The sequence below is a fragment of the Cricetulus griseus genome, chromosome 4, assembly GCF_003668045.3.
Source record: "Cricetulus griseus strain 17A/GY chromosome 4, alternate assembly CriGri-PICRH-1.0, whole genome shotgun sequence".
NCBI lineage: Eukaryota > Metazoa > Chordata > Mammalia > Rodentia > Cricetidae > Cricetulus > Cricetulus griseus.
In genome coordinates this window covers 72,479,869-72,624,047 of record NC_048597.1, presented here as the reverse complement: position 1 = coordinate 72,624,047, position 144,179 = coordinate 72,479,869, and the positions used below count along the sequence as shown (strand labels likewise).

Genomic DNA, 144,179 nt, shown 5'->3' with positions numbered 1-144,179 from the left:
CATGACACTAATAACCTAGTGATGACTTGACATAATTGAGTAATGAAATTTGGAATGATTGAGCTCACCTGGAAGCTTCTTCCCAATGGGTTAGCACACATAGGGCTGGGAGGTGTTGGGTGTACCACCAGAGGGGATATATAAGCCTCAGTCTCACCCATCTGTGAACTGTGAGAGCTACAATAGACACTCACCTAACTAGACATATCTAGTAATCCAATAGTGGCCAGAACATCATGGGAATAAACAACCCCATTGTGGCAGAGTGTTTCCACGAATGAACCCCAGATCTGTTGACATTAACAGTCCAAGAACCTGTGACTAGACCGCTCATAGGCCCTAGGGGAGTACTTATGACTATTACACTGATAAATCATGTTCTGTTTCAAATAACCCTTCTACAAGCAAGAGGGAGCTTTTTCTTTAATTGGAAAACAATGACCTCATTTTTCCCTACTCTTAACCACCCAGGTCTTCAAAATCCACTATTAACAGCCTCCTGTTTTTATCCATTATTATTACAAATATATGTGAGTGATAAACATATAAATACAACCTGCTTAATTTGTTCAGTGTTGTCTAAATGTATATGTTTCTAGGGCTGTAACTTGGTATTGGATAATTAATCAGGGCAACCATCTTTGGGGAATATAAATTCTCTCCCTTTCTTCCTTCCTTCCTCCCTACTTCCCCCTCCTCTCTCTCATTGTTTTAGATTTTCATCTATGGCAGAGGCAAACTAGATAGTGGGAAGCCTTGTCATGTTTCTTATTTTATTAGAATGTATTTGAGTTTTTCCTCATTTAATTTGGTGTTGGCTTTTTATTTGCTGTAAATTGTGTTTATCAAGTTTAAGTATGTCCTTTGTATCACTTATCTAAGGCTTTTATCATGAATGGGTGTTATATTTTGTTAAAGACTTTTTTAGTATCTAATGATATATGTGATTTTCTTTAGTTTATTTATATGGTGGATTTCACTAACAGATTTTCGGGTGTTGAGTTATTCATGCATCCCTAGTACGAAGTCTATTTGATCACAGTGGATAATCTTTTGATATGTTCTTGGATCAGGTTTATGAATACTATATTGAGTGGTTTTGCTTCAATGGTCATGAGGAAAATTGGTCACTAATTCTTTTTTGTTGCATCTTTGTGTCGTTTGGGTATCAGGGTAACTGTGACCACATAAAAGAGTTTGGCAATTTTCCTTCTGTTTCTATTGTGTGGACAATTTGAGGTGTATAGGTATTAACTTTTCTTTGAAGTTCTCATAGTCTTCTGCACTGAAACCATCTGGCCCTGGGGTTTTTTTCATTGGGAGCCTATTAATGACTACTTCTATTTCCTTGGGTGTTATAGGTCTATTTAAAGTTTTTATCTGATTTTGATTTAATTTTGGTATATGATATCTATAAAGAAATATGTCCATTTCTTTTAGATTTTGCAATTATGCACAATAGAGATATTTTACAGTTTAATGATTTTCTAGATTGCCTCAACATCTGTTGTGTCCCCCTTTTCATTTCTGATTTTGTTAATTTGGATATTATCTCTGTGTCTTTTAGTTTAGATAAGGGTTTGTCTTGTTGATTTTCTCAAACAACTCTGTTTCACTGATTCTTTACATTATTCTCTTTGTATCTACTTTATTGATTTCTGACTTCAGCTTGACTCTTTCCTCCTGATTCCTCTTCTTGGGTGTGTTTGTTTCTTTTTGTTCTAGACCTTTCCGTTGTGAAGTTCATGTTATGAACTTTACTTTTAGCACTGCTACTGTGTGTGTCTTAATTTGGGTATGTTGTGAATTCATTTTCATTGAATTCTATGAAGTTTTTACTTTTTTTATTTATTCCTTGACCCAGTGGTGATTGAGTAAAGAATTGCTCAGTTTCCATAAGAATGTAGGTTTTATATTGTGTCAGTAGTTTTTAAGATTCACCATTGTCCATGGTGATCTAAAAAGATACAGGGAATATTCCATCATTTTTGTATCTGTTTGAGACACACTTTATGGTCAGTCTTGGAGAAGGTCCATGTGGTGCTGAGAAGGAGGTATATTTTTGTGTTTAGGTGAAAAGTTCATTTAGATATCTGTTATGTCCTTTTGAGTACTAATGTCTGTTAGTTCTGTTGTTTCTCTGGAGAGTTCTGTCTGGACCATCTGTCCATTGCTAAAAGTAGGGTATTGAAGTTTCTGACTATTAATGTGTGGGGTTCAATATGGGATGTAAGCACAAACAGAAGGAAAAACACAAGAGAAGGAACATGAATCAGATATACATGCAGTGCTGCACCCATCCCACTCAGGTAAACATTAAACTAAAGTCATAATATGAAATATTGATCTTGACCATTCTGATTGGTGTAAACTAAATTGTAAAATTATTTTTAATTTGAAACTCCATGATGACTAAGGATGTTGAACATTTCTTTGGTCTTAGCCATTGGATTTTCTTCTTTTGAGAATACAATGTTCAAATCTGACCTCCATTTATACTTGTGTTATTTGTTTGCTTGGTATCCAGGCTTTTGGCTATATGCCCTATATTCAATATGATGTTAGTAAGAAGGTTTTCTCACCCTGTATACCATCACATTGTCCTTATGATTGTGTCTGTTATGGCTATTTCTTGGTTGACAACTTGGAATGAACTATAATCCAGAAATGGAGGGCACATTCCTAATCAAATCTTGAGGCCAGAAGACAACGTGCCTTTGATCTGGATCTTCAGGCTGGAAAACACAGCTGTATTCTGGACCGCACCTTCTATTAGAAGCCCATAAAAGGACCATGGAAGAAGGAAAGGTTTGTTCTTCCTGCTTGCCCTCACCTTTCAACACATGCCTTCCACCTTTGGGATTGCTGCTGACCATCAGAGATACACAGCTACTAGATTTCTGAACTTTCTAGCCTTTTTTTTCTTCCTTTCCTTGTTAAAATGATTTTATTCCCAAAAATATAAGTACATAATTAGATGAGGTGGGGGGCGTGAAACACAAAAGAGTCACAGTGAATTATGACCACAGAACTCAGTGAAGCAAGAGATGCTCTCTGGATGTGGTCAAAAATGGCTTCCTGCAGAATGGGGAAAGGGTATGAAGGTAAGCATAATTTATTTTTTTTTAGTTTTTTAAATTTATATATTTGAATTACAAACAAGATTGAATTAAATGACAATCAAGTTCCCTTCTCCCTTCCTTCCTCCTCTATTACCCCCCAACTAAAATCCTACTTATATGTCTTTTATTTTAATCTACACCAGACTCAAACTTTCTGCTTCCTCATGAACTCTGCCGGGGGCGCGAGCCCTGCCGGGGTGAAGGCTTGGGAGGCCCCGGCAGCTCCGCGGCCCCCCGTGTCCTTAGCCTTGGAGGCGGCTCCCGCTCGCAGCTCCTGGACAAGCAGCGCCGCTGCTCTCCCAGCTCAAGTTCCCCTTCCAGGCGCCGCCCGCGCTGCATTCTCCAGCCCCTGGCCGAACCCTGGCCCTGCCCTGCTCAGTCCCCGCCTCGCTGCCCTCAGTCATCTGCTCCTCCTGCCTGCTCCAGAGAGAACACCCAGCACCGGCACAGGCGGGGAAGACAGAGGGGCAGGGGGCATGCAGAAGCATTCCGAGCGGGTCTTTCATTCATCAGCTGTAGGAGTTCCCTGGTAGATTTTCTGGTCACTAATGTACACTAACATATGTCTGCAAATAGTGTTTGACTTCTTCCTTTCTGATTTGTATTCCCTTGATCTCCATTTGTTGTCTTATTGCTCTAGCTAGAACTTCAAGGACAAATTAAAGAGGTATGGAGAGAGTGGACAGCCTTGTCTTGTCCTCGATTTTAGAGGAATTGCATGAATTTCTCTCCATTTAATTTGATGTTGGCTCTCGGGTTGAGGTATATTCCTTTTATTATGTTGAAGTATGTTCCTGTTATCCCTGATTTCTCCAAGACCTTTATCATGAAGGGGTGTTGGATTTTGTCAAAGGCTTTTTCGGCATCTAACGAGATGATCATGTGGGTTTTTTCCTCCGTCTGTTTATATGGAGGAATACATTGCTGGATTTTCATATATTGAACCATCCTTTCATCCCTGGGATGAAGCCTACATAATCATGGTGGATGATTTTTCTGATGTGTCTTTGCATTCAATTTGCCAGTATTTTATTGAGAATTTTTGCATCGATGTTCATGAGGGATATTGGTCTGTAGTTCTCTGTCTTAGTGGTGTCTTTGTGTGACTTAGCTATCAAGGTTATTGTAGCCTTGTAAAAAGAGTTTGGCAATGTCCCCTCTGCTTCTATTGTGTAGAACAATTTGAGGAGTGTTGGAATTAGCTCTTCATTGAATTTCTGGTAGAATTCTGCAGTGAATCCATCTGGCCCTGGACTTTTTTTTTTTTTTTTGGTTGGGAGACTTTTGATGACTGCTTCTGTTTCCTTAGAGTTTATAGGTCTGTTTAAGTTGCTTATCTGTTCTTGATTCAATTTGGTAAGTGACAGCTGTCCAGAAAATTATCCATTTCCTTTACATTTTCAAATTTAGTGGAGTATAAGTTTTCAAAGTATGACCTGAAGATTCTCTGGGTTTCCTTGGTGTCTGTTGTTATTCCCCCTAATCATTTATGATTTTGTTAATTTGCATGTTCTCTCACTTAGTTTTGGTTCATTTGGATAACGGTTTGTCTATATTGATGATTTTCTTGAAGAACCAACTCTTTGTTATATTGATTCTTTGAATTGTATTCTTAGTTTCAACTTTACTGATTTCTTCCCTCAGTTTGATTATTTCCCGGAGACTGCTCCTCTGGGGTGAATTTGCTTCCAATTACTCTGGCATTTCTCTCCAAACACAAAAGAATATACCTTCTTTTCAGCATTACATGGAATCTTCTGTGGTTTCTTATTTTATTTCAAGCATTAACTGTGTCAAGCAAGAAACATTCCTGTGACACTTGAACATATGAATATAGCAAACTGGATGTTTCCATCAGATGATTTTCTTCTACTGTGTTATATTGTAACACTCAGTGGCATGTTCTTACACATTGCCCTTTTTGTTTAAGATTCCATGTACTAATCATGGCTTAGTTACTATCAATATATATATATATATATATATATATATATATATATATATATGTGTGTGTGTGTGTGTGTGTGTGTGTGTGTGTGTGTGTGTGTGTGTATTAAATAGAGATATGAATTGGTGTAGATAATAAAAACCTGGAGTCATATATAGAGGGAAACACTAAGATCAGAGACAAGGCACAAGCCTCCTCCACACCTTAACTCCTTAGCATTCCAACAGATGGGAGTATGAGTTCTGTACTTTCTGCATGTATTCCGATTCTGACCAGGTGCCTCACTTCCTGTCTGTCTGTACAGACCTCTAGAGCACTATTGTTAGCTAGTGGCAAGCTCCATATTCTAACCTTCAGGCATTCATTATTGGTACAATGAAGATATCACCACACCATATTTGTGTGTACTTTGCAAAATAACACAGTTTTATTCTGAGAGGCTGAGCATGGCGTCATCCCTCGGTTTTGCCCATTAACTCTTCTTAGTGTTTCTATGACATCATCCTAGATGTCGATCGTCAACTCACTGTGAATTTGAAGCATCTCGTTTCAGGTGGTGTTCGTCATGGACATTATATTATACATTGTGTACGTGTGTGTGTGTGTGTGTGTGTGTGTGTGCGCGCGCGCGCGCGCGCGCATGCGCGCGCGCATGTGTGTGTGTTCATTGTTTTGGCATCAGTGTAGTACTGGTTTTTTCCAATGTTTGGAATGATCTCTCCTTATCTGCTTCATGAAGCATCATGAATATCACTGAAGTCCATTGTCACTTAGACACAGGTGATAAGACACTTTAAGCAATCTATTAGTCCTGGGCTGTCAGTGTTGGGTGAGACAGTGTTACTCTTTCAGTCTTGCACCCAGGTCAATCTCTTCACCTGTTCATAAGCTCCTGAATTTAGCATCATATGCAGTGTGCAGCAGTGGTAAGGCAGTAGGTACATGTTGGGTATCCTGTTATATCAATGTTGGCTTCTGGTTGTGAATTGAGAAATATCTCTTTGTGGATTTTCAACAATCTGGAGTAGAAGATTGACAAGAGCCCCTAGGGTTCCCATGAATCTTACACAATTCTTTCCAATCTCACATCTCAATCACCCGCTGAGTGATTCATGTCAAGGGTTTCTCAGAATGGTTCCTCCTTCAAAGGACCAGTTCTTGTTTGTCTGACCTTTGCTTCAAACTCAAGTGGCCAGTTACTTTCAGCTCAGAAATATCCTATAATTTCTCAAGAATGCTTAGGGGTTTGGAGGATTTTAAAATCTTTGACTTTAAGATATATAAGTAGTAATCTAGACAGACCTTTGAATTTCATAACCTAAATATTTGATAACCATAATCTTGTCTCCTAGAGATGATTTTGTTTTCTTACTTCTAGCATTTGGTGGTTGTACATTCCCCACATGAAAAGGCAGAGGACATGTCAGAGTAAATATCATTGAGGGATCTCAGTGATGCCAATTAGAAGCTGCACCAGCAACACTAGGTTCCAGGTGGTTTATCTCAACAATTGAAAAATCTATATGTTCCATGAGACACCTGGAAGAGAACAACTTTGAAACACCTGGAACAAAGTGATTTTATGAGGGCTTTCCCCAAAATGATATGCTTTATGAGCAAAAAAGCAATTATGGGATTGGCCAAATAGAAACCCATAGAAAGAGCCATTCCACCAAGGGGCCTGCACATGGTCTCATGATGCCTTGATTTCCATTGAAGAGTAGAAGGAGTGAGCTGGCTCAGATGAAGTTGTTCAGAACTGAAAAAAAAATGGACAGGTAACAAAGGGAAGGAGGTAAATAAAAAAAAATGACTAGGGCTTCTCTAAGTCCATCTCACCTGAATTTTACAGCAGATATTAAGTCACCTGTGAATTCTATCACACGGAATTTTTGTTTGAAGACATTTAGAATATCTGAAGAGACAGAAAAAGCTGCCTCATTTGTGAAAACACATGAGGCTGAAATAGAGGAGACCATCACGTGTAGTACTACATCACAGGATACACTGTGCTTGCTAGAAGACAGCATGATCTCTGAACAACATGAAGATGCAGGCATTCTGCAGAAGGAAGCAAGTGCAGATTTGAGTGACATTATCAGTCACACAACAAGGGAGATCACATGTGCTGTGTACCAGCAACAGCATTGGAGACCCCAATGTGACATAGTCAATGACATAACGAGTATGGCAATACCATCTCCAACTCCAAATGAAGAGATCCAGGAGAAAGCCATAGCTTCCAATAACCACGGCGGAAGGAGCCAGAAAGGAGTGAGGAGGCCGATTAGGAACCTGTTTCAAATCTTATGTTGCTGTCTCCTCAAACTACGTACAAAAGATACAACACCCAGGCAAGGGAAAAAAGAATGGGAAATGGGGTTCTAGGAAATGGGGCAACAAGGCCACAAAATTCACAGATATATTTCATGTTTCCTTTTTCAAAGCCTCTTTTGAACCTTAAACTGCCCGTCAAACTAGAAATAGTTTTCCTACTGACTAGTGCTCATGATGAATCTGATGAAGTTGAGCCAGAATCAGACAGCAGAGTTTGTCTCCAGGGGAGAAGGGTGCATGGAGATGGGAGGAAGGAGACCTCTGTGAAAGGAGCACAGTTTAGGAAGCAGGGGAATCGAATAGTGAGAGCTGTGGTAGCACAGGGCAACCCTTTACTAATTCCTTCTATAGCCAAGTCACTAAAACAGTCCTTTGTTCATGTCTTTTCAAGGGAGGAAGAAGAGGCCCAGGCCATTGGTGCCTAAACAACTGGTCTGTGTTCAGCCTGGTGGAGCAAAACAGATACTATGTGGAACCAGGCCAGAAGAGAAAGGAGCTGTGCCCCAAACAACTAATACATGCCATACACCTCCAGCAACAGGAGAACAGGCTCTGTAAACTTCCTCCCATGAGAGATGGAGGCATTTTCATTGGTCTCTAGCACTATATTCTGGACAGTTAAATCAGTCTCTCAGTCACCTGGACACAAAGAGGAATCCATACTGCTCCACAGTCCAAGTAAAAAAAGGAAGTGCCCTACATAACTCTGGATCCTCATCAACGTCTCCCCCAATTCTGTCAGTAGAGCTAATGAGCAGATTTAAAGTCTTGCTCTCTTGACTCTTAGGTAGTAAAGAGCCACAGGAAGAGGAGGGGAGAAGAAGAGGAGTGGGGCAAGTGGGCCATGTCATGAGAGAAAAGCAGTATGACAGGGAGGAGGAAAAGGCATGCATCTGAATGAGGAAGAGGAGAGTATACAGAGGACATTCCAGTGTGGCAACAAAAAAAAGTAAGGAATGAGTTTGTGGGGTGGTGACTTTGGCCACAGTCAGGCAGGAGAAGGAGCAAAATTTCCCTGAAGGAGATTTGGGGTTTCTGAGGCATGGGTACACAGACGAGAAGACCATATCTTTCTTGTGAATTCCAGCTTAATTGTTGCCTGGGAAATCTACTCTTGTCCTGAGATGCTCAGTCACGGTGTGGCGACAGAGAACAGAAGCCACATGCTTCCCAGGATCCTTTTCCTATGTCTGCCTGTCCCAGTCTTGGATTGATCTGGTGATATTTGTGTCTTTGTCTTCAGAGCCTTCTTTCTTCAGGCCACAAGTTTCTATTCAGCCATTCAAACATTATTCAAACATATGAATTCCATGTCCTTGTGGGTGATTATTTGACTTTGTGTAAAGCACAAGATAGTTCTTTCTATTGGGAATAGGAAAGCAGGGCTTGACAAGGATTGTGGAACATCAATGACCGGACAACATAGGCTTACTTGGCAATTCTCTGAGGTCAGTGACAACTTTGGGGTTAGGATTAGAAGGAAACCTAATGTCAAGATGATACTTGGTAGTATGGTGTGCAGCTTGGCTGTGTGAGCAGTCTGCAGTCTTCTCCTGCACAGCTTTCCCATAGGGAGCATAATGCTGAGTCACCAGGGGCAACCCAAGTGACAAGGATTGCAGGGGTCTAATCATTCAATATCTGTCAGGTTTAGTAAACTCTTGTTCACTGTCTATCTGCTGTGGCAAAATATGAATTTCCACATCCTGGACTTATATACACCAACTGTCCATACTGAGCTCTTTTCTCTGTAGAAGGATGGTACTTTGTGACTGCTTATCACTTTGCCCTGTATATAGTTGATTGGCCAATCTTGTACCCTTAGCCATGATCAAATCCTACATGACAGCTTCCTCAACCTAATCCTACTGGCAGACAGAGTGACTCATCATTTTCTTCCAATACTTCTCCCTCTATATGTTACGTGGTCTTTTACCATTACATCTTATATTGTTTATATTATATTGTGCTGAGTATAATTTCTTTTCAAAATTCTTTTCCAAACTATCCAACTGTGAATTCCCTGTGAAATTGAACCTTAGCTAATGTGAACAAACCACGTTCCTTCTTGGGTCAGGTTTAAAAGTTGGAGGCCATACTGTGCAGATGAGCTTGCTCTGCCTTTTCTGTGAGCATCTACCCTTCTCTAAAGAAATGACTCTTGAGATGCAATAGCGAAGTGGTGGTCATGACTTTTTTTCCGAAGACTCCAGCTGTTTTATGGATCTAAATATGTATCAGCTAATTTAGGCAGCCTGCACATCTGTGTGATGTGACCGGATGAGGGAAGTCTGAATATTACATTCAAGTCAGACAAGCTGTGTTTCTGAAGGTGACAGAGACAAGAAAGAGTGCAGGTTTCTCAGCATCCTGGACCTTGCTCCTTCTTCACATCTGCAACAGCTGATGCTTTTGAAGCCGATTCTGCTCATAATACTTTAGTTGTCGTTCGATGATACTAAGTGGTCATAAAACACTATAAAACAGACAACAATGGCTACAATGAGTATTACAACCCAATGCTTCTCATTGACCATGCCTAAAGCAATCCTTTAGAGTGGGCACTCTTCTGTTAAATATATGAATATCATTCTCTGCTTGGTGCATCTTACTAACAGAGAATGATTCTGTGAAGCTCTGTGTCTGAATCATCTCCCATGTTGCACATCACCTTTGGTTAATATATAAGTCACCTCAAGCAGTTTCAGACATACTCTGTTTCCTTAGTCCCTGCAAACAACCCATCTGGGACCCTGCACCATCACCTGTTTCCCAACTTGGCTTTCGTAGGTCACTGCGCTGCCTCCAAGATCTATTCAAATTCTGCCATTCTCTAGCTCTCTACTGTTGATTTATATCAATCACATGCATGTTTGGTCTTAACGCTGATTCTGCAAAAGTTCAACCAAAAAAATTTCCACAACTGATTGGCTAATGTCAGAGCGACACTGGGCAGAAGTGTGGAGAAATAACTCTACAACACACTGACATGTTTGCCTGAAAGCCACACATGCCGTCTTGGCCTTTTGCCAGTTTTTCACTATGCTTAACAGCTGCAATCCCTGTATTGGTATTTGCTGTCTTTCCTCAGCCATGCTGTATCATCTCCTATGGATTTTATCCAGGTTGCCTCACTACTCTAAGCACTTTTAAACACAGCAACACAAACAGCTTCATCCTCCTCTATATAGAAAGATATGCTGGTCCACATTAGCCTCACACTTCTGCTCTGCGGATATTTTAAAGAGGGCTGTGGGGTTCCAAGTCCTTTATGTAGCACTGTTTACTTTACCAGGTAAGTTATTTTCAACCAAATGTTTAGTATTTCCCGAAGTTACCAGTCCAAAAATGAGCCTTAATTACCACAGATAACTTCCATGATACCAGTGTGATTATAATGGAGACACATCTATTTTCACAATTGAATTAAATAGGAGTTATAGACAAAAAACACCTCTGTGTTACTTGGGAAGGAGCATTAATTATTGTAAAAAAAGAAATGGCATTTAAAGAGTGATTCTGTCACCTGTTGACTAAAAATCTTTTCTACTGGAAAATTATCAGTTGTTTTTTGTTACCAACACTATTGTACACTATTAAAACAATATAATGAAAAAGTTCATTCAGAAATTAGATTCCATGTTTTCATCAAATATTGAAGACAATAAATAAAAAATAAAAAAAACAACCTCTCAAACCTACATTAGAGCTGAAAACAAATTCTGGTGAATGCGAAGGGGAAACTTCATCCTCTGTGTGTGGCTTCAAAGTAGTAGTGTCATCTGAAAATCAGTGGGAAAATTTCTCAAAAGGCTTAAATATTCTTTTCCTTTAAGCTATGCAGAAAAAGCTTGATACCCAAATACTGGTGTACTTATTCACCCATGTCTCTCATCATTCTATCCACAATATCTAAGGAAGGAAAGTAGCCTAGCTATCCTTCAACTGGTTAATGGATGAAAAAAATATTGTTCAAGTATGCGATAACTTTCAGTTTTAAAGGACAATGATATCTACAAACACCTTGATAGAAATTAAAGTGATTATACTTAGAGGGAACACCCAGGTACAGAAAGAATAATGTCCTCTATTTCCTTTTATTTGAAGATCCTAGAATCCAATCTTGTTGGTCTGAAATTTACCTTGAATACACACAGCATCCATGAAAGTAGAAAGGGAGGATTATGGTGAATGGAGATGTACCTTCGCATAGGGAAATAGCAAGACACAGGTGCTATGAATGCAACAATAAAAGTGGATTGTGCTTGACTGTGGAATAGGAGATGACTATTAGAGAAGGAGAGGAAGGAGGAATACATAGAGTGAAGAGAGAGGAAGAACAATTCATAGGGAGAGGATAAGGGGCAGAAGTAATACTGAGGATGCTTGAGCAGAAAGAGGAAACCCCATTTTATATACTTAGGTAAAAACACATAGAAACACATTGTATTAGAGCTATACTCCACATAGTGGGATATTGCACCCCCTGGACCTATATATTAATTAAAACCATCCAGTAGCAGCTATGAAGCTCCTCCCTGACGGATAACCTCATGAATTTGGGAGGTACTATGCAAGGAGCACATGGTATCAATTGGCTTACCAAGATAAAAAGTTGGACAAGTAAACAAAGGTATAGAAGGCCACCCCTAACAGTGTAATAGAGGCACATGCATCTTGGGGACACACAACACATTCCTAATTAGAATGAATATCAATTAAATGTTAGGGAGATCATGTACCTCAATATAAACCTATATAAGAACCCGTGGTTAGACACCTGATAACTCTAGAGGAAAAATAGCCACTTCCTACTATACCACTAAAGGGTTTTATTTTTGTCTTTTTTGTTGTTGTTGTTTTTAGATCCTCTACTAAGCTTCCTTATTAGAATGCATCTGGCTTCAAGGGGGAGTCTGAAAGTGTTCCTTCCACTTCTGTTTTTTCTCTTAACACTTAGGAAGCATTGGTTATTCTTGTTTTAATGTCTGTTAAATATCTGCTGTGGATCCATCTGTATCCAAGGATTCTAGAGTTGTGAAAAGATTTTGGTAACATTTCAATGTCCTTATTTTGAAGGCTGGTATAATTTGTGTACCGCTTCTTGGTTTAATGTCAGTGTTTCAGTTATAACTAGAATATTATTAATTTCATGCTAGGATTTCTAATTTAATAGAGTGATGTGGGTGTGGGTAGGTGACACCAAGGACATGACAGCAGGAGAACTGGACCTGCCCCTTCCACCCTGGGAAGCTGGTGTCAGACTAGATGCATCATAAACACTGCAACGTTTAGTTTTGGAGTCAAACTCATTCCCCAAAGCCAGTACTTACTCTTTACACTCACTAGCAGCTTCCTGGCACAATGGTCCATAATTGTGACAGATGCCCCATTCAACATGGAAAGTAATATCTACAGCAGGGAGAGGTACAAAACCATCCCAGGGATTATTCTTGGTGACTGGATAAAGGTTCACAAAGTTTATGTGGTTAGAAGCACAGAGGACCAGCAGATCCAGGGAAGCTGTGTCCTGAGCAGGCAAGAAAAGAGAAAGTCTGAGTATTGAATAGATGCTCTGAACTCTCCCTATGCCAGTAACACACGTAGCCAACTACTCAAATCCAACACCTTCTCTCTCTATCTGCCTCCCTCTCTCTCTCTCCCCTCTCTCTTTCTCTCTGACACACACACACACACACACACACACACACACACACACACTCAGGAGACACATTGAAAATATTCACATCAATATTTAACAAAACAAGCCAACAGACAAAAAAATGTAAAGCACAACTAGCATAAAGAGATTATCAACAGCCATGAAGACAGATATATGGAAATCATAACATGGATAAGCAAAAGACCAGTAAGGTTAAAAATGCCCAAACGAAACATTAGTAGACAAAACATCTCCCTGAGTGTCATAGTACAAATGTTAAATGCCCATTTTCTTCCCTCCCTGCCTTCCCTCTGCTTGGGCACTCCTGGACTGGCACCTCAGGTCCACTCTACACAGATGGTAGTGACAGCAATGTCTTGGTGTCTAATCAAACGTCTTCCATTCTTACCATACATGCCAAACTGTTTGCAGAGATTGTATGGGTCCAACTAGCTTCAGAAATACAACACCACGATCCAGGCAGCCACACTACCTGGAAATAACATCAAACGGACCATCATGCCACGCCCCCCGCCACGTGGGAAAACCACCTCAACTGCATGGGAAAGGCACATGCGCAATACAAAACCTCACTGAGCATTTGAACCAAGAACATTTGGCCACACAGTAGCATATGCACTGCTGGTGTCAGCTTCCCTTTAGTCCTAAATTAATACTTTCCAGGGGAAAGGATGTGACTGCTCATAACAGCAACGGCTGTTTAGGGAACTCTCAGCAAAGAGATAATTTCCTGTAGTCATGATTGTCCATCCTCCAATGGGCATTTACCAGGGGCCCAGTATATGCCAGGCACTGTTCTGGGTGCTGTTTGCACCACACTATGGCCATCCCTATTACACTGCCCTGTTTACACTAGATACTCAAGACAAGCCTAGGGAAAAAATAAAACTACCTAAATATTTCTCCAGAACCTACCCTCCATGGTAGAGATTCCTGGCTGGAAACTGCATGGATACAAGTGGCCAGTAGGAGGAGCTATGAAGTCTCCTGGCATAGCCTTGGGCCAACTCTCACCTTTTACAGTTGTAAAGTTAGCAGCCAGTAGTGGTACTGGACTAGGGACATCCACAGGGCTGGAGTAGGGGACACTGCAGAAGAAGGTGCTGGAAACCAAATGGTAGTGCTGTGCAAGACTGAACAGCTGGATGGTGCTGCCATGTACATCATGTGTTCAATAAAGAAGGCAAAGTTCAGGGTTTCGTGCTCATTCTTCCTTCAGATAAGCCGGCTTCAAGACCCATAGGTGCATGCCCCCCTACCACACACACACAAACACACACACACACACACACACACACACACACACACACACACACACACACTCTACTCTGAAAACTACCGTATCTTTGTCATGATCTTCATGTTGGAGGCCCAGCTGGCCTGACTCATGGAGCAGAATTCCCCAAATCTTGTAGGTTTCACTGAGCGCCACATGTGTTCCCAGGATTATGGTGGAATTGTTGAATGTGATATGACTCCTCACAATGACTTACAGATACTGAAATCCCTGTGTGCTGAGCAGTAACTGCCGAGAAATCCTCAGGACTCCCTATCCATATTCCTGTCTACATCAGGGACTTAGGTTAGAAGTGGGCCTGGTACTTCCAGTGTCAAGGGAGGCAGAGATGGGGGCAGGGGCAGGGAAAGACAGTCTGGCTTGCCTCAGAATGGTTCAGCCTGACTGTGAGTCGCCTCACAGGGTCTGCAGACAAAGCTGCCTTCCAGGGACCTTAGTTGGCTCCACCTTTGGGATCATACTGCAGGAACAAGAAACCTGGAAGGCATACAAATGCCTTACAGGGCCACATGGCCCAGCAAATGGGGTCTTTCAGGCCTGGAGATACAAATTATGTCATGACCTATCCTCTGTCTGTCAGGCATGGGAACAGTGGCCCATCCTCTTTTTGCTCAATTTGTGGCTCTCTGGCCTCTGGCGCTACTCTGTATGTTTGGGCAGAAACAAGACATCCCATCTCCAGGCTTGCAGTTTCTCCATGTCTCAGACCTTCAGCCTCTGCAGTACCAAGTGCATGTGTCAATGGCCTGAGAATGCTCCTTAGCTTAGAATCCACAAAGCATTGATTATTGGCTTTTATAACCAAACCAGCTGCTCAGATAGACACCCATGTTGTCAAACGACATGGGAACCTGGGATTTGGCTTCTTGACAAGGCTAATATGAGTAATGCATGAAGGAGGTAAAAAAAAAGCCAGTTTCTAAGAAAGCAGTAACAGGAAATATGCTCTATAACCTGCAATATTTGGGGATCCACGTGAACCCATTAGCAAATACCAACTATAATACCAAATTGAAATAGAAACACAAATTTAAGATGTGCAGAATCCCAGAGGTGATCACAGAAAAGAAGCCACCTCTGCCATACAGAAAGAGTTGTCATGCATTCAGTTCCCCAACCCTGCAAAACCACAAGGTAGAATCGTGGTTGTCTTCCACAGCTAGATGATAAGAACTTAAGACATCACACATCTTGGTTTCAAGGTACAGAGAAAATAGCTAAAGCCTCCTCTATAATGGCTGACTTTCATAGATTCAGAAGATACTACACAGGCTACTGGAGTAGAAAAGGCTCCAGTACTCTCAAAATCTATGAACCTCCTATTCTTGGTATTCTCTGTTTGCTACAATGGCAAACTGTTATGGAATCCACCAAATACTCTCTGACTAGATTTGAGTCCTACTCCACAGAGGAGAACCCATGCATGGCATCATAATCCTGGTCAAAAGCATATGCTTGGGGAAGTAATAGGCCATAGTGGGGAACTAAACACTGTTGTCGACATAAATGGCATAGCATCAATGCCCTTATAAATATCTATCTATATACCCAGAGACAAATGCTAACATCAACCTTAAAGAGAAACGTTTCCCTCTCTGTGCAGTGAACAATGGTAAATGCAGAGACCCATGGCTTAGCAGGTGGTGAAAATAGGTGATGGTTGAGATTTGAGCCTTAAGCAAGATGTTTATATCAGTTGCTCTGAGCTCAGCAACACTGTGGCAGATGTCACAGAGAATGTAACATAAGGAGAGGGGCTGCACACTGCCACCTTTCCATGGAACAAGCCATTGCAATCCTTTCATATCAAAGCAGTTGTAGTTACCTGAAGTACACCTGCAAAGGACTGGACTATCATCTGCCAGTATTTGTAATATATGGATATACAGACCACACACACACATGCATACACACACACACACACACACACACACACACACACACACACACACACACACGTGCACACACACAATGCACTATTACTACTGAGACATTCTTTGAGAGTATAATTGATTGTCTTCAATTGTGTGTCCAATGTGAGGTCACAAGGTTCCAATTAACAATTCCATCTCACAGTCAAATAAGTGGCAATGCTTAAACTCATTGGACCAGAAAACAAAAAAAAATATGGCAAATGGATCTGTAGAGGTGGGTCCTCTCTAGATAAAAGGTAAGAATAATTAGAATGAATTCTATATGTGTTTACACATGTCAAAGAATACATTTAATTAATAAAAGACAGCCACGTGTTCACCCAAATAGAAAGCATATTAAATATCTCCCCTATTTAAGCTGAGACTGCAGAAAAGCACAACTATAATGTCAAAATGAAGAGTATTTTCTGACAGGCTAAGTGGATTGCAAGTTCAAGACAAGCATGGGTCACCTGCCAAGGCAGCCTAAATTATATCCAGAAATCCCAGTTGTAGATGGAAGTTTCTGTCTCTTCCAGTCCCACAGCCATTTAGAACCAAATAAACAAACAAAGGCTTATGTTAATTATAAACTGTTTGTCCAATGACTCAAGCTTCTTCCTGGCAGTCTCCCCCTTAATTATTAACCCATTTCTATTAATAAGTGTATCTCCACATGGTCTTGACTTACCTGTGATGCCTGGAAATCTTACTTCCTCAGCAGCTCCATGCCATTTCCCTGACAACGCCTACTACCTTTCTCTATCCCAGTTTGGATATCCTGCCTCACTAAATCCTGCCTGTCCATTGGCCAAAATAGCTTTATTCATCAACCAATAAGAGAATAATGTATTCACTGCATGCACAAGGAAACCCCCATCATTCACTCATGGGAAAAAACAGAAAAAAAATGAATATCCGGTTTAACAACATTCCCACTTGGCAAGTTCTGAAATAATATAAAACATTTTCCATGTAATAGTCTTCAAAGGATTAGGAGATCATCCATCAATATAAGGGAGAGGATTTGGCTCAGCAGGTTGGCTCAGTGGTGAAAGGACCTAGCAACCCTGATGACCTGAATTTGATCTCAGGGACCCACATGGTGAAAGAGACCACTGACTTCCACAAGATAACTGCTTGCTAACACACACATACACACACACACACACACACACTGACACAGACATTCATACACACAAACACAAACACAGAGAGAGAGAGAGCGAGAGAGAGAGAGAGAGAGAGAGAGAGAGAGAGAGAGAGTCCCCATAAGTCTGGAGGTCTCATAATCTGTGAAGTGGCCTATAACCATAAATGCATTACTAGTCAGACTCATTCTCAGGTGGCAGCCCTGAACTCAGAGATTCAACTCCAGAACTTGAACTCCTCTCTCATCAGTTGCAGTAAAAGATAGGATATCTGATGATGGTGAAATTGAAGGAGTCTATCTGCTCCAATATATGCACTAAGCAAGCTGCTATATATGAATCAATTACCTCCAAGAGAAAAACACAATAAACATTATAGACTTACACACTGTGTCAGAACAGTAAAGCCCAGAGAGAGGGATGGTAGTAGGGTGCTAAAAGAGGGCTATACTTTATTGAGGGAGGTGCGAAGAAGCATGACTGGCCAAGCAGGAATTGTGCCTTGCAGCTTCATGATGCTGGCCACACAGCCATCAACCAGCATACACAAAATAGGGACGGAACCTTCCCAGGTGGCCCCTCCAGCCATGCAGTGAGCAGGAGCCTGCTGGGTAATGGGCTTCATGTTCAGCATGGGAATAAATCAGTCCCAATGGTGCCGGCTATGCGCATCTCCATGACAGTTGGACAGCCAATTTGGATGCTGTCATAGTGACTCTCCATCATCTCCTCCTGCTCTGAGGAGACTATGAGGCTGCACACCTCAGTTTTCCAAGAAAGATCCATTGGAGGATGTTTTGCTTTGGCAGCTCCAAAACAGCTTCCATTCCTGTTGATACACTCTTTGCAAAAGGAGGTCCACTGAGGGAAGACTGGTGCTGCTCACACAGCCAGCTTGTCTGTCACAGTTCAGAGCAGCAGCAGAATCCAGATGAAATGTAGTTGGTTTGAACCTTAGGTGGCCTATCCTGATGGATGGGTGCTTCTGTGGATACATTGTAAAGACAATCAGGGTACTGCATTGTTTTACAAACAGAGAAATTGCAATTCAGTCTGTGCTACAAACATTTTACCTCACTTCAGAAGCCTGAAATCATGTAGCATGTTGGTGCAGCCCTTGCACACAGTGGAATGTAGATGTAATACTTAAGACTGAGAGTAGTTTTGCACTTCACACAGACTGAGGTCCAGGAACTGGTGAAGTCGAGGATGGCCCAGTTGCCTAGGTCCTCCACTGGACCTCTTCAGGTCTCTGGACACAAAAGCTACTTACTTGGGAGAATTTAGTCCATGACTCTGAATTCTTAGCAACATTTTCCAAAAACTCCTCAGCGATATCCTCGTCTGCCTTCTCCAGGGACACAGGACCGGTACTGACAGATCAGCTGAACACTTCTCCATGCCATGACTGAAGAAGAGCAATGCTACTAATTATATGTACTCAAGGGTCTCTCTGTGTTTGTTTCTAGATATGTATCTGAAGTCTATCAGGTAAATCTGGTGTGCCTTGGAGTAGTCACCCTCCTGGATGTTCCCACGCAGCTTGCTCTCAGTTTGGTGGAGGCACCTTTGTGGGAGACATACTGCTTTGCAGTCAACTACACAAATACTTTGAGCCTCTGCTCTATTGAGAACTGATGCTGTGGTAGGTGATGTTTTGGGAGCCTCCTCCTCTTCTTCCATTTGGCTCCTAAAAACATTCTACTTGAATACTTTTTCAGAATCTACCCTCATCTGCCTGTTGCAGTGTGAGAAATATTATGTCCCCAGATATGAGAATCCAAGTGATAGTATTCTTGCCCTTGACACTGTGATGTCATGAAAAAATGTGCTGTTCCTCAGATACCCCAGGGTATGTATTGTCTCACGAGTGGCATGATGCCAGGGGAACATGCTTACTATGATATGTAACTGGATGAACACAGAAAAGTGCCCTTAGAAATCACAAAGATGTTGGATAGCATCCAAGAGCATGACATAGTCAAACTCCTTATTTTTCCAGCTAATTACACTGACAGAAGTTTTAAGGTATAAAAATACAACAATGTACTAAATAACAAAGATAAATGAGTAGATAATAGAAAGGGGTTGGTAGTAAACGAAAAACAGAATCAAAAACACAAAGTATATCCAAAACTATACATGGTAAATCAAAATCCAGGTGCCAAACCAGCACCTAGTATGCACACTCACTGTGTTTACCTCAGTACAGACCAGGGATGTTCAATTCCAAAGATCCACAAAAAAAAAAAAAAATGAAATCACTCAGATCAAACTCTGAGTCCAACTGCTTCGTAGCCTCCTAACAGGTTCACTGCAGAGTGAGGGCAAGTTCCAGGCCCAGCTGGTGCCTTATATGGGTGGGGGACTGTGAGGTCATGTGAGCACTAGACCAATCACAGCCAGCAAAATGCCATCACCATTCTCTACTTCTTTTTCATGGCTCCTGACAATTCTAAGCCATAATACCTCTTCAGAGAATGAGATGTTATTTTTCTTGGGCTTTCAGTGTATCTGGCACAGATTGGTTGTGGGCTCAGCTGCTGTCACTGGCAGCAGAGTGTGAGGCAGTGTCAAATGTTTTCACTTCATTGATAGTCTCCAAGGTGTCTTATGTGTCCAACCAGGCCACACATCCAAGAGTTCAGTAATTACTCAAAAAGGAGTGCGTAAGGGAACCAAGAGATCAAACACATGGGACAGGACAGGACATACCATATTCAGCCCATGACAAAGACCTTTTACCCTTCAAGGCAATGATAAATACTGAGAAAGAAAATGATATACTCAGGAAGATTTGTGGTCCCTGTGTTTTGGAGACAGGCTTTGGCTAGTCAGGAAGTTATCTAGGATTATTTGATGGCTTGTACACTTGATACTCAACATTCTGTGTCATCATTTGTCTTTTATGATACTTATCATCTATACACTCATGGTGATCAATTCCTTTTGATTTAAAGTTATCCTGGTGGATTTAAAAGATATGCTTAATCACTGACACTCAGATGATATAACAAGGTGCTCTGTTTCCAAGACACCCGAGGACATGAGAGATACCACTATGGGCTTCAGAGGAAGAAGTGCGATCACTTCTGACTCTTAAGATCCTGATGTGATTTCTCATCAGAATCCCTCGTTGTCAAATGAGGGTGGTAGATGGTTGTGGTATTATTAATCGAGATATTCTTGTCATTCCAGAATACCACATGAAAAATATTTTATTTCTAGGTCCATGGTAGATTGAGCCTGGCCATCTTTGCCCTCTGACAAATTTTTTTTTTGTCTGCATCATTGCTAAACTCTGGAAATTGACTCCATGTTTTATTGGCAATATTGAAGTGAAGACCAACTTCGCCCAGTGTGAAGGGTAGAAGAGGACTTCTTTTCCTTTCTATAGTTCTTCTTTGCTTGTGTGTTTACTCAACAGAAGGAGTAAACTCAGTGCTTTGTTTGTTTGGCTTCTATTCTGTTTATTCTGTTATGTTGGTTTTCCCAAGGCATTGGACCTGATCTGCCTCTCTGCCCTGCATGGAGACAAAACTGTCTAACTTGCAGGATGATCAAAAAATTATCTTCTAAGATGATGTCCGGCAAAGTTTCTTTCTTGACACCCAATCTGTATTTTTGATGATTGACAGATGGAAATCTATTGACTGTCCCTAGGGCTCAGCTTGGTTACCTATCTGTCTGTGACATGGCTTAATCCACTTTCATCTGACTGTATTTTCTCCTGTAGATCTTGATGTCACCTTACTCATCCTTTCATCCTTGTGCTTTCTTCTTTCTTCTGCATCTGGACTCAGTCTATAGCTCTGTGATCTCACACCTAAGCTGCTTTCCCAGCTCTTCTGCAGCTTGAATTCGATATCTGTTCTCAGTGAAAACTCTAGTTTCATTCTGCTATACTACTTCTCATGTTGTAATATGACTTTATGCCTTTAAAGTCACAGTGTAACGTGTCAATCTATGTATGGCTAGGAAACAAGCAGGCAAGAAGTGAGAAAGATAGGAAAAAAGACAGAGAAAGAAAGCCAGAGATACTGGTAGATTTAGTGTGCAATATGTGATTGGTCCCTTGTAGTTCTATATTTAATGTTGGAATAACTGAAGATGATCACCTCTGAAGAGGTTACTAAGGAACATGGGAGTATCTGACCAGTTCAGCATTTGAAATTTCTGTACCTTGTGTATTTGTTACTCAGTAAATTCTAACATTGTTAAAAAGACACCAATGTTTCTTTATGTTTGTGACAGAGTGCTTAGGGCATACCCAGTCTTTACCAGGTTTATAAATGCCAGGGAATACCTTCCACTGATCTGTCATACAATGCTTTCAAATGGTCTTTCAGAGGAACCCAGGTATTGAACCCAGTTGCTGATGATGTCAGTAGTTCAGTAATGAAGATTTTTCTTTTCTTGTTGCTCATGCCAAATGCTTCTGCAATCACACTTGTAACCCTGTCAATTCCATATCCCATCCTGACGGAATTCCTTGACTGAGCCATGACATTTTCCTTTTGGTGTTGCATAAACTATGTGCAATGGTGCATAAGATCATACTACCATGGCAGCTATTCAGGGGAAATGGTTCCCAAATTTAAATTACAAAAGTAATTATGACTATCATAAATACCTTATGCTCCATATTATAGTGATGATGCCAGTAATATGAATTACACAGATGTGGCTTGTAAGAATTCATTTATCAATACAAAATTATTTTTACATGCATTTATTGTGTGTTTCTCTGCTGGGCATGCATTTGAGTTTATAGTTATGCACATGCATGTCATGGCATATGTATGAAGAACTGAAGACAACTTGCTTGACTCAGTTTTTTTTTCCTTCCAACATATTGGATATCGCGATGGAACTCTTGTCATCAGGTTTTGTGACAAACATCTTCACACAGTGAACCATCTTACTGGCCCCATAGCACAATTTTGAATTTACTTAATAACAATTGATAAATGCAAAATCATTGAAAAGTCCACATGACTTTAGTTGATAGGAGTGGTGAAAGCCATCTTTCATAGATTTAGCTCAAGTTCATAGCGTTAATTCTGATAAAAGATAAAGCATGGAAATAAGACAAACCCTGTATAAATGTGTCAAAGACAAAGTCCTGTGTCAATGTCTTGGCTCAGATCATTAAATCTTGACTCTGATTCTGCCTTAGCTGTGTTCATATCTTCAAGGACACTCTTCCTGACTGTTCTGAATGTCAGAGAACCCTCCCAGTCTGCATGTCATGAACACAGTGGACTTAATTATATGTTCAGAAGCTATTCAGATCTTAGGACTCTAAGGTATAATGAAAACAACCAAGTCTAGGGATCCTTCCTGTTTATCTCCCAAGGTACATTTAGTACTCAAGTTTCTTCTCTAGAAGTGAAGAAGTATCAGACAGTGCAGAGATTTTTCTCATATCTGGATTATCTGCAGACAGTGTCCAGTTCCTGTTCTCTATTCCATGGCAGTAGGAGCAGCTTTAGTTCCTTAAATGTCTAAGGGATGTGAAGTAAAATTGCACACATCTTGGATCTAAGCACATTTTCATAGAGAAACTTCTGTGGTAACACCTATGGCACAGGTTCCTTCCTCAGCAAGAAGATACAAAGGGAGGAGAATGCACAGGTTATCCCTGCAAATTCATTCAAATTTGGGAGCTCAGGGAACATCATAGTACCTGATATAAACTAGCACTTTGCAGCCAGGCCAATGCTGAGTAATGATGTCAAGTATGACCATCTACAAAGAAGTTAGCTCTTATTCCTCATGTCTCTTTTTACCCCCTGAGGCAGGGTTTCTCTGTATTGCTTTGGAGCCTGTCCTGTAACTGGCTCTGTAGAGCAGTCTGGCTTCCATCTCAGAGTTCTGCCTGCTACTGCCTCTCAAGTGCTGGGATTAAAGGTGATCGCCACCAACGCCATGTGTAAGCAATACTCACATAAGAAATCAGATTTTACTATCCTAATACTGTGCTAACTCCCATTCCTAGATGCCTGTTCTCTGTGTCCTTCTTCTGTGCTTTTCCAATGATAGAAGAGTCCATCTTCTTTTCTTTTTTCCATCATATTCTCTCTTTTTATATATTTATTATTAAATTTTAAAAAATTAACAACAATCCTATTTTACATTCCAATCTCAGTTCTCTCTCCCATCCATATTCTTATTCCCTCCAAATCTCCCCATCCCAGCCCCATCCACTCTTCGAAAGGTGAGCCCTCCATGGTGAATCATCAAAATCTGTGACATTATTTGGGGCAGAACTTAGGTCCTCCCATCTGTTTCTAGGCTGAGAGTTTCCCTCTATAGGGATGGGCTCAAAAAGCCAGTTCATGCACTAGGGATAAATACTTATTCCACTGCCAAGGCCCCATAGACTTCTCAAGCCCCTCATCTGACACCCACATTCAGGTGGTCTAGTTAGGTCTTATGCAGGTTCCCCAGCAATTAGTCTGGAGGCAGTGAGCTCCCACTTGCTCAGGCCAGCCATGTCTGTGGGTTTTCCCAACATGGTTATGACTCCTTTGCTCATCTCTCCTACTACTCCAGTACTGGACTCCAGGAGTTCCACTCAGTGCTTAGCCATGGATCTCTTCTGCTCCCTCAGCTACGATGAATGCTCTATGATGACATTTAAGGTAGTCATAGATCTCATTTCAGGGGAAGGGAATTTAAGGTAGTTTCTCCATTATTGCATAGGTTCTTTGTTTATTTGAATTAGAAACAAGAATGTTTTACATGTCAATCTCAATTTGCTCTCCATATCCTCCTCTGCTACCAACCCCCCCAACTAAAACCCTACCTATCCCATGTCCGTTCTGTGCTCCCTGGATGGTGAGCCTTGCATAGGGGGTCATCAGAGTCTATCATATGCTTTGGGATACATTCTTACTCCCCCCACCCCGTGTCTTGGCTCAGGGTGTATCCCTCTATGTGGACTGGGCTCCCAAAGTCCACAGCTATGCTAGGAACAAGCACTGATCTACTACAGGAGGTCCCACAGATTTCTGAGGTATCCTCACTGAAACCCACATTCCTGGAGTCTGTATTAGTCCCATGCTGGTATCCCAGCTATCAGTCTGTGGAGCAAGAGCTCCCCGTTGTTCAGGTCAGCTGTTTCTGTGTGTTTCACTAGCCTGGTCTGGACCCCTTTGCTCATCACTCATCATACTCTGGATGAAGGCTATAGGATGGCATATAAGTCAGTCATTAATCTCATTATAAGGGGAGGGCATTAAAGGTAGCCGCTCCTTGGTTGCTTAGAGTGATAGGTGGTGTCATCTTTGTAGATCTGCAGACATTTCCTAGTGCCTGATTAATCTGTAAACCTAAAATGTCTCCCTCTATTATGGTAACTCCTTTCTTGTTTTCTTCTATTCTTCCCCCGACTCAACCTGTTTGCTCCCTCATGTCTTCCTCAACCCTCCTGTTCACCCCTTCTCATTCTCGAGCAATTCCACTCTTAGGCATATTCCCAAAAGAAGCACATTCATACAACAAGGATATCTGTTCAATGACGTTCATTGAAACATTATTTGTAATAACCAGAAACTGGAAGCAGCCTAGATGCCCCTCAACTGAAGAAATGGATGGAGAAAATGTGGTACATTTACACAATTACAGCAGAAAAAAAGCAATGGAATCTTGAAATTTGCAGGAAAATGGATGGAACTAGAAGAAACCATTCTGAGAGAGGTAACCCAATCACAAAAAGACAAACATGACATGTACTCACTCATGTGGATTTTAGACGTAGAGTAAGGGATTACCCTCCTACAATCCACACTGCCAGAGAAACTAGTAAACAAGGAAGACCCTAAAAGAGACAAAGTTGGCCCCTGGAGAAGGGGAAAGGTTCACCATCCCCTGAGCAAACTGAGAACATGGAAAGAAGGGGGAGGAAGCTATGAGAGTGAGAAGGGAAGAAAAGGAAGGATGCAGAGGTCATGAGGAAGCAGAAATTTTGAGTCAGGTGTAGATTAGAAGAAAGGACATGTGATAGATAGGATTTTAGTTAGGGGGGTGGTAGAGGAGGAAGTGAGGGAGAAGAGAACTGGCATCATCATATAATTCAATCTTGTTTGTAATTCAAATATATAAAAAATAAAAAGGGACCATTGCCAGGGCAGAGTTGTGGATGAGCAACAGAGAAGGGAAGAACAAAATATAAGTGATCTCATGGGGAAAATCTGGATCTGAGAAAATGGGAAAATGGGGAGCTCTAATTAGGAGCAGGGAGGGAAATAAATATAGAAGGGGAAACAGGGTAAAATAGACACAAGAATGTCAGAAAAAAATCTTAAGGAATAAAACTATTTACTGTTACCTAAAAATACCCATATAAATTTAAGTCACTGCATAAAATATACATATGTAGTTTAAATGAATTTTTCCCATCTGAGCTGGCAATGCTCTTGCCAAGATCCAAACACCAACTAATGAAAGTCCAACGCCATCCAGAGAAGCTCTATCTTATGATGTGGGTCAGAGTCATCGAAGAGATTCCCACAACTTTATAGGCTATTGCCCTTGGCTGCCCTGTGAGGTGGAAAGTGAGTTCCTATTGCTGAAGAAATCATGCAATCAGATACAAGCCCTAGAAGTCCCTAAGCTGGAACTGACCTGAAAGTCTTCTACTTGAGGATTAGCTTCTATGCTACCAAAAGATGTCTTGCAAACTTCCAAAGAAGGAAAACAATGAATAATCCTACATAATTATGACACCTTTGAATGATAACGATGACCAGCCAACCCTCAGACCTAATGATGTCATAGATCTTGGAGGAAAACTTGTAACAATGCTTTACTAAGCAAACATTATCCCTAACTACATCCTAAATATTTTTTTCTTGAACGCTCAGGTAAGTGTAGTCCTTGCCCCTCATAATGGAAACACCACTTCAGAAGATGGAGAACATTATAAAAATCTGGGGAGTCTGCTGTGGTGTCAGAATGTGACTGTCAGAAGATGTATAAATTCTCAGCAACATACCTAAATATGTCCTGACCAAACAACACCAATGGACATGCTGACACACAAGGATGCCACAACCCTACACAAAGAACTATAGACAGGAAAGGAATGCTGAGAATGGGAGAAGTAATCTTATCTAGGGAAGAACACCTCACAGACTGAGCAGGTTGTGTTTGTGAATTAAGGAAAACAAATACACATATATATGTGTGATAGAAAAATTAATTTTTTAAAAAAAAGCCTATGAATTTGAAAAGGGGCAAGTAAGGGTATATGGACAGATTTGGTGGGAGAAAATAGAATGGATATATGATGTGACTATATTAAAATCTAAAAAAAATAGCTTTCTGCCGACCGACCCAGGAACAACTCTGCCCTTACCCAACCCCCAACCAAACAATCACTCACCCCGACCAACCCGGGCCTGCGCCCACCTGCTTGGGGTACACATGCACAGACAAGGAGGAGCTCCCTGAATCTAGAAACACCCCACTCTTCCATCTCTTTCTGCCAACCAATCCACAACGAGTGAGGAGACTACCAGGAGAGGCAAGATGATCCAGAGTTGTAGTCATTGAATTCCTGGCCCCCACACAACACTAGGTCACAAGAGGAGATAGAGAGACCCCACCTGCACCCACTAAAAGAAGATATGGAAAGAAGACAGAATAAGAACTAACTCAACAACAGAAAGACCAATATGACACCACCAGAATCTAGGGACTCCACTCCAGCAAGATCTGAAAAGCCCAACACAGAGCATGAAGATGAGATGGACCTCAAAAATTATCTCAGCAAGATGATAGAGACCTTTAAAGAGGAAACAAGAAAACCCCTGAAAGAAATAGAAAAAAAAAGCAAACAAAAAATTACATGAAATGGAAGAAAACCAAAAAATTCAAGAAATAAACAAATCTCTTAAAGAATCTAAAGAAACCCAAGAAAAAACATCCAAACAAGTGAAGGAAGTTCTTGAATTAGTTCAAAGCTGAAATAGACACAATAAAGAAAACACAGAATGAGGCGATGCTGGAAATGGAAAGGCTGAATAAACGATCAGGAACTAAAGATGTGAGTATAACCAATAGAATTCAGGAGATGGAAGAGAGAATCTCAGCTATTGAAGACTCGCTAGAGGATATACATTCATCAACCAAAGAAAACCTCAAGTCCAAGAAATCCCTAACACAAAATGTCCAGGAAATATTGGACACCGAAAAAAGACCAAACCTAAGAATAATAGGTGTAGAAGAAGGTGAAGACACACTGCTCAAAGATACAGAAAACATATTCAACAAAATCATAGAAAAAAACTTCCCCAACCTACGGAAGGATATGCCTATTAAAGTACAAGAAGCTTATAGGACACCAAACAGACTGGACCACAAAAAGAGGTCCCCCTGACACATAATAAACAAACACCAAATCTACAGAATAAAGAGAATATATTAACACCAGCAAAGGAAAAAGGACAAGTAACATATAAAGGCAAACCAATCAGAATCGCACCCGACTTCTCAATGGAAACTCTGAAAGCCAAAAGGTCTTGGGTAGATACCCTACAAGCACTAAGGGAGCATGGATGTCAACACAGACTACTGAACCCAGCAAAACTTTCAATCACTATAGATGGAGAAAACAAGATATTCCATGACAAAAACAGATTTAAACAATACATATCCACAAATCCAGCAATACAGAAGGTTCTGGAAGGAAAACTCCAACCCAACAAACATAACTACACTCACAAAAACACTGGAAATAATCTAATTTTGCCAAACACAAAAAGAAACAGGAGGGCAAAATCCACACGCAATGACGCCACCAAAAATAAATTAAAAACAAAGAAGAACCAATGAAAAATGGACATTAATATCCCTAAATGTCAATGGTCTTAACCTACTCATAAAAAGATATAGGCTAACAGAATGGATACGAAGACAGAATCCATCCTTCTGCTGTTTGCAAGAAACACACCTCAATTTCAAGACAGGCGATATCTCAGAGTAAAAGAATGGGAAAAAATTTTCCAATCATATGGGCTCAAGAAACAAGCCGGTGTAGCAATCCTAATATCTAACAAATTAGACTTTAAACTAAAAGCAATCAAAAGAGATGAGGAAGGGCATTTCATACTCATCACAGGAAAAGTCCATCAAGATGAAGTCTCAAACCTGAACATCTATGCCCCAAATACGAAAGCACCCACATTTGTAAAAGAAACATTACTAAAGCTCAAACCACACATAAAACCACACACACTTATAGTAGGAGACTTCAACACCCCCCTTACACCACTAGACAGGACCACCAGACAGAAACTTAACAAAGAAACAAAGGATCTGACAGAAGTTATGACCCAACTAGGTTTAACAGATATCTATAGAACATTCCATCCAAACACAAAAGAATATACCTTCTTCTCAGCGCCACATGGAACCTTCTCAAAAATTGACCACATAGTTGGCAGCAAAGCAAACCTCCACAGTTACAAAAGAATTGAAATAACCCCCTGTATCAGACCACCATGCATTAAAGCTAGAATTCAACAGCAATACGAATTGCAGAAAACCTACATTCTCATGGAAAATGAATAACACCCAATTGCACCATTCCTGGGTTGAGGAAGAAAAAAAAAGAAATTAAAGACTTCCTAGAATTTAATGAGAATGTAGACACAACATACCCAAACTTATGGGACACTCTGAAAGCAGTGCTAAGAGGGAAGTTCATAGCACTAAGTGCCCACATGAAGAAACTGGAGGAAAATCACATTAGAGAATTGACAGAACAACTGAAAGCTTTAGAGCAAAAAGAAGCAAACACACCAAGGAGGAGTAGACGACAGGAAATAATCAACCTGAGAGCCAAAATCAACAAAGTAGAAACTAGGAAAACAGTACAAAGAATCAATGAAACAAAGAGTTGGTTCTTTGAGAAGATCAATAAGATAGACAAACCTCTAGCCAAACTAACCAAAAGGCAGAGAGAGAGCATGCTAATTAACAAAATCAGAAATGAAAAGGGGGATATAACAACAGACACTGAGGAAATCCAGAGAATCTTCAGGTCATACTTTGAAAACCTGTACTCCACAAAATTGGAAAATCTAAAGGAAATGAACAGCTTTCTGGATAAATATCACTTACCAAAATTAAATCAAGATCAGATAAATGGTTTAAATCGACCTATAACCCCTAATGAAATACAAGCAGTCATCAAAAGCCTCCCAACCAAAAAAAGCCCAGGGTCAGATGGCTTCACTGCAGAATTCTACCAGAAATTCAAACAAGAGCTAATTCCAGTACTCCTCAAACTGTTCCGCACAATAGAAGCAGATGGGATATTGCCAAACTCTTTCTACGAGGCTACAATCACTTTGATACCCAAGCCACACAAAGATATGACTAAGAAAGAGAACTACAGACCGATATCCCTCATGAACATCGATGCTAAAATACTCAATAAAATATTGGCAAACCGAATCCAAGAACATATCCGAAAAATCATCCACCATGATCAAGTAGGCTTCATCCCAGGGATGCAAGGATGGTTCAACATACAAAAATCCATCAATGTAATCCACCATATAAACAAACTGAAAAAGAAAAAATACATGATCATCTCCCTAGACGCTAAAAAAGCCTTTGACAAAATCCAACATCCCTTCATGATAAAGACCTTGGAGAGAACAGGAATAACAGCAGCATATCTAAACATGATAAATGCAATATACACCAAACCAATAGCCAACATCAAACTTAATGGAGAGAAACTCAAAGCGTTTCCTCTAAAATCAGGAACAAGACAAGGCTGTCCACCCTCTCCATATCTCTTCAATATTGTACTTGAAGTTCTGGCTAGAGCAATAAGACAAAAAAAGGGGATCAAAGGGATACAAATTGGAAAGGATGAAGCCAAACTTTCACTACTTGCAGACGACATGATAGTCTACATTAGTGACCTGAAAAACTACCAGGGAACTCCTACGGCTGATAAACACCTTCAGCAAGGTAGCAGAATACAAAATTAACTCAAAAAAATCAGTAGCCCTACTATATACAGATGATAAATCCAATGAGAAAGAAATCAGGGAAACATCACCTTTCACAATATCCACAAGCAACATAAAATATCTTGGGGTAACACTAACCAAAAAAGTGAAAGATCTGTACAATAAGAACTTTGAGACTTTAAAGAAAGAAATTAAAGAAGATACCAGAAAATGGAAAGATCTCCCATGCTCTTGGATAGGTAGAATTAACATAGTAAAAATGGCAATCCTGCCAAAAGCAATCTACAGATTCAATGCAATCCCCATCAAAATCCCAACACAGTTTTTCACAGACATTGAAAGAACAATACTCAACTTTATATGGAAAAATAAAAAACCCAGGATAGCCAAAACAACTCTTTACAATAAAGGATCTTCTGGAGGCATCACCATCCCCGACTTCAAGCTCTACTATAGAGCCATAGTTCTGAAAACAGCTTGGTATTGGCACAAAAATAGACTGATAGACCAATGGAATATTGAAAACCCTGATTGACCCACGCCTACGAATACCTTTTTTGACAAGGTAAAAATCTACAATGGAAAAAAATAGCATCTTCAAAAATGGTGCTGGTATTTTTCGGACATGCAGAAAATGCAGATATCCATACCTCACCATAAAAAACTTAAAAAAATATCAAATCTCAGCTAAATCCAGCCACCTTCTAGAAGAAAAGTAAAACCCCTGAACAAATTGACACAGGACTGCTTCCTGAACACGCCAGTAGCAAGACATTGTGCAAAATTAATAAATGGGATCCTGAAACTGAGAAGCTTCTGCAAGGCAAAGGAAACAGTCAGTAGGACAAACGACCACCCACAGAATGGGAAAAAATCTTCACCGATCCCACATCTGACAGAGGACTGATTTCCAAAATATATAAGGAGCTCAAGAAGCTAGCCATCAAAACGCCAAACAATGAAATTAAAAAGTGGGGTACAGAACTAAACAGAGATTTTTCAACAGAGGAATCTGAAATGGCTGAAAGACACTTAAGAAAATGCTCATAAGCATTGGCCATCAGAGAAATGCAACTCAAAACAACACTGAGATACCACCTCACACCTGTCAGAATGGCTAAAATCAAAAATACCAATGACAACCTATGCTGGAGAGGATGTGGAGAAAAAGGAACACTCCTCCATTGCTGGTGGGAGTGAGAACTTGTAAGACCACTCTGGAAATCAGTATGGTGGTTGCTCAGAAAAATGGGAATCAGTCTACCTCAAGATCCAGCCATTCCTCTCTTGGGTATATACCCAAATAGTGCATGTTCATACAACAAGGACATATGTTCAACCATGTTCATAGCAGCATTGTTTGCAATAGCCAGAACCTGGAAGCAACCTAGATGCCCCTCAACTGAAGAATGGATTGAGAAAATGTTGTACATTTATACAATGGAGTACTACTCAGCAGAAAAAAGTTATGGAATCTTGAAATTCGAAGGCAAATGGATGGAACTAGAAGAAACCATCATGAGTGAGGTAACCCAATCACAAAAAGACAAACATGGTATGTACTCACTCATATATGAATTTTAGACATAGAGCAAAGGTTTACCAGCCTATAATCCTCTTCACCAAAGAAACTAGGAATCATGAAGGACTCTAAGGGATAAATAGACCCCAGAATGGGAAGTGGCATGAACTCCCGAGCTAATTGAGAGCATGAGGGTAGGGGAGAGGGTGCTGCCACAATAAGAGCACAAGAAGAAGAGGAGAGGAGAGGAAATGGAGGAGCAGAGATATTGAGTAGCTGGAAGAATAGAGGAAAGAGAGCAGGATGAGAGATACCATACTAAAGGGAGCCACTATAGGTCCGAGAAGAGATCTGGAACTAGGGAGATCTCCAGAGACCTACAAGGATGACACAATCTGACAGTCCGGGCATTGGAGGAGAGGATAGCCTAGAAGCCCTTCCCCTAGAATGAGATTGATGACTACTCTCTCTGCTACCCTAGAGCCCTCATCCAGTGGCTGATGGAAGCAGAGACAGACTTCCACAGAAAATTACTGAGCTGAAATCTAGACCCTAGTTGAAGAGAGGGAGAAATGAAGATTGAAGGGGTCTGTACCAGGTTGGAGAAACCCACAGAAACAGTTGGCCTGAACAAGGGAAAGCATATCGACCTCAGAAGCTGTCTGGGAGGCTAGTGCAGGACTGATCCAGCCCCCTCATCATGGATGCTAATGGGGAGGCCCCTGCACTCCCGGGAGCCTCTGGAGGTGGACTGGCATTTTTCCCTGGTGTGGGGGGGAGACTTTGAGAGCCCATCCCAAGTGAAGGGATGAACTCTGTCTCTGGACACATGGGGAGGGGCCTAGGCCCAGCACAGGAAGATTTGGTGGACTTTGCAGAGCCCCTGTTGGGGGCCCTACCCTGCCTGGGGAGTGGTGGGTGGATGGGGTGGGGGGTAGGTTGGAGGTGGGGGAGAAGGGATGGGGGTGAGGGGAGGGAGAGGGAGAGGGGACTTACATGTGAAACAAGCCTGTTCCCTAACTTGAATTAATAAAAAATAAAAATAAAAAAAAAGCTCACAATCTTCCTGCCTCACCCTCCTGAATAGCTGGGATTCCAGGCCTAATACTTGCAGCCTCATTCCTTTTACATTTATTGGCATTACTGCTGTATTTTCAGAGCTTGTCTTGAGGTTCCCACAACCTAGAGGAGTAGAGCTACAGTAAACCCTGGAGTAGAGAGAGCACCTGTAAACCCTGGAGTGGTTGCTGTAAACTCTGGAGTGGATTCAGTAAACCCAGGAGAGGAAACCATCAACTCTGGAGTGGAATTCTCCAAACCCAGGAGAAAATGCTGTAAACCCAGGAGTGAATACTGTAAACACTGGAATGAAACTTTGGTAAACCTTGGAGTGGATGCTGAAAACCTTGAGAGTTAATGCTGCAAACCCTGGAGTGAAGAGTAGCCTTCCTCTGTCAGAGTTACTCTCTTCAATCAAGCACAGAGTTGTGTAGTGGCATCTTGTTCTGCCAGTGGACTTGGGTGGTGGCCACACCTTAGGGTGTGGCTTCATTCAGTGTGGATGTGACCCCTTATAAGGAAGGGGGGCTGGCTCGTGTGCTCTTGGGTTGTGGTCAGAGCATCCTGAAGGGCAGAGGCTGCATCTCATCTCCAGGAGCAGGAAGACCACGTGGTTTTTTAGCATCATTGTGTGAGTGCTCCCCTAATAAATACCTGTTGATTCTTAAAAAAAAAAGATCAGCCACTCCTCTCTTGGGTATATACCCAAATAGTGCATGTTCATACAACAAGGACATATGTTCAACCATGTTCATAGCAGCATTGTTTGTAATAGCCAGAACCTGGAAGCAACCTAGATGCCCCTCAACTGAAGAATGGATTGAGAAAATGTGGTACATTTATACACTGGAGTACTACTCTGCAGAAAAAAGTAATGGAATCTTGAAATTCGCAGGCAAATGGATGGAACTAGAAGAAACCATCCTGAATGAGGCAACCCAGTAACAAAAAGACAAACATGGTATGTACTCACTCATATATTAATTTTAGACATAGATCAAAGGTTTACCAGCCTATAATCCTCTTCACCAAAGAAACTAGGAAACATGAAGGACTCTAAGGGATAAATGGTCCCAGGAATGGAAGTGGCATGAACTCTTGAACTAATTGGGAGCATGAGGGTAGTGGGGAGGGAGCTGCTACAATAAGAGCAAGAAAAGAGGAGCAGAGGAGAGGAAATGGAGGGGCAGAAATATTGAGTTGGGGGAAGAATAGAGGAAAGAGAGCAGGATGAGAGATACCATATCAGAGGGAGCCACTATAGGTCCGAGAAGAGATCTGGAACCAGGGAGATCTCCAGAGACCTACAAGGATGACACGATCTGACAATCCAGGCAATGGTGGAGAGGATAACCTAAAAGCCCTTCCCCTAAAATGAGATTGATGACTTCTCTTTATGCCATCCTAGAGCCCTCATCCAGTGGCTGATGGAAGCAGAGACAGACATCCACAGATATACACTGAGCTGAAATCGGGAATTTAGTTGAAGAGAGGGAGGAATGAAGAGCGAAGGGGTCTGTACCAGGTTGGAGAAACCCACAGGAACAGTTGGCCTGAACAAGGGAGAGCACATCGACCCCAGATGCTGTCCGGGAGGCCCGTACAAGACTGATCCAGACCCCTGAACATGGATGTCAATAAGGAGGCCTCTGCACTCCAGGGAGCTTCTGGTAGTGGATTAGTATTTTTCCCTGGTGCAAGAAGGGACTTTGAGAGCCCATCCAACATAAAGGGTTACACTCTGACAATGGACACATGGGGAAGGGCCCAGGACCAACACAGGAAGATTTGATGGACTTTGCAGAGCCCCTGTTGGGGGCCCTACCCTGCCTGAGGAGTGGTGGGTGGATGGGGTGGGGGGTGGGCTGGGGGTGGGGGAGGAGGATGGGGGTGAGGGGAGGGAGAGGGAGAAGGGACTTACATGTGAAACAAGCTTGTTCCCTAACTGGAACTAATAAATAAATTTAAAAAAAAAAAACATAAAAAAAAGAGACAGAAGGGGAGTCAAATCGCCTCCCATGTTACCCAAGTAGTCTCATCGGAGAAAAAAATGGCTGTAAGGTGCTGCACAACAGATTGGAGAGGGTGGGTGACTGTGATGAATGAGGGGGACAATGGAAGAGTCCTAACCTGACCAGGAGCCAAGATGACTGTGGCAATCCTTATTTGGCTGATGGTGGCTCTCTTTTATGGTATTCTGACACTGAGGCTAATACAGTCACACCAATGCTAAGTAAGAGGTACCTGATATATCTCCATGAAGAGAGCAGCTGGAGATGGACAAAGTGACTGATCATCCCTCCTCTGTTCCCTTCTCAAGCCTGGTTGTCAACTTTTGGAGGAAATTTGTGGCAAACAGTACATTTACACGACCACCACCACACCACCACCCCCAGAGTGTGTGATAAAAAATCATAAAAGAGTATTTAAGAGATTACAGTGTTAACTCACAGAAAACTCTGGGCATTCTATGAATTAGATTTGTCTTCATTCAAAGTGAGTTGGCCACTAGCAAGTCAGCAGAATATCATCATGGGGCGGGGCGGGGGGGGTTAAGGCCATTCTGAACAAGCCCCTACATTCAATGTCATCATGTGGGGTTGAGGCTCCCTTGGCTGAAAGTCAGCCTGGAAAAGAATTGTATAATCGCAATGTTCCAGATGACAGCTCACTCAAAATACTAACTAGAATTCAATTCATTCTGTCAAGGGAGCCAGTAGAGGTTCCCCCACATTATGTACCGTTGCATCCCCATCTACCACCCACCCCATCAGATGCTGTCCACACCTACAAAGTCACCCAAGATGACCCTGACCATAGCCACTCCAGATCCTCCAATCCTAACTCCATATACTCCATAGACAAAACAGCAGGAGGTCCTTGCTTGCAGCACCCAATCCCACTGTGCTAGGGGAAACTCGGTGGCCCCTCTATTATGATCAAATGGGAAAGAGGGCAGTATACTTCCAATGTGTTTAACCTCCACTTATCTACTTTCTTAACTAGAAAAATCAAACTCCCTCCTTCACTGAGAAACCTCAAACTGTCATTGATCCATCTCCAGACCCACAAGCCTGCTTGGATTGACTTTTGTCAGCTTGTTCTTTCTGTTTAACAATAAATAATGCCACAGACTCAGGACACTGTGAAATTGTTGTAGAAACATACTCTGACAGGGACAGTGAATGCCCAGACTTACATCCAGAATCAGTTCCCTAATGAAAATCTTCAATGGAACCCTAATGAAGCCAGGAATTTCAGATGCTCAAATATCACCAAGAGGGTTTTTTTTAATTTGAATTAGAAACAAGATTGTTTTACATGACCATCCCAGTTCCCTTCTCCCTCCGTCCTCCCCCCCACCCCCAACTAAAACCCTACCTATCACATAACCTTTTTCTATTCTTCCCCTGACTCAACCTTTCTGCTCCCTCATGACCTCTGCATCCCTCCTCTTCTTCCCTCCTCATTCTCGTAGCTTCCTCCCCCCTCTTCCCGTGCTCTCAATTTGCTCAGGGGATCTTGACCCTTTCCCCTTCTCCAGGGGACTATGTATGTCTCTCTTAGGGTCCTCCTTGTTTACTAGCTTCTCTGGCAGTGTGGATTGTAGGCTGGCAATCCTTTACTCCAAGAGGGTTTTTTATGGTTATGAAGGAAGGAGAAGGGATGGCCATGAACACTAAGGGGTTCTCCAGGGACCTGAAGAAAGCCCAAGTCAAATCTTTGAGAGGTTGTGTGAAGCATTTCACCCTCATACTTTGTTTAACCCAGAAGAAGTCAAGAATAGCAAATGATTATTGCAGCCTTTGTAAGTCATGCTCAAGTAGACATCCAATATGAACTTCAGAAATTAGAGGGTTTTGCTAGAAGGAATGTCAGTCAACTATGAGAGGCTGCAATGGAGGTATTCATCAACTGAAAACAAGAGGCCTGGTGAGAGGCAGACTGATCAATAAAGAAGTGGATCTGTTTGCTGCTATCTTGGTGGGATGGTGGAAACCCTCCCAGAAAAGCACCCTAGTGGGCTGAAGCAAGAGCCAGAGAAGGAATCAACAGACAAGAAAGCCAACCTTATCCAGAGACAAAACTGGGATGGAGCCAATGTGCTCACTGGTGCCAAAAAGACTCCTGGAAGAATGAGTGTTCCCACTTCTTAACCAGCTTCTCATGGTAAGGAAGAGACTGGGTGCTTCAAAGACAATGGCAACCAGTTCAACAACAATATGAGACCTCTAAAGATGACTCTATTAGTCTGACTGCCGTGGGAAACTATGAATAAGACTAGGACAGACATAGTTCCATTTGTTAGGCCCCCAGGAACCTTTTTTCCAAGTGACATACGGTGCAAGACCATTGACTGCATGGTAGTCCTGGAGCAAAACATTCTTTAGTAATTCAACCCATGGGTCCTCACCCACAGAAACAAGCCAAAGGTAATTTAGGTTAATTTAGGCCACCATACATTGATTAAACCCCTAAACCTCCCCAGCTATACTGTGGCTTTAATGAGTCAAGAGTGATTAGGAAAGCTGCAAGCCCAGGTAACTGTCAACTCCCATGGCCAGGAACCCCTGACACTAGGGAAGCCAGAAGCAAAAATCATGGCTCTCATGGTCTTCACAAGGAGAAGTGTGGTACTTCTACAGTCTCACAGAGGACCCACATTCCTTTCAAGAATGACAGAGTATGATCTCAAGACAATCCTCCCAGGCTGGCCCAGACCATAAGCCCAATAGCAATAGATCTAAAGCCAGGGAATAGGCAATTCATTAAAAAAAACAGCATTTTATCCTTTGTAAAGCACAATTGGGGGGCTAGAGCACTTGGTACAACTTCTGAATTACGGACTCTTCCAACCAGGCCAGTTGTCCAAGAACTTCTTCTGTCAGTCCAGAAGCCAAGAACAGAAGGCTATCAGCCAATTCAGGATGTATAATTAATTAGTAAGCCAGGCCACCATTGCCCTACACCAGTTGTCCCTAACCCCTCCTCTCTCCTAGGTCTCTTTCTTACTGAAGCTTCCTTCTTCACACATCTGGACCTAAGGGTGCCGTTTACTGTACTCACTATGTCCTTCATAGTCCACCAATCTTTGCTTTCCAGAGGGAACATTCTGAAAATGTTGACAAGGGCCAACTGAACTGGACCAGAATGCCTTGAGGATACAAATTTTTTCCAACATTTTCACATTGCACTAGTCTTTGGTTTAAAAGCCTTCAATTGAGTGGACCAACATGGTGATCTGCTGCAGCATGGATAGACACAGGAGGATTCCATGGAAAAACATGACTGCTCCTCACTCTTATAGTAGGTTTCAAGAAAAAAGGCCCGAATCTACCAAGAAAGTCAAACACCAAGGCATCACCCATCCCAAGGATACCACCAACCTGGCACAGAGAGAAAACAGGCTGCCTGCTCAATCCCGTATCTGTCAACCCAACATCAGGCTCTGGAATCCCTTAGAGCCTCTAGATATCTGATTTCTATGGAACCCCTGTATGAGTCCACAAATGAGGAAGCAAGAGAACTTTATTACGGAAACAAATACAAAGGGCCTTTGAAATCATGAAGATCCACATCCATATACCTGGCCTGAGACTCCCACACACGTCTAAGTCCTTCTTGTATATGCATAAGTATAGTGGCATTTGAGTTCTGATCCAATGACAATCCTCTTCTACAAACTTGACTTCATTGCCCAAGGCTGGTCACCCTGTTGCCTATGGGTATGCATGACCACAGTCCCTTTAGAGTAAGAGGCTGATTTGGGGATAAGAATTAACAGTCCAAATGTCACACATAGTATTGACATTAGTGAATTAAGAAGAAGCACTGACTGACTAATGCCCAGATGGTCAGATATCCAGAAATGAATGCTGTGTGAGAAACCCAAACAGTCATCTAAAGTAGCATGGATACATGTTTTGTCCTTGAGTATGGATCATGAATAAGAAACTTCTCAAGAGGAACAGAGAGCACAGATACCAGCTGTGATGCTGGGAACCCTTCAGTGAGGAACTCCAGGAGGAAAAGAGCTGCAAACCCAGTGGGAATGAGGAGACCACGTCTAAGTTCTTAGGAAACCCAACAAGCTATCCAGCTTCTGTATTAGTCCAGTGAGTTGTGTGACCAGCATCAGAGCGCCCCTGTCATCAGGTTCATCTTTCCGCTCTTTTCCTTCTGGATGCTTCTGTGTAACTTGAGAGGTGTATGAGAAAATGGCCAAAATGACCTAAGCCTTGCTGAACAGCTTTCTCAGCTTGTTAGAGGGTGTGTTTGTGCTGTTTGTATGTGGTTTTCAGCAAAACAATGACAAACGTTTTAAACCTTTTAATGTCTTTTTAAGTCTATCTTTAGAAAAATTCCTATGCATGCAAATGTCTATGACTAGTCCTTCATATAGTCCAGCAACTAACTCTTAAACTATTACATACATTTAGAGAACATTATCTAAAGGTATCTCACTTTGAATAAAGCTAGAATGTACTTTCAAAGAACTTTAACGGTCATTATTCATACTCTCCTGGGAAACTGCGGAGTATAAAATATGCTTTGTTCAGTTGGCAAGTGGCTGGTAGCTGTCCACCCTCTGCAGAAGTGTGTCCGAGTATCCAGGGGAGTAATACCTGAAAAATACACCTTCTATTAGAGAGGGAAAAGTGGACCCCAAGGTGGACCCAAAAGATTCTACATAAGAACTTACTGAAATAATATAAATGAAACCTCATACATTCTTAATAATTATATTCTCCTAATAATGCTTTATGCATATGGTTAGAGACTATGAAGAATGCCAACTTACAATGCTGTACTTGAGAAGGAATGGGACACCTGAGAAATATATAATGACAACTGCCTAGCAAAACCTTCAATCCGCGGGCAAACTTTCATTTCAGACACGGTTTTTATCAAGTGAGTGATGTTACTACTTTCTCTTGACTGTGTGTGTGTGTGTGTGTGTGTGTGTGTGTGTGTGTGTGTGTGTGTGTGTGTGTTCTACCTGTATGTGTGTATGCATACCACTTTCATATCTTGTGGTCTCAGAGGCCTGAAGAGGGCTTCAGATCTCCTGGCACTAGAATGACAAATGGTTGTGAGCCACCATATAGGTGTTTAAAACTGAACCCGGATCCTCCTGAAGAGCAACCGGTACTCTCAACTGCTAAGCCATCTCTCCAGCTCCATAATATTACTTTAAAAGGACCATAGCTAATAGGTTTTTTCATGTTAGACTATATAACTTATCATTACTAGTCAACTTCTGCATTCCAGATACCTTATAAATCATTTTAATATATATTGCAATTATATCTGGTAATAATTCACATTGAATGACTATTCAATAAATTACTTACAAAATTATTATAATACAAACTAGAATATGGACTGCCTTCATTGGTTCTTGGGTATGCATCTATATCCAGACATATATATCCATATATAGATACATATATATAAATATATATATATATATTAATGTGAATGTATATTTTTAAATTGAACATTTCATAAAAGATTAGTATCAAATATTAAAAATATACTGCAGGATCATTTGATATACCATGTCAATAAACATAAAACCATTATCAAATAATATGCCAGGTATTCTAATATAAAATAGAGTTTTAAAATCTGAAAATTGTAATTTAAAAATTTTCTAAATAGTCATCCAAAATAATTAAATTTTCAAAAGTTTTTTCTAGATAAAATCTAGTGCCAGAGACTTGATTTGGCCTCTTTTGGCTAACTTTATCTACTTAAAAATTTATGAATTATATTATACTAATTTCCTCCTTAATTTGTTGAATTAAGATGTGAAAAATCAACAGCTGTATTTTATTCAATAACTTCTTTTTCAATAACACAGTCAGGTTTAAACTGAACATATACACATATCTAAAGCTATCCTTTCTAAATTTTTTATTTTAAAAAAATATTTTTCATTTTACATACCAACTCCACTTCCCCTTTCCTCCCCTTCTCCCGTTCCCCTCACCTACCTTCTTCCCATCCCCCATCCACTGGGTAAGGCCTTCTCCTGGGGAGTCAACAAAGTCTGGCATACCAAATTGAGGCAGGACCAAGCCCCTACCACCCGGTATCAAGGCTGAGCTAGGTATCTAGCCATAGAGAGTGGGTTCCAAAAAAAGCCAATTCATGCCCCTGGGATAGGTCCTAGTGCCACTTCCAGGGACCCCCCTCCAACAGATCAAGTCACATAACTGTCACCCACATTCAGAGGGTCTAGTTCAGTCCCGTGCAGGTTTCCAGCTGTCAGTCCATAGTCCATGAGCTCCCACTAGCTCCAGTCAGCTGTCTCTGATGGGGAATGTGCTTCTGTGTATGTTCATCTTATTGATTGTTAAATAAAGTACTGTTTGGCCAATGAGGCAGCAAGTTAGATGGGACTAGGAGTCAAGGAGGATTCTGGGAAATGTAGTGAAGAGGTGGTGATCCAGGCAGGAAGTGACATAGCAGGGAGACTCATATTTAAGCAAGGATAAGCTGAAAGTGGCCCCTTTCCCCTTTGCTCTTCGTCCTGCTCTCTGCTCTGAGCCACCATGTGATCCCGGGGATGAGGATGCCAGCGGAAGGCGTCCGATAAGAGAAGTCTTATAGATTTATGATAATTAAGACTGAGCTAGCATATGAGAAATCCTAGTCATTGGCCAAGCAGCATCTGTACATATTATAAGTCTCTGTGTATTATTTTGTTCATCCACATGACGGGCAGAACTCAAGCGGGTGGCAGAAAGATTTATCGTAACATGTCTCTGTGTTTTTCTCCAGCATGCTCTTGACACCACCACCCCTTATATTCATATGATCCCTCATCCTTCTCTCCAACTGAACTCCAAGAGCTCTGCCCAGAGTTTGGCTGTGGGTCAATACATCTGCTCCCATCAGTTACTGGATGTAGGTTCTATTATGACAATTAGAGCAGTCATCAATCTGATTTAAAGGGGAAGGCCCATTCAGACACCCTCTCCATTATTGCTAGGAGTCTTAGCAGGGGTCATCCTTAAGGATTCCTTGGAGTTTCTTTAGCACCAGTTTTCTCACAAACCTCATAATGGCTCCCTCTATCAAGATATCTCTTTCCTTGGTCTCCCCCTTTGTCCATCCCCCAACTGGTTCTTCCTGATCCTCCACATCTCCTCCTTTCCACCCCACCTCCCAGTTTACCCAGGAGATCTTAACCAGGATTCCCCAAGAAGGAAATACGTTCAGATGTAATCACTAACCCTCATCAGCAGAGCCACATTTAGCATTCTCTGCTCCCTGTAAGTTCATACAAACCACATATGAATCTCAAAATATGACTCATAAATGAATATATCACGTGTCTACTAACCTCCAGAAATCCCCCATTCTTCCTAGTGTATCCTGATGCTAATGAATTGAAAACTATCTCCTGATTATAAAGAAGTATGGAATTAAAGAAGCATAGAATCCCTACATGGCTCAGTAGTTAAGATCACTTGGTGCTTTTACAGAGGACTCAGGTTCATTTTCCACAACATTGTGGCTCGCAACCCCAATTCTAAGGGATCTCACTCCCTCTTCTGGCCTCTGTGGACACTAGGCACACAGGTGGTATGCTTACACAAATGCAGGCAAAACACTGATACACATACAGTTAGAACATAAACTTCTAACTTTAGAGTTTATTGTCTGAATACTTATGAGTAAAAATAAATTCTAATTTTAAAGCTTTTATGCTTTTAAAATCAAGGTTACTTCATATCTTAAAAACGGAAAATGGTAATTACTAAATAGAAAGATAACAGCTATAATTTATATATAACAATTAAGTTTTTAAATATGGAATTTGTATTTTCTAATAATGATCTAGAAAATATGCACATTTGTCAAGACTCCATTGTTTACTCTATTTTTCCTTGGCAATTTTACTTTTATTTAAGAGCCAACTAATGTCTGAGTCTTAGGATTATTGCTCTGCAAATCAACTTCATTTTTTTAAAATATTCATCAGAGCTGCAGGTAGAGCTCAGGAGTTGTCTTTCCTGGCAAGCATGAGGCCTTGGGTTCAGTTACTGAATTGAAGGTATTCAAGTCAACCCTGGCTATTTCTTTATACTTCATTAGTAACTTTCTTTTTGTTATTCAACATGGCTTTTCTAATTTTTATACTTCCATTAATGTAGGTATAAACATAAGAAATGCAATGCCTGGGGAATAACAGATATTCACAATTTCAAAGCAATTTAATTTAACTCTGCTTTTGGGTATTTAGTAAAGTATATATTAAAATAGTATAGACATGATATAAACAGCAATCCAGATTGATTGGACTTATCAATAAGAACATATTCTAACTATTTAACTTGCATGAGGTAAAAGAGCCTTGTGTAAAATTTCAAAGTCCACATGCTTACACACTCGATATAAAGACTGCATTTGAAAAGTGAAAACATTGCAATATTGAACCTCCCGGTCCATCTCCTCCCGGTCCATCTCCTCACCGTACTATTTCCTCGGGGTAGCAGTTATTAATGCTGTTGATGTATTCCTGCAGGAGAGAGCCAGGCTCCGCTTTTATTTCTTGGACCTTTTTAAGTCCTCCGCTAGTTACAAAAAGCCGCCGGGCTTTGCTGTCATGCGGCAGCACCTTGAAGGGAGAATGCACAAAATATCATCTCTTCCTTCCAGAGCTAGAATTTTACTCCTGAAAATAACTTAGTGCAGAATTCATTCTCAATGTATCTATAACAGAGTAATCCAGATCTGCTGGTAATCGGAAGGAAAATACACTCCGAAAAGTACATCAACTTTTTAACGTTGTAAGGATGGACTAAGGCAATGAACATGAGCAAAGCTAATGTTATCCACTCATACATGAAGCTTACACTCCAAAGTTTTTCCACCGCTATAGGATAGGCCCCTGGAAAAGGCGGGAAGGGTCCCTCCTACCCATTTCCTAATACTTGTCCAAGGTCCTGGCCAGCCAGTCTTCAACTGCAGCTGTTGCTGTGGCTCAGAGCATGGATGCTGCTGTGTTGCTTGCCTGTACCTGTGCCCTTCCCTCTCTCTAGAATACCTTCCCACTACACTGAGTTCTCCCCATTTGCCTGATCAACTCCTTATCACTGTTTGCAGCATTGACTTTTAAGAACATATTAGCTGGGTGCAGTATACACATGTACTCTCAACACACAGACCAGAGGAGCATGAGCTGGGATGACTGGGAATAGAGGCCAACTGAGGCTAAACAGTGACTCTCAAACAAAAAAAAAAATCAAGATCTAAGAGAGAGAGAGAGTCCAGTGGCAGAGCAAGTCCCTAGGTTTGCTCCGCAGCCTAAGGGGGAGGGGAGGAGGAGGGGAGGGAGGAAGGGAAGGAAGAAAAGGGACACAGAGAAGATCTGGCAGCAAACATTCCCAAAGATACATTTATAAGAGATTTTAAAAGCATCTTCAGTTCACTTGACTTTCATTGTCTAACTTCCACATATTCTACTGACTTTTCTCTTTTCTATTTAATTTTTATATATTTTGATCATGTTCCCTCTCCCTTCCTCTTGCCAGGTCCTCCCCCACCTCCCTGCCCATCCAACTTTATATTGTTCTCTCTCTCTCTCTCTCTCTCTCTCTCTCTCTCTCTCTCTCTCTCTCTCTCTCTCTCTCTCTCTCACACACACACACACACACACACACACACACACACACACACAAAAAAAAAAAAATGATTTTTATTTGCTTATTATGAACCTTCAACATAGGAAGTTAGTGTTCATTTTTCTGGTAGTTCAGTAAGATCAACATATCTTTCTCACTGGCCTAATGATTAAACTCTAAGGAGTCCTGTTCCAGAGCTGGTGTCTATGGGTGACCCACTCATCCCTTACTGCTCATTCTCAGATGACTAAATTAGTCAGTAGTTCTTATTTAGCACCCAAAAGACATGAAAGTAAAAAATAGATCAGCTTTCTCCATGTAAAAGTGTAGCATTTTATCTGTATTATGTGGTTAGTTGGATTGTCATATAACCAAGAGGAAAAGGACATTTTGTTGTTTTCTTTAAAGGGGGAGACAGCACAGATGTCTGTTGCACCAAACCTTACTCAGAGGTGGCTTCGTCTCTGGGAAGCCTTGTTCCCAGTAACAATGATACTTAAAGGTCAGCTGGGCAGAGAACTGAAAGCTGTTAGCAACCTGCCATCCAGATGAATACCTAACTCTACTTTAAAACTTAGAATGACAGGTCGCACACAGTGGTACACACAGCACTGTGTAAATACGTATTGGTAGGAACTGAGGATTAAATAGTGAAACCCATACCCCACCTCACAGAAGAGAACAGCAGAGCAGCAAGTTGGCAGATGAACCTCCTTTTCTTCCCTTCCTTGCAGGTACATTTCTTACCTTACTAAACTGCCCAACAACGTGTTTCAGGATATTGGGAGGCGCGTCATACAGAAATGGCTCCAGGGCTGGGAGGTAGGTGCATTTTTGAAGAATATTCTTTATGGCTTTTTTACTCTATTGAAACACAAAGCAAATACATATAAAATCTTAACAATCCATAGCCTACATTACTGATCTAACCTGCAGTTGTTATAATTTTTAAATATTTGTATAAAAAAACTATTTTGACTGTTTTTTAGGATAGAATACCTTGACGGTTGTCTGTGTGCTCAATCTTAAAACATAAAGTGAATTGTTAAGTTCTTAGAATATCTATGGGGAAGTTAAAATTATAAAGCATAATGTTATAGGCTACAATTTATCATGCATTACATAATTATATAGACAATGCACTATAGTGTATAAACTTGATAGATATGAAACAGGTAACTAAAATACCCTATCTCGTTTAACTGATAAATTAGAGAAAACACATATTTTCAGTGTCATTTCCAGAGATATATGCATTCAGAAGAATCTGTTGTGAGCATTTATAGAGATACAGTGATGTCATGGGTCGACATTTCCTTCTCAAGTACAAGCAAAGCACAATTTATTGAACTCCCAACACCAGAGACTACATCAACCACCACAGAAGGACAGGCACTGCATGTTCCCATGCTACTTTGACTTCAGATGGTCCCTTCTTTCAAAGTGACACCATGCAGGGCTGCCCCTTAACAAGCATGTGACTGAAGGGCCTGCTGTGACTGTAGCATGCCACCGCTAGTTCTGAAGCTGTTGTGTTTGTTTCTCTTCCATTCTGGAAGGCTCCAGCTTCAGGGCTGACAGGACTCCTTTCCTGAGAACTGCACATTTCTGTGCTGCTGTGCAGCTGTGTGTCCTACCGCTCACACTCCCTTTCTCTGAGGCCTTCCAACTTTGTTATTGGATGTTTAGTAAATGCTCTTGAAAGGAAGGACTGTTTCACATTGTAAATTTTGTAAGTGGATTCTGCAAAACTTTTATCAGATATGTGGCAGCAGAAAAATGATCTATTAATATACTGAGCTGAAATCGGGAATTTAGTTGAAGAGAGGGAGGAATGAAGAGCGAAGGGGTCTGTACCAGGTTGGAGAAACCCACAGGAACAGTTGGCCTGAACAAGGGAGAGCACATCGACCCCAGATGCTGTCGGGAGGCCAGTACAAGACTGATCCAGACCCCTGAACATGGATGTCAATAAGGAGGCCTCTGCACTCCAGGGAGCCTCTGGTGGTGGATTAGTATTTTTCCCTGGTGCAAGAAGGGACTTTGAGAGCCCATCCCACATAAAGGGTTACACTCTGGCCCTGGACACATGGGGAAGGGCCCAGGACCAGCACAGGAAGATTTGGTAGACGTTGCAGAGCCTCCGTTGAGGGCCCTACCCTGCCAGGGGAGTGGTGGGTGGATGGGGTGGGGGTAGGTTGGGATGGGGGAGGAGGGATGGGGTGAGGGGAGGGAGAGGGAGAAGGGACATACATGTGAAACAAGCTTGTTCCCTAACTAGAACTTAGAAATAAATAAATAATGATCTATTAAATTTTAGACTTTTCTTTAGACACTCAAACTAAGCAGGCTTGGCTTGTATGGCCTTTTATCTTTTGACACATTTAACCTCAAATACTATTTCATATGTTAAATAAGGTGTAAGAGATTCAATCCAACCTTTCCCCCACAGATTTTGTAAGCTTAAAATAAACCTCAATTTTCAACAATATTATATTATTGTGATGATTCGAATGAAAAATGTTCCCCCATTGGCTCAGACATTTGAATATATGTTTTCCAGTTGGTGATGTTATTTAGGAAGGCTTAGAAGACGTGGTCCTTGCTGGAGCAATGGTGGCTCAGAACTTGTGGGAATGGCCAAGCAATGACTAGTCTAACTTGAGTCCCACGCCTTGAGGAGAAGCCTGGATGGCCAGGAACTGGAAGCTGGATAGCCCAGAGACCTAAGGTACAACCAAACAGCTGGCCAAAAAAAAAAAGGAAATGAAATGAAATGATTCCTAACAATAGTCTGCTATACTCATAGATCAGTGCTTAGCCCAGTTGTCATCAGTGAGTCTTCACCCAGCAGCTAATGGGAGCAGATGAAGAGACCCATAGTCAAACATTCCACAGAGCTCAGGGAACCCTGCAAAAGAGGGGGAGTCGGGATTGTATGAGCCAGAGGGGTCGAGCACACCAGGAGAACACGGTCCATGGAATCAACTAAGCAGGGCTCACAGGAGCTGACAGGCCCTTACATATGGGCTACGGTTGTTTAGCTTGGGGTGTTTGTGGGGCTCCTAACAGTGGGAGAGGGATATCTCTGGCTCTTTTTGCCTGGTTGTGAGACCCTTTGCCTCCTACTTGGTTGCCTCATCCAGCCTTGATAAGAGGGTTTGTGCCTAGTTTTATTGCATCTTGTTATGCAATGTTCAATTGATATCACTGGGAGACCTGTTCTTTTCCAAAGAGAAAAATGAAGGCAGTGGATCTGGGGGAGAGAGGTGGTGGGGAAGGGCATTGGAAGGAGTGGAGGGTGAGGAGGCTGTAGTCAGGCTGTATAAGAGAAGAATAAATTAGAAGAAAAAAGAAAGAAGGTGTGGTCTTACTGCAGGAAGCACAGTACAGAGGGGGTGGGGTTGTTTATAGGGTCACCCCACTTCCAGTTCCCTTTCTCTCTTTCATGCCTCCCTGCCATGAGGGACTCTTATCCCACTGGAACTGTAAGCCAAAATATACTTTCCTTCTATAAGTTGACTTGGTCACAGTGTTTTATCACAGCAACAGAAAAGTAAGTGATCCAACTATACTTTGATGAACCATTTTAAGGAATGGTGATCTTAGCAACCCAATAATTTTAACTTAATTGCTGTCAGTGGCAAAGCCACATAACTGTGATGCCACAGATGACACCGGATGTACCACACAGGCATACCTACTCTCTAGTGATTCCAGGCTGGCGGAGCACTGTCAGGTTATTACTTCACAAAAAGATCTAATTTCCCCAGAAATTATTCACCTTTACTATCCTTTATCTGACAGAAATATGATCAGTTTGAGTAGATTCTTCTAGATTAAAAAAAAAGTCATGATTAACAATCAACTTTATTATCAAACAGAAAAAATTAGGTATTGAAGTAACACATCTATTTCTTTTTAGTTGTGTGTGAGTGTGTGAGTATGTGTGTGAATGTGTGTTAGAATATTATGAATACGTGTATGAGTGTGTTGGAAGGTGTGTGTGTGTGTGTGTGAATGTATGTGAGATCATGTGTGTGAGAGTGTGTGTATGTGAGTGTGTGAGTGTATGAAGGTGTGTGTGTGTGAATGTGTGAGTGTGTGAAGGTGTGTTATGTGTGGTATAGGCATGTATGTGAGATCATGTGTATGTGTGTATGTGTGTATGTGAGTGTGTGAGTGTGTGAAGGTGTGTGTGTGAATGTGTGAGTGTGTGAAGGTGTGTGTGTGAATGTGTGAGTGTGTAAAGGTGTGTGTGAGTATGTGAGTGTGAAGGTGTGTATGTGAGTATGTGAGTGTGTGAAGGTGTGTGTGTGAATGTGTGAGTGTGTGAAGGTGTGAGTGTGTGTGTGAATGTGTGAGTGTGTAAAGGTGTATGTGTGAATGTCTGAGTGTGTGAAGGTGTGTAAATGTGTGGTGTAGGCATGTGGGGGCCAGAGTTGATGTTTCATTGCCCTACTCCGTTGTTTTCACCTTATTTTTAGCAATCTATTACGTATATGTACACCTTGTACACTAGCCACCCTTATCTCCCACCTCTCTATCACCCCGGATTATCCTCCACACTTCCCGAAGACCTCTTTCAGTTCATGTCTAATCATTTTGTTTTGTAATCAATTAACATTAACCAGGGCCATCTGTGTGACTGTGGGTTTAGCATTATCTCTTGGAGCCTCTGGGCTCAGCAGAGGGATTACAAGATAGTGAGTCCCTTTCTCTCAGGATCGATCAATAAATAGTTCAGAGGTGAAGAATAGGGAATCATGAGCCTCTCTTGCTTCCTAGACTGATTGTTTATAAGTCACGTCTTGTACAGGCCCAGTACCAGTAGCTACAATTGCAGTGAGTCTATGGTTACAATAGTTTTATAAGTCTCGGGACTTTGAGAGTCTCTCAGTCACCCATTGGCTAGACTGGTCAGCCAGCAGGACCTCGGGATCTTCTTGTCACTGCCTTCCAGCACCAAGAGTGTGAAGTGCATGGGACCTGAACTTAGGTCCTCACGCTTGTACAGCAAGCGCTATACCCACTGAGCTATCTCTCCAGCCCATGCATATCTATTTCTGAGATCATAAATACACTCATAAGTGCACAATTCAATGATTGTTATTAAATTTAGAAACTAGTGCAACCATATCCAAAATCTAATTTTAGGACATTTCATCATCTGCAAAGGAACCTCATGCCCATTTATTGTCCCTACTCCCACTTACATCTCCCTGTCTCTAGTCATCACTAATCTACTTTCTGTCTCTATAGATATGTCTTTTCTGGATAATTCATATGAATTAAAACATATTATAGGTGTCAATTTTCACCAGGAATGCCTTACCAAGCTCTATATTGTTTCTTTGCACTGTACACTAGAATTCCAACATATGTGTTTACTACATTTTGTTCTTCCTGTTGATGCAAGAACAACTGTTTCCATTTTTGCTAGTATGAATACTAGCAAATAGTATGGACAACAGCAATATTGTCCATTGTGGTAGTCTGAATGTAACTGGCCCCCATAAGTTCACAGGGAATCATACTATTAGGGGCTGTGGCTTTGTTGGAGTGAGTTTGACCTCGTTAGAGGAAGTGTGTCACTGTGCAGGTGAACTTTGGGGTTTCCTATGCTCAAGCTACAACCCAGTGTCTCAGACCATTTCTTGTTGCCTAAAAGATGTAGGACTCTCAGTTACTTCTCCAGAACTATGTTTGCCTGCATGCTGCCATGCTCCCTTCCATGATGATAATGGACTGACTCTCAGAAACTGTAAGCAAGCTAGATCAATTAAATGTATTACTTTATAAGAATGTCCACAGTCACGGTGTCTCTTCACAGAAATAGAAACCCTAACTAAGACATCTATGTGTGTACTTGGAGTGAGGTTATTGGGTGACAGCCCCAGTGACCAATGACACTGAATGTCACTGCATGTACTAATTGGATATCTGCCTATCCTTGGTGAAATAATCCATCATGTTTTGCCTGTTGTTTGACTTGGTTGACTATTAAGAGCTCCTTTCATATTTTGAATACAAACCCCTTCTTGCATATATAACTTGTAGATATCTGCTCTCCAGGAGAGCCTGGAGCAATGTACTCTGAATTCTAAAATAACTGACTGTCAACATAAACTAATGTACACAGTGAAACTATCTGCCATGGTTGAAGGAGAAAGAAATTTTTCTGTGATCCAAACAGTCTAAAAGAATTCATGTGCACCTTGGAAATCCATGGGGCCTCCTGTAGTAGTTCAGTACTTATCCCTAGCATAGGTGTGGACTTTGGGAGCCCATTCCCCATAGAGGGATACTCCCTGGGCCAAGACACACGGGGATGGGCCTAGGCCCTTTCCCAAAGGACATGACAGACTCTGAAGACCCCCACCCTATAGAAGGCCTCACCCTCCCTGGGGAGCAGAAAGGATATGTGATAGGTAGGGTTTTAGTTAGGGGGTGGTAGGGGAGGAGGGGAGGGAGAGGGAACTGGGATTGACAGGTAAAACAATCTTGTTTCTAATTCAAATTTTAAAAAATTTAAAAATCCAAAAAAAAGAAGAATTAATATGCAGCAAATCAACCCTGAACAGAATACTGGGAGCAATGCTTCGTGTGGAAAGAGAAAGAAGCTCAGCCAAGAAAGAGGCTGCAGAAGGAAAACAGGCTACAGTTACTGAAATGGAAAGTACAACTAAGAACACAGAGATAACAAAAACCAACAGGGAGACTACACTCAAAGCATATTCTTCAATAATCACGTTAAATATTAATGGCCACAAATGTCCTGTCAAAAACCACTATTCATCCGTTGAAGGACATTTGTGTTAATTCCATTTCCAGAGTTATTGTGAATAAGGCAGTTATGAACTTTGTTGAGCAAGTATCTGTGGAGTGGTGTGTCAGATGTGACACATATACACAGTGGAATACTAAGTACTGTAAAGAAAAATGAAACCATGGAAATCTGCAGGTAAACAAACAGACCTAGAAAACTATATCGAGTGAGGTAACCTACATCTCTCTAAAGAAAAAGTATATGTTCTCTTTCAGTTGAGGTTCCTCACTCCAGAGCTTCAGATATAAGTACCACAGAAAAAACCAGGAAGGTATAAACAGTCCATGGCAGCAGAGGTGGACGATTGAGAGAGGAACAGCAGGGTATAGGTGATATGAAATGGGAAATGGATAAATAGGGATGGGGTGATATGAAATGGGAAATGGATAAATAGGGATGGGGTCTTCAAGTAGGGAGAGGGGAGGGGCATCAATAAGAGGAGGAGGGGCCAGAACCAATAAAATCAAGGTTGTTTGATAAAACCACAAAGAATCATATTATTTTATATTTACCTCAAATTATATACAATGCATGTACACACACACACACACACACACACACACACACACACACACACACACACACACACACACCTTAAAGGAAATTAAGCCAGTTGGGCTGAAAATGCTCTCCACAAGAAACACAAATGAATTAAAAACCTCAGTACCACACACAAGAACCCTCCTTTCAAATGGTTGGTCTATTGTGTAGCCCTTGGCTGCCTGTCAGGGGTTAAGGGTGGGCCCCAGTGCTGAAGACACTGGACACATAGGACTCTGATGGTTTATAGGACCTGAACAGAAAGTTCTTAAAAGAAGAAATAAAATAGCTAAGAAATATTTTAAAAAACTGTTCATTACTCTTTTATAATTTAGAGAAACGCAAATCAAAACAACATTTCATGTTATCCCAATCAGAATAGCAAAGACCAAAAAAGAAAAAAAAAAACAGCCAATAACAAATCCTGGAGTGGATATGGTGAGACAGGAACCTTCATTCACCAGCGGTGGGATTGCAAGCTTGATTCAGTCACTATGGTAATCAGTGTGGAGAATAAAATAGGCTAAAAAGAAATCTACTATATGGCCCAGCTAAAACATCTCTTGACAAATGCCCAAATGATTTGATAGCCTACTTCACAGATACTTGTTCAGTCATGTTCATTGCTGCTATATTCACAACAATTAGGAAACAGAAACTAAATGTTCTTCAACTGACAAATGAATAATGAAAACATGGTACATATACACAATGGAATCTATACAGATGTAAATAAAAATGAAAATTTTGGGTAAGTGGGTAGAACTAGAAAATTAGTATTTTTATTAATATAATTATTGAGTGAGGTACGCAGACCCAGAAAGGTGAACACTGTAAGTTCTCTTTCATCTGTGGTTCCTCTCTCCAAATCTTCAGATGTCAGTGTAAAAAGTGAAGTAACTACAAAAGCCAGGAAGGTAAAATTGTACCACGTGGGAGCACTAGAGAAGGGACTAACAGGATACAAATGATATAAGGGAGAAATAGGGGAGATTTAACTGGAGAGGAAAGAGGAAAGTAAATATTAAAGAAAGGCAGCAAAAAGGAAAATAACACTAAGGATGTTTGGAAAAGCCAGCAGAATTGTTTTTTATCTAATATTACACATATAAGTATATTTTGATGAAGTTTAATAAACATATTTTAATGAAGCTGATAATGGTTCCCTAACACCATACACTACCTCATAAAAACCCTAGTACCAGGTATGAACATGAGAATTCCCTTTCAATGTGTTGGTCAGGGGAGTCCAAGAGACTCCCAAAACAATGTAGGCTATTGCTGTTGCCCTTGGTTGCCTCATGGAGATTAAATGTAATTTAAGTCCTTATCACTGAATGCTTCAGACACAGGACTTGGAGGACTGGAGATTTATCTGACCTGAAACCTTCCTCCATGAAATCTATTATTTCATTGTTTCCTCTATTATTTCCTCCTTCATGATCTATTATTTCTTCCATTATTTTTATAATACCAAGCTGCCAGTAAAGGGGAGGAACCAATGATCTTGCCTAGCTGTGATGCCTAGAACCACAACAATGGCAGCATGAAAAAGTATCTCTAAGGGGCACTAATAGCTACTGATTTTTCAGTATTCTGTATGTTCCTGTTCCTCTCTCTTTAACCATCATTCAGGGGTGATTATTTTTTTATTGTGAGTGTATTTGTGGGTTTGTGGCATTTTGATTTTCAGTGAGAAGAATTACTTCCAACTTCTTCTATAGAGCTGTCTTAGGGGTCATGAATCCATTTTTAGCATGGATTTCCTTTCTCTTTCAATTTTGACACATGGCTTTGCTGGGTATAGTAGTCTGGATTAGAAGTTGTTACCTTTCAAAACATGGGAAATGTCATACAAAGCTGTCCTGGCTTTCAAAGTTTCTGCTGAAAAATCTTCTGTTCATTGACGGACCTTTAATCCCAGCATTAGGGAGCTATATAGGACAGGAGCAGGGTGTCAGAGCTGGCATTCATTCTTCAGTCACATGGAAATGGGCAGCAGGCTGAGGTTTGGTGGAGCCAGGATTGCCATTTCAGCCTGGGATAGAGGTAAGAGCTAATGGCCAGCTTGATCTTGAGCTTGAAGCTGATACCCCAGTATCAGTTGCTGGGTCTTTTATTTTTCATGTTACATGTGGCTTTCCACAGAGTTTTATCTGTTAATTACCAGTATTTCGTTTTAGTGTTTTCTTCAATTTTTCTATCTGTTGCGCTGCCTACTGCACTAAGAGTGCTTTATATGTTTTTAATATACTAAGAGATAAATGGAGCCAGTTCTCCCACATCCTTCTCCAGGAGCTAGACGCCTGAGTATCCCTGACCATCCCTACCCGTGCCTTTTTCCCAGCTCCAGATTTAGCTCAGGTCCATGCAGTACCCTGGCTTATTCTGGCCACCCAGCCTATACTACAATCTCCTTCTAGGATTCTGCCAGGGCCCACACTACCTGCTGTCTCCCACAGGTCCCATCTGTGCATTATTCAATTTCTGCCCAGCCTGCTCTCCCACATTCTTCTCCAGAGTGTAGCCAGGTGAGTCTTCCCGATGTTTGCCGCCTACAAAACCCTCTCCAACCTTCCAGATCTAGGCCAGATCCCACATCCACTGCCCCATCTCAGCCTAGTCAGGGGTGTCTGAACTGAAACCAATCTCTAGGCTCCTGATAGGACCCTATTCCCCCAACCACAGGTCCCTCCTATGCCACATCCAAATTTTCCACCCAGTCAAATCTATCCCTACATGCCAGGCTTGGACCATGAGGTATATCCTGTACACTATCCAGTACTCTCTGCCTACCTGACGTCATTGTACCCAAAGCATTTTCAACCTCTAGGCCCAACCAGTTTCTATGTCCTCGCTTCTGCTCTAGCCTTATCTATCCATATCAGACTTAGAACTAACAAAAGAAGTCCACATAAACAGACAGGTCTCATTGTAAAAATACCAACAACATGAAAGATCACTCCAGTACCTTTTCTACCAAACCTACCAATCCTGAAGAATGTTTGCCAATGAGAATTACCTGGATGAATCCCAGGACACGGAATTTCAAAAAAAATCATAAACTTCATGAAAAATTCAAGTAGGTTCAAGAATACGTAAAGATATAGCTTAGTGAAATTAAGGAGAAAGAATTTAGGAAAAATAAAAACCTGAGTGATGCCCATGAAAACAAAACATAAGAATTATGGAAATGACAATGACAATCTAGCACTTGGAATAGAGTTCAATAGAGATATAGAATCTAACTGAAATGAAGATGAAATAGAAAAACACATTGGAAAGCCTTTGAGGAGAGTGAAGCAAGAAGACATCAGTGCGGGAAGATTAAAGAGGATCAATAACAAATAAGCAAAGAACATGAAAACTTTTCTTGTCTTTTCCATTTTATTATTTGAATTAGAAACAAGATTGTATTATATGTCAGTCACACTTCTCTCACCCTCCCCTCCTCCCCTGCCCCCACTAACACCCTACCTATCCCATACCATTTCTGCTCCCCATGGAGGGTGAGGACTTCCATAGGGGGTCTTCAGAGTCTATCATATTCTTTGGGATAGGGCCTAGGCCCACCCCCATGTGTCTCGGCTCAGCGGGTATCCCTCTATGTGGAATGGGCTCCCAAAGTCCATACCTATGCTAAGCACCATATTTCAGAGGACTCCACTGACACCCACGTTCATGGGGTCTGGATCAGTCCCATGCTGGTTTCCTAGCTAGCAGTGTGGGGACCAAGAGTTCCCCCTTGTTCAGGTCAGCTGTTTCTGTGGGTTTCACCAGCCTGGTCTGGACCCCTTTGCTCATCACTCGTGCTTCTCTGTAAATGGATTCCAGTTCAGTACAGTGATTAGCTGTGGGTGTCTGCGTCTACTTTCACCAGCTGTTGAATGAAGACTCTAGGATGGCATATAAGTTAGTCATCAATCTCATTAGGGGGGAGCATTTAAAATAGCATCTCCTCTGTTGCTTATATTGTTAGTTGGTGTCATCTTAGTAGATCTCCAGACATTTCCCTAGTGCCTGATTTCTCTTTAAACCTATAATGTCTCCCTCTATTATGGTATCTCTTAGGTTGTTCTCCTATATTCTTCTGCCCACATCAACCTTCCTACTCCCTCATGTCCTCCTCCTTCCTCCACTTCTCCCCTTCTCATTCTCCTAGCTCCCTCTGCACTGTCCCCATGCTCCCAATTTGCCCTTCCCCTTTCCCCTTCTCCAGGGGACCATGTATGTCTCTCGTAGAGTCCTTCTTTCCTAGATTCTCTGGCAGTGTGGATTGAAGGCTAATAATTCTTTGCTCTGTGTCTAAAATTCATATATGAGTGAGTACATACCATGTGTGTCTTTTTGTGACTGGGTGACCTCAATCAAAATGGTTTCTTCTAGTTCCACCCATTTGCCTGCAAAATTCAAGATTCCATTTTTTTCCACTGAGCAGTACTCCATTGTATAAATGTGCAACATTTTCTCTATCCATTCTTAACTTGAGGGTCATCTAGTCTGCTTCCAGTTTCCGGTTATTACAAATAGTGCTGCTATGAACATCTTTGATCAGATGTCCTTGTTATATGAATGTGCTTCTTTTGGGTATATGCCTAAGAGTGGAATTGCTGGATCTTGTGCTAGACTGATTCCCATTTTCCTGAGGAGTCGCCATACTGATTTCCAAAGTGGTTGTACAAGTTTGCACTCCCACCAGCAGTGGAGGAGTGTTCCCCTTTCTCCACATCCTCTCCAGCATAAACTGTCATTAGTGTTTTTTATTTTAGCCATTCTGACAGGAGTAAGATGGTATCTCAGAGTTGTTTTGATTTGCATTTCCCTGATGGCAAAGGATGTTGAACACTTTCTTATGTGTCTTTCAGCCATTTTAGATTCCTCTACTGAGAACTGTCTATTTAGTTCTGTACCCTACTTTCTAATTGGATTGTTTGGTGTTTTGGAGACTAGCTTCTTGAGTTCTTTGTAAATTTTGGAGATCATCCCTCTGTCAGATGTGGGGTTGGTGAATATCTCTTCCCAGTCTGTGGGCTGCCGTTTTGTCTTGCTGACTGTGTCCTTTGCCTTACAGAAGCTTGTCAGTTTCAGGAGGTTCCATTTCTTAATTGTCAGTCTCAATGTCTGTGCTACTGGTGAAATGTTCAGGAATCAGTCTCCTGTATCAATTAATTCAAGGGTATTTCCCACTTTCTTTTCTAGTAAGTTCAGTGTGGCTGGATTTATGTTGAGGTCTTTGATCCATTTGGACTTAAGTTTTGTGCATGGCAATAGACATGGATCTATCTATAGTCTCCTACATGCCAGCATCTAGTTATGCCAGCACCATTTATTGAAGATGCTTTCTTTATTCCATTGTGTAAATTTAGGTTCTTTGTCAAAAATCAGGTGTCTGTAGGTGTGTGGGTTAATATCAGGGTTTTCAACTTGACTCCATTGGTCTACCTGTCTACTTTTGTGCCAATACCAAGCTGTTTTCAGAACTATACCTCTGTAATAGAGCTTGAAGTCAGGGATGGTGATGCCTCCAGAAGTTCCTTTGTTGTACAGGGTTGTTTTGACTAACTTGGGTCTTTTGTTTCTCCATATAAAGTTGAAAATTGTTCTTTCAAGGTCTATGAAGAATTTTTCTGGGATTTTGATGGGGATTGCATTGAATCTGAAGATTGCTTTTGGAAAGATTGCCATTTTTACTATGTTGATCCTACCTATCCAAGAGCATGGGATATCCTTCCATTTTCTGGTATCTTCTTTAATTTCTTTCTTTAAAGACTCAAAATTCTTAAGGTACAGGTCTTTCACTTTTTTGGTTAGCAATACCCCAAGGTATTTTATGTTGTTTGTGGCAATTGTAAAGAGTGATGTTTCTCTGATTTCTTTCTCTGGGCATTTATCATCTGTATATAGTAGGGCTACTGATTTTTTTTAGTTAATCTTGTATCCTGCCACTTTGCTGAAGGTGTTTATCAGCTGTAGGAGTTCCCTGGTAGAGGTTTTCGGGTCACTTACATAGACTATCATATCATCTGCAAATAGTGAAAGTTTGCCTTCTTCCTTTCCAATTTGTATTCCCTTGATCGCCTTTTGTTGTCTTATTGCTTTGGCTAGAACTTCAAGAACAATATCGAAGAGGTATAGAGAGAGTGGACAGCCTTGTCTTGTTCCTGATTTTAGAGGAATAGCCTTGACGTTCTCTCCATTTAGTTTGATGTTGGCTGTTGGTTTGCTCTACATTGCTTGTATTATGTTTTGGTATGTTCCTGATATCCCTGATATCTCCAAGACCTTTATCACGAAGGGGTGATGGATTTTGTCACAGTCTTTTTCAGCATCTAGTGAGATGATCATGTGGTTTTTCTTTTGCAGTTTGTTTATATGGTGGATTACATTACATACCCAAATAGTGCATGTTCATACAACAAGGACATATGTTCAACCATGTTCATAGCAGCATTGTTTGTAATAGCCAGAACCTGGAAGCAACCTAGATGCCCCTCAACTGAAGAATGGATTGAGAAAATGTTGTACATTTATACAATGGAGTACTACACAGCAGAAAAAAGCAATGGAATCTTGAAATTCGCAGGCAAATGGATGGAACTAGAAGAAACCATCATGAGTGAGGTAACCCAATCACAAAAAGACAAACATGGTATGTACTCACTCATATATGAATTTTAGACATAGAGCAAAGGTTTAACAGCCTATAATCCTCTTCACCAAAGAAACAAGAAATCATGAACGACTCTAAGGGATAAATTGACCCCAGGAATGGGAAGTGGCATGAACTCCCGAGCTAATTGAGAGCATGAGGGTAGGGGAGAGGGTGCTGCCACAATAAGAGCACAGGAAGAAGAGTAGAGGAGAAGAAATGGAGGAGCAGAGATACTGAGTTGGGGGAAGAATAGAGAAGAGAGAGCAGGATGAGAGATACCATATCAGAGGGAGCCACTATAGGTCCGAGAAGAGATCTGGAACTAGGGAGATCTCCAGAGACCTACAAGGATGACACGATCTGACAGTCCGGGCAGTGGAGGAGAGGATGGCCTAGAAGCCCTTCCCCTAGAATGAGATTGATGACAACTCTCTATGCTATCCTAGAGTCCTCATCCAGTGGCTGATGGAAGCAGAGACAGGCATCCACAGAAATACACTGAGCTGAAATCTGGAACCTAGTTGAAGAGCGGGAGGAATGAAGAACGAAGGGTTCTGTACCAGGTTGGAGAAACCCACAGAAACAGTTGGCCTGAACAAGGGAAAGCATATCGACCTCAGAAGCTGTCTGGGAGGCTAGTGCAGGACTGATCCAGCCCCCTCATCATGGATGCTAATGGGGAGGCCCCTGCACTCCTGGGAGCCTCCGGAGGTGGACTGGCATTTTTCCCTGGTGTGGGGGGGGGGACTTAGAGAGTCCATCCCACTTGAAGGGATGTGCTCTGTCTCTGGACACATGGGGAGGGACCTAGGCCCAGCACAGGAAGATTTGGTGGACTTTGTGGAGCCCCTGTTGGGGGCCCTACCCTGCCTGGGGAGTGGTGGGTGGATGGGGTGGGGGGTAGGTTGGAGGTGGGGGAGAAGGAATGGGGGTGAGGGGAGGGAGAGGGAGAGGGGACTTACATGTGAAACAAGCCTGTTCCCTAACTTGAATTATTAATAATAATAATAATAATAATAATAATAATAATAATAAGTAAAAAAAAGAATATGAGAGCCAGCCTAGATTAATATACCCAGCAAAGCTATCCACCATAATTGAAGGAAGAAAAACTTCTCATAACATAAACAGCCTAAAAACTTATATCTAGTGAACCAAGCCTAAAGAAAACACAGTGTTATTTCAAACTGAGGAGAGAAGTGAACAAAGCAGAGACCATGGAAAGAAATAAGAAGCTCTAACTGTTAAAACACCAAGTAACATGGAAAACACAACAAAAAATTGACAACATGATTACCAAGATAACAAACACAATTCAATAATGCCTTTAAATGTCAATGGCTTCAATTTACCAATCTAAAGACACAGGTGGCTGAACAGATAAAGAAGCAAAAAAATCTGTCTTCTGCCAATAAGAAACACATATTAGCTTTAAAGATGGGTACCATCTTAGAGTAAAAAGATGGAGAAAAGTACTCCAGTCTCTCTTGGGCTGGTAATACTCCCCATCAGCAGCTCTCCTCGGAAGGTATCCCATGGCTCTGGTATCTCCATCATCTTGAGATCTCCAAGGCAATCCAGGTTTCCACTTCGCAGTTTCATAAAATGACCTCTCAAAGCCTCCATTGAGGGACACCCCTGACAGATGCTGAACACCAGTGGCTTTTCTTGGTCATGGGGAAAATTGCATAACCCCTTTCTTCTATCCTTAAAGCCAGAACCATGTAGCCAAAGCTGTCAGGTTCCTCTGCTTACTGGGGCTGGAACATGCCCCCCTTATTCAACCACATCTTCACCAGCTTTCTGTTTCCAATGGTTTTCTTCACTGCCTAAGATGGGATGTCCTGCAATTTGCTCTGTAGACAAGGCATGCCTCTAAATCAGGAATCTGACTGCCTCTGCCTCTGGAGTGCTAGAATTAAAGGTGTTCCCCACTGCACCCTACCTTAAGCTTTTCTTCAATTCGTTTCTCAAATTGGAAAGTTAGCTGGGTGGGATCTTGCCCTGAGGTCACCACCCCCTTTATTCCATTTCTTAATGTTTGTTTCCTTGAACAAAGGAGTTAGCTCCATTCCACTTCTTGGTGCTCAGTTTTTTCTCCTCAAGTTGTACATTTTGTACTTTTACTTGTTCATCTTGCTCCTTTTCATTGTAAATATGTATACAAGTAACCAGTAACAACCATACAACGGAGTCTAAACTAGGCTGCTTTGAGATTTTCTCTGCTGATGGAGTAAATACAAAACTCCTTACTTTAGCATCAGGCAGACTCTTCAGAAAAAAAGCAAAAAGCAGCCAAATTCTTCACCAAAATTTCATGTATGTATTGTCATTCATATGTATTCTTGGAGAAATATCCATTCAGAGCTTTTGCCAATATTATTATTAATATTTTATAGTGATGGGAATATAATTCAGGACTGTATTATAAGCCATGACATCTTAAAACTGGGTCATTTTTTATTTTTATTATTTCTTTTATTTTTGAGATTAATATAATTATATAATTTCCACCTCCCCGCTTCTCCCCATAAACCTTCCCACATACCCCTCTTAACCCTTTTTCAATTCATGACTTCTTTTTTTTAGTTGTTACATGCATGTATGTACATGAATATACATTTATATTCCTGAATTTAACCTGCTCAGTCTATTCTTTACAATGTTACTCCTATGTATGGCTTCAGAGATGGCCATTTTGGTATGGGATAATCAGTTGTTATCCTCTTACTTGGGGAAGACTAGTTCTCCTCTCAGTATTCTTAGTTGCTTCTAGTTCTTTATGTAGGGCTGATGCCCCCCTGGGCTTTCCCTGACACACTTTTACATGTCTGTTGTCCTTGTTTGGCTCATGCTTAGGTACTCACGTTGGTGAGACCTTATGGGTGTAGTTTCTGACACTCTTAGAAGACACAATATCATGGCAAACTCTCTGATCCTCTGACTCTTACAATCTTTCCACCATAATATTCCATAATATTCCCCAAGTGTTAGGTGAAGGAGTAGAGGTATCTTTTGGGGTTGGTCTACAAAACTCTGCATTTTGATTGTAGTTTTCTGTAATGGTCTCTGTTACATCAAGAAGCTCCTGATGAGCAGGGAGGACTACATTTATATCTGAAAATTTGGAGTAGGAGCCTCCAATGAGAGAGAATATGCAAAGTTTGTGTTTCTAGGTTACCTCATTCCATTTGCCTGAAAAGTTCATGATTTCATTTTTCTTTACACCTGAATAGTATTCCATAGGATACAGGTACCACATTTCCACCATCCTTTCATTAAAGATGAATTCATTTAGGTGGTTTTCATTTTCTAGTTACTGCCAATAGAGCAGCAATTAATATGGTTGAACTTACCTGTGCAATAGGATTTTGAGTACTTTGGATATATGACAGGAACAGACAGAAAGTAACATTATGTGACAGCATGGGAGAAATGCTAATAAGCTGTTCTCTGGTTCTCCCAGATTGGATCCAATTATGAATTAAGGAGTGTTTATAGAAGGTGATTGTGTTGGTTAGTCTTATGTTAACTTCACACAAGCTAAAGTCATTTGGGAGGAGGGATCTTGGATGAGAAAAGTGGTTCCATTCAATTGGTCTACAGACAAGTCTATCAGGCATTTTCTTTGTTAATGACTGATGTAGGAGGGCCCAGTCCATTACGGGTGGTGCCAACCCTAGGCAGATGGTCCTAAGTTGTATAAAAAATCAGGTTGAGCAGGCCATAAGGGGCAAGCCAGTAATCAGGGTTCTATCATGCCTTCTTCTTCAGTTCCTGCCTCCAGGTTTATGCCTTGGGCTCTCTCCCTCAAAGGATTATAACTCAGAATATATAAGCCAAATAGATCCTTTCCTCCCTGAATTGCTTTTGGTCACATTATTTTATTACAGCAATAGAAACCTTAACTAAAACAGTGACATGCCTTTGGGATAAAATGAACTTCAGCATGGCCTTCTAGTTTAAGAGGAAGCTGTAGCCACGCCTTCTTAGGGGCTGGCTACAGGGGTACCTGATCAGGCTTGTGAGGGTGTGGTCAGAGTGAGTAGGGGGACTGCGTTTCGGTTTCGTTTTCTCTCTTTGTTTCTTGCTGTACAGACTACCACCGGCTGGCTGGTTCGCTCTGTAAGTAAGGCTTTTCCCTATTAAATACCCTTATATTTCTACCTGACTCCGTATTGGTAATTTCCTACTATATCTGGTGTCAGAAGTGGGATATTGGAAACCCACACCCCATTTGGGACAGGCTGTGGGTTCAGGAAATTCTATAAACTATTTAGGTTACAAGATAGACTTACAGAGAATCAGACCTCAAAAGGTACAAATTAGGAGAGATCGGTATCAAACTCTTAATTCTCTTCAGAAATTATTAGGGGAAATCTCTCAATTACAGACATAAACAGAATAAAAAGTTAAAGACATATATAAAAAAGATTTCTGATTTGATTTTAAAGGGTAAATTAAGACTTCACCAGCTGACTGAAAAAGATCCAGCAGAAATTATAGTACCTTTAACTAATGAAGAAATTTCTTCCTTATGGAAAGATAATGAATATTGGCAAATAGCTCTTACTGACTTTTTGGGAACAATTAGCAACAACTATCCCAAAACTGACAGAATTAAATTCATAAAAAAGACAGTCTGGATTCTTCCACGTATTGTAAGACAAACTCCCATTTCTGGAGTTCTTACCTTCTACACTGATGCCAACAAATCAGGTAAGGCAGGTTATAAAGCAGGTGAGGTAAGTAAAGTAGTTCAAAGTCCATATACATCTGTACAGAAGGCAGAATTATATGCAATTCTCATGGTACTTAAGGATTTTACAGAACCTCTTAATATAGTTACTGATTCTCAGTATACAGAGAGAGTTGTGTTACATATTGAGACTACAGAATTTGTTCCTGATAATACAGAATTAACTTCTCTGTTTTTACAATTACAGGAAACTATCAGAAACAGAAGTAATCCTATGTATATTACACATATCAGATCCCATACGGGTCTGCCTGGCCCACTAGCACAAGGCAATGATGAGATTGATCGTTTATTAATTGGAAATGTGCTAGAAGCCTCAAAATTTCATAAGAAGCATCATGTTAATAGCAAAGGTTTGAAAAAGGACTTCTCTATCACTTGGCAACAAGCCAAGGAGATAGTGAAAAACTGTCCTACTTGTTCCTTTTATAATCAAACTCCATTGCCAGCAGGTTGTAATCCTAAGGGCATTCGGAGAAATGAGGTTTTGCAGATGGATGTCTTTCACTTTCCAGAGTTTGGAAATTTGAAATATGTGCATCATACCATAGACACATTCTCAGGGTTCCAATGGGCTACTGCTCTTAACTCTGAAAAAGCTGATTCTGTTATTATACACCTGCTAGAGGTGATGGCAGTTATGGGTATACCTGCACAAATAAAAACTGACAATGCTCCAGCATATGTCTCTACGAAATTGGAACAATTTTTCAAATATTATAACATAAAGCATGTTACTGGTATACCACACAATCCTACAGGACAAGCAGTGGTTGAGCGATCTAATAGAACACTTAAGGAGATGCTCAACAAACAAGCTTGGAAGACTAAACCCCCCAAACATAGGTTGCATAATGCTTTATTAACACTAAATTTTCTTAATGCCAATGAAAAAGGACAAACAGCTACAGAAAGACACTGGACTATGAAAAAAACTGCTGAACTCAACCAGCCAGTATACTTCAAAGATGTACTAACCTCTGTATGGAAACCAGGACATGTGTTACGTTGGGGTAGGGGTTTTGCATTGGTTTCTACAGGAGAAGAAAAACTTTGGATACCATCAAAGTTGATCAAGATTTGACTGGAAAAGGAAAAACCTCTCGACGAGGACAAATGACAGGTATTCTACTAAGGTATATCTTATAAACTAAATAGAAACCTCCCAAAGGAAAGGGAAGTGTTTTGCTTTTATCTTCACAGGAAAACTCATCTTCAGAAGGCAAAGGACACTGCATGGGTAGATACTTAAAAAGAAAAGGTAGCTATAACCATCAAATAGAAGGAATGTGCCATACGGTAAACTTTACAGCTGTCTCTCAAAAAACTCTATTTCTCTTTATTTCCTAGTCCCTATTCAATTAAACCAATGCTGGATTTAGAGGTGGATTTGGCTTTCCTCCTCTAAAATCCAAGCACATTATTTAACTAAGCTTTAGTGTTTCTGTGTTGTATCAAGAAGCCAATTGATGTAATACAGAATAAAAGAAGAATTTGGGGACTGTCTTTGTCTTTTCTTGGATCTTTCTCTCAAGGTGTACACCCTTTCATAATTGTTATGCTCTCATGGTTGCATTCCCTAGCATGTGTACATACACAAGCAAACATTTCTCTGCTAACTGTTCATGTTTGAGTCCCACACAGCCAATGAAGACCTGCCTGACAACAATCCCTGGACACCCTGGAAAAAAAATGGGCCACACCTCCTCGACTGCACTGGATCCAACTTGCTCCATTTCAACTGACACTCTGGCCAGAGGTTCAGGTACTGACTTCAATCAAGTTGAGGATTTCAAGCGAGATCTTCAATCAAGTGAATCCCATCTAACATGGACTGGATACTAACATTTTCTTTCTACAGGACCCCACATGACTATCATCGTCCCATTTCAGCAGGAAGTAACTTGGAGAATGCTACGCCCCCTTTCCCCATTGTTGTCACTTAGGATAGTGTATATACCTAGTTAGGAATAGCTTCCTATTGTTTATGGTTCGGTTTGGAAGGAGGTGTTCAGGCTTGGATACCTCTTTCAGATGACTTTATGGTTTAGTTAAAATAGATAGTTAGGAGGTGACATAAGCAGATTGTTGTATCTTCTTATATTTTACCTTTATACTGTTAAGTTTTAATCCTCTTTTAGACTAAAAGGGGAATTGTAGGGGAAGCTGTAGCCACGCCTTCTTAGGGGCTGGCTACAGGGGTACCTGATCAGGCTTGTGAGGGTGTGGTCAGAGTGAGTAGGGGGACTGCGTTTCAGTTTCGTTTTCTCTCTTTGCTTCTTGCTGTACAGACTACCACCGGCTGGCTGGTTTGCTCTGTAAGTAAGGCTTTTCCCTATTGAATACCCTTATATTTCTACCTGACTCCGTATTGGTAATTTCCTACTATAAGGTGCCAAAATAACAAATTAAAAAGACCACAAGACAATTCTTAATGTTTTCAGATAGACTTTTTCCAGCAAGGTAGAGTCAAATCAAGTAGAGTTGGATGCATTCCATTCTAGATCTATAAAACAACAGCATATATAACCCAAGAGACTGTAGAGAAGGGGAGATGATGGAACCCCAAGAGACTTTAGAGGAGGGGAGAATGGCAGAACCCCAAGAGACTTTAGAGGAGGGGAGAATGGCAGAGCCCCAAGAGACTTTAGAGAAGGAGAGAATGATGGAGCCCTATAGTAAGATGCTCAAAGGAACTGAAGTCTGAGGAAGATTTTGCACTGTTAATATCAGGAGCTGCTGAAAGCAAACACTTAATTTCTATTAAATAAGCCACATTTGATAAACTAAAACACATTAGTAAGGAAATCTGGGGTTAATGAGTTGGTTCAATGAGACAAGGTACTTGCTGCCAAGTCTGAAAGCCTGGGTTCAATCTGCAGGAACCTGCATAATGGAAGGAGAGAACCAACTCCCACGTGTGGTCCTCTGGCCTCCCCATATACACCACGGTGAGTGTGTGCACAAATTTACACATGCACAAATAATCAGATAAACATAATAAAAATTTAATAAGATAGCATGCAAATAATTCTTCATTGGAAATATCAACAGAAATATAGACTAAAATCACTGATTTTATAAACAACTTGATATCTATAGAGAATTTTTTAACACATGACTAATACATTTTTAAAGGAAAGTGATCTCATGTAGCCCAAGTTAGCCTTGGAGTCTCTATACAGCCAGAGATGATGAATTTTTCCCCCTCTTCCTCTGTCTTGGGAGTCCTCAGACCATAAGTGTGTACCACCACTCTTGATTTTAAATTTATATTTCTTGAGTTAGAAAAACTGTGTTATCCATCAGAAAATAAAAAGACTTTAAATAACATATTTTAAAAAAATTAGTCCTATATAATGCAACTTCCAATACCATAAAGACTATTAGATACTCACTTTCACCTGCAAGTCCTCGGAGCTCTCTGGTGACATGTACAAAGAAAGCAGAACTGGCAGAGTGTTTGTGACTGCAACAGCCCTGGCATGCTCTGGCGTGTGTCTTCCCAGTTGCCCTAAGGCCCAGGCGGCGGCAGCCTTAATATGATCTTCTGGTTCTTCTGAGAGGCAGATGGACAACTGGGGTACACCCTGCCAGGGACCCAAAGAGTGAATGTTATATATAAATCTAGAGCAGACTTGGAGAATCTACCCTGTCTCTCGGGCATCAAAAGATACTTTGACCTTCATCCTTTTATCCTGAGTGATTCAAGAAATGGGCACATCATAAAGCCTGACATTTAAGTCAAGAGTCTGGCTAGAACCAAACTCGATTAATTATCTCTAACAAGCTAACTTCACTATCCTTGTATCTCTAATATCTTTTACTCCCCAAATGAAGGGACATTCAAAGGAACAGCAGATGCCACTCACCGAGCAAAAAAACAAATGCTACTCTGGCCAACTAAAACTATTTGGGATCGTAAAACCTTTATTTTCCCTTGTTTAAAAAGTTAATGAAGGGGGGATGGAAGGATGGCTTAGAGGTTAAGAGCACTGCCTCCTCTTCCAGAGGTCCTGAATTCAATTCCCAGCAACCACATGGTAGCCACAGTCATCTTTAGTAGGATCTGATGCCCTCTTCTGGTGTGCACGCATACATGCAGATAAAGCACTCATATTCATAAAATAAACAGATAAATATTTTTAAAAAGCTAGCCAAGGACTGAGGATATAGCCAAGAAAGAGCCCTTACCTATCATGTGTGAAACCCTGGGTACAATCTTCAACAACACACACACATAAAAAAAAAAAACCATTAATTTTCACCAGTTACAGTAAATCTGAGAATGACATTATGATAGAGTAAAATTTTAACAATACGAGCAAGTGGAATATATCCCACTAATATCTTTCTTGAAGTAGCACATGTTTACTTATTTATTTATTTATTTATTATTGTGGTCAACTTAACTACAGTTTTATTCATCCTAACACGACCGAATGCATAAGTAGGAATGAATCCTTTTTGTTATACTAGTAGAATATGCTTACATTTTATATCTTAAGCATTAATGTTAACTAAATAATAAAAGCACAACTACCTAGAATACCTCCAACACATCACAGTTTATGTATCAAAGGCAAACAACTCAATGATCCGGGTAAAGGTTAAAATTACTAGGTTGCAGTTCCATTTCCTGAAGAGACCTACCATATTTTTTATCTGCTCCTTTCCTGCAACTACATACTGTGTCCACCAAGACAAAAGAGTGAAGTGATGCTCTAAAGGGCCCATACTTGTAACAAAACAGAGGAAGGGGAGGAGAGGGAAACAGCTCATAGACCCAATCCCCAGCTCTTCCTTACAGGCTTGCTGCCTATGAATGTTCCATGGCACAAGGACTTACAGAGTGCCATTGAACGTCACGCATTGCTTCCCCTCCCCTTTCCTCCCTCCAAACTTTCCCACATATCCCTCCTTGCTCTCTTTCAAATTCATGGTCACTTTTTTCACTAGTTGCTGTGTGTGTGTGTGTGTGTGTGTGTGTGTATTCCTAAATGCATAAATACAATCTGCCCCACTGATATAATTTTACTTGTATGTTTATGCTTTTAGGGCTGACTGTTTGGTATTGGAAAACTGGTCTGCAGAAGAGGAAAATTATGTAATTTCTTTACAATCTCAAAAAATAAAAATAAATGGTGTTTGTTTGGTTGTTGAGACAGGGTTTCTCTGTGTAGCCCAAGCTGTTCTGGAACTCACTACGTAGATCAGGCTGGCCTTGAACTCACAGAGATCTTATAACATGAATAATAAAAACCCAGAGCCAGATATTGGGGTTCAAGCTGAAGATCAGAAAAGCAAAGTAGCGGACCACTAGCTCTTACCTCTACCTCAGGCTGAAAGGGCTGCCCTTCCTCAGAGTGGCTGGAGAATAAATCTCTGAGACTGAATACTGAATGCCCCGCTCCTACCTTATATGCCTCTCTAGAGCTGGGATTACAGGCATGAGACTCCAAGTGCTGAGATCTCCTTTGTATGAGCTGTTTCTCTTTTAAACTGGATCAATTTTGTGTAGCTCAATGTGGCCTTGAACTAACAGAGATCCGTCTGCCTCTGTCTCCTGAGTCCTGGGATTAAAGGCGTGCACCACCACTGCCTGGCCTCTATGACTTGTGGCTAGCTTTGCATTCTGAACCTTCAGGAAAGTTTTGTTAAATTATAAGTAATATATCACCACAGATCTGCCTGCCTCAGTCTCCCAAGTGCTAGGATTAAAGGCATGCACTATCACTGCCTGACCCCCCCCCAAAAAAATAGCTTTAAAAAACTAAGCATTATCACTAGGAGTGCTATACTGCTTTGTGCTTTGTCTCAAAAGACTGCTACCACTTTGATTTCTAAGAAACTGAAAATACAATGGAAAAACAGGCAGCAGAGGGAGCGCTTCCTGGCTGCTTGAGCTGGGGACCAGGAGGCATCAATTGCTGCATTTTCATCACTGTTCCTACATGGTAGCTAAGGAGCAAAAACCCTTGCTCACAGTAACTCTTCTAAAAGGACCACTACTGCTTTCGCCACTGTCATTGCCTGCGATAATGTAAAAATAGAAAGGAAAGAGCAGGATAAAAGGACAAAGGCTGCTCAAACTCTTGATTAGCAGGCAAGGTAAAGCATTCATGTTCCAGTTTAACACACAGCAGCAAGTCATCTGTGCTGCTGAGACCAGACACCTTAGAGGTTTACCATCGGTTGTGATTACACAGCCTCTGACTAGTTCTTCAGGAGGTCAATATTTCTGCACCAACACACTTTATGAGTATCTACTATGACCCCAGGGTGCACTCCATAGTGAGTTTTTACAAAGTCATAGGTTGATTCAAGTCAAAAAATAAAAACTAAAAAAAAATCCCCAGAGCAAAGAAACGAGCAAAGCAATGCACTCTGCTATGTGCACTGCTGTCCTGTACCTGAGGAAGGAAAAGTGTCATGAGATGTCTTCATAGACAAATGACAGGAAAGGGAGGAATGTGGAGACCACTGAGAACAGAGAAAATGACTAATGATCAAACTGTTTACAATGGGTTTTGTTTATTTGGTTTAGTTTGTTTGGTTTGTCTGAGACAGGGTCTCACTATGAAGACCAACTGACTTGGAACTCAGGAGATCCACTCAGCTTGCTAGTGGATTGAACGCATGTGCCACAACCCAGCTATGGTGTTTTTAACCACAGTGTACTTAGCATGTTAGTAAATATGCAAATGAATATTCTTTAATATATATGTACAGCTAACAAATAATTTTCAGATAAGAGTAATACTTAAAGGTGGCAATAATTATTGACACCAGATGCTGAGTGAAACAACATTTTCTGTGACCTTATTGCTTTCTTCAAGGTTCACTCCAGGACACATACTAAGGAGCACTGAATTCAACAGTGAAACACCTAGAAAGTAGGCGAGTTTTGCTCTGTTCAGTTATATTTTCCTTTCTGATGGAGACCTCAGAAAAGCCGATGGCATCACCGGAAGTGAGGAGCACACACCTTGGAGATGATCACTGCCATGGCCAGGTTCTCAGAATGAGCAGCCACGTAACCCAGCATCATGATGCCAGGCAGCCGGATGTTCCCTTTGCAGGATCCGATGCAGTCAGTCACAGCAGCCACGCCTCCTGCATTAACAATCAGCTGTGAAAGCTGAGGAGCAAACAACAAAAACCCAGACAACATAAGATGATCTCTAAATATGGCTTGACAACACCTTATTTAGGACTTAAAATGCAATTGATAAATTGAAATGTGACTCAGAAATTATTGTACTTTCTAAAGAGACACACAGGTGTAACACTCTTGCTGTTTACAGATACACTCACTGTGAAGAACCTTATTCTGTAGTTCAGTTTTCTTCACATCAGTGCAACAAGCTTTATCCCTGTTGTAATGGATGTCAAAATCCTTCACCTAGACACTAAGCTGAGAGCTAGTTCAGAACTAGCTAATTACTCAGCTTATACTAATCACTGAAGGCTCAGACACTTGGAATTGTCTAAACCACTTGCCCCTTTGATGGCAATGACTAGTAAGCTGAGTGTACTTCAAGTATGGGAAAATTCCATGCAAATAGATAAATGAGACATGAGAACTAATGTGTAATAAAATTAAAACTGGTTAAGCAATGCATACACAGAAATGGTTAAAACTTTATAATCAATACAGGTTTGCTTTGTGTTTATTTTTCCCATGTAAATCTAGAGTACTGATACCAGGTAAGGGAATCTTTGCCGTCTGAACCAACCTAGCTGGCATAATGGTGAGGGTAACAGAGGTCCACAGTCCCTACACCTATGAATGGAAAGCTATAAGTGATTAGAAACTAGATTTTAAACCCCAACTACATTAATACAATCCAGTGGTTCTCGACTGGAGGGAATTTTACAGCCTGCAGAACATTTGGCAATGTACAGAGTCACTTTTTGATTGTCACCTGGGAGAAGGGCACTGCAGTCATCTAGTGGGCAGAAGCCAGGAATACTTGTGCCCACTAAAAGTAAGCATAATTGCATCCTGAAGTTCACTTTTCAGATGTTTGTTGTTTTTACCTCAGGCGTATGTTTTGCAATCTCTCTAATTAAAGTGCAAGCGTTTTTCTTCACGTATTCATCTTTGTCCTTCAGACAGGTAAGTACAACCGGGAAAATCTCTGCTTCAACAACCATCTCTGCCAGGTCCACAGAATGTTTTGCAATCTGACTGAGAGCTGACAGGACCTGACGCTGTTGAGCAAAAATTAAAATGGAACATTATACAGAATCCAATAGTCCACCTTATAATTCAGATGTAATTTTAAAAGATTTATAATATTCCCATGCAGTGCTGTTTTTGAAGTAGTAAGGAAATTTTAAAGAGCAGCTGAGGCTTGGCATTGTGTCGCAAGGTTGGAGCCTCCCTGAAGGGAGGCCAGGAGGCTACTGTGAAGGCACAGCTTCCATTCTTAGGACTGAAGGCGTCATTGGGCAAAGCTGAGGCTTGATACCCTGTGGCAGGGTCAGAATTACTAAAGGGGCCAGGAGAGGCCACCAGTGAAGGTACGGCCTCAGTTTCAGTGGAGACTCCAGCATACGGGAGCTACAAAGGACAGGGGCAGGTGTGGGGTGAAGCTGACCTGAATCTGCCAGACAAGATGTGCGTGCTGCAGATGGCAGAGCTGGAGATGTAGCTTTGGAGACCAGAAGACCTTGAGTGAATCAAAGACCTCAGGCACTGAGTTATACTCTTGGGGTTACACTGTTTTGCTTTGATCTGATGTGCCCTGGTTTTCTCATCTTTTAGTAAGAAAATAAGTAATAATTTTTTACAAGAGCCCACAGCTAAGAGACTCTGAGTTTTTAAGACACAGTGATGTCTCAAAGTGTTAGCATTTCTAACGATTAGGGGACGTTAGAAATTGTACTATATTTATATTATGATTTTAATGTTAGACCTTGGGGGCAAAAAAAAAAGAAAATGTTATGGTTTAAAGTGATGGGCTTATATGCCCAAGTTGACAAGTATGGGGTGTCATAGTTAGCTTCAGCTGTCAACATGACACAAACCTACAGTCACCTGGGAAGAGGGAACATTAAATGAAGAACTGAACAGATTGTCTGTGAGGCAGTTTCTTAGTTGCCAAATGATGTAGGAGGCTCCAACTCACTGTGGGCAGCGCCATCCCTAGGCAGGTAGACCTGGGCTGTGTAAGAAAGGAGAGAGCCAGGAAAGCAGGCCCACAATCAGCTTTCCTCTGTGGTCTCTACTTTAGGTCCTGCCTCCAGTTTCCATCCTTGAGCTCCTCTCCTGGCTTCCCTCAGTGATGGACTCTAACCTGCAAACTAAATAAACCCTTTTCCCCCCCGTGTTGCTTTGGTTATGGTGTTTTTATCATAGAAGGAGAACAAATGAAACACAGTTTTCCCAATCATATCTCTACTTTATAGCATTGTTTTCACACATTAAAAGACAAACTACATATTTGTATGTTTTCAATTATATTTACTAATTCTTTTTACTATATATATTTTCATTTTCCTAGACTACAAAAGCACTGGCTCATCTGTCTCTTAACCTCCTTTTCATTACCTTCAATTTTGCATCAGGGTTGAGGATCATCTGGGCTAAGTGAGCAATGGCTCCCGCATCCACCACGGTCTGTGCTAACTCTGGAGAGTGCTTTGATATATCACTGAGGGCTGAGGCAGCAATCCTTTTCAAAGCAATTTCTGGCTCCTGGATACAGAGAACTAAAAGAGGAATTGCTCCTGCATCCACCACAGCTTGAGATAATTCTGTGGGTCCAAGAAAAGTTAGTAAGTATTGGTGACTGACTCTTAGCTAAGCCATTTTTCACACTGACGGGTACAGCAAATACAAAGGATGAGAGTGTATTTGACCCTTTAGACAGCTTCATTTTAAGTCACTTGGTGGAATAGGTGATCACTGTTTCTCTCACACACCACATCTACAGTGAGAAACAAAAGAGAACTCCAAGCATGATATGGGGAGGATCTAGGAGGATCATGGGGAGGGAAACTATGATTAGAATATATGACAGGAAAAATGTTCTTAATAAAAAGCATATATAAAGAGTGAACTCATGTTGACTAAAAAAAAAAAGACAAAGCAGAGAAGAATGCCTCCACTTTTAAACCTTGGATTAAATTGTATGCTATCTTAAATGACCTGTGAAAGGATTTCTGGATAGGAAAAAATGACAGTCTTTCGACTTTTAATTCTTGAGGTCGTGTCTTGGTGTTTTTGTTGCTGTTGTGGTTTGGTTTTGGTTGTTGTTGTTTTGAGTGTGTGTGTGTGTGTGTGTGTGTGTGTGTGTGTGTGTGTGTGTGTGTGTTTACAGGTGCCAGGGTAATGTGCACACACGTGAAAGTCAGAGACCAATTTTCAAGACTTAGTTCTCCTGAAATCAGGTAATCAACCTTGGCAGCAGATTTCCTTAACCACTGAGCCGTTCCTCCAGCCCACACTTTACTTCAACAGCTAAAACTGGGCTGAGCAAAGAAAGCTACAGATCAGGTACTTCATAGCCCTGTATCCTGCTATTCCCCCCCCAAGCCCCTGATTTCTGTGGTAACTCTGTATCATATACTAACCTTGTGAAGATTTGGAACTAGGAACTGCAGATGAGAGAGAATGCAGTGTTTGTCTTTCTGGGTCTGGATTACCTCACTCAAAATAATCTTTTCCAGTTCCAACCATTTACTTGTAATTTGCATGAATTCATCTTCTTTATAGCTGAATAGTATTCCATCATGAATATGTGCCACATTTCATTATCTATGCATTGGTTGAAGGATATTTAGGCTGTCTCCTAGCTAGTGTGAAAAAGTTATCAATGAACATGGCTGAGCAAGTGTCTGTAGATTAGGATGTAGAGTCCTTTGGACACATGCCAAGGAGTAGAATAGCTAGGTCATATGGTGGATTTATTTGTAGCATTTTGAGGATTCTCCATAACGATTTCTAGAATGGCTGCACCAGTTGGCACTCCCATGAACAGTGAAGGAGGCTCCCTTTCTCTGCACCCCCTCTAGCATTTGTTGCTCACTGTTTTGTGGATCTCTGCCACTCTAACTGGGGTCAGATGAAATCTCAGAGTTATTTTAATTTGCATTTCTCTAATTCCTAAGGATGATGAACATTTTTTTGAGGTACTATTTATCCATTTTATCTCTTCCTAGATTGTGGGGAGCTCAGCCCCAAAAGACATGTCTGCATTACAGCTCCCACATCTGTGGCTCAGAGAACAAATGGAAGAGGGAGTAAAAAGATTGTATAAGCCAGAATAGCATGAAGTCAGCTGTGAGACTCCCTCTCCTAGAAATGGCTGCATAGACAACACCTGAACAATGGCACTATCTATAGGAATGCTTGTTCATTAGGGGGAAATCTCCTAAGGTCTCATTCCTAGACAAAGAATGACCACTGAGACAAGGAGACTTAGTCATTCCAGGGATGAGGCCCCCAGATGGTTATCCAATACAAACTGGTCATCCCTGAAACCTCACACACACACACACACACACACACACACACACACACACACACACACACACACACACCAAAACCAGGAGGTTGTGTGTATTTATGTATACATATATATATGTAATGATAGTAAGCAAAGACAAAGAGGTTAATTCAAAATTCTAAATTGAGAATCAGTTTTTAGTTGAATTAAAGATGAAAACTGCTCTAGTCACAGCCGATATGAACAAAGTCAAGTGTGACTAATGGTCACCATGTTGACAAAACTGTACCATAAAACCAAAAGGGACAGAGAAATGCTCTACAAAGTCATAACATTATACCACAAATCACTGCTTTTGGGCCATCAGATAGTCTATCTTAAGTAAAGGTCTTTAAGGCAATTAGCTTACTTGTAAAGCAATCTGGGTCATTTATCTAAAGCCACCTATGAGATCAAAATGGGCACCCAAAATATGTCAGCTAGCATAATACAATATAGTTCCTATTTTCCTGTGAACTGTTGTTCCAACTTCACTTCTGTTGCTGTGATAAATACCATGATCAAAGACAAGTAAGGGAAGGAACCAGTTTATTTAAGCTTGCAGGTTAGTTTATTGTTGAGGTAAGTCATGGCAGGAACTCACAGGAACTTTAAGCAAAAACTGTGTAGAAACACTGCTTTCTGAATCACAAACAGGCTCATGCTTAAATAGCTATCTTATACTTCCCAGGGAATGGTGCCTGTGGTAGTTTAAAGGAGAATGCCCACCCCCATATGCTCATATGTTTGAATTGGTGGCTCTCAATTGGTGGAACTATTTTGGAAAGATTAGGCGGTATGACCTTCTAATTAAGAGGAGGCATATATGAGGGTTCAAAAGCCCATGCCATTCCACAGTTGGCTTTCTTTCTGTCTTGTGGTTGTAGATCCTATGTGAGCCCTCAGCTATTAATCGAGCACTAGGCCTGCCTGCCTGCTGCCATGGTCCCTGACATGATGGTCATGGACTCATCTTCAGAAACTGTAAGCCCCCAGTGAACTCTTTCTTCTGTATGTTGACTTGGTCATGGCATTTTTTTCATGACAGTAGAATAGTAATTAAGACAGAAATTGGTACTAGGAGTGGGGTATTGCTGTGACAGACCTGACCATGCTGTTACTGTGAGGGATGTGGAAGACTCTGGGACTTTGAACTAGGAGAACAGTTGGATACTGTAAGTAGGGCTTAATGAGCCATGCTATTAGGACCATGGAAGACAATAGTGCCAAGAACTGTGCAAACCGTGGAGGCCCAGTTCAAGAGGTTTCATATGGAAACAGTATCAGCAACAAGGCTAGAGACCATTGTGATATTTTGTCAAAGAATGTGGCTACTTTCTGCCCTTGTCTTAAGAATCCACCTGAGGTGAAATGGAAGAGTTTTGAATTGATTTTGTTGGCAGAGGAGATTTTAAGGCAGCCTAATGTTGACTCTACCACGTGGTTGTCAGTGAACACTCTCAGGCAGATATGCAATGAAAACGAACAAACCGAACAAAAAAGAAATACAAGATGTACAGGAGAAAATGAGCATCAGGAAATTTAGTGTTATCGTGCTTGTTTGTGCTGAAAGAGATAAGGAGAAATGGAATAAAGGGTGTTGTGCCCTCAGGGCAAGACCCCACCGAGCTAAAAGAACTGCTCCAAGGAATTATCTGTTGCTAAAGATCAACAACAAATCAAGACTTATGCAAATGTAATTCAAGGAGGGGGCCAGGATCCAACCCAGGCAAGCAGCAGATGGTGGCAGCATCTGCCACATAGTTCCTGCTTTAGAGTCATAACAGATACAGGAGTAAAGGTTTGTGGAATCTTCCTTCGAGACTCAGGAAAGCTGTTGAGGCCCCATATATGGCAGGGGAATTCCCACATTGAGCCTTGGAGAGACCACTGTGTGAAGCTGTAGAGGTGAAGCCTGGATTGTGTTGGAGACCCCAAGATTTTGGAGATGCCAGAGTCATGGGATACTAATGTCTAGGGGGGAAAAGTTCAAACAATATTGCTCATCAAAAGAAAATATCATGGTGCACACAGTGACACAAAACAAAGCTGAAATCTTAGGCTAGGAGGATTTCAGGTGCTCTCCACAGAGAACACAGAGGTTCCTGTTCCTCTACTTCCCTGTGTGGCCCCCTCCTCTACTTCCCTGTGTGACCCCCTCCTCCATTTCCCTGTGAATCCCTCCTCTATTTCAAGCCCAGAGTTATGTTCAATGCTGATCTGATTGAAGCAAAATTCATATATATATATATATATTTTCTTTTTTTATTTGAATTAGAAACAAGATTGTTTTACATGTCAATCCCAGTTCCCACTTCCTCCCCTCCCCCTCCACCCCCCCCCAAAAAACCCTACCTATCACACATCCTTTCTGCTCCCCAGGGAGAGTGAGGCCTTCCATAGGGGCTCATAAGAGTCTATCATATCCTTTGGGATAGGGCCTAGGCCCACCCCCCCCACCCCCTTGTGTCTTGGCTCAGGGAGTATCCCTGTATGTGGAACGGGCTCCCAAAGTCCACACCTGTGCTAGGGATAAGTACCGAACTACTACAGGAGGTCCTATAGATTTCCGAGGTCTCTTCACTGAAACCCACATTCCTGAGGTCTGGATTAGTCCCATGCTGGTATCCCAGCTATTAGTCTGAGGACCAAGAGCTCACCACCGTTCAGGTCAGTGAAGCAAAATTCTTAATAAGAGAGTAAAATCTTCCCTTTTGCTGGTGCACAAACACACACACACACACACACACACACACACACACACTATTCTAATGTATCATTAGTCAACTCTTTATGCATGATTTTAAAGCAGTCTTGTTCTGTATATTCTTGTCTGATCTTTGCTCAGGTGTCTACATGAATATTTTACCAATCTGTATCAACTTGTCTACCTTAGACTACAAATAATGTCTTGGAGGTAAGATCTTTGCAGTTTAGCTTACTTTACCCAGTACAAACACATGGTGACCCTCTCTGAAGAGCCATGCATGCTCTCTCACGATTGCCATGATGGTGATGTTGTCCATTACTAGTAGCACATGTGTAAGTTAAAGTTAAGTGGTTCAGAAGGCTGAAGTTAACTGTTCTATAATCAAACTTCACTTTTAAATACAAAAAGATAAGCTTAATTAATCAAGAGCTCCTAATTTAAAAAGATAAAATAAAAATTCAGTATAGGTTCTGTTGGTGAGATAGCCTAGTGAGGGAAAGCCCTTGCTGCCAAGCTGGTGAGCCGAGTTCAATCTCTCCGTCCTGAGTGGCAGAAAGAGAATCAGTTATGAAAGCTGTCCTCTGAACTCCACTCATGTGCTGCACTTGCACAGACATACACACACAGAGACACACTCTAAATTAATACAACTTTTTTAGTTTTTCTGAAGAACCACAGTATTATTTCTCGTTAGCTTGTAAACTAAACTCTGAAAACAGCCAACAATTAGATAACCACCCAAAAACATGGTAAAATGTCATTGTGTTTAATATATGATCTCTTTGTCCAAAAAACACAGATAATAAATTTATTTTACTCTTTTTCACTAACACTTAGTTAATTAGAAAGGAATTGGGAGAAATACATGTCAAGTTGAAATTGATGTGATACATACACATAATCCCATGACTTCCACGTGCTTGTGTATATCAAAACATCTCCAAGATTAAATAAAAAGACATTAAAAGAAAAATACTGATTCCTTTGTGAGTCTCCACCAACTCCAGACCCATGCTCTTCCAGGGAAGCCTCAGCCACCACAATTGGCAGGAAACCTTCTGGCCTCTCTAGGGTAACCCTGGACTACCTACCTACTGCTGCCTATACCAGCATATCCTCCCAGCCCATGTCTATTCCCTTGGGACATACCACCACATGCCACCACATGCCCAACTGACCCATATTACTGCCAAAACTGATTCCCATGGAGTTAGACCCCAAACCCTCCAAGAGACACCTCCAGTCAGTCCATTTCCCCCAACTACTAGCATAACACCCACCTCATTCACTGTGCTGGTCTGGGACTGCTGGGAGTCTGAACCCTAAAAACTCAGAGTGGCCACCAAGACTGAAAATCAAGCATCATTCTTCTTATCCACAACCTGACAAGACTGTGGTAACAGCAACCAAAGAACTAAACACACACGACAATGGCAAGACCAGCAATTCACACGAAGAACCACTACAAACATTGTCACTCTGAGGATCTGTATCTCAAAAACACAACAACCAAGACAATATGCAGTCTCCAGAAACCAGGATCCCTACTGAAATATTCCTTGAGAAAAGCACATTAGCTGAAGCACAAGACAAAGACTTCAAAATAGCAATCGTGAATATGTTCAAGGACTCTAAAGAAGATATGAAAAAATGCTTCAATGAAGACTATAAAAACACAAACATTTTAATTAAATAATAAAAATAATTCAAAATACAAAAGTAGAATTTAACAATGAAATAGAATCACCAACGTTAAGCCATACTGAGATAAAACTCAAAAATAAAAACTCAGGAAGTCAAACAAAAAGCTCAGAGGAAAGCCTCACCAACAGACTGAATGAAGCAAACCCAGGTCCAACTAGTTACCCAACATGAAATGGTAAGGTCTGAAAGTGTACATACAAATAACATCATACAGATTGAACAGGGAATACTTATATTTTTAGGAGTATATATAGTTATACATGTATTTATATAACAATAATTAATGAAAAAAGAGGCCATGAATTTGAAAGAGACCAAGGTGGGGTTGGAGGGAGGGAAAAAAGCACATGGCTGGTGCTGCAAACCTTGCCAAGAACACAAGGATAAAGATAGAAGCTACTACCACCATTTCCCTAAATTAATATAGTGTCCACCTGCCTTCTAAAAGCTTGTCTTTATAGCCATAGATCAATGCAGCTCTCACCAGTCATCAAAGAGGCTTCTTCTTAAGGATGAGGATACTTTCAGAAAGATCCATGACTGGTCAAAATGCAGAGGGTAAGTGACCATGGAATAGCCAGCCCCATATGAGTCACAACTCTTACACCTAAGGTTTGGGGAACATGGCAGATGAGCAGGGAAACAGATTTTAAGTACCTGAGGAGCAAATGACTGCTACAAGACAGTGTCTTCTGGAAAGGACAGGGATGCTGTGCCCATGAACTCTCAACAAGACCTGCAAAGGCCACACCAGTTATCATACCAACAGGGATGAGGAAAGTTTCACAAGGCCCACCCCAGATGAAATTTTTCAGGCTATTAATGGGTGTGAAGGAAGGAGAACCAGTTGTCTTGAAGGACAAGCTTCCAATCCTAAGTAGTCAGCCCTAAATAAATGTTCATGCAGGCAATACTGATTAGACTCAGTGAGACCATGGATTTGAGAGGAGATGAGAGTGGGAACACAAGAGGACGTGGAGAAGGGAGAGGGAAGGATAGAAATGATGAAATACTGGGTAGTCACGTATCATATTCTCAACCCCAATAAGACTCACTAGGTAAACAAAAAAAGTAAAATAAAAAAGACAAAAAGAAGGAGGAGGATTGCTAGATAGTTTTATGTCAACTTGACACAAGTTAAAGTCATCAGAGAGGAAGAAATCTAAAATAAGATGCCTGCATAAAATCAGGATGTAGGCAAGCCTGTAGGGCATTTTCCTAATTAGTGATTGATGGGGAAGGGCCCAGTCCATTGTGGGTGGTACCATCCCTGGGTAGGTGGTCCTGGATTCTATGAGAAAGCAGACTGAGCAAGTCACGGGAAACAAGCCAGTAAGCAGCATTCCTCTTTCACCTCTGGGTCAGCTCCTGCCTCCAGTTTCCAGTCCTGCTTGAGTTCCTGCCCTGTCTTCCTCTGATGATGAACTGTGATGTAGAAGCATAAACTGAATATACACTTTCCTCCCCAAGTTGCTTAGGTCATCGTGTTTCATCATAGAAATAGAAATCCTAACAAAGACAGAGGACTAGATGGGAAAAGGAAAAGAATTAGTGGGAGGCAGAACAGAGAGAGAATAATAGGGACTGGGGCTGGGAGCAGGGTGAGTAAGCTGAAAATACAGAGTGTGTATAAGAAAATGTTATAATGAAACCTATTGTTACATATCCTTAGCATATGCTAGCTTAAAAAAAAAAGTACTGCTTATTTACCCAATTAGTAACTAAGTAAGAGACTTAAGTAAACCTTTTTAGTAAACCAAACTCTAGAGCAGTGGTTCTGAACCTTCCTAACTCTGGAACCCTTTAATACAGTTCCTCATGTTGTGGTGACCCCAAACATAAAATTATTATCATTGCTACTTCATAACTGTTATTTTGCTACTGTTATGAACCATAATGTAAATGTCTGATATCCAGGATATCTGATAGGTGACCCCTGTGAAAGGGTAGTTTAACCCCCAAACAGGTTGTGACCCACAAGTTAAGAACCACCACTCTAAGCCGGGCAGCGGTGTCACACACCTTTAATCCCAGCACTAGGGAGGCAGAGGCAGACAGATCTCTGTGAGTTCACGGCCAGTCTGGTGTACAGAGCAAGTTCCAGAACATCCAGGACTACATAGAGAAACCCTATCTCAAAACTCAAAAAAAGAAAGAGAGAGAAGAAGGAAGGAAGGAAGGAAGGAAGGAAGGAAGGAAGGAAGGAAGGAAGGAAGGAAGGGTGAAGAACCACTGATCTAATCTACATATTATGCAATGAATTTTAATATATTGATTTTGAATCCTTCTAAGCATGACAATAATATTCTTTCTCAACTAATTTTCTTATGTTCTATTTTCTGTCTCTACTGATGTTTCTAATATTATGGGTTGTCATCATTGTTCTCGGGAAGTAGATAATAACATGGACTTGGCGGTCAGAATTAAACCCAAATTCTAGTACTACCATCCATATAACTTCAGGCATCCTCTCTAAGTACGCTGCTTAGTAGGGAGACAAGAACCTAAATGAGACATCTGCAAATGGTATATGAAATTCAAGGCACAGAGTCAGGCCCACAACACTATTCAGTGCACAGTAGCTGCTATTTTATATATAAACACAATGAAAAAAATCTGTAAGTTTTGAAAATGCATGCTAATTCTACTAATGCAAACATGTAACTATAATTTATATCTGTATGAAAATGTACACATATTATTAATATTTGTATCCAGCATTATGTAACTATCACTTTAAACACTTATAACTTATTATTATTTGTAACAAAGACCCAGTGAATTCTGAGGGGGTGACAAACCAAGATATATTCATTAACAAACTCAAGGATATTTTATTTGATTAGTTGACTTGGGATATTTATTTTGGTTTGCTTTGTTTATTTTGGTTTTAAGACAAGACCTTGCTGAGTGGTTCAGGTTGGCCCTGAACTTGTCATCTTTCGGCCTCAGCTTCCTTAATGCTGATATTACAAGCATGCAAGTTATGACTATCTAGCAAAGCCTTTGAAGACCAATGACATTCCTCCACACCATTCATTTCCTTCAAATGTTTCTTCTTGTAAGACCAATATATATAAGTATGCTGTGAGAATGTGATCCAAATAGCTGGACTGTCGTTCAAAACCTGATTTCTCATCATGTACACTATCACCCTAAAACTCAACCTACTATTTATTGAAATTGGGTTATATAATAAATATGAAATTACCCTATTTTCAAGTATGCTCCATTACCTGTATTATGTCTTGCAATATATCCCAGTGCCCAGGCTGCAGCCTCCTTGACTCCAGGGTCAAAATCCTCCAAGCATATCACCAGTGTGTCCAGAGCTCCACAGTCAACTATGGCCTGGGCCAGCTGAGGGGAATGTTTACCAACTGCTCTCAGGACAAAGGCAGCTGCTTTCTTGTAGAAACGCTATCAGGGAAAAAAAAAGAAAAGATCAAAAACAGATTAAAATTACATTAAGGAATGCTCACCTGATGTGGAATACAAAAGAGAAAATTAAAACTGAAAAATCACTTTGATTCTTTGAAATTCTCCCATTGTTCCTCTTTATTAAACTGAATTAAGGTATGTTTAAAATTACATTTTCAAGTGTCTTACACTTAAGTATGCATTTGGAAATAGTGAAAGTCAAATATAAACAAAATGCTTTCTGTAATTTCACAAAGAATAATATTCCAGGATACTGCAGGTATTATTTAACTCATGGGAGCACTGAGATTGTTCAAATGCCGCTGTACTCTGTCAACTAATTCATTTCCTTTACTTGACTTCAGTCTCTAAGCATGGCAAGACTTTTGTGACCTCAATTAATTTTTCTGGTATCCCAAGTTATCCTGAAATAACAATCATATTTCAAGATGTTCATAGCAGTAACCACATAAACATAAAGGAAAAATAATCATGTATTTTAATTTTCTCCTGGTAAGGAAATGAGCTAAACCATAGAATATAAGTTTTTGACCCTTTTAGAAATTTGGCTCTGCTCTTCAAGTTGCTTTCTGGGGACTCTTGGTTAAATTCTGTAAGATATGTAAATTCTGAAACAGAACGGATTATTAGCTCATTAAATAAAGCTACTACTAAAGCTGTAACTCATAGAATTAATGCCTTCCTTATCAATTATAGAAATTTATGCGTGTCATGATTCTCCACATGATCTTATTTAGAAAAACTTATGAAGGGACACTACCGCACTTGAGCATGTGACTCTGGCAGACCTTGCCCTTCTCTCCTATTCCCTCTGCCTTGCTAAAAACCATTAGATTACATTCCTGAAGCCAGCCAACAAGGTCTGTTCTCTTATTTGGTCACTTCTCCTCCTGAGACAGAATACCAAGGACTAGCTACCAAATTATTGAAGTCCAGGAATCAAAAACCCCCTTTGGCTCACCTGATTAACATATGAGATTAAAATTTAACACCTCATCCTAACCCGGGGGTTATTTCCCCTTGTACTTTTATAAACTACCATTTTCCTATCTGCCGTGTCTGCCTCCTCTCTATCCAGGGGAAGTCCTTTGTCCCCCTGAACAAATACCCCTGCCTGATTTTCTTTGTTCCCTTCCCCTTTTCCCTCATTCTCTATCTCCTATCTTAGTGTCTTATTCCCTGACCCCTGCCCTTCTGGGGCAAATAAACCACCTTTGTGTTGTGAACTTGGCCTTGGGGATCCTGAACTGATACTTTTCCTTTCAATTTTTAGACTTAGTGATGGGAAGGACACAACTTAACAGCTTACTGGTAAGGAGCCTATAGAAATCATTGTGTCAGTAAATAAAATTCAGTCAGTTGCTGTGGGATAAGCCTTCTGTACACTGTGAATATGTATTAATCTCATTGGTTGATAATAAAGATGATTTGGCCTATAGCAAGAGGGAGACACAAGCAGCCACCAGGGAAGCAAGATTCTAGAGGACAGGTAAAGCCAAGCTGTAAGAGCTAGTTAGCTATAAGCCTGAGCTATAGATCAAGCATACTTTTTCTCTCTTTCTCTTTTTTTTTTAGAAACAATCATTTTACATATCAAAATACCTGTTCCCTCTTCCTCCCATCCCCCCACACCCCCTACCAATCCCCCCAATCCAACCCCCACCTCCCCAAGGAGGCCTTCCATGGGGGATCATCAAAATCTGTCATCATTTGACGGGAAAGCCCAGGCCCTCCTCCGTTTATCTGAGCTGAAATAGTATCCCTCCATAGGGAACAGGCTTCCAAAGTCCATTTGTGTACTAGGGATAACACTGGCTCCACTGTTAGAGGTCCCATAGCCTGCCATGGCCTCCTAACTGGCACCCACATTCAGAGGATTTGGTTCAGTCCAGTGCTTTAAGACTGGGGTCCATGTGCTCTCACTAAGACAGGTCAACTGGTTCTGTAGGTTTCTCCAGCAGTCTTGACTGCTTTGCTCATCCCTCCTCCCTCTCTACATCCGGATTCCAGGAGTGCAGCTCAGTGCTTAGCTGTGGGTGCCTGTTTCTGTTTCCATCAGCTCCTGGATGAAGGCTGTTCAGAGGGCCTGGTTTGGTCCTATGTTGGTTCCCCAACTGCCAGCCTGGGATCCATGAGTTCCCACTTCTCAGGTCAGCTGTTTCTGTAGGTTTTCCCATCGTGGTCTTGATCACTTTGTTGGTCACTCCTCCCTCACTGAAACTGGATTCCTGGAGTTGGGTTCAGTGTTTAGCTGTGGATCTCTGCTTCTGCTTCCATCAGCTACTGAATGAAGGCTCTAGGATGGCATTTAAGGTAGTCATTATTCTTATTATAGGGGAAGGGCATTTAAGGTAGCCTCTCCACTATTACTTAGGGTACTAGTTGGGTGGATCTCTGTACAATTCCCTAGTGCCAGGTTTCTCTTTAAGCCTATAGTGGATCCCTCTATTGATGTGTCTCTTTTCTTGTTCTCCTCTATTCCTCTCCCCCACTCAACCTTCTTGATCCCTAATGTTCTCCTCCTGCCTCCTCTTCTCCCCTCTCTCTCTATTATCACCCATCTATCTCACCCCATGCTCCCAATTTGTTCAGGGTCTCTTGTCTTTTCCGCTTCACTGAGGGACCATGTCTGTCTCTCTTATGGTCCTCCTTGTTTCCTTGCTTCTCTTGAGGTGTGGATTGTAGGCTGGTAATCCTTTGCTCTTTGTCTAATATCCATATATGAGTGAGTACATACTATGTTTGTCTTTCTGTGACTGCGTTACCCCACTTAAGATGATTTCTTCTAGTTCCATCCATTTGCCTGCAAATTTCAATATTCCATTGGTTTTTTTTTTCCACTGAGTAGTACTCCATTGTGTAATTTGTGTAAAATGTACCACATTTTCTTTATCCATTCTTCAGTTGAGAGGCATCTAGGTTGCTTCCAGGTTCTGGTTATTACAAATAATGCTGCTATGAACATAGTTGAACAGATGTCCTTATTGTATGAATGTGCATCCTTTGGGTGTATGCCTAAGAGTGGAATTACTGGATCTTGAGGTAGAAGGGGTTCCCATTTTCTGGAGAAACTGCCATACTCCAAAGTGGCTGTACAATTTTTCACTCCTACCAGCAATGAAGAAGTGTTCCCCTTTCTCCACATCCTCTCCAGGATAAACTGTCGTTGGTGTTTTTTATTTTAGCCATTTTAATGGGTGTAAGATGGTATCTCAGAGTTGTTTTGATTGGCATTTCCCTGATTAGGCCAAGAATTCTTAATTAATAAAAGCTTTTGGGTGTTTATTCTGGACCAGGTGATTAAGATAAAAAAAAAAAGTTCTGCCTACATTTACAGTTGACTATTTGTTCCACATTAATAATATTCAGCATGTTGCATTAGCATATTACTTTGGATCTATTGAAGATACCTCATGTTTACTGACGAAAATTACATCTAAAAATATTGTGGCAATTACTTTTAATGCTTTTATAAATGGCTTGTCAAAAGGATAAGGAGCTTATTTATATAAAAATTCCACATCCTCAACAAAAAAGGTTGTAACCATCCCTAAGTGTACACCTCAACCATCTAAACTCATCATAATCAGTTTTATTAGGTATTTCTCAGCCTTTGAATATTTTAACTGACTCTGCTGTTTGTTTACATTTAGATGACAGCTTATTGAGCCAACTAGGAAAGAATCAGTCATCCAGTCATGATGGAAGCTTTGGAAACCCAATTTGAATATCCTCACTCAGAATGGTTATTCTGAAGGAAGGTCGAGGCTCAACATTAACTGACCTCACATATAAATTAGCACATGAAGGATAGAGATGCCCATTGGATGGAAACTAATCTAGACTGAGAGAGAAAAGGAATGCTGCAGAAAGATCATGAATGTAGAAAGTATGTAGTGGAAGAAACATTTGGATCGAGGTCCTTGAGGGTGGAGTTTAGTTAACAGAAAGCTGGTATAGATGGGACACAAGTAGTTTGGTGATAGAAGTAGAAGACAGAGATGAAAATGGGAGGAAGGTACAGTGTGAACCTTCAACTAAGTTTATTTGCTTTAAAAAGAAAAAGGGTAAATTAATCCAACCTTATTAAAAGTTGACAGTAATACTGTCCTGCTGGCACCTCCATCTGTAGAAAACAGTAGCAGAAAAAAACCTGCCTAAGAGGTGGCTGTTATTGGTAAAAGGCAATGCCTATGAACATTCTTAGTCTTACTTAGTCCCCTACTTATTGGCATATCTTCCTTTTAGTCTAAGAAGATAACAGCAGGTCTCTAGTATATTTTGAATTGAAATAATTTTTATATGATAATAAATTCCCAAGGTTGTAAAAATACATCAAAACAAAACTCAAGATAATAAAAACTGACTTAGAGTTGTATGTCTAACCAGTTATGTCTTTGCTAACAATGTTCAAAACCAGGGCTTGTTATTGCTATACACATAGATAAGTGCAACTCTTAACTCTCATCAGAGAAACTTCCTCCCACAGTAAACAATTAACATAGAGCCCCTCAGCTGATCAATGCAGAGAATAGGAGACAATAGAGTGTTCAACACTAAATGTGATGCACATATTATATCCCACCCCCAAGAGTGGGGGCTTTTCAAGAAAGAAAGGGTGATGGGGAGGTCCTTCTGTGTATATGTTTGTCATATTGGTTGATAAATAAAGTACTGTTGGCCAGTAGGGAAGCAATTTAGGCAAGACTAGGAGTCGAGGAGGATTCTGGGGAATGTAGTAAAGAGAAGTCTTGTGATCCAGGCAGGAAGTGACATAGCAGGAAGACTCAGAATATAAGCAAGGACTAGCAGAAAATCGCCCTCTTCCTCTTCCTCTCTTCTCTATGGACCCGCCATGTGATCCCAGGAAAAAGGTGCCTGCCACTGGCGTCTGATAAGACAAGTTCTTATAAAATATATAGATTCGTAGTTATGGTTGATAATTAAGAATGAGATAGCAAGTAAGAAATCCTAGTCATTGGCCAGAAGCATTGTAACTAATATAAGACTCTGTGTGTTACTTGGGGCCCTAGCTTGGTGGAAGGAACTCAGGCGGCTGGTGGAAAGATTTATCGTTACAAAAGGGTGCAAGAGCCAGAGCTTGTAGATAACATCAAGGAAACTGTTTTTCCAGACACAAGCAGGCAGTTGCACTTTTGAACTCACAGGGATTGTGAAATCATGTACAATACCCTATGCAAACTCAAGCTGGACAATAATTCCAGTGTACAAGGAGATGAGCACAAAATCCCGGTGAAAGCTAGTTGAGGAGCTATTGGCATTTGACAGCTGTTGGGAGAAAAGGAATCACTTTCCTTTAGTGATGTGATCCCTGGATGGCTAACCAAGTACCAGAGCAGGCCTCACTCCCAAGGGCAGTTGGATAACACAAACTGGACTTGATGGAGCATAAAATGAAGAAAACTCAGTTTGAGTTAGGAAGGTGAGGTGGAGAGGTTGGGTACAGGAGAAATTGGGGAGAGGAGTGAATATGATCAAAATACACTGTATGATACTCTCAGAGAATTAAGAAGAATCTTTTAAAGATTCAGACAAAAACCACACATTCTGTCTCACATGCAGATCCTGGCTTACAATGTTTATATGATGTGTACATGGAAGAAACTGGTTACAGGATATGGAAAAAGGAAACAGTGAGGTCTATCAGGCACAAGTAACATAACGTAGGTCAGGTGGTGGAATCTGAGGAAAGGACAAGGTGGGAGAGAAGACAAGAATCAATAAAGCTGAAAATATTACGGTGAAAGCCAATACTGTGTATGAAAGTAAAACATTTAAATGAAAAAAAGAAAAAGTAAGCAGATTCTCTTATTTTTTAAGTGAAGCAAAACCACAAGATTTGAAGCTACTAAAAAAAAAAAAGTTGAAATCTCGAGAGAAGTGACTCTAGGCTGGTAGATGAAGGAGACATGCTGTGCACTCTGGCTACCCCTCACTTTTCTGCCAACAACTATCTATTTTTATCTGGCAGACATTAACTCATACTCAGAAAATTTCTGAAACCTTCTAAGTGGGACTTAAAACCACTGAGCCTGCTGTCCAAGTGAAGAGCAAGAATCCTAGAGGAGCAAAGCCTACAAGGAGCTGCTGAGGGGCATGCATAGGAAAGTGAAAGCTTGTGGTTCTGTGCAGAGATATTAGTAAATGATATTCAACCCTATACACTAAATCAGTTTTTTGCACAATTATGATGTTTTTCTCTCAGAAAATACATCATAAAAATTTCTTTTTTCAAGTTAAAGTGCTCATAATCACATCACTTCCATCACCTATATTCTCAACCAGAGACTCAGGCAGTCCTTTCCTATTCCCCCTCTTCTCCTGGCCCCTGGAAGCCACTGATCTGCTTCTCTTTCCATGAATTTGCATGTTTTGGGCATCTTGTATGAATGGGATTATATAATATATAGCTTTTTCTGTCTGGCATCTTTCACTTAGCATGGGCTTTTTATTTTATTTATACTTTCTCATTTTTAAAGTCTTGGGAGTTTTTAGAGGGGTTTTGTGTGTGTATATGTACATGTTTGTGTGTACATGTAGGTACCTGTGGAAGACACTTATCAGATTACCTGGAGCTGGTACTACAGATGGCTGTGAGCCACATGACATGGGTGCTAGGTGCCAAACTTAGGTCCTTTGTAAGAGGGGAATATAGTCTTAAGCACTGAGCCATCTCTGCAGTCCCTGATAAAAATGGTTTTGATAATCACAAAAACTACATTTATCAGTGCTTCACTGATAAATCTTACTGGGGCATTGATCTTATTTTATGTTACCAAATGGCTTGTCATGGAAATTGTACCATTTTCTGTGCCTATCAACAGCACATGAGGGTTTCAATTTTTCTCATCATCACTGACACTGGTTTTCCTTTTTTAATTATTTTTCATTATGGTCATGCTAGTAGATATGGGATGTTTTAATTGCTAATGCCATTGAGCTCCTTTTCACATGCTGTTGACTATTTCTAGGTTTTCCTTGGGAAAATATTCAAGTCCTTTGCCCACTTTTCAGTTCAGCTATGCTTCATATGCAAATAGAAATTTAGACTTAAAGATCTCAGGAAAAATTGATGTCATACTTATGTTACGATAAACTTATAGAGTGTAATGGATAGCTTAAAAAGCTTAAATTCTAAACTATTACATAAACTAATTAATTGGTGACACTGTAGATAAAAAATACTATATCATATGGGGAGGGGGGGACACATTCAGAAGGCACATGTAATGACTTGAAATGCTTGTCTACTTAGTAAAAAAAAAAAAAAAAAAAAAAAAAAAAAAACAAATGCTTATCAAACATTTCATTAAAGGTGTTCTCTCTCCCTTCAGGACTTACTCTTCCCACTAATCACCTTCATATAAGAGTGGCAGAAAGAAAGTGTTTATTTGTCTAAGGTCTTTACCTTCTTCCCTCAGACAGAGCCTATAGCGCTGTCCAAAGCTCCCATGTACACACACACTACTTTATGCATGCCTCGAAAAGTTTCTTTTACATAGTCCCCATAAATTAACAATGATGGAGAGAAGCTGCCTGCCACACCCAACTCAAAATAATCTAAACATCCCAATGCCTTCAACCCACAATTGTGCCCAAACTGTCATTTTTTACTAAAACCAAAAATACATAAATTATTTTTGAAAAAACCTTACATTTTGTTCTGCCAGTGAATAAACAAGCTGGGGAAGAATGTCGCCCTTCACAACCGCTTCTGCTAAGTCGTCATTGTAATTGGCCAGTCTGCCCAGAGCCAAAGCAGCAGTCTGCTGAATCGTTGGGACCACATCCAGAAGAAGAGGCCTCAGCAAGGACATTACACCTGAAAAATATAAGTCAGCAAAATTGTTATTAGAAAACAAAACATGGGAGCTCAGTGCTTAAGAGCTCTTGCTGGTCTTGCAGGGGACCTGCATTCACTTCCAAGTAACCCCATGGCAGCTTACAACTGTCCGTAACTTCAGTTCCCAGGTATCTGACCACCTTTTCTGGCCTCCTCAGAAACTAGGCATTCATATGATATACATACATACAGGCAAAACACATATACACATAAAATAAAACATTTTTTATTTTTTGTATTTTTTGAGTTTTTTATTTAAATTCTTTAATTACTACTCATATTTACATATCCACCCCCCATTTCCTTGCCCTAACATCATCCCATGTTCCCCACCAACCCCCCCAAACCCATCCCCCAACTCCTCCCCAGGGATAGTGAGGCCCTCCACCAGAGACCTTCAAAGTCTGTCATAACGTTTGGGGGAGGGCCTAGGCCCTCCTTGCTGTATCTGGGCTGCAATAGTATCCCTCCATAGGGAATGCGCTCCCAAAGTCCATTTGTGCTCTACAGATAAACACTGGCTCCACTGTTAGAGGTCCCATAATCTGCTTTGGTCTCCTAGCTGGCACCCAAATTCAGAGGGCCTGGTTCAGTCCAATGCTGTTTCCCCAGCTTTATGAGTAGGGTCTCCATGCTCTCAGTCGGTCAGGTCAACTGTTTCTGCAGGTTTCTCTAGCACCTTCTTGGCTCCTTTGTTCATCCCACCTCCCTCTCCACAACTGGATTCCAGGAATATGGTTCAGTGCTTAGATGTGGGTGTCTGTCTCTGCTTGGAACAGCTACTGGATGAAGGCTCTAGGAATGGTAACCAAGGTAGACATCAGTCTCATTATAGGGGAAGGGCATCAATGGCATTTTCTCCACCACTGCCTAGATTGTTAGTTGTGGTCATCCCTGTGGATTCCCTACATTTTCCCTGTGCCAGACCTCTCTCCAAACCTGTACTGTCTCACACTATCAAGGCATCTCCTTTCTTGCCCTTCTCTAGTCCTATCCTGTCTCAGTCCTCTTGTTCTCCTCTCCCCTCCCCCACCTCCCTCCTTCCCCGTGGCTCCCACTTTGCTCAGGGGTTCTTGTCCCCCTCCCCTTCTTCGGGGGACTATGCAATCTTCTCTTGGGGTCCTCCTTGTTTCTTAGCTCCTCTGGCAGTGTGGATTGTAGACTGTTAATCCTTTTCTCTATCTCTAAAAATCATATATAAGTGAGTACATACCATGTTTGTCTTTTTGTGACTGGGTTACCTCACGCAGAATGGTTTCTTCTAGTTCCATCCATTTGCCTGCAAATTTCAAGATTCCATTGTTTGTTTCTGCTGTGTAGTACTCCATTGTGTAAATGTACATGTTCTCTATCCATTCTTCAGTTGAGAGGCATCTAAGTTGCTTCCAGGTTCTGGCTATTACAATAATGCTGCTATGAACATAGTTGAACATATGTCCTTACTGTATGAATGTGCATTCTTTGGGTATATGCCCAAGAGAGGAACTGCTGGATCTTGAGGTAGACTGATTACCATTTTCCTGAGAAACCACCATACTGATCTCCTAAGTGGTCTTACAAGTTTGCACTCCCACCAGCAATGGAGGAGTGTTCCTCTTTCTCCAATCCTCTCCAGCATAGACTGTCATTGGTGTTATTGATTTTAGCCATTCTGATAAGAGTAAGATGGTATCTCAGAATGGTTTTGAGTTGCATTTCCCTGATGGGCTAAGGATATTGAGCACTTTCTCAAGTATCTTTCACCCATTTTAGATTTCTTTGTTGAGAATTCTCTATTTAGTTCTGCACTCCACTTTTTAATGGCATTGTTTGGTATTTTGGTGGCTAGCTTCTTGAGTTCATTGTATATTTTGGTGATCATCCCTTTGTCAGATGTGGGGTTGGTGAATATCTTTTCCCATTCTGTGGGCTGTTGTTTTGTCTTGCTGACTGTGTCCTTTGCCTTACAGAAGCTTCTCAGTTTTAGGAGGTCCCATTTATTAATTGTCAATCTCAATGTTTGTGCTACTGGTGTTATGTTCAGAAAGTGGTCTCCTGTACCAGTTTGTTCAAGGGTACCACCTACCTTCTCTTCTAGGAGGTTCAGTGTGGCTGAATTTATGTTGAGGTCTTTGATCCATTTGGACTTAAGTTTTGTGCATGGCGATAGATATGGATCTAACTGCAGTCTTCTACATGTCTGAATCTAGTTATGCCAACACCATTTGTTGAAGATGCTTTCTTTTTTTCATTGTATAACTTTAGCTCCTTTGTCAAAAATCAGGTGTCTGTAGGTGTGTGGGTTAATATCAGGGTTTTCAACTCTATTCCATTGGTCTACCTATCTATTTTTGTGGCAATACCAAGCTGTCTTCAGGACTATAGCTCTATAATAGAGCTTGAAGTCAGGGATGGTGATGCCTCCAGAAGTTCCTTTATTGTACATGGTTGTTTTGGCTATCTTGGGTCTTTTGTTTCTCCATATAAAGTTGAGAATTGTTCTTTCAAGATCTGTGTAGAATTGTGCAGGTATTTTGATGGGGATTGCATTGAATCTGTAAATTGCTTTTGGCAAGATTGCCATTTTTACTAAATTGATCTACCTATCTAAGAGCATGGGAGATCTTTCCATTTTGAGGTATCTTCTTTAATTTCTTTCTTTAAAGACTCAAAGTTCTTTCACTTGTTTGGTTAGTGTTAACCAAGATATTTTATGTTGTTTGTGGCTATTGTAAAGGGTGATATTTTTCTGATTTATTTCTCAGCCCATTTATCATCTGAATATAGTAGGGCTACTGATTTTTTTAGTTAATTTTGTATCCTGACACTTTGCTGAAAGTGTTTATCAGCTGCAGGAGTTTCCCTGGTAGAGTTTTTAGGATCACTTATGTAAACTATCATATCATCTGCAAATACTGAAAGTTTGACTTCTTTCTTTCCAATTTGTTTTTGTAATATTTATTTATTATGTATACAGTGTACTGGCATATATGCCTATACCCTAGAAGAGGGCACCAAACCTCATTACAGATAGTCGTGAGCCACCATGTGGTTGCTGGGAATTGAACTCAGAACCTCTGGAAGAGCTACCAGTGCTCTTAACCTCTGAGACATCTCTCTAGCCCTTCCTTTCCAATTTGTATTCCCTTGATCGCCTTTTGTTGTCTTATTGCTTTGGCTAGAACTTCAAGAACAATATCGAAGAGGTATAGAGAGAGTGGACAGCCTTGTCTTGTTCCTGATTTTAGAGGAATAGCCTTGACGTTCTCTCCATTTAGTTTGATGTTGGCTGTTGGTTTGCTCTACATTGCTTGTATTATGTTTTGGTATGTTCCTGATATCCCTGATATCTCCAAGACCTTTATCACAAAGGGGTGATGGATTTTGTCACAGTCTTTTTCAGCATCTAGTGATATGATCATGTGGTTTTTCTTTTGCAGTTTGTTTATATGGTGGATTACATTGATAGATTTTCATACACTGAACCATCCCTGCATCTCTGGGATGAAGCCTACTTGCTCATGGTGCATGATTTTTCTGATGTGTTCTTGGATTCTATTTGCCAGTATTTTATTGAGTATTTTTGCATCAATGTTCATGAGGGATATTGGTCTGTAGTTCTCTTTCTTAGTTGTGTCTTTCTGTGACTTGGGTACCAAGGTAATTGTAGCCTCATAAAAAGAGTTTGGCAATGAACTTTCTGCTTCTATTGTGTGGAACAATTTGAGGAGTATTGATATTAGCCCTTCTTTGAATTTCTGGTAGAATTCTGCACTGAAAACATCTGGCCCTGGCTTTTTTTGGTTGGGAGACTTTTGATGACTGCTTCTATTTCTTTAGGGGTTATAAGTCTATAGAAATTTCTTATTTGTTCTTTAATTTTGGAAAGTGAAATCTATCCAGGAAACTGTCCATTTCCTTTAAATTTTCGAATTTTGAGCAATACAGGTTTTCGAAGTATGACCTGATGATTCTCTAAATTTCCTCAGTGTCTGTTGTTATGTCCCCCCTTTTCATTACTGATTCTGCTAATTAGCATGCTCTCTCTCTGCCTTTTGGTTAGTTTGGATAAAGGTTTGTCTATCTTATTCATTTTCTCGAAGAACCAACTCTTTGTTTCATTGATTCTTTGTATTGTTTTCTGTTTCTACTTTATTGATTTCAGCCCTCAATTTGATTACTTCCTGGTATCTACTCCTCCTGGGTTAAGAATCAGTGAAACAAACAGTTGGTTCTTTCAGAAAAATCAACAAGACAGACAAAACTATATCCAAACTAACCAAAAGGCAGAGAGAGTATATACAAATTAATAAAATCAGAAATGAAAATGGGGACATAACAGATACTGAGGAAATCCAGAGAATCATTAAGTCATACTTTGAAAATCTGTAATCCACAAAACTGGAAAATTTAAGGGAAATGGACAATTTCCTGGACAGATATCACTTACCAAAATTAAATCAAGAACAGATAAGCAATTTCAATAGACCTATAACCCCTAAAGAAATAGAAACAGTCATCAAAAGTCTCCCAACCGAAAAAAGCCCAGGGCCAGATGGTTTCAGTGCAGAATTCTACCCGAAATTCAAAGAAGGGCTAATATCAATACTCCTCAAATTGTTCCACACAATAGAAGCAGAAGGGTCACTGCCAAACTCCTTTTATTAGGCTACAATTACCTTGGTACCCAAACCACACAAAGACACAACTAAGAAAGAGAACTACAAACCAGTCTCCCTCATGAACATCGATGCAACTCAACTTCACATGAAAAAAAAAAAAACAGTATAGCCAAAATAACCCTGTACAATAAATGGAAGCATCACCATTCCTGACTTCAAGTTCTACTGTAGAGTTATAGCAGTGGAAACAGCTTGGTATTGGCACAAAAACAGACAGGTAGACCAATGGAATAAAACTGAAGTCCCTACTATTAAACCACACACCTAAGAATACCTGATTTTTAGCAAAGAAGCTAAAATTATACAATGGGAAAAAGAAAGCATCTTCAAAAAATGGTGCTAGCATAACTGGATGCTGGAATGTAGAAGATTGCAAATAGATCCATATCTATCCCATGCACAAAACTTAAGTACAAATGGATCAAAGACCTCAACATAAATTCAGCCACACTGAACCTCTTAGAAGAGAAAGTGGGAAGTACCTTTGAAATAACTAGTACAGGAGACCACTTTCTGAACATAACACCAGTAGTACAGACACTGAGATTGACAATTAGTAAATGGGACCTCCTAAAACTGAGAAGCTTCTGTAAGGCAAAGGACACAGTCAGCAAGACAAAACGAATGGGAAAATATCTTCACAGAATGGGAAAATATCTTCACCAACCCAACATCTGACAGAGGGCTGATATCGAAAATATACAATGAACTCAAGAAGCTAGTCACCAAAACACCAAATAATCCAATTAAGAAATGGAATACAAGCCAGGCGGTCATGGAGCACACCTTTAATCCCAGGACTTGGGAGGCAGAGGCAGGTGGATCTTTGTGAGTTTGAGACCAGCCTGGTCTACAACAGCTAGTTTCAGGACAGCCTCCAAAGCCACAGAGAAACCCTGTTTCAAAAAGAGAGAGAGAGAGAGAGAGAGAGAGAGAGAGAGAGAGAGAGAGAGAGAAAGAAAGAAAGAAAGAAAGAAAGAAAGAAAGAAAGAAAGAAAGAAAGAAAGAAAGGGGATACAAATCTAAATAGAGAATTCTCAATAGAGGGATCTCAAATGGCCAAAGGAACATAAGAAACTGTTCAACATCCTTAGCCATCAGGGGAATGCAAACTAAAGCAACTCTGAGATACCATCTTACACCTGTCAGAATGGCTAAAATCAAAAACACCAATGACAATCAATGCTGGAGAGGATGTGGAGAAAAAGAAACACTCCTCCATTGCTGGTGGGAGTGCAAACTTGTAAGACCACTTTGGAAATCAGTATGGTGGTTTCTCAGGAAAATGGTAATCAGTCTACCTCAAGATCCAGCAATTCCTCTCTTGGGAATATACCCAAAGAATGCACATTCATACAATAAGGACATATATTCAACTATGTTCATAGCAGCATTATTTGTAATAGCCAGAACCTGGAAGCAACCTAGATGCCCCTCATCTGAAGAATGAATAAAGAAAATGTGATACATTTACACAATGGAGTACTATTCATCGGAGGAAAAAAAACTATGAAATTTGCAGGCAAATGGATGGAACTAGAAGAAATCATCCTCACACATACACACACAGAGAGAGAGAGAGAGAGAGAGAGAGAGAGAGAGAGAGAGAGAGAGAAGAAACTAGACATCAAGATGCTAAATAATTGAATTAAAAGTGGGGTACAGATCTAAACAGAATTCTCAACAGAGGAACCTCAAATGGCAGAAAGACAATTAAGGAATTGTCCACCATCCTTAATAATCTGGGAAATGCAAATAAAAATGACTCTTGAGATACCATTTTACACCTGTCAGAATAACTAAAATCAAAAAGTCAGATGACAACTTACGCTGGAGAGGATTGGAGTCAGGGTAACACTCCTCCAAGGCTGGTGGGAATGTAAACTTGCACAACCACTTTGGAAATCAGTATGGCAGTTTCTCAGAAAATTGGGAATCCATCTACCTCAAGACACAGCAATACCACTCTTGGGCACGTACCCAAAGAATGCTCAATCATAACACATAGATACTTGCTCAACTATGTTCATAGTTGTATTATTTGTAATAGCCAGAACCTACAAACAACCTAGATACCCCTCAACAGAAAAAAAAATGGATAAAGAAAATGTGGTACATTTACACAATGGAGTATTACTCTGGAAAAAAAATGACATATTGTAATTTGCAGGCAAATAGATGGAACTAGAAAAAAATCATCCTGAGTGAGGTAACCCAGACCCAAAAAGAAAAACATGGTATGTACTCAGTCATTAGTGGTTACTAGATGTAAAGCAAAGGATAACTAGACTAGAATCCACAGCTCCAGAGAAGCTAGGTAAAGAGGAGGATCCTAAAAGGAACATGGATCACCCTGGGAAATGGGAAATAGATGAGATCTCCTGGGTAAACTGGGGGCAAGGTGGTAGAGAGGAGGGGATGGGGAATGGAAACATGAGGAAATAGGAAGGGTGAATTGGGGGAGGAATGGAGGGGGGAGAGCAATGAAAGAAATATCTTCATAGAAAAAGACATTATGGAGCTAGAGGAAAACCTGGTGCTAGGGAAATTCCCAGAAACGCACATGGATGAGCCCTGATAATACTCCTAGCATTAGTGGAGTGGATGCCTGAACCAGCCTTCCCCTGTAATCAGATTGGTGACTACCGTAACTGTCATCATAGAATCCTCATCCAGTAACTGATGGAAGATGTACACATCTACAGCCAAGTACCAGTCTGAGCTCCTGGAGTCCATTCGAAGACAGGGAGGAGGGATTATATAAACAAGGGGAGGTCAAGATCATGATGGAGAAACTCAAGAGAGACAGCTGACCTGAAGTCATAGGAGCTCATGGACTCTAAAGCAACAGTTGGGGAGCCTGCATGGGACCTAACTAGGACCTCTGCATATGGATGACAGTTTTATAACTTGGTCTGTTTGAGGGGCCCCTGGCAGTGGGACCAGGATCTATTCCTGGTGCATGAGCTGGCTTTTTGGAACCCATTCCCTATGGTGGATGCCTTGCCCAGCCTTGATAGGGGGAGTGGGGGGGGTTGGTTTGTGCTGCTTCAACCTAAGGTGCCAGACTTTGTTGACTCCCCATAGGAGGCACTAGCCTTTCTGAGGAGTGGGTGGGGGTGAGTTGGAGGGGAGGAAGGGGGAACTGTGGTTGTACTATAAAATGAATAAAAGTGAATATATATGAATATATGAATATATATATTCATATATATTCATCAGTTCATCTTCCACTCCTCCTTAGTCCCTTACTCTAGTCCTAACTTCTGGTTATATAGATTGTAGCACACTTATCAAAAGATTAAAAGCTAATATTCACATAATAAGAAAATAACACAATAATTGCCTTTTGGGTTCTGGGTTACCTCCCTCAGGGTAAGTATTTCTAGCTGCATCAGTTTACTTGCAAATTTCATTTTTAAACAACTGAATAATATTCCAATGTTGTGTAAATATACCACATTTTCATCATTTTTTCATCTGTTGATGGACATCAAGACTGTTTCCAATTTCTGGCTGCTGTGAATAGAGCATCTGTGAAAATGGATGAGGAAGTTTACCTGTAGCAGGATGCAGAGTCCTTTGGGTATATGCCCAAGAGTAATGTAGCTGGATTTTGAGGTAGATCTATTCCATTTCCCAATGAATTCATACACTGATTTCCATAGTGGCTGTACAAGTTTTCACATCCACCAGCAATGGATAAGTGCTCCCCTTTCCCCACATCTTTGTCACATGAGCTGTCATTTGTTTTATTGATTTTGACCATTCTGACTGGTGTAATATGAATTCCTAAAGTAGTTTTGATTTGCATTTCCCTGATGACTAAGTGTAGTGATATATTATTTATGATTTATTAAAGTTTGACTGAGGATTCAGAAAAAGCAAAGCCAGCCTCAAGCCAGAGAGATCAGGTAGTAGTGATACATAGGTTTAATCCCATAAGCCATGGAGCTAGGAGGTGGTGGTACACACATTTAATTCTAGGACTCAGGATTAAGAGGTAGACAGATCTCAGTGAGTCCATGGACACCCAGATCTACACAAGATTGAATCAGTCTGAAAGAGAATTATAGCTCACACCTTTAATCCCAGCACTAGAGGAGTTAAAAGACATGAGCAAATAGTATGGGACATTCATTCTCAAGCCACACTGAAGTATGAGGCATTCATTCTCCAGCCATGCTGAGGAGAGGTTACAGTCTGAAGTTTGGTGAGAGCTCGTAGAGGCAGCAGGATCAGTCCATTCAGCCTGAGCATGAGCTAAGAGCTAGTGGCCCACTGCTTTGCTTCCCTGATCTTCAGCTTGAACCTCAATATCTGTCTCTGGGTCTTTTATTTGTCATGTTACAATTAAGGATATGGAACATCTTAAAAAGTGTTCCTTGTAATTTGTGTTTCATCTTTTGAGAACTCTGTTTAGTTCTGTACTCCATTTTTAATTAGATTATCTGTCATTATCTTGACCACTCCCTTGCTCATATAACCCCTCCTCCCTCTCTTCAACTGGACTCCTGAAGCTTGCTTGGCCCAGAGATTAGCTATGGATCTCTGCATCTGCTTCCATCAGTTACTGGATGGAGGTTCTACAATGACAATTTGGGTAGTCACCAATCTGATTACAGAGGAAAGTCAGTTCGGCCACCCTTTCCACTATTGCCAGGAGTCTTAGCTGGAGTCATCCCTGTGGATTCTTGGGAGTTCCCTGGCACCACGTTTCTTTATAACCCCATAACGGCCCCTCTATTGGATGTGTAATTGACAAAGATATTTTCCCATTCTGTAGCCTGATGCTTTGTCTAAGTAACAGTGTCCTTTGCCATACAGAAGCTTTTCTGTTTCATGAGGTCCTATTTATTAATTGTTGCTCTGTGCCCATGTTATCAGGGTCCTGTCCAGAAGGTCTTTTCCTGTGATGATGAGTGCAAGAATTTCTTCTCTCTTTCATTTTCTCTTCTATCAGATTCAGAGAGGGTATCTGGTCTCCTGTTGAGGTCTTTGATCCATTTGGAGCTCAGTTTTGAACAGGGTTTTAAATTTGGATCTATTTGCATTCTTTTACATGAAGAAATGCTAGCCAATTGTTGAAGAGGCTATCTTTTTTTCCAGAGTGTATTTTTGCCTTATTTGTCATTAGTCAGGTGTCCATAGATCAATCTGTGGACTTATTTCTGGGTATTCAGTCCAATTCAGTAGATCAACATATCCATTCTTATGCCAATACCATGATGAATTATTACCATAGCTCTGTAGTACAAGCTGGGATGGAGGATGGTGATACCTCCAGAAGTTCCTTCATTATCCGGGATTGTTTTAGCTGTTCTTGGATTTTGTGTTTCCATATGAAACTGAAATTTCTTTCCTCTCAATTTCTGTGAAGAATTGTGTTGGAATATTGATACGGATCTTGGAGTTTGAGGCCAATCTGGTCAAAGAGCAAGTTCAAGGGTAACCAAGCTTAGACTGTGAAGGTAGCCATCAAAAACAGAAAGCTGGTGAAGATGTAATTGAATGAGGGGGCCATGTTCCAGCCCCAGCAAACAGCAGAATTTGGCACCTTGGCCATGTGGTTCTGGCTTTAGAGTCAAGGACAGAAGACATGGGTTATGGAATTTGCCTCCACACCTAAGGAAAGTTGCAGAGGCCAGGCATGTGTCAGTGGTATCTCTGAATGAAGGCCTAAAGAGGCCATTGCATGAAGCTGTGAAGTTGAAGCCAAACATGTTGGAGATGCCAAAGCCATGAGAGACCTGCCGAGGAAAGCTAACTAACAGGGAGTGGAACCAGTCCTGAGAGAAGTGTGTTGCAGCCAACAAAGCTGAACTGAACTGGAGATCTGAAGATCACTTTGACATCAGACATGGAAATGCAGAGTTTGGAGTTTGCCCAGCTGGTTTTTGTTCTCCACTATGCTCCCTTCCCTATGTTTTGGAATGGTAATGTATATCCTGTGCCATTTATGTTGGAAGTATATGATCAATTTTTTTTTTTATTTTTGACTTTACAGGGGATTGCAGTTTAAAAGATTGCATGAATCTCAAGAGAGACTTTGAACTTAGGACCATTAATCATTGTTGAGACAGTGGTAGACTATGGGGACTTCTGAAGTTGGATGAAATGCATTTTTTTTTGCATTATGATATAGCTACCAGCCTTTAGGGGACAGAAAGTGGAATGTGGTGGTTTGAAAGAAATGAAGTCATATAATTTTCAAGTGAATGAATGGACCTAAAAATATATTAATTAGGTAATCCAGACCCAAAAAGGCAAACACAGCATGTTCTTGTTCATCTGTAGTTCCTAACTACAAATCCTCAGACGTGAGTATACAACATGGAGTAACCACAGAAACCAGGAAGATATAGAGGGATCATACATGGGTGGTGGGAGAGGTTTGATATGAGAATGGCAGGATGTAGCTGATATGAAAAAGAAAATAGAAAAAGGGGGGTAATCTCCAATTAGGTAGGAGGGCATGTCAATAAAGATAGAGGAAAAACAATGACAAAATAAGACAAGGTTGTTTGCTAAAGCTTCGTGGAATCAGATTATTTTATATTTACCTAAATTTATACACAATACATCTAAGTATGACTCTCTCTCTCTCTCTCTGTGTGTGTGTGTGTGTGTGTGTGTGTGTGTGTGTGTGTGTAAACTAAGCCAGTTGGGCTGACAGTGCTTCCCACAGAACCATAGACCAAAAAAGTCTCAGTCCCAGGCACAAGAAACCTGCTTCCAAATGGTTGCTCAGAATAATTCTAGTGACTCCAAAAGCAACAGTAACTGTTTATGCAGCCCCTGGTTGCCTCTCAGGGGTTGAGGGTGGGTCCCTACTGCTGCAGACACTGAGCACTAAGAATACAGGACTCTGAAGGTTCAAGCTGGATCTGATTTGAAAGCCTCTTTCCTGAGGTCTAGCTATGATTTGTATGCATAGTATGCATGATACTATGCAATTCCAGAAACTATACTATTCCAGAAAATACATGTAATCTGCTAAGGGAGGGGAAAAATTAAAATTAAACAGTCTCACTCATCTGCAACACCTATGGACCATGACAATAACTCATATGGCAAGATATCCATAAAGAAGCAAAAAGTGGCACTCACATGGCGGTGGCAACCAACAGCTGTCTACTTGGACTTAAGGTCCACTCAGCTGGAGAGAAGTCATACCTGGTACTGGAAACCTAGCCAACTTCCCCAGGCTAGTGAGGTCATGGATCTTAGATGAGCATCCATCACCTCCACTTTGCAAGGCCAGCATAATTCCTACTACATTCTAAACCTTATCCTTATTCTCACAGGTTAAGTGTACCTAGCACCTCTCACCAAAGAAGCCTCTCTGTCTTAGTTAGGGTTTCTATTCTGTGAAGAGACACCATGACCATAGCAACTCTTATAAAAGGAAAAAATTGACTGGAGCTGGCTTACAGTTCAGAGGTTTAGTTCATTATTTTCATGGAGGGAAGCACAGCAGCATTCAGGCAGACATGGTGCTGGAGAGTAGCTGAGAGTTCTACATCTTGATCTGCAGACAAAAGTGGGTGCCACACTGGTCCTAGCTTGAGCATCTGAGACATCAAAGCCCAACCCCACAGTGACACACTCCCGCCAACAAGGCCACATCTAATATTGCAACTCCCTATGGCCAAGCATTCAAACACATGAGTCTATGGGGGTTATTTCTATTCAAACCACCACATTCTACTCCCTGGCCCCCACACCATAAGATCATAATGCAGAAATGCATTGTAGCAATACCATAATGTAGAAATGCATTCAGTCCAACTTCAAAAATCACCACAGTCGTTCACAGTATCAGCACCGTTTAAAAGTCCTAAGTTCAAAGTTTCTGATACTCTTAAGTATAACCCCATGTAAAACAAAAAATGAAAAGGCAGATAACATATTTACCACAAAAATAGCACAAGATAGGGCTGGAGAGATGGCTCAGAGGTTAAGAGCACCGACTGCTCTTCCAGAGGTCCCGAGTTCAATTCCCAGCAACCACATGGTGGCTCACAACCATCTGTTATGAGATCTGGTGCCCTCTTCTGGTGTGCAGATACACATGGAAGCAGAATGTTATATACATAATAAATAAAATCTTTAAAAAAAATAGCACAGGATATATATTACTCTTCAAAATGGGAGGAAGGGAGGATAGTGAGGAAATACGAAACAAAAACAACATTTAAAACTAGCAGGGAAAACTCCAAACTCTGCATCTCCATGTCTGATGTCAAAGTGCTCTTCAGATCCCCAACTCCTTTCAGGCTTGTTGCCTGCACCACCCTTCTTTATCCTATACTGTTTCCACTCCTTGTTAGCATCTCTCCTCGGTAGGTAGCCCATGGCTCTGGCATCCCCAGCATTTTTGGCTCTCCAAGGCAATCCAGGCTTCAACTTCATGGCTTCACACTGCTCCCCATTTCAGCAGCCATAACAGCCTAACACGTGCTTGCCTGACCTTACCTTAGTCACTAGGTGGTCAGATGCCTGACTCGTGGCAAGGAACCAATCAGAAGTTAGCTGGTGGTGCTATGCTTTATGGCTCTGGGTGTGCTTTACAGACAAGTGCACAGCAATGACGTGCAGAGCATAGCAACCACCCTGGGAGGGCCTATGGGCTATAACAACTGGTTGGCCAATCAACACAGGGCAAGTCCTCCAAGCCTGGAGGCACACCAATCCTGAGCCTGTGCGTACCCCTAGATATTCCCCTTACGCTGCCCTATAAGATCTCAGTCCTGTGAGCATCTTTTGCCCGCCATCCGCCATGGTGGATGGATGAAAGGCCCGAGCTAATGGGGTTAAGTTGTTAAACAACTACCATAAAGCCTCGTGATGTTTGCATCAAGCGTTCGCCTATGCCTGGTGATTGGGATCACTGAGGTCCTGGGTAGAGATCCTGGGGGCCTGAGCCTTGGGGGTGGGGGTCTTTCAACACAATGGCCTTTCTAGGCCTCCATGGCAGGGCACCCCTGACACAACCTGGCCTCAGTGGCTTTCCTTAGTCACATAGAGGAATTCCATAACCCCTTTCTTCTATCCTTGACTCTAAAGCAAGAACCATGTGGCCAAAGCTGCCAAGTTTTGCTATTTGCTGTGATTGGAACATGACCTCTCTCCAAATACATTTTCATCAGCTTTCTTGTTTTGATGGTTACCTTAGCTGCCTACTTTTGGCTGTCCTTGAACTTGCTCTGTAGTCCAGGCTGGCCTCAAACTCAGAGATCCATCTGCCTCTGCCTTTTGATCACTGGGATTAAAGGCATGCACCACCACACCCAGCTCTGAGGTTTTCTTTAATTCCTTTTCACAAGTAGAAAGTTTGGCTGGGTGGGATCTTGCCCTGAGGTCATCACCCCCTTTATTCCATTTAACACCAGGCTTTTCTTTTATCTGTACATTTTGTGTTTTTCTTAACTCAGCTTGCTCCTTTTCATTATAAATCTGCATAAGAGTAACCATCACGTGACAAGAGTCAATATGAGTCTGTTTTGAGATTTCCTCAGCCAATGGAAGTAATCCAAAACTCTGCACTTTAGACTCAGGCCGACTTTTCGAGTGAGGGCAAATGCAGCCACATTCTTCACCAAAAAAATCTCAAAACCAGTCTCTATGCTACATATTAATATCCTTCTCCTCTGAAACCTGTTGATCCAGGCCCCCACAGTTCAAATCACCCTCAGCACCACTGTCTTCCAGGGCAATTAAGCAGTACTTAAAGCATTCCACTGCTTTTCTAACCCAAAGTCCCCAAATCCAAATTCCTCCAAACAAAAACATGGTCAGTCCTATTACAGCCATACCCCAGTCCCTGGCACCAACTTCTGTCTTAGTTACGGTTTCTGTTGCTGTGTAGAGATACCAAGACTATAGCAACTCTTAAAAATAAAAACATTTAATTGGGACTGGCTTATATTTCAGAGGTTTAGTCCATCATTGTTGTGGCAGGAAAGCATGATGGAAGACATGGTACTGGAAAAGAAGCTGAAAGGTCTACATTTTATCCATAAGCAGCAGAAGTAAATGCCACACTAGGCCTAGCTTAAGCATCTGAGACTTCAGAGCCCACCCCCATAAGTGGCACACTTCCCCCAACAAGACCACACCTACTCTAACAAAGCTACACTTCCTAACAGTGCCATTATCTATGGTCAAGCATCCAAACACATTAGTCTATGGGGTGCATTCCTATTCAAACTATCACACTGTCTTTATAGCAAATGGAGATCATCACAGAAAATCTCAACTGAACACAATGGTGAGATCAACATGTCATGGAAAGCATAACCCCAACTAATACATCAACATCACAGCTCCTGTATCTATGGCTTGGGGAGTGTTGTAGAAAAGGGGGTGGAGACACTATAAGAACTAGAACATCAGGAAGTCTGCTGTGCAACAGTCTCCACCAAAAATGAATGCTGACAGATAAAAATTTTGAAGGTTCCCACCCCTAGGACAAGACAACCAATGACTGTTGAGAGGAGAATTAGCCTCTCCCAGGGAGTGCTCCCTTATTGGTTGCTCAATGCCCTGAAACTACATACATACAAACAACAGAAAGAGATTAAGCAGGTTGTATTTATATATTTTTGAGAAACACATACATAGATATATGTAACAATAATAAAGAAAAAGAGGCTATCAACTTGGAAAGAACATGGTAGGGACTCAAGGAAGGGTTGCTGGGAGGGGCTCTGGGATGAAAGGGAGAGAGGAAAGTGGTGTAATTCTACTTTGTTTATTAACAAATGAGACCTTACAAAATTGAAAAGTGTCTGTATAACAAAGTCAACTTAACTGAGTGAAGAGCCTTCATCAGCATCCTACACTACAGAAGGCTAACATCTAGAATATACAAAAAAAGCCCAATAAAAATTGGTTATGAAACTGAACAGAGATTTCTCAAAATAAGTAATATGTGGCCTTTGTTGGCTCCCCAAGGAAGGTCTTACCCACTCTGAGAAGTGGATAGGGGACAGGAAGGGGAAGGCAGTGGGGTGAGAGAAGGGGAAGGCGGGGGGAACTTGGGTTGGTATGTAAAATGAAAAATGAATTTTTTACATAAAATAGTAATACCTGGCTTCAGCAGCTTTACTTAACCATGCAGGAGGATTCCACAAACTCTTTATTCCCACATCCTTTTTAACCAGGCAGCTGACACTGCCAAGTTCTTTGCCTGCTTTGAGGGAGCCTGGCCCCTGCTGGAATGACATCTGCATCAGCTTCCCTGGTTTCCTTGGGAAGAGAGCAGGGTTATCTGGGTGGAGTCTTGCCCCCAGGCATCACTCCCTTCATTCTATCTCCCTTTATTCCCTTTCTCCTCATGGCTTTCAGCATAAGCGGGGACTCCAACATTAAATTTCCTGGTGCTCCTTTTCTCTTCAAACTGTACATTTTCTATTTCTCTTGTCTAGCTTGCTCCTTTTCATTTTAGATCTGTGTAAGGGTGATCACTAAAATCCACTTGACAGAGTCAATATTAGGCTCTCTTGAAAACTCCTCTGCCAAAGGAATTAGTTCAAAATGCTTCACTTTAGCTTCAAACAGACTCTTGGGACAATGGCAAAAAGCAGCCACATTCTTTGCCAAAATATCACAGAAATGGTCTCTAGCCCAGTTGCTAATATTGTTCCCGTCTGAAACCTCTTGGTTTGGGCCTCCGTAGTCCACATTATTCTTAGCACCACTGTCTTCCAACTCCCAAGATCCATTAAGTCCCAGTTACAGAGTTCAACAGAATTCAACTGCTTTTTTAGTCCAAAGTCTCCCACATTTCTCAAATTAAAAAAAAAAAAAAAACACCTGGTCAGACCTGCCACAGCATTTGCCAACTCTTAAAATTATGGCATATGCACACCTGCATTCACACACATGTACCACATCATAAACACCACCACATCCCCACAAAAATAACCATAAGTTAGAATTTTTTTATTTAACTAGAATATCAATCCCATGTCAAATCTGAACCAACACACACAAGCACACACATGCACCCACACACTCACGTGCACCCATACACACAAACGCACATACACACATATCACACATATGTGCTAAATAAATTAATAGCAAATGGAATATATTAGCCAGGACTCTAGAGGAATAGAACCAATAGATTGAATATGTATTATAAAAGGGGACTTATTAGGTTGGCTTATATGCTTGGGGATTTGAAGTACAATAATGGTTATCTGCATGCCTGAGAGGCTGAGAATCAAATAGGTACCCAGATGTCTCAGCAGTCCCAATCTTGTGCTGAAGGCCTAAAAGATTCCAGAAAAGTCACTGGCCTTTTGCTCATGTTAGAAATCTGAAGAATTTGGGCTCTGGTATCAGCAAAAGATACCATCACCACCACCACCACCACCACCAGCAGCAGCAGCAGCAGCAGCAGCAGTGCAGAAAGCATGAAGGCAGCCAGGCAAGAGCACAGTCTTCTCCTGGACTCTCCCCATATCTGAAGAGCACTCCAGAAGGTGCCACACATTGTGAGAGGCCCTCTCCCATCACTTAATCCTTCCTGGGAATGTCCTCATAGACCAAACAAAAGGCTTAGTTGACTACAGAGGCAACCAAGGTGACAGTCAAGATCAACCATCACATAGGTCCCCCTTTGTTGCCTAGGCTCACCCTGCTCAGACCTGCCCCAGTCTCCAGACATCTATAGGAAAACACCACTCAAATAGATCTATTGGCATTTTCCTGTCTAGTAAGCATCTTTGCATATAAATATTGACAATCTGTATGTTTTTCTTATATAATCTGTTCAAGTCATTTGTTTTTGAATTGGACATTTTTTTTTTTGGTTTTTTTGGCTTTTTGAGACAGGTTTTCTCTCTGTAGCTTTGGAGCCAATCCTGGCACTCACTCTGGAGACCAGGCTGGCCTTGAACTCACATAGATCCGCCTGCCTCTGCCTCCCGAGTACTGGGAAAATTGGACAATTTTTGTTGAGTTGCAGTGATTCTTTCAATATTGATTTTAGATATTAATCTCTTATCAGTTCCATGCTTTACACGTATTTTCTTCCGTTCTGCAGGTTGTCTTCATACTCTCTGAATAGCATCCTTTGATAGGCTTCAATTTTTGTATGGTTCTTGATTTAAGGATGGTCATAGTCCACCCACCAAAGTCCTCTGCTCTAGGTTTTTAGATTTAAAATAAAGTGATTCTGACCAGTTTACTTTTTCATTTTTCAATTCACAATTAATCATAAGTTTATAAAATACATTAGATATTTGTTACTTTGTATTTAAAGGACTGAAATTTTTCAATCTGAATTATACCTTTTATTTTAATACTATGAATCTACAATTACAACAGTTCATTCACATCCTGACAAGATGATGTTTGCATGCAACAAAACAACAATTACGAGGCCAGGGACCCACTTTTGATTGTAGGATTGCCATCTGACTCAGATACCCTGTTGAGGGCACAATAAATATATGACAGAAAGGTCATGCTTTAAAAATAAGATCTCTGGTCCTGCCTGCTACATGATTGCTTGTGTTGAGAGACAACAGAACAAGGAGGCTAAAAGCATGATCTAAAGAAGACTGTTCAAATCTGGTCTCTGCCACTTCCTAGTTATGGAGCCTGGACAAGTTTGCCTAACATCTCCTCCTATGTAAAATGATGATCAACATAGCTTGCATATGCAAAATTTTGCATAAAGTTGTAGGAATTGGTAAAATTTCTAAAGTGCTAGGAACATTAGTTGAGACAAAATAGAAACTACCAAATTCTAGGTAAATTTCATTAAGTTAGTGTGAAAGGAACCAGTCTGCTAAGTTTTTCATCAATGCATTTATTATTGATGCATAATTCATTAATATAGTCCACTATAATAAATAAATATTTGTGATCTGACAGCCATTTAGAATTATTTCATTTTAGAATTACTATGGAATGGGTTTTTATTTATTTTCTGTTTGGGTTTTTAATTGTTATTGTGTGTTTTGTTTTGTCTTGTTTGAGATAGAATCAAGCTATGTATGTAGCTCAGCATAGCCTCAAAATGCTGATTCTCCTTAGCTTTAGTTTTCTCAAGAAATATATAAAATATAAAGCTGCAAGATGCTGCAAACACCTTGTCCTCAAAAGAACTTCAGAAAGGTTTTCAAGATGACCTCAGTACATTGTAATGTGTGCAACTAGAGAAGGACTGCTCTCTGCTCACCTGCAGCAAAGTGGCCTCTGGGGGACACACAGAGGTACACAAAGAGATACTGAAGTTGAGACCTAGGGCCCTTAAGCAGAGACCCCTGGGAAAACATGGATGGCATTAAAAAGGGCAATGTCTGGAGAGTATTCAGCTAGAAGGGACTATATTGTCAAAATTAGAAGTAAACATTTAGTATAACACATCTACTTGCTTATTTCCCCTAAAGTAATTTTTATAGATTTTTTAGGATTTTGTTTATTTATTATGTATACAGTCTTGTGTCTGCACACTAGCAGAGGGTACCATATCTCATTCAAGGTGGTTGTGAACCACCATGTGGTTTCCGGGAATTGAACTTAGGGCCTCTGGAAGAGCAGTCAGTGCTCTTAACCGCTGAGCCATCTCTCTAGCCCCTGAAGTAATTTTTCACTGTCACAATTATAAAAGTCAACTATATTCTAAGATGTTATGTCACTTATAATGCAAAGTCTTGTACGTTACTCAATCCAAAAGAATCACAAAAAGAACACAGCTATCAGAATTCAGCAGTAGTAGTAGTAAGTAAATCAAGATACTGTTACAAGCAAGAATTATCTATTTTCTCCTTTTAAGTTTATTCTTGTTAGCTTTTGTACCCTCTGAATTTTGATTATTAGCACTTCAATATTAACTCGGATATGAGGAATTCCTGTGAGGAGAAGGATCGTGGAATGCTGGGAGTTTGAAGAGATTGAAGGAGCCACAGATAGCTAAATCAGACTTTATTTATTGGCACCCAGACCACCAAGCAGGCAGATGGCAGCAGGTACCCAGACATATACCAACACATATGGGCTTCACAAAAATGGCCATAAACATACACAGACCAGCACATGGACCACAGTGGAGCTAGGCACACACAGGACTACAGAGAGCCAGGCTGCTGAAGATGAAGTCACTTACCTCTGACCACAAGGCCATATTTATCACATAAAAGTGGCATTTTATAAGAAATAATTATACAAAATTACACCACTGCTGACTTCGGGGTTCCTCAGACATCCAGCATCAGACATTTTATTCTAACTCATAGTCCCCTTGATATCCAGGGTTAGCCATCTTGGCCAATGCCTGATATCCATTATCGGCACCCTGTTGTCTAAATATAAAGAAACCCATTTGGCTTTCCATACCCTCCAAGGACTGCCATGTCTGGTGTGTGATTGCTGGGTGTGAAGGGGTGAGAAGATGAGACAGAGACCACAGGTTCTCACTGGCTATCTAGCAACTATTCTAAATTTGTTTCCTAATTCCGCAAATACTTGCATAGTCTTTCCCATCTATTAGGAGCTTCCCTAGGAAACTAACAAATATCAATTTACTTAATCCTTGCTTCAGTTCTGTGAGGTAAACACCACAGTTCTTCTAACTACAAGCCTGAGTGAATGTGCATTTACATCAAGAGAAATACAAACTTCATAAATAGACTTGCTTTCCTCTCTAGCCGCTCCCTTGCCCCATGAGCAATACCTAAACATTGGCCTCTTATATTCAGTATCACCTTTTTGCTTGTGTTTCTGCCTTTACACAAAATATTCTCTCCGCCTAAACATGGCTGCCTGTGAAAACCTTTCTGAAGGAAATTCAAGAAAGCTAACCCTTGTACTTAGATGTATCTTTTTTTTTTTTTTTTTTTTTTTGATTTTTCGAGACAGGTTTTCTCTGTGGCTTTGGAGGCTGTCCTGGAACTAGGTCTTGAACTCACAGAGATCCACCTGCCTCTGCCTCCCAAGTGCTGGGATTAAAGGCATGCGCCACCACTTTTAAACAGTACCCCCTCATTCCCAAATCTACTTCAGCTCCCTTCAGATACACAGTAACTTTAAACAGACAGCAATACAGAACAGCAATGTATACACATTTCCATTAGTAAATAAACCACTTACGGACTCACTTGTGTGAACTCCTTTTAGGTTCACACAAGCTTTGTGATTGCTCATTACCCACTGTATTTTGTGGTGGCACACACCTTTAATCCCAGCACTTGGGAGGCAGAGGCAAGTGGATTTAAGTGAATTTCAGACTAGCCTGGTCTACAAAGTGAGTCCCAGGACAGCCAGGACTGCTACCAGAGAAACCCTATTTCAAAAAACCAAAACAAAAAAAAATGTTGAAAAAATGTATTTTTATAAAGAGAAGGATTTTGTTTGCTTGTTTTTGTTTGTTTAGAGGGGTTAGTCTTTTGTTTTGGTTTTTCAAAACAGGGTTTCTTTATGTAGCTTTGGAGTCTGTCTTGACACTCAATCCTTAAACGAGGGTAGCCTCAAGCTCACAGACATGTACACCTGCCTCTGCCTCTCAAGTTCTGGGATCAAAGGCATTTGAAAGACAATGTTTTTAAAGACAAAATAGTAACAGCAATCTCATGGTTCAGTTGGTGGCTCATGTTTGATCTGGTCAAGTGACACCCCCTCCCTGTCCCCTTTCACCGCTGCCTCTTTCTCTTCTCACACTCCTTCCCCTCTTCTCCCTCCCCCTTCTCCAGTTCCTCTTCCTCACTCTGACCCTCTCTTCTCTCCCTCTACCTACCTCCCTCTTTCCCAACCTCAATAGATCTGGGTCTTTGCCTACTTCCGATCTAGGAACATAACATTCCTTTCTCCCTAAACAAGACCAAAAGTACTGTGAAGTCTGTCTGGTATTTATTGTAAGGAAGCCTAAGATAGTCAAAAGATGGCAAGAGGGAGGGGGGAGATGGTTTGTTGAGTAAAGTGCTTGCTGAGCTAGTTTAAAGATGTCCAGCACCCACAAAAAGACGGGGCACGGTGGCAGGCGCCCGTGATCCCCAAGCTGTGAGGTTGCTAACAGCCAGTCTTGCAGAAATGGCAGAATTCAGATTCCTGTGTGAGAAAGACATACCTATACCAACCACAGGAGTGCCTGGCAGGAACTAGGACATACGCCTGCACGAGACTCATGGGTAAAATGGGTCTGATTAGTGTGGATTAACATCTATGTAAAGTGACTTCCGGGGAGTTCATACTGCTTTGAATCAACTTGACAACCTGCCTGATTTCAGAGAAAATGGAAATAAAGACACCAAGCCCTTTCATGCTCTTGGCCTCACCCACTAAGACTCCTAAGGGGATTGGAATGTACAGGAGGAACTTGGACATGTTCTCTGGTTCCCATAGCGCGCGCACGCGCGCGTACACACACACACACACACACACACACACACACACACACACACGCAAAACAACTCAGTAGGCAAGGGACCCACGAGGACAGTAGCCGAGGGGCAGAGGTACAGCAGATGGGAGCCAGGGACTGTGAGGGGAAAGGCCTAGGGGATAAAATATTAAAGGTGTGGGGTGGCAGGTCAGAGGGCATGGGAAATTAGGGACAGCGCAGGTTAGGCGTGCCAAAGTGACCACCAGAGCCAGCAGGGCATGAGCTGAGACAGGCGGGCAACGCATGGGGTGCAGGCTCACCTGCGTTCTGTAGCGTCTCGATGTTTTGGGGTCTGGTCGCCAGCTCCGCCACCATCTGCACGAATTGCGTTCGGGCTTTCTGGTACTGCTCGAACACTAAGGAGAGAGACCCGGTGGAGCCGTTCCGTGGCCGGCAGCCCCAAACCCTCCCGAATGCCCGCCTGCCCTGGCCATACCTTGAAGCACCTGCCGCTGGCTCATGGCGCAGCTGGTCCGCCAGGCGCAGCTGGTCCACAGATAACAGGACCTCCGCCACCTCCCAGTCTGCACTAGGATGCGTCCCTCTGTGTATCTGTCTCCAGGGCAACCGACCCAAACCGGATGCAACCGCCAGCGAAGGTCGTGACGTCACGGCCAGGGTGTCCGAGGCGAGCACACAGTGCAGACACCTCACGTTCCCTGCGTGTAGCACCTACCTAGAGGCGTGGGTTGTTGTTGTTGTTGTTGTTTAAGCTGTAGACTGTCAGGAGGATAGAGTCCTTTACACACCACCCCAGAGTGGCTGGTGTGGCGCCTACAGGTGCGAGCGCTGGAGTTTTGGGAGCAAACTGTAGCAGGGGCTGTCAAGAACAACCAACCAAGTTTGTCAACCACGTATAATACGATCGATACAGTATTGTGAAAGCACCCTTAACTCGGTGTTTTCTTTTTAGTGTATCCCTGGTACACATGACATTTTTGATGTCCGAATTTCTGAAGGCTCACAACAACTGAATAGTTAATTACACTTAAGATAGCAAGTATCCGAGAGATTCATTGGGGAAAGGAGAAGAGCAGATAATGTAATTAATATCTTACGGTCCAGGATTACTTTTAATTAGCAACAATTTTGTTATCTGCGTTTCTTTGGGCATTTTGTTTTTAAAGTCGAGCTTCATTTTGTGGCTGCGTGATGTTTCCAAAATGGGATGGGGGCAATATATCGAGCTCAAAATGGCTCGGTTTCTTTTTCTTACTTACTAAAACATTATTCTTTGAAAGTTTTACACATGTATAAAACGTAATGATTTTAAGTCATATACAGTAGTGCCTCACACAGTGTCTTAAACTGGCCCTGTAGGAATAAGATCAATTTCAGACATATTTCAGGTTAAATGTCCTTTTTAAAAAAAAGAGGGGGTTGTTTGCATTCTCACACAGTAGATCACTCTGTGTGTGTGTGTGTGTGTGTGTGTGAGAGAGAGAGAGAGAGAGAGAGAGAGAGAGAGAGAGAGAGAGAGAATGTTTCCCCAGCTCCATTCCATTCATTTGCTTGCTTGCTTGCTTGCTTGTTTGTTTGTTTGTTTGCTTGAGACAAGATCGCTCTACATGCTGCTCTGGAATTCACTGTGTAGGCCAGGCTGGCCCTGAACTCATAGATATCTGCCTGCCTCTGCCTCCCAAGTGCCACCATGCCCAGCTAACCAGAACAGCTCTTAACTGAGAAAGTCTCTGGTTTCTTTCTTTTTTCTTTTTTTTTTTTTTCTTTTCTTTTTTTTGTTTTTTTGTTTTTGGTTTTTCTTTTTTTTTATAATTCTGAAATTTTATTTTTTTTGAGAAAGTTACTTTGACCTCAATACTGTTTAACTATTTACTCATAATTGATCCTGTCTTTTTCATTAAGTATTGTCTCAACATTTGATAATTATTGATGAGAACGTTTTGAAGTCTTGGTGTGTGTTTGGCAGAACAATTTTGAGACATCATTAGTTATTACTATTGGTTGTTGTAAGTGTTTTTCCTTATTCCAAAAGGTTGGATTTCATAAGTTCTACTGTTTTTGTTTGTTTGTTTGTTTTATTAGTTCTAGTTAGGGAACAAGCTTATTTCAAGTCCCTTCTCCCTCTCCCTCCCCTCACCCCCAAACTTCCTCCCCCACCCCCAGCCACCCCCACCCCATCCACCCACCACTCCCCAGGCAGGGTAGGGCCCTCAACGGGGGCTCTGCAAAGTCCACCAAGTCTTCCTATGCTGGTCCTGGGCCCTTCCCCATGTGTCCAGGGCCAGAGTGTAACCCTTCATATGGGATGGGCTCTCAAAGTCCCTTCTTGCACCAGGGAAAAATACTAATCCACCACCAGAGGCTCCCTGGAGTGCAGAGGCCTCCTTATTGACATCCATGTTCAGGGGTCTGGATCAGTCTTGTACGGGCCTCCTGGACAGCATCTGGGGTCGATGTGCTCTCCCTTGTTCAGGTCAACTGTTCCTGTGGGTTTCTCCAACCTGGTACAGACCCCTTCGTTCTTTATTCCTCCCTCTCTCCAACTAAATTCCCGATTTCGGCTCATTGTATATCTGTGGATGTCTGTCTCTGTTTCCATCAGCCACTGGATGAGGGCTCTAGGATGGCATAAAGAGAAGTCATCAATCTCATTTTAGGGGGAGGGTTTTTAGGTTATCCTGTCCACCGTTGCCTGGATTGACAGATCGTGTCATCCTTGTAGGTCTCTGGAGATCTCCCTGGTTCCAGATCCCTTCTCGGGCCTATAGTGGCTCCCTCTGATATAGTATCTCTCATCCTGCTCTCTTTCTTCTATTCTTCCCCCAACTCAATGTTTCTGCCCCTCCATTTCCTCTCCTCTTCTCTTCTCTTGCTCTTATTGTAGCAGCTCTTTTCCCCCCAACACTTGTTTTTGGTTTTTCAAGACAGGGTTTCTCTGGTAGCTTTGGAGCCTATCCTGGCACTCGCTCTGGAGATCAGGCTGGCCTCGAACTCACAGAGATCCACCTGCCTCTGCCTCCCAAGTGCTGGGATTAAAGGTGTTCGCCACCAACACCCGGCTAAGTCTCTGGTTTCTTTTAACAGAGCATATGCACCACACTTCGTCTATCTACCATTGGTTTCTAGCTTCTTTTTGAAAAATGTGTACCAAATATTTAGTTATATGTGTCTAAATATCTCTCCATCTGAAATCCCAGCTTCACCAGATGTCAAAATGGGCAGATAGCGCCCACTGCTTCAGAGTGGTGGCAAGACAGGAAACCCCTGGCCATCTTGTCTAATAGAGGGAGTGTCTGTTTCTCATCTTTGGAATCCTCTCCAATAGCTTTCTTGATGAAATGCTAGTATTTGATGGTGCTTCCAAAGTAGTTGGGGACAGTGTACACTCTGAGGGAAAAGGCTTTACCAAAGGGAGCATTATAGCTCTGAAGGCAAAGGCTTCCCCAATAGGTAGTGTTAAACTCTGAAGGGGAAAGGTATCCTGACAGTGGGGAGCCAAGGAATACCACAAAGTCACACAGCACAACAAACCTCACACAGGAAATTTATTTGGAGGGAAAAACACAGAACAGTGGCTGCCTCTGCTCAGGTGAGAAACAGCAGAGACCGGAACAGAAGACGGGGTTTATGTAATGTTTCTTGTGGGTGGAGCTTTCCAGGGTGGGAATTGGTGGGTTTTCAAGTCTTTTTTACTCTGTAGGGTGGAGCCTGGCAGTTAGAGGTCCTCAGGGGCAGGACCTGGCCACTAGCAAGCCTCAAGGGACTTACATTCATCCCTTTTTTGTCTGCTATTGATAAACAATCAGGGGTTGGGAAAGGGGCAATGTTATCATTATACTTCCTGTTGAATGGTGGTGTCAAAGTCCTTGGAAACTTGACCTTCACCATCAGGCTATAATCCAGCCTCTGGCTCCATAGCTGGGATCCAGTAACCCTGCAATGGCAATTGATTAAAAGTCTGGTTAGAAATCTTTTGTATCTGCCAGGCATTGGTGGCGCACACCTTTAATCCCAGTACTGGGGAGGCAGAGGCAAGTGGATCTCTGTGAGTTCGAGGCCAGCCTGGTCTCCAAAGCGAGTGTCAGGATAGGCTCCAAAGCTACACAGAGAAACCCTGTTTCAAAAAACCAAAAAGAAAAAGAAAAGGAAATCTTTTGTATCTGTTGTTGAAGAAATTTAGACAAGTTTATAAGGCAGTGTAAGCATTGCAGCTTAGATGGGAAAGTATCCTGGAAGTCAGGAGTCAAGAAATACCGCAAAGTCACCAAACCCACAGCGGCTTATAGTCCTGCTCCAGGGAAAGGTTTCCCCAGTTTAACAGCTCTGCTCCTGCAGGGGAGTTTCCCCGGCGAAGTTGTTACAGTTTTGCTCCAGCTCCCTGGAGTGTATCCACTAGGGGAAGGTTTCCCCCAGCAAAAGTGTTACAGTTCTGCTCCACGCTGCTCAGCTCTGGCTCTGGAGAAAGTTATAATGGCTGGGCTTCACTCCAGTGAAAATGTAAAACCTCACTTAAGAGATTTATTGGGAAGGAAGGATCCAGAGGGTGGCTGTCTTGGGAGAGAAACAGCAGCAAACTGAACAGGTTACAGACCTTATATAGGACTTGGGGGGGGGGGGATGGAATTCCAGGGTGGTTTGGGATTGGTGGATTTTGGTGGTCTGATTCTGGGATTGGTGGCATTTTTGAGCTCAGGGAATAATGATGGGATTCCCTGTGCTCAGGGATTGGTAGGGTTTTGTGCTCAGGGACCTCAGAGACTGGTGGGATTTCAATCCCCATTCCCAAGTCAGGGTCAGGGTGTTTTTCCTTGGCCCTTTTCATCCTAGAGGCAAGGCATGACTAGTAGGATTAAGAGAAGGATGAGAATTTGGGTTAAAAATTCCATATTCCTGTCCATATAAGCCACTGGTCAGAGGCATTGAGTAGTTTTCTATGAGTTTATTTGGGGGGGGGGTGTTTGGTTTGGTTTTTTGTTTGTTTTGTTTTTTGTTGTTTTTGTTTTGTTTTTGGAGATCTGTCTGGAGTTGTCAGATCTTGTCTTTTACTATACCTGGCTGGTTGATGTAGAAGCAACATTCCTCCCTGGGAAGATGATTACATTTGTAATATATATAATACTCGCCGATTTTTTAGTACTAGGGCAGCCAGTGAGTCTATTTGGCCTTGGAGGGTAGAGATGATCAGAGCTACCCACTGGAGATTCTGGATGAACTTAGATGAAAACTGATGGTTAATAACTAGAGAAATAGTCAGTGTCGCTGCTCCAGTGGCATGCTAGCAATTACACCCAGGTCTGTAAGGGAGGTAAAAACTTAACCATTCATTTGTCATGTGCCACTATAAACCCTGTAATGGGAATAAGCAAGGGTTCTTCACCAGGTACCAATCCTAATTTTGGAAAAATGAATGTCAGGGCATGAGTCCCAGACCACCCAGCAGGTAGACAGCAACAAACCTGAGTGTTGCAGAGGATGGGGCACTGTGAACTTTTGGACATCGGGGCTGGGTGGCAATGCTCAAAGTCATGATATTACTACAGTGTGACCATTAAGTTGTCCCTGAAAAGTTAAGACAGTCTGTGATACTGAAAAGGAGATATGGGAAGATAAGAGGTGGCAGTGGTATTTGATTCAGAGCAGTTAATAAGAGGTGAGGAGAGTGAGTCTAGTGTCCAATGAGTAAGGCTATGAATGGCAGTCATGAGTTTGACCTGGGAGGGACACATCACCAGCCCTTTCCAAATGGTCAGGTAGAGTGTTATTCAGTAACTGATAAAATATTATGACAGCCTAGATTTGTCTCGTGGTACTTGCAGAACCAATAGGGATAACCTCTTTAAGTTTCTGCCCACTTTTTACAGTAATCTTCCTTTTGGTCATAGAGAAAACAGGCATGGGGTAAGCCATGGTGAAGGAGAGTTTGGATAAAGGCGTTGTAGGGGACTGAACCAGCCTTTGACAGCCTGCTGTAGAGCAATTTCCCAGCCCTATTAGGATGGACTGTTGGTTAGAGTAGGGCTCTCTTGGACATATGTAAGAGCAGCCCCAAACAGGTATGGATAGGAATAAATAGAGGAGAGAACAAGTTTAGATATAAAAGATTTTCAGATCATTTGTGCAGTGGCAGAGGTTGACACCATTGTAGATCAAGCATGTCAGTTTTGGCCATTTGAACTATACCAAGGCCAAGATGTTTGCAGTAACAAAGCAAGACTTAATAAACCCTGAGTCTGTAGAGGAAGAGAGGAGGGGGTCCTAAAATAAACTCCACCAGAAGGAGTTTCTATATCTCCAAGTGGGAGCTGAGCATCAAGAGAGAAGTCCAGGAGGGTACAGAGAAGCTATGAGACTTTCAGGATTGAGCTGAGGAACAGGAGGGAGAAGGTTGCAGAGGCTTCGAAGTGCTTGGCAGGCAGATCCTATGGGGAGAAGGCAAGGAAACAGGGAAGGTTCCAATAGAGAGAGGAGCAAGTGCCTTAATAACTCAGGAGCTGCCCATGTGGTAGGTCTCCAGAGGGTGTAGCAAGCAAGCTCCAGGAACCAGAGAGAGGACACTTGCCCAGTAGGCAAGGAGAGACAGGTGGTTAGAGCAGATGGAAGGAAGGGGCAGCTAAAGAGGCAGACTCTAGAATTTGGAACCAAATATGACTGGTGGCAGAAACCAGCAGAAACAAGAGTGATCCATAAATACTTGTGAGAGAGTCAAACCAGCAGCCTGAGTCCATTTGAAATGCTGAGACATGGACGTGGCTGAAAGGTAAGTGTGGCATCCTCTACCAAAGCTGCCTGAAGACAGAGAGCTCAGGAAGGGAGTAGTGTTTGGAGACCCTTGTATGTCAGAAGGTGGGACAGGTGGTGAGGAGAGAAGTCAGTAATAGGTGACCCAGTAATAGGTGACTTCTTTGATTCATGTGTAAGAAGTTGGGCTGTGGCCAAAGGTACATTCTTGGATATGAATGCATGGAAGTGGAGCTTCAATACCTTATTAAACAAGCATTATTTTTTAAATCCTTTTTTACAGGCTGAATCTAGTGACCAGAAAGCCCAGAGACAAATTCTGAGCCCTGGCCATCAAAGCAGTCATAGCAAGCAGTGTCAGCAGTGGTGGCTGGTCGCTGGCAGCAAAAACAAATAATAATAATAATAATAATAATAATAATAATAATAATAATAATAAACACAGAACGCTCACACACTCAAAGAAGACCAGTCAAAAATAAAACATGTGGTGGCCACCATCAGTCATACATTCACCTTAGCCTGATCAATTTCTGTCTTGGCTCTTGTGTTTACAATGAAACTTACAGATACACCAGAAAAGATAGACCCGTCTGCACACAGAAAACAGACAGACGAAACTTTCCAAACAACCAGCATTAGGCAGGCAGGCTATGTCCTGTGTCTGGCCCTGGATGGGAGTGAATTATAATTGGATGAGAGGTGGAGATGTTTGTCTACAGGGTGGGGTTAGGGTGTCCCATACCTGGAGATCCACCTGGGAAGCTGGTAAGGAAAAGGTGTTTCAGATTGTGTGGTTCAGAGGAGGAGGAGGGGGTAGCTGCCAAAACTGGGGTCAAGCAGATAAGGGAAACAAAAGAAATGGAGGCTTCCATGTTAACAAGCAGTCCCTTCAAGAAAGGGAATTGGACAAGTTGCTACCACTAGTATGGGACAGATAAGGGAGTACCCCTAAAAATACAGCTAAGTGGTGGGGTTTGGTGAGACTGGTAAGGCAGTTCCCCTACTCCAACAAGAGGAACGAGGAGAGGTGGGTTCCCAAAGCTGCCTCAGGACCAAACAAAGTGGCCCCAGTGCGCAGAAGGAGGGAGATGAATCACCATGATACTATGATGATTACCCGAGGTTCCCTGTCAGAGACAATGTTGGTCCGGCCAGGGTAACCTGGGCCCCCTCAGTCATCCATGGCCAGATCTAAGAGGTTGACCAGAGGGTGATCTGGGCTCGATGCCATCACATCACAAAGGATATGTGGAAAGTCAGAGGCCCAGTGTCCCTCTTGAGGACACTGTGGGCATGGTCAGAATGGTTTTCAGAGTTTGGACAGACCCAGGCCCAATGACCCACCTGACCACATCTGAAACAGAGACAAGGATCTTGGGCTTTGGGTGCCTGGGCAGCTGCTATGGCCAGCTGAAAGACCTTAGCCAGCATCAGGTATTTTTGTTTTCGGGCTATTTCATTTCTCCCATGGTACACTTTGAAGGCCATGGCTAAGTCTTTTGCCTGTGGAGTCGGGAATCCTTTCTATAAATGTTTAGGCTTGGCCCTAATATCGGGGAAATTCTGGAAGAAGTATGTCAAAAGGAGATGTTTTCCATCTGGGATCTTGGGGTCCAGATTGGCACATTGTAAGAGGGGTCTAGGAATTGAGGTGGCTTTTCATGTTTGCCCTGGGTGGCCTCTTGGGTTTTCTCATAATTTACCACTTTAAGGATAGCCTTGCAAAGACCAGCCAGAAGGCAAATTAAAAACTGGTCTTTAGCTAAATGCACCCTGGGGTACTGTGGTTCCATTCAGGATCACTATAGGGGACTACCTTGGTCCTGACTGGGTGGACAGCATTAGTTTGGTGGATTTTGTCTGCATGTGTCCTAGCCTGGTCTCCGACTTGCCTGATCTTCTAGGGAGAAGATTGGCAATATACTGGAATTCTTTAATAGAGGTGGAGGAATTAGCAGTGTAGGACTCCAGTCTTTTGTATTTGAGAGAGTATGCTTAGCAAGAAAGGGAGGTATACCCTGACCAAGCCATCCACCCTAGTAACTTCCCAAAAAGGGAGAATTGTGGTCGGTTTAGGTCAGGTAGGAAGAAGTAAGGGGGGTGGGGGAGTCCCATGGGGAAGCAGGAGCAAGTAGCAGGAGAACTAAGGGCTGCCAGTGTGCTGAAAGTAGGTGCCAAGAAGGATTGACTTGGGGGCCTGTTGCTGAGAAGAGAGGAAGGGAAACCAGAGAGGCTGGAGGGACTGTGGGTTGAGGCCAATGAGGGGGATGCTCATTAACATGATTTGATTTTTTTTTTTTTTTGGTTTTTTGAGACAGGGTTTCTCTGTGTAGCTTTGGAGCCTATCCTGGCACTCGCTCTGGAGACCAGGCTGGCCTCGAACTCACAGAGATCCACCTGTCTCTGCCTCCCAAGTGCTGGGATTAAAGGCATGTGCCCCCAAAGCCTGGATCATTAACATGATTGAAAATATCAAAGGAATTATCTGGTTTGGGCTTCATGACTAGGAGAAGTTGTTTTTTTTCCTTGGAAGTCACATGGCAAAACTCATCCTTTCCCATCCTAGCAAAGATGGCTGTCAGCTATGTGGCTGCCTCCATCCCAGTGAGGGAGACAGCAGCTGAGATGGCAGCAAGACATGTTTCCTTTAAGACTGCCTATGTATAGATTTTTAAATATAAAGCCAATGTAAAGTTTTAAGTTAACCCTTTTGCTACAGATTTTACAGGTTTTCTGTAACTTTTACTGATTCTTTGTGGATTTCACAGCATGCAGTCAGATCCCACTCATCTCCCCATCCCCTCACGTCCACCTTCTGCCCTTTCAACCTCCCCCACAAAACAAAACAAAATTTAAAAGAAAAGCCAAACACCAAACAAAAAAGAAAGAAAAAGAATCTTATCATAGAAGCTGTAGTGTGGCCTGTTGAGACACACAGTTTACCCTTTAGTGTGTTTGTCTTTACTTGCAAGTTTTCATTACCATGAGTTATTGGTCTGGCTCAAAAGGCCTCTGGCTTCTGGACTGAACAGATCCTGGACTAAACAACAACTGAATTCTTGGACTCTCTGCTCACAGCTAGCCATTTTTGTAACTGGAGTTTCTTGTGCCTCCAGGCCCCGCCCCCTTTCAGCCCCAAATAAACACAAGGCGCTATGTTAATTATTAAATTGTTGGCCAATGACTAGCTAGCTATTAAATTATTGGCTAGCTCTGTCTTAATTATTAACCCATTTCTTTAAATCTATGAATTTCCATGTGGTCTTGGCTTACCGGAGAATGTCTGGACCTGTTTCTCCTTTGGCAGCTACATGGCATCTCCTTGCAGCACCTCTCTGCCTCTCTCCCCAGCATTCTCCTCATCTCCTAGCCCCAACTAGCTTCCTGCTTCTATTGGCCAGACAACGTTTTATTCATCAACCAATAAGAGAAACATATACACAGAAGGACGTCCCCCATCGTATTGTATTAGCTGGACCACAGCCTGTAAATCATTCTTCTAAAAAAAAAACCTGTGTGTGTGTGAGAGAGAGGGGGGGGAGGAGATTCCTTCTATAAATTCTGTTACTCTAGAAAACCTTGAATAACACACTGAGATAGCCTAAAGGTGAACTGCTGTTCCTTACATCCCCGCACCTGACAGGCACTCACTATTTGCTCAGAGGTTTGGTATGGTTTTGCTTTGATTGTTATGTGTCCAACACAGACAGATTAGAGCTAAAAAGGCAAAGTGTCAACGGCAGTCAAGCCTGGCCCTTCAAAGTTGAGCATTTACTATCTGACAACATCTACTGGTTTCCAGATAGAAAGGAAATGAGCACTCTAGGGGGAGAGATAACAACCTTCCCTTCTTGTCAACCCCAGTCTCCACACAGCACAGAAGATGATGAAAATCCTCTGGCAAATGTATAGATACTACATGGAAACAGGCTCTGGGTCTAGGCTGTCAGCAGAGGCATTCTCTTGTCAGAAAGAGTTGACTTTTGGTGTCTGTTCTAGCTTCCCAGGCAATGCACACCTGGTATGTTCAAGACTCCAATTACAGGGCCAGCAAATAGGAAGAACTCTTCTGCCCTCCCTGCTTACAAGATAATTTACTGTTCAAGGTTAAAATGTAACATTTTCTAACTCTCTGACTTCAATAAAATAACAAAAGGTAAAGGAGCCTTTTAAAATTAGAAGCCACAAACAGGATCTAGCAATCACTGGTCATTATTATCCCTTAATGTCAATGGACTCAATTCACCAATATAAAGACACAGGCTAACAGATTGGATACAAAAACAGAATCCATCCTTCTGCTGCATACAAGAAACACACCTCAACTACAAAGACAGAAATTACCTCAGAGTAAAGGGTTGGGGAAAGATTTTCCAGTAAAATAGACTTAAGAAACAAGCTATCCTAATATCTAACAAAATAGACTTCAAAATAAAGGTAATCAAAAGAGATGAAGAAGAACATTTCATATTCATCACAGGAAAAATACATGAAGATGAAGTCTTGAAAGACCTCAGAAGAGACCCGCACCCAGGAATCAGCGAAACCACGAACTCTGGATGCAAGAACAAGAGGATTTATTGATGGCGCCGGGCACCCGGGGACTTAGCTTTTTGTTAGGCTAAGCCCTGAGCCCCGGAAGGGGAGTCCTTTTATAGGGGAAAAAGGCACCGTAATAGTCAGGCGAAATGGCCTTTATCTTTTGCCGGTCCAGATGGCTGACCTTGGGACGGAGCGATCCGGCAGGGGCCGGGGCCGGGGCCGGCCTTGCGCGGCGGCGGGGAAGTGCCGGCAGCTGTGGGGATCAAGGGTCGGGGGGTGCAGGGGAGGATGTATTCCCCACGCCCTCCGCCAGCTGCACGCTCCGCCAGCTGCACGCGGGGAAACTTAAAAGAGAAAGCTAAGGGCGGGGGTCTTTCATTCCCCCATTTCTCTTGTAACTGAATGGAATCTTTCATTCAGAGGTCTCTGGTTAAGTCTTTCTCTAAGCTTGGCCATGCTGTCTCTAACTATTAAAAATAATAAATCTAACCCTCGTCTGTTCTGCAGGACTACCTCAGAGAGTGATGTTAAGGATTTCTCAAGTGCGCTTATTGACTCTTCTAGGGCCTGGATATCGGTATGCATGGCTTGCTGTAGAAGTTTGAAATGACTAGTTTCCTGTAAGGCAACCGTACCAGTTCCTATGCCAGCTGCTATACCTCCCATAGTTATTCCCCCGAATAATAGGGCCACGGTTAAGGACATTGGCTCCCTCTGATGTCGGGTTGACTTCTCTAGTACCCTATAAACATATTCAGGTTGGTGATACGTGACTCTGGGCCAAAGTTCTGTCAATATACGAAAGTCAATGGTGGTGTTGAGAACAGTGGTAGAGACACAGGGAGTCAACCCAGTACTGCAAGCCCAATAAGTTCCATAAGGGGCAACAAGGTATCGGCTGTCCTGAGATAATGGCTCTGTTTGGTTACATAACTCTTGATATGAGGGATGAACCCTGCCTATGCATAGCCCCTTTCCTGAGACCTCAGACAATGTGAGCTTGTGCTGCATGGCAGTTTCACAACTGGTAGGCGCTGAGGTCTGGTGACGCCGGACCCAGACAGTGTCCCCGATCTGGTAGGAATAGGGAATGGTAGGATGGTCCCTCTGGTCTTTATAAGTTTTTTTAAAAGGTGTGAGCCCATATGGCCTAGGGGTATGCTAGGGGGAGTAGGAGGACCCAGTCTCTAGTGTCCCCATCAGGGAGTGATAGGTACTGGCATCCCCACGCAAGGGAGTTCCCTTTGACTTAGCATTTCAACCAGGGAGAATGGACGGCGAAATTCTTTTCCAAACTGCTTCCTGCTGACTTTGGGACGAAGTTAGGGACCCCAGAAGGTTGAAATGCTAGTCAAAAGCAAAAAGGAATTTAGGCAATGGGGAATCCATCAGGGGCTTCTGGTTAGCAGACACTGTTGCAGAGATAGGGGGTGTCCACATCAGCTGGACTGGTTCACATCCACAGCAAGTCCAAGGCTCGCAGTCTACTTGGAACAGCGGGTAGTCTGCAACTGATACTCAGATGTCTGTCAGAAGCAGAAACCTGTTTAAGACATATTTAAACTAGGAACAGAGGTTAAAACTTATTTATAGAAGCCCACAGTGCAGAAAAAGCAGATATCTGGATATCTGTTCAAACAGCAAGAACATATTTATAACTTTGAGTCCTAGCAAAAACTACAGATTTGGGCTATAAGCATGTACATTTTTCTTCTGTCCAGAGAGCCAGGTATGGATTGGACAGAGGTGCCTTTGGCCTGATGAAAAGCCCTTTAAGTTTGTACTTAGATGACAACCAAAATAAACTTAAAAACCTTGAGCTTGTGCCTGAACAGTAGATAGTCATTATTTTATCAGCTAACATACTGACTAGTCTATAGTGGATCTGACTGTCTGATGCTGTCAAGCTGACAACCAGTAATATTTCAGAGATCTGAGAAGGGTATATTTTATCCGAATCTACTAAAAATTGACAGAAGCCAGTTAGAAGCAAGTCCATGTGCAGTTAGCCAAACCCAAGTTTCTCCATTATCGTTGGAGGCAGCTGTCTCAAAGAACAACAATCTTCGCCAGGCCTATACTGTGAGAGGTTTTATTTTCTCTCTGTGGAAGAGGGACATGGAAAAGACTGACCTTGTTTTGTCTAGGCAAAGGGGTACAATCAATTTTCCAGTGCCCAGCAGCTTTGTCCACAGTCTCGGCCAGGTTCTGGCAGGCGGCAGGTTTCATATCTGAGCATCTGCTCATTGGTCCAGGTGCAGGAACTGAGGTGCCTGTAATCTTCGGGTCATTGTCAGGATCTGGCAGTCTGTCTGACATTATAAACTTTAAAGATAACAATTTAAATGCCATATTCTGAAGATCTCTGAAGCATTAGAGGTCTGTTTGTCTGTTTTAATTACTTGCCTTAAGCATACATTAAGTATACAGGTGGCTAGGTAAGGTCTTATTTCTGTAAATAATTTTTAGTCTGACTGTAACTGGTTTTAACTTAGTAAGATGTTTGAAACAGCACAGCTGAACTTAAAACTGCATAGAGCTACCTTATATTCCTTAAACAGTAGCTTAACTTCTTTCTTAGGCAGGGTTTTTCTGTGACTTTGGAGCCTGTCCTGGAATTCGATCTGCCGGACCAGACAGGCCTTGAACTCATAAAGATCTATCTGCCTCTTATTCCCGAGTGGTGGGATAAAAGGCATGTGTCACCAATGTTCTAAACTTAAGGTGTGTGCTACCAACATCCTGAGCTTAAAGGTGTGTGTTATCAACATCCTAAACTTATTTCTAAAATATAAACTGTAATATCTTATAATAGATCAGCATCTTTCATAAAACAAAAACTTTACATTGTCAGGCTTTGCTCAAAAATAATTTTAAATTGAAGCTCTTTAAGTATAAATATTAATAAAAACAAACATTAAAAAAAACTGGTTTTAAAAAGAAATTTAAATTCCCTTAAGGTCTTTCTGTAATATATAGAAGCATTAACATTGTAAATCTCAATTGAAAAACTTGTTTCTAAGATGGTACCTCTAATTTCCATGCGGTCATCTTTAGTCAAGATGGCGGTTTAAGTATTCCTTTTTTAATTTTAGCAAAATGGCGACCAGTCAAGTCATATGAACATTTTAAAACAAGTATATATAAAACAGAATTAGCTTAATATGGTTAAAATTTTAGACATGAGAAACCATAGCACAGTTTACATTTTTCTCTGACTTATAATAACCTTTTTTCTGACTTTTAACAACTTTCCTCTGACCTTTTACAACTTGCTTTGACCCTCCATAACTTTCTGTAACAATCTTCTCTGCTATGACTTGCTTGCTTTAATTTTCTATAACCTTTTAGTTCATTTCTCTGACTCTCTTAGACATTCCTAGACAAATTTCCTTTTTATTATTTAAGTTTCCTACATTTTTTTCTCATTTTTCAGTCAACATAAAAATTTTGTCAAAGTCCCCTTTTCATGAAGTATAGCAAAAAGCACATTGATCCCTGTCCAGGTCGCTGGTGGCCTGCCCTGGATCTTCCGGATCATAGGGAGTATACATCCTATATATTTCTTTTAGTCTCTCTAGAAAAGCGGCAGGTGATTCCTCCGCCCTCTGCATCATCTGCTTCACCTGGGCCAAATTGGTGGGTCGGTGTCCTGCCCCCCCCCAGACCCGCTGCGAACACCCGGTGATAGAGACGTCCTACCTGCTTCAGTGGTAAAATCCCATTCAGGTCTTTTAAGAGGGCAAGCTGCATCAATTTTATTGGGCAGCTGTTTCTCCTCCGAGGTTAAGGGGACCTAGTCGGCGGCGGCCGCTTCTGCCTCTGGCGGGGGCGGGGGCGGCGGCGGGCGGTTAGAGGGGGAAAGGAAGGGGGGCCCTTGGGGTGTCTTTTACCTGAAATATAGTTTGGGGGTTAAAGGTATCATCCCGCGGCCAGCCCACGTCAAAGGCTGGCCATTCTGAGGAACAAAGAGTAATCCATTTGCGTTTATGCACATCAACTACAAAACAAAGACCGAACAACACAGAACAGGCTTTCGCAGCGCAGTTTCGACAGAGTCGAAAGTAAAACTCCAGAAAACAAATGAGCCCACTGGGGCTCCAAGCGCTAAGGCATCTACCCTAGCCAGAAAACAAATGAACTCACTGAGGCTCCAACGCTGCCAGGACGTCTCCTGGAGCCGCGGCCGGGAGTTCCTCCTCCGAGCCGCCAAATACGAATACGAATGTACTCAGCTGGGTACTGCAAACGCAGGCGCAGTTCATAAGACGGATTCAGACAGACAAGACACAAGACGAGACAAGACAGCGGATCCGCACAACGCTTACCTCCCAGACGTGGGTCGGTGGTCCCTGGGCGGGTCTCAATCCCGGACCGAGCCCCCAAATGAAAGACCTCAGAAGAGACCCGCACCCAGGAATCAGCGAAACCACGAACTCTGGATGCAAGAACAAGAGGATTTATTGATGGCGCCGGGCACCCGGGGACTTAGCTTTTTGTTAGGCTAAGCCCTGAGCCCCGGAAGGGGAGTCCTTTTATAGGGGAAAAAGGCACCGTAATAGTCAGGCGAAATGGCCTTTATCTTTTGCCGGTCCAGATGGCTGACCTTGGGACGGAGCGATCCGGCAGGGGCCGGGGCCGGGGCCGGCCTTGCGCGGCGGCGGGGAAGTGCCGGCAGCTGTGGGGATCAAGGGTCGGGGGGTGCAGGGGAGGATGTATTCCCCACGCCCTCCGCCAGCTGCACGCTCCGCCAGCTGCACGCGGGGAAACTTAAAAGAGAAAGCTAAGGGCGGGGGTCTTTCAGTCTCAATTCTGAATATCTATGCCCCAAATACAAAGGCACCCACATTTGTTAAAGAAATACTACTAAAGCTTATATCACATATCAAACCCCACACACTAATAGTGGGAGACTTCAACATTCCACTCTCACCACTGGACAAGTCTCCTAGACAAAAACCTAACAGAGAAATAAGGGAACTAACATATTATGACTCAGATGGACTTAACAGGCATCTATAGACCATTCAAACCAAACACAAAAGAATATAGCTTCTTCTCAGCACCCATGGAACCTTATCTAAAAATGACCACATACTTGGTCATGAAGCAAATCTCAAAAGATACAAAAAAAAAAAATGGAATAACCCATTATAACTTCTCAGACCACCATAGCTTAAAGTTGGAATACAACAACGACACAAATTACAGAAAGTATACAAACTCCTGGGAACTAAATAATGCTCAACTGAATCATCACTGGGTCAAGAAATAAAGAAACTTAAGTCTTCCTAGAACTCAATGAAAATGAATGCACAACATATCAAAACTTAAGGACACTATGGAAGCACTACCAAGAGGGAAGTTCATAGCATTAAGTGCCTACATAAAGAATGTGGAGAAGTCTCACACTGGTGACTTAACAGCACACCTGAAAGCCCTAGGAAAAAAAAAAGAAGCAAGCTCATGAAGAAGCAGTAGATCACAGGAAACAATCAAACTGAGGGTTGAAATCAGTAAAATAGAAACAAAGAGAAAAACACAAAGAATCAATGAAACAAACAGTTTTTTTGTTTGTTTTGGGTTTTTTTTTTTTGAGAAAATCAACAAGATAAGCAAAACCTTATCTAAACTAACCAAAAGGCAGAGAGAATATCTAAACTAACAAAATCAGAAATGAAAAGAAGGACATAACAACAGACACTGAGAAAATCCAGAGAATCATTAGGTCATATTTCAAAACCCTGTACTCGACAAAATTGAAAAATATAAAAGAAATGGACAATTTTCTGGATAAGTACCACATACCAAAATTAGAGATTTTTTTTTTCGAGACAGGGTTTTTCTGTGTAGCTTTGGAGCCTAGCCTGAAACTCACTCTGGAGACCAGGCTGGCCTCCTCCTCCATTGCTGGTGGGAGTGCAAACTTGCACAGCCACTTGAGAAATCAGTATGGCAGTTTCTCAGAAAATTGGGAATCAATCTACCTCAAGACCCAGCAATACAACTCTTGGGCATACATTCAAAGGATGCACACTCATACCACAAGGACATTGCTCAACTATGTTCGTAGCTGCATTATTTGTAATAGCCAAAACCTGGAAACAACCTAGATGCCCATCAACCAAAAAATGAATGAGGAAAATGTGATGCATTTACACAATTACTCAGAGGTTAAAAAATGACATCATGAAATTTGCAGGCAAATGAATGGAATTAGTAGTAAAATCCATCCTGAGTGAGGTAGCCCAGACCCAGAAAGACAAACATGGTATGTAATCACTCATAAGTGGAAATTAGATGTAGAGAACAGGATAACAAGTTTACAATCCACAGCTACAGAGAAGCTAGGTAAAAAAGGGACACACACGGAGGGCCCAGGAGTGGAAAATAGTTAAGATCTCTGGGTAAACTTGGAGGGGATGGAAGGGAGGGGATGGGGGATGAGAACATGAGGGATCAAGAAGACCCAATTTAGGGAAGAACAGAGCAGGAAAGCAATGAAAGAGATATCTTGATAGAGGGAGACAGCATGGAGTTAGGAAGAAACCTGACACTAGAGAAATTCTCAGGAATCCACAAGGATGATCCCAGCTAAGACTCCTAGCAATAGAGGAGAGGGTGTCTGAATGGAACTTCTCCTTTAAACAGATTGGTGACTACCCCAATTGTCACCATAGAATCCACACCAGTAACTGATGGAAGCAGATGCAGTGGCCCAATGGGCTGAGCTCCTGGAGTTCAGTTGAAGAGAGGGAGGAAAGATCATGAACAAGGAAGGTCAAGAGCATGATGAGGGAAACCACAGAGACAGCTGACCTGAGCTGGTGGTAGCTCACGGACTATGAACTGACAGCTGAGGAACCTGCATGGGACCAAACTAGACCCTCTGAATGTGGGTGACAATTATGTGACTTGATCTGTTGGAGGGGCCCTGGCAATGGCAACAGGACCTATCCCAGGAGCATGAACTGGCTTTTGGGAGCCCACTTCCTCTAGTGGGATACCTTGCTCAGCCTTGATATGGTCCTGCCTCAACTTGGTATGCCAGACTTTGTTGACTACCCAAGGAAGGCCTTAACCCCTCTGAGGAGTGGATGGGGGTGAAAAGGGAGAGGGGTGGGAGAAAGGGAGGGAGGGGGAACTGGGTTTGGTATGTAAAATGAAAAATAATTTTTTAATTAAATAAAAGAAAGTGTGGTACATTTACACAATGGAGTATTATTCAGATGTTAAAAATTACTTCAGGGCTGAAGAGATGGCTCAGAGGTTAAGAGCGCTGGCTGCTCCTCCAGAGGTCCTGAGTTCAATTCCCAGCAACCACATGGTGGCTCACAACCATCTGTAATGAGATCTGGTGCCCTCTTCTACATGCAGGCCAAACACTGTATACATAATAAATAAAGCTTTAAAAAAAATGACTTCATGAACTTTGAAGGCAAATGGATAGAACAAGAAAAAAAAATCATCCTGAGTAAGGTAACCCAGATCCAGAGAGACAAACATGACATGCACTCACTCATAAGTGAATATTAGCTGTTAAGTAACAGATAATCACACTACAACCCACAGACCTAGATAAGGTCAGTAACAAGGAGGGCTCTGAGGGAATACATAGACCTCCCTGAGAAATAGGATAGATTTTGCAGGTGGACTGGGAGCAGATAGGGATGGGAGCAGGAAGGAGCAGGTGAGTGAGATGGAAAGAGAGTATGGGGAGAGATGGCTGAAATGGGGGGGAGGGAAGCATTGGGGAGCAACGTGGAAACCTAGTGCAGTAGAAACTCAAGATTCTATGAGGATGGCCCTAGCAATGACTCCTGGCAATTGGGGGTTTTGGAGCCTAAACTATGCATCTTCTATAACCAGGCAACTTCCAGTGGTGGGATGAGGACACCGACCTAGCCACAGAAGCCTCAACCTATCATCTATCCCGCTTACAAGATGTGCTGGGCAATGATAGCTCAGAACTTGTGGGAGTGGCCACCCAATGACTGGTCTAACTTGAGACCCAAGCCATGAGAGAGACCATGCTCAACACTGCCTGGATGGCCTGGAACCATCTGGGTTCTGAGCTGGGTGGCTCAGAGACTTAGGGCAGAACCAAACAAAAAAGGCAATGAAAGGATTTCTCATGATATTCTGCTATACTTATAGATCCATGCCTAGCCCAGTTATCATCACAAAGCCTTCTTCTGGCAGCTTATGGGAGCAGAGACAACAACCCATAGCCAAGCATACATAAGGCAGAGCTCAGGGAACCCAGTGAAAGAGGGGGAGGAAGCATTATAGGAGCCAGAGTAGTCAAGAACACCAGGCGAACACAGACCACAGAATCAACTAAACAGGGCCCATAGGGGCTCACAGAGACTGAAGCAGAAATCACAGAGGCTGCAAGGGTCTGTGCTGGGTCCTCTATATACATGTTATGGTTGTTTAGCTTGGGGTTTTGAAGGACTCCTAACAGAGGGAGCGGGAGTGTCTCTGACGCTTTTGCCTGTTCTTGGGACCCTTTTCCTCCTACTGGGCTGCTTTGTCCAGTTTTGATATGAGGATTTGTGACTAGTCTTATTGCACCTTGTTATGCCATGTTCAGTTGGTATCTGTGGGAGGCCTGCTCTTTTCTGAAGGGAAATGGAGGAGCAGTGGATCTGGGGGTATGGGGGATAGAGGACTGGGAGGAATGGATGGAGGGGAGGCTGCCGTCAGGATATATTTTATGAGAGAAGAATATATTTAAAAAAGAAGAGACCAGTATTGATGACCCAGAATCTTCTGGGAAGTGTTTCCTTGGGGTAGCACACAGAAGCTGTGATCTAGGCAGGGTCATAGCTGTATCTTGTGGTAGCAGCCAAACTTGGTAATGTGTAAGCGTTTTCTAGGCAGTACTGGTTGTTGAGACATGAAGGAGTCATGGAGATTTGCTAAGTCTTGGCACCATGAAAAATGGGGATGGCCTTTGGTAAATGCGTAGCCTAAAGTAGAAGCATCAGAACTGAAGGATGCTGGAGAGAAGCTTACACTTGACATCATGTAGCAGGATCAGAGTCCCTGAAGATGGGGGTCAAAGTGAAGCCCAATCGCAGCAGGAGACTGCAGCACTTTGGAGATGCCAGTACCTTGAGATAGCCACTGAGATCAGCAACGTCTGTGGAGTGGAGAGGCCTGGGCCTCTGAGACGCTTGGCAAGTCCTTTGAAACTTAAACTCCTGCTGTTGAGCTTCACAATGCTTGACTTTGGTTTTGCTTTGATCTGATTGTGACAGTGCCTGCTTCATCCCTCTTAGAGTAAGAAAATATTTAACTTGTTTGTTTTTATTTCACAGGAGGCTTTGGAATTTTATAGATATTTGGAATTTCCAGAGAGACTGGATATTTTAAAGAGACTGAACTTTTAAAGTGTTGAAATTTTTAAGAACTGTGGGACCCTTAAAAATTGGAATATTTTATATTGTGTTATTGATATTAATATGAAATCTTAGGGACAACAAAAAGGTTACGGTTTGGCAGGGATGTAGTTGTGTGTCAAGTTGACAAGGGCTGTATTACACTTGCTAGTTTCATGTCAACTTCACACAGCTAGAGTCATTTGGAAATGAGATGCCTCAACTGAGAAAATGACCCCACCAGATTGGTCTGTGGACAAGCCTATGCTGCATATTCTTGGTTGATGATTGGTGTACAACGGATGGTGCCACCACTGGGCAGGTGGTCCTGGGTGCTATTAGAAAGGAGGCTGAGTAAGACATAAGGAGCAAGGCAGTAAGTAGCCTTGTCCTCTGCATTAGTTCCTACCTTGAGTCAATGCCATGACTTCTCTGAATGATGGATTGCACACCGTAAGCTGAAATAAACCCTGTCCTCAGTCATAATTTTTTATCACAGCAATAGAATCCCTAACAAAGACAGAATCCAACAGCATGCACAGATAAACTAGTTCACCACCTGGGAAAGCAAGTGGTGGAAGGCAGATGGCAGGAAACACCAGTTAAAGGAGCCAAAGGAGAAGTTGGTGAGGGCCCTCAAAGGTCAGCCATCTGAGAAAGCACAAAGGAACTGGATACAGGAGCTGGCCAACAAAGCCAAAATGGGCAGTGTACCTTAAGATGTAGCAGAGAGTGAATTAGTCCAGTAAAAAAGGAGAGGAATTGGAACCTGCCACTTTCCCCAGTGCCAATGACCCTTCCTATAACTAGTGTGTAGACATTTTCTCTAAATTGAAACACTGTTTACTAGAGTGGGGGCTTCCGAAGACTTAGAAAGCAGGGGCTGGAGAGAGAGGTGCTCAGTGTTTAAGAGCACGTTTTGCTCTTGCAGAGAATCACTGCTCAGTTCCTAGCACCCACTCCTGGAACACCGGTTCCAGGAGATCTACTGACCCTTCTGGACTCCTGGGACACCAGGCATGAATGTGGTATACATTTCACACACACAAGCAACACAGTCACACACATAAAATAAAAATAAATGAGCCTATATTTTTTTTTCAAAGAGGCAGGAAGTAAACAAAACTTACAAGCCTCAGGAAGTAAACCAATTCGTAAGTCTGCAGAAGTTCTGAAAACTCCCAAGGCTTACAAGATTCCCATGGGCTTATAAACTGTACTGGCTGCTGCGGAAAGGAGACTTTCCAACCAGCCAACATGCCTGGGAGTCACAACAGGAGCTCCAGGAATGCAGCTCTCATGAGACTGCCACTCACGATGAGAAGGCTTTCTGGTGACCTCTCCCACGAAAGTCACACAACTGCTGGCCACTCCAGTAACCTCAGGCTAAAGTTAATCTGAACTTTGACCTAAATCAGAACTGAGACTGGTGAGGGAAAGGGGAGGGGATAAACCAACCTGCAACCAGTAGGACCAGCAACAGACAGGGCAGATAGGCTCCATGTAAACAAGTTGTCTTTGATTATGTTCCAATCCCAGCTTTTATCTTGACTCAGATGTGACCTGAGCCACTTCCAAAAGTCTCTAAGCCTTAACCCCTCAGACTAGAGTAGAAATAAAAGCACAGTATCTCAGGAGGCCATAGTTCCTCCTGAAAGGAGGCAGGCAGTAAAGAAAGGCTGTACAGAGGGAGAAAGAAGGCGAAGGAGAGGGCAGATGGACGGAAACCCTGATGACCACACTTGTTTGTGAGTAACTGTTCTCCAACACCAGCAACTGCTGTCTTGGGACATTCAGCTGCTCCCACTACAAAAAAAAAAAATCATCCCAGTTGGGCTTGTTGAAGGTTGACACCCCAAATGGAGGGTGGAGAGGATGTGAGATTCTCACCTGAGTATCTCACTCTCCCCTACAACCTGTTGAACACAATTCCACCTTAATTGGTGAGGGCAATGGAAGAGCACTCGTCTCTTCTGGGTAAGGTTTTTCAGGTGAAGCCTGTTAGGAGGGAGGGGTACCCACACCCCTGCAAATAACCTCACCTATGCTCTGTAAGGGAACAAAGAAACTTTGGTTCCCCAAAGTGAACTGGTGGAATCATGCCTTGGTTTAACACTGGGGCCTTAGGAGAAAGGGTAGATGTCTCCCCTAGGAAGGGATTTTAGCAAAAACACTATTTCCCAAATAATGCACAGATTGTAAACTCTCCCCTGGGTTAGTTTCCCACGAAGTCCCAGTACTCCCTAACTCTGAAGTAGTAGGGCATGCAAGTGACATATGACATGGAAACCAATGAGATAGAGCAGACTCTATGGGTAACAAGATATTTATTGAGTGTTAGGCACAGGAGAGGGAGTGGGATGGTAAGTGGTGAAACAAAAATAAAAAGACATTTCTGGCAGTTCAGATTCAGGCCTCTGGGGCTTCACTGGGGATCATAGTCTAAGAACACTCAGCAGGTGACACGCTCTTCTCCACAGTGTTCCCTTCATGAATGACCTGGCAGCTGTATCTGCTGTGAGGTGTCCACTGGTGAGATGTCAGCGTCAGGTAGCTGCTAGTCACGTACTTGTTGTCGGTCTGTTTGGAGGGTTGGGTTGTCTCTACACCCTGAGTGACAGGGATTCCATCTATCTTCCAGGTCACCACCAAAGTACCTGGGTAGAATTCGCTCACCAGACACACCAGTGTGGCCTTGTTGGCCTGAAGATCATACAGGGAAGGCAGGAAAAGGGTGACCAAAGGGTCAGACTTGGGCTGACCTGTGCAGATAAAGAAGGGGATGACCGATGTCACAGGAGAGCCCAAGTGACAGGGAAGCACCCTTGTCTTAACAGGAGCTTTGTGACCACTCAGAATATCGTCAGAGTGATCGATCCATCCCGGGACCTGCTTCCTTCTTCCTCTCTATCCCCTCAAGTCCCCTAGAGAGCAGACAGCCTGGCACTTCATTAGGTGATATGACCCAGATTCAGCTCCTTGCAACCTCAGTTGCCCCACTGTGCCCAAGGCTAACTGTGCTCCCATCTCCCCAGTAGCTAGAGTCCAGCTCCCCGCCTCCATTATTTCTCCCATGCTCACAGCCTCCTCTGTGAATGGGAACACTCATTTGTTCTAGAAGATTGGTCCTGGGAAGTTGATCTCAAGGTGTGCCTGCTGGTTAGGGGCTCTGGGGCTCCATTCAGTTATCTCACCGAGGACTAGGTTCCACCCGGGAAAACCCTGGAAACTCCACCAAGAACTGACAGTTTGCCCACAGTGGCTACCTGATCATAAGACGCTGCATTGGCTATGTTCCAGGGGCTCCATCTCCCAGGCTATGATAATAGCAACCCCCCAACCACCCCAGAAATCTCTGGTGACTCCTGATTTCACTTGTCACATTTGCTCCTTCATTCCTCATCTAAGCCTAAGGACATCTATGAAAGATGGACAAGTGAAACACCTAGCCAAGATAGCCACCAGGCCCCAAGCCTGAGAGAGAGAAGGAACAATAGACAGTCTCCATTTTTTTCCTAGTAATCATCCTGGGAGAACCAGGTCACCTTATCACTTTGAGCCTTTTCTGTGTCTCCATGACCTCATGGACCAGCAGAAGGTTAGAGAACTGCAGCCTAGCTGAGCCCAATTCCCCTCTCAGCCTCCGTGGTTTTCTACCCAGAGTGACCTGAGCTTTGAAGGCTGGATTCATGGCACCAGCCATATATGTGGCCCTACTATGTGGCCTTCTCAGTCTGAATGCACATCTGGGCCTCAGTTCAGGTGCTGGGTCTTGTGGCCTTTAAGCCTTTGAGTCCCATTGAGCATCTGCCTCAGAAGAGTAGCTGAAGGTATTGGGGCCCTTCCTATAAGGCTAGGGAAGGAAGATGGAAAGAACCCCTACAGGGAAAACAGACTTTTCTGAAACAGTTGGATCATGAGCTCATGAGAGCCACTTACCTAGAACTGTGACCTGGGTCCCACTACCAAAGATATACCATGACTGGGGCTTAGACAGAAACCCATGAGGCCAGCATCTGGGGCCTGTTTCCCGTGGGATGGCCCGGAACAGGAACCTATTGGATAAGATAGGCACAGGACTACAGTAAATGAACTATGGCATTGGCAGAAAGTATGGACAGCCAGTATCCCACAAGTCCAGCTATCCTCTTCCAACTCTGAATTTTTCAATGTTGATAGCAACACCCGGCCTAGAAGAGTCTCAGAAAATTCCTAGGTGGTGTATCTTCTCAGGTGGGTGTGGTGGAACCAGGAAGTTCTGTGTCTATGTCTGTGTGTGTGTTTTTTTGCAGTGTCTGAATCTCTTCCATACCAGTTCCTTGTGATCTATCCCAACCAGCTTCCTCCCAGGACCCAAGCACACTCTATTGTAGAAATGCCAATTCTTTCATTTCTATCATGAGGCTTTCTCTGATCTTCCAAGCTACTTTTTCTATTGAGTCATGTGTGCATCCATCTGTGCTGACTACTCTTATGTCAACTTGACAAAGAAACTAGAGTTATCTGAAAGGAGGGAACCTCAATTAAGAAAAGGCCTCCATAAGATCTACCTGTAAGGCATTTTCTTAATTAATGATTGATGTGGGAGGGTCCAGCCATTGTAGAGGGTGCAATCCCTCATTTGGTGATGCTGGGTTCCATAGGAAAGCAGACTGAGAAAGCCATAGAGATCAAACCACTTAACGCTACCCATTCATAGCCTCTGCATCAGCTCCTGCCTCCAGGGTCTTGCCCTGTTTAAGTTTCTGTCCTGAATTCCTTCAATTATGAGCAGCAATATGGAAGTGTAAGCCAAATAAACCCTTTCCTCACTGTGGTACTTTGAAAGAAAATGGCCACCAAAGGGAATGCCACTAACAGGAGGTGTAGCCTTGTTGGAATGGGTGTGGTTTTATTGGAGGAAGTGTCACCTAGGAGGTGGGCTTTGAGTCTCATATATTCTCAAGCCATGCCCAGTGAGCAAGACCACTCAGCCACTTCTCCAGCACCATGTCTGCGTGCATGCCACCATATGGAACCATGATGATAATGTAACAAACCTCTGAAAGTGAAAGCCACACAAGTTAAATGTTTTTCCTTTATAAGAGTTGTCATGCAGTGTGGGCAAGGTAGAGACATCCCTTCTTAGCCCTCACCACCTACAGCAGATGAAGGAGCTGCAACACTTGAGAAAGCAAGCCCTGCTCCTCACCTAGGCAGCACAGTAGAGCTGACCCTGTTTGTGGTGGCACAGGTGAGCTGGCCCTGAGGGTGTGAGAGTGGAATAGCTGCCCCCCGCCCCTCATCTGCCATATGCTGGTGGGGGCAGGAGAGAGACACCCTCCCCTACCTTACTCCCTACCACCTGTGGCAGTTGGAAGCTCTGGCCCTGAGTTCATAAGAGCAGAAGAGCTGTCTCTGCCCCTCACCAAACGCAGCACTCAGGAGAGTGGCCCTGCACCTCACCTGAGCACCACAGTAGAGCTGGCCCTGATGGTGTCGATGTGGGTGAGCTGACCCTGAGGGAATGAAAGCAGGGGAACCAGCCCAGCCCTCTTGCTCATTGTTGCAAAGGGTAAACTGGTTGGGACAATGCGGGAGAGCCCACCTGGTCGTGAGGATGGGCAGGCTGATCAACCCTATAACTACCCAGGCCCAGAACCAGGGTTATGAGCTGACCCACCTCAACATCCACCCATCTGTGATCTGCTGGAGCACAAGAAGGGTCATGTCCTGCAGATCCAAAGCTGCACCATGACACAGAGCAACAACAGGATATCCAAGTGAGGGCCCAGTATTGATAGTGTAGCAGAAATCAGAGGCCTCGAAACAGACCAGTGACTCTTTGCAATGAACACTTGCAAGTAAAAATATATGGACAAAGGGTTTCCTGCATGACTCACTGGGTCACACTGCAGCTTCCATGATACAATTCTTCTTTCTTTTTTATTCTTCTCTGTCTGTCTCTCTCTCTCTCTCTCTCTCTCTCTCTCTCTCTCTCTCTCTCTCTCTCATCGTTTTCTCTCAGATTTTATTTTGTTTTATTTTAGGGGGAGATTCAGATTATGTATGCTCAACCTATATGAACAATTATTTATAATTTTGCTTTTCTTCCATTTTCTTGATCATTTCTAATGTTTATTCATTATGATTTAATAGATATTTTGAATGTTTCATTAATTTTTTGCTTTAGCTATGATTATAAAAAGTGGAATCCATGGGGCTGGAGAGATGGCTAGGGATTAAGAGCACTGGCTATTCTTCTAGAGGTCCTGAGTTCAAATTGCAACAACTACATGGTAGGTCACAACCATCTATAATGAGATCTGATGCCCTCTTCTGTCCTGCAGGCATACATGCAGACAGAACACTGTATGCATAATAAATAAATAAATCTTTTTTTAAAAGGGGAGGCTGGAGAGATGGCTCAGCAGTTAAGAGCACTGGCTACTCTTCCAGAGGGCCCAGGTTCAATCCCCAGCACCCACATGGCAGCTCACAACTGTCTGTAACTCCAGTTCCAGGAGATCTGATACCTTCACACCAATGCACATAAAATAAAGTTAAATTATTTTTTAAAAAGTGGGATCCTGCTCAGTAATAAAAGAATAAAATATTGATTAAAAAACAACTTGGATAAATTGCAAAAGTGTTTACACTGAACTAAAGAGGACAAGTTCAAAGGTTATATACACTGAGATTCCTAATTTTTAAAAAAAGAAAATAACTTGCTATTCCTCCAGTGAACATCCAGTGAATCAGGCTGAATGAAAACTACACAGCACTTCCCCTTACAGAGCACAGCCCTGGTGCAGCAGCTCCGAGCAGGTCATCTTATCTTCTAAGACAAGATCTTGTACAGAACCTGGAGCCCACTGATTCAGCTAGACTAGCTGGCCAGGGAGCCCCAGGGCTCACCCAAACTTCCCTGTGCTAGAATTAGAAGCATGGCCCTACTTCCCACTGTTTGCATGCATGCTGAGAGTCATGTTTGAGGGGCAAGGTCCTCTTGACTGAGCTATCTCCATGGCCCGTTTCTACTCCCCTATCCCTAAGACCCTTCCATGATATTTAATGGATGTTTTGATAATTATCTAAGAATAAATTTCTAGAACTGCAACTACTTGACCAGGATGAACACACACAGTTAATTCTAAATGAATTAAGACCATGGCACACTAAAATGACCTGTGACCATGGTTCTTAATTCCAGCCACTCCAGAGAGTTTAAGAAGGAGGATGACCAAGTTCAAATCCTGCCTAGGCTACAAAGCTTAAGATCAGCCTGGGAAACCTAGCAAGACCATTTCTCAAAAAAAAAAAAAAAAAAAAAAAAAAAAAAAAAAAAAAAAAAAAAGGTGGAGGAGATGGGCTAAAGAAGTGGTTCATTGGTAGAAAACTGGCCTAGCATGAGCAAGGTTTAAACTGAGTTTAACCATCATTTGCCCAGAGCCCTTCTCTCAGGCAGATTCTTCCTTCTCACACCTCTGGCTTCAACAGCCCCCTTCTTTCCCAGCCACCCATTCCAGCCTGAAATCCATGGACCCACACTCATAAATTCCCCCAAAAGCAAGGCCTTTACCTGCCTGGCAGAGTCCACAGACTAGACCTGCTGCTCCCCACTGAAGCTCCTGGGCCCATGGCTCTGCTCCTTCGTGCATGCTGGACACCATCCACTAGGCCCAACAGCAGCAACAGAAGGAGAACTTTGCGCTGCCTGTCGATGGTGCCCCGTGCCTGTCCTGTTCTGAGCTTCATTGTCCCTCAAGTTCCAAGTCAACTCTGGCCCCACTTGCAGTGTAGGTTTCCTGGAAAAAGGCTTTCTCTTCCTCTGATGGCCAGAAACTATTCCAATACAAATGAATTTGTATAGCCACCAGTAGCAGGCACCCTCTAGTGCCCATGGTCCTCATCTGTGGAGGTCTCTCCCAGAGGGACATCTGCAAACTACCCTGTTGTGGTTGGGTTGTAAGCTCACACCTGCCTGTCTAATCCTGTCCCTGGAGCTCTGGGTGGCTCCGCCTGACTGATAGCCAGGTCCCCAAGGCCCCTGGTCTGTGGAGCAGGTCCCCAGGGCTTAGACGGGCTATGGAGAGCAGCTGAACACCTGCCAATGGAACAAGAGTCCCTGAGGGTTTAACGCCAAGATGTGAGGTGTGTATGGTTGTAGCTAGTACAGGGTCACAGGTACCCTGAAAGCAGAAGTTTGAGTTCAGCAAAATCCACTGGTTTGCCGCAGGAATCATGATATAGTGATTAAAATGGTGTTTAATGCATCATGTTAAGCACCTGTAAACCTCATATCACAAGCCCAGACACCCCAAATCTTTATAGATAACACTTCATATCTGTTAAAGTATAACTGATAAACATCAACCACTCATGGTAGCACCTGTCTGCTGAAACCGGAAGATGGTGTGTTCAAGCCATCCTAGGACATATAACAAGATCCTGTTGCAAAAAAAGCAACACAAAACAGAGGAAGCAAATGAAAATTGTACAGGAGTATACTACATGCTCATTGGCTACAGCCTATGTATGCATTATGAAATAACAAACTCTCATTTGTTTTTCTGTGTAATTAGATCATGTAAAGCCTATCCGCATCACCATTTTCATTGACCTGTTGACTTTCTGTGGTATGTAAGCCCGTGAGCTTCTTCTCCAGCTGTGGGAGCATTCGTTTGGCCATGCACACATTGTGGGATTCTGTAACAAGCAGGAGTCTTGCTTGTCCCACAGAAATCATGAGGATCATACTCCATGAACTCATGAGATTCTGCTTGGATCCGTGTCCCTCAAAAACTGACAGTGGACCCTGAGGGGCAAGCACTACGTCTTGGAGAGCTCATGGTCATTGAGACAAAGACAGGGTACCAGACAAGAGAGTATGAGCTCCCTAACAGATGTAAGGCGCAGGGGACTCCTGGTACAGTCTAGCTTTTTCCTCACTTGAGGCACATGGCCTCTCTCCTACTTTGGGCTCCTTATATCTTAGAGACTGAAGGAAAGACCCAAGAGACATTGATCAAATTGCTCCACCCCAGAAACTCCACATCCCAGGACTCAGAACCCATAATTCCCACTTGGAGCAATGCCAGATCTCCAGACCTTCCCATCTGTTCTCTGAGCCCTGATCCTTCCATGGCTTCTGGGCAAGAAGTAGCCATAAACCACAACTTCCTTCAGTTATCCAGATATAGCCATCAGACCGCCCTCTTGCTCAATAATCAAGATGCCTGACTCTCCTCTCTTCGGTAGAAGACTGTCTCCTATCCAGATATTCAACCCTGCTTTGGTACCAAAAAACACTCCTTACCTCTGGCTCCTGCCCACCTCTCCACTCAAGGCCACAGAGAGGCTGCCTGTGGCCATTATTTTAGAACAGGTACAGACTGCTTTTTCCAGATCACACTTGTTGATGCTCTAAAAGCTTCCCGGCTTTCAGAATCCCTGGCCTGCACCCTCTCTGAGGTGGTTTCTGTGATTTTTTTTGGAGGGCATAAGTCATTCTCCAAAGCCTAGAGATTTCAAGGCTTCATTGGATATGAGAATGATAGTGTAGCAGTCACTGGCAAGTATGGAGATCAACGTGATGATGAAGCCTCTGTATCTACCTGGCTGGGCCACAAGAGCCCAGGGACTTAGTCAAACATTAATTTCATGTTTCATGGATAATTTTGGTGAAATTAATATTTAAATCGTGGCTTCAAATAATATAGATTTCCTTTTATGATGTGGGTGGCTTCGTTTAGCTTACTGGAGTACAAAGATTGAACTCTCCTGAACAAGAGGAAACTTGGCTGACTGATGGCTTTGAACATGAACAGCAACTCCTCCCTAGGCTTCCAGCCTGACAGCCCCCTTCAGATTCTGAACTTTCCATCTTCAAGCTGTGGAAATCAATTCCTGGCAATCTAAATCTCTCTGCACCTGTGCACACATGCACACACACCATTTTGTTCCTCTAGAGAATGCTGTTAAATGCTTTAAATCAGCTATGTCATCTGATGTCCATGGAGTGCTCACTCAATCTGAAATGCAGGGGCTTGTACTGGCACACTTCCTGCCCAAGCTGGTAATGAATAGAGGGTCCTAAGTCCAAAAACATCAAGCCTTTTTTTTTTAGACAGGGTTTCTCTGTGGCTTTGGAAGCTGTCCTGGAACTAGCACTTGTAGACCAGGCTGGTCTTGAACTCACAAAGATCCACCTGCCTCTGCCTCCCGAGTGCTGGGATTAAAGACCTGCACCATCACCGCCCGGCAACACCAAGCCTTTTATGAGTCATGAATGTCTTGAAAATGTGAGGAAAGCCACAGAAAATCTTTCAGAAAACAATGTATGCCTCCATACAGTGCTGCTTCTGATTCCCAGGACTCCACGGTTAACTACACATGTGTTAGTCTTGAAACTTGGGGAGAGTGGGAAGTGTTCACATTCACTACAGCTTCCCCACCTGAACATGATGGTACTCAGTGGCTTCGGGATTCACAGAGCTCAGTCCAGACAGTTATTACTGATAAGGAGACATTAGTTGTGGTCAAAGCTCTCTCAGTAGAGAGACTCACAGAAAGATTAAGTTCCAGATAGAAGACAAATCTAATCACTAATGCCGATGCCCCTGCTCTCAGCAGAGGCTGGCTAGAACCATGGGTAAACATTTGCAGGATTAGCAGTGACCTAGGCAGAAGGTCAATGGGATAAACATTCATGAATGACCAGCAGCTCCTGTACTGGCCTAGCCTGAAGCTAGAACCCACATCAAACCAAAAACAGAAGTCCACATCCCTAGGTCATATCACAAAAAACAAACAATATGAAATGCCAAGATAATATGTTCT

General features: G+C 42.0%; 2 protein-coding genes across 2 annotated transcripts; both read right to left on the bottom strand.

Annotated features, from left to right (window-relative positions):
* Window positions 1-39,586: 39,586 nt before the first annotated feature.
* On the bottom strand, window positions 39,587-113,189 carry LOC100758363 (sperm-associated antigen 6). The gene is made up of 11 exons (XM_027413228.2): window positions 113,165-113,189; window positions 112,989-113,084; window positions 90,479-90,645; window positions 82,598-82,781; window positions 73,009-73,214; window positions 71,493-71,666; window positions 70,438-70,590; window positions 66,848-67,039; window positions 45,417-45,533; window positions 43,518-43,663; window positions 39,587-39,656 (listed from the first exon to the last, which is right to left on the bottom strand). The coding sequence occupies exons 1-11, from the start codon at window positions 113,187-113,189 to the stop codon at window positions 39,587-39,589; spliced, it is 1,530 nt and encodes a 509-aa protein (XP_027269029.1).
* A 22,611-nt stretch (window positions 113,190-135,800) lies between these two features.
* Igll5 (immunoglobulin lambda like polypeptide 5) lies at window positions 135,801-141,095 on the bottom strand. The gene is made up of 3 exons (XM_027413385.2): window positions 140,920-141,095; window positions 137,298-137,413; window positions 135,801-136,120 (listed from the first exon to the last, which is right to left on the bottom strand). Exons 1-3 carry the CDS (start codon window positions 141,093-141,095, stop codon window positions 135,801-135,803), a joined length of 612 nt encoding a protein of 203 aa, XP_027269186.1.
* Between the last annotated feature and the right edge of the window lie 3,084 nt (window positions 141,096-144,179).

Excerpts from the sequence above, each read along its gene's own strand:
- LOC100758363 (XM_027413228.2), bottom strand. The coding sequence starts at position 113,189 with ATGAGCCAGCGGCAGGTGCTTCAAG. Across the intron at positions 71,667-73,008 it reads ACCCTGATGCAAAATTGAAG|CGTCAGGTCCTGTCAGCTCT; the intron begins GTAATGAAAAGG and ends TTTGCTCAACAG. Across the intron at positions 43,664-45,416 it reads TTGTTGGGCAGTTTAGTAAG|GTGCTGCCGCATGACAGCAA; the intron begins GTAAGAAATGTA and ends TCTCCCTTCAAG.
- Igll5 (XM_027413385.2), bottom strand. The coding sequence starts at position 141,095 with ATGAAGCTCAGAACAGGACAGGCACGGGGCACCATCGACAGGCAGCGC. Across the intron at positions 137,414-140,919 it reads CTGTGGACTCTGCCAGGCAG|GTTCCTGTTCCGGGCCATCC; the intron begins GTAAAGGCCTTG and ends CTTATCCAATAG. Across the intron at positions 136,121-137,297 it reads GACCCAGGTCACAGTTCTAG|GTCAGCCCAAGTCTGACCCT; the intron begins GTAAGTGGCTCT and ends TTATCTGCACAG.